Raw genomic sequence first — 143,829 nt, forward strand, 5'->3', positions numbered from 1 at the left:
CCAAATAACTGCAAATCCTTTCAAGTAATCTTTAAAACTGGCGATGTTCAACTTCTTACCCCACCCAGCAATGTTCCCAGAAATCATCTTTGCAGATTGGGGGGAATTATCAGTCCCTCTACGGCATTGTTTCAATATTCATTTCAAGATTTTCAGCATCATTTGCTGCTTCCCTAGTAGTTCCACAGATAGGGTCTTTAGTATTGTTTCCAACCAAGTCTAAATCCTGAACGCATTGGGGAGCAGGTTCTAGGAAGTGATAGATGGCTGTTCTTCGCCAAGGTTGTTGTTGGCATTGTCCAGCCCGAATGAAGGATAATGGATGGAATGCTGGCAACAGGAATAAAGGTCTACATTACGTAATAGTCCGTTGGTTGCCTTGTAGATCCATGGGTTTTAGATGGTTTTATAGTGAACTATTTCAGGTCTTTGACACTTTTGTATAATCATTCATCATGAAAAGAATTAGAACCCTCTAATAAATCATTTTCTTAAAAAAAGAGATGGTCATTGTCATCGATTGGTACTTCTGAAACATTGGGTGCCTTAGGAGCTGTAGATGAAGCAGGGACCACTTCTTTAGTCTTTAGCCCAAGATTTGCCAGGGTCAATCGGGGCAGTGAGCCCTCTAATACCTTTGTTATCGCCAGTCCATCTCAGCCTCCTGTACTTGGTGTGTTTCCAATGATATCAGGTTAGTTTCCTCATTGATCAGAGTGTGCTACAGTCCTCATCGGTTGGAATATACTTACAGTCCATAGCACTTGCCAGGGTGTCTTAGCGAGTATGTTTAATAATCAAACTCTCTTTAATTGCCTTTCTCCATCATTTCCCATAGGTGTGGACATTTTGATCTGTTAGCCTGTTAGACTTTATGTTTCCATTGAGTTGTTACTGGTTCTTCAATCCTAAGTTTATGCCCAGGTGACTCCTAAAATTCTATTACTCCTTCCTCCATCTGCTTCCAATTTATAGTTAATTTCTGCGTTTCTTTTGCTTGAGCGTTTCTTGTTTGAGCAGGTTGACATTAGTGCCTTCAAATCAATTACATTCCTATGAGTCTGTCCTTAAAAACTCCTAGTAAAACAAAGATCATATTTTAGGCTGAAGATACACAGTTTCTGCAGCAATAGGTTGGTATCTCCTGTGTTGTGAACTTTACTACTAAAAGAAATGATAGTGTTTGCAGTCAGGAGAAAATTGTATTCCAAAGAAACTGTACGGCTTGTAGGAATATGCAGCAGACTGCTATTAGAGTCTTTTATTTATATAGAATTTGACCATTTATTGTAATTATGTGTGTTTTCCTATCAGGATTGCTATTTGGGTCTTTTGAAATTACTAAAAGACATATCTCTTTTGAAGGGTGGTTCCTTTAAAACTCGTTTATCATTCAAGGGGCTAAAACAAGTTATAGTCTGTTATTAGCGTTGCAAGATTTTTTTAATATGAGGAGGTTTAAGGACTTAGAAAGAGCCTCTTCTGCCATAAAGTTTCAGCAAAGAAGAAAGTTTGTGGTTTCTCCCATCTGAGAGCCAACTGGAATAATTCACTTTCATCTGAGTTTCCCTTTCTGACATGACTGAGATTCAGAGGGAGCTGCAGCGTGTGTGTTTACAACCAAATGGCTAGTTTGTTGCTCCGTAAAGGAGCTCAGCTGTAGACATCTCGTTTAGTTCAGTCAGGCGGGGGCCTCATATCTATTTACTAAAGGTATATTGTCCAGGAGGCTATTTTCTAATGATTTGTCAACCCAATAATGATCCAACTTGGTTTGTTTAGAAGCTTTTTGACTCAGTGAAAGAGATAGGTTGGAGCGGTGCCTGTGTCTTTTAATTCCCATTTGCTATCACTATGTTTTCAATTTTCAAGGTCAAGATGAATAAATATCTGTAGTTTGAAGTTGTAAGGGTTGTTAAAACATTGCAAATGAGAGAGTTTGTAACTTGAAACTTCCGTAGTTAAAAAGTTGGAGTAATAAAAGTAATAAAATTTATTTAACTTCCTTCTTAAATCCTCAAAGTCCTTTAAAATAGAGTTTAAAAAGTAAGAAAATATAGTAAGAAAATATATATCCTCTTCTAATTTGTCTCCATTAAAATGTCATCATTAAAACAGTAGATAAGGAAGGCGGCAAGAGCTTTTACAGACGCGTGTTACTCACAGCTGCCGGAACCGGAACTCTCCTAAAGGAATAATCTTCAGGTGGGAAGAGGTTGAAGGTCTTCGTTTCAGATTTCAGGACAAGTCATACAGACTAACATCAGTCAATCAAGCACAGGACTTTTTTGATAAATTCAAGGAGGAAATTTGCATAAAATAAGAACAAGTAAGTTATTAAAAAGATATTTGATTCCAACTTGTATTTTTTTTCTTTGTCAATTTTAAGGGAGGGAAAGGACTTGATAAAAAGTATTGGTAAGATTTAAGAGACTGCTATATAACTAAATCGGAATGGCTGCAAAACTTATCTCCTGGAATGTGAACGGTATGAACTCACCTGAAAAAAGGAGAAAAATCCATTATTATTTAAAGAAAAATTTATTTGATATTATTTGCTTGCAGGAAACGCATGTTAGAGTTAAGGACTTGGACTTATTGCAAAATGTAAAATTAGGAAAATGCTTTACCTCAGTGATGCATAAAAAGAAACGGGGAGTTGCATTTTATATTAAGGACCATTTGAACCCAAAGTTAAGATTTAGTGATACAGAGGGGAGATTTTTGGGGGTGGAGATAACGTGGGAAATGCAAAAAACTTTACTTATTGGTATTTACGGTCCTAATGAGGAGAAAGCTTCCTTTTATAAAGCCCTTCTTGATAAGTTAAAAGACATCTCGGATATTTCTATGTGTCTGATGGGTGATATGAATGGAATAGTGTCAGCTATTTTGGATAAAAGTATTAATATATCTAACAAGAATTTGGGAGGCAAGTTGCCAAAATCCTTTTTTCAGCTAACAGAGTATTTTGGATTAAGAGATGTATGGGGGCTGTTCAGTGGTAACAGTAAAGACTACACATATCATTCCAAACAACATGGAACGTTTACTAGGATCGATATGATCTGGGCCACAAAGGATTTATGTACACAAACAGAAAATATAACTATTGAACCAATACACATTTTCGGATCATAAACCAGTGGTATGGTCCTTGAGAAGGATCAAACAAAAGAGTGTATGGAGATTAAACACCTATTTATTAAAGAAAAAGAAAATAATTGAAAAATTAAAAAAGATGTTATAGAATTCTTTGAATTTAATAAAACACAGGGGATGGATATATATACGGTCTGGGAAGCATTTAAAGCATATCTCAGAGGTCTATTCATTAAAGAGAACATAAATTGGAAGAAAGAAAAAGGAAAAATAGAAAATGAACTTAAAGAAAAGATCTTAAAGATCGAAAATAAACTTATATCCAATACAAGAGACGTAGAACTATTAAAAGACTTAAATAACACTCAAAATCAACTAACACTGTTATACACATCTGAGATGGAAAAGAAATTAAAAATTTCTAAATTAAAAAACTTCGAACAAGCAAATAAATCGGGGAGATGGATGTCTTGGAAAATTAGACAGCAAACTGAGATTAGGAAAATTGACAAAATAGTTAGAGAAGGAATAAACTATACTAAACAGGAGGATATAATGGCACAATTTGCAGACTTCTATAAAAAACTATATAGACAAGAAGGAAATAAAGAATGTCCATTACCAGAAAACGGATTTGGAATCCCAAAAATAGATAAAGAATCACAAGATTATTTAAGCCAAGAAATAACATTGGTAGAATTCGAAAATGTAATTGGAAAATCTTAATTAGACAAATCCCCAGGAACGGATGGGATTCCGAATGAATTCTATAAAACTTTTGTAAAACAAATCTCCACAACTCTAATACCGGTGATGAACAAAATTAAAGAAGAAGGTAGAGTGCCAGACTCTTGGAAAGAAACAATAATAATGGTAATTCGAGCAAGTTCGACTTAACAAATGTAAAGAACTATCGGCCGATATAGCTTCTCAACTGCGACTACAAATTGTTTGCTGCAATTCTATCGAACAGATTTAAAACAGTATTGAATAAACTTATTGGTGAAGATCAAAATGGGTTCTTACCCAATAGATATATAAGAACAAATATAAGAACAATTATTAATATAATAGAACTACTGTATAAAAAATTGGACCAACATGCAGCAATTATATGTGACTTAGAAAAAGCATTCGATAGCTTAAATTGAAGATACATGGTAACCGTGTTGGAATCAATTGGAGTAGGTGATAAATTCGGGAAATGGATAAAGGCAATATATCAAGAACAAACACCAAGGATTAAAATTAATGGTCAATTGTCAGACAGATTTGAAATAACTAAAGGTTCAAGGCAGGGTTGCCCCCTGTCCCCGCTTCTCTTTATTTTGGCATTAGAACCATTTATATTAAGGATTAATAACAATAAAGAAATTGAAGGTATTAAAAAACAAAATGGCGATATAAGATTAAAGCATATGCTGATGATTTGGTCATCTTTTAGAACCTTCTAATAATGTAATAGATGCCTTCAAGAAATGTGTGGTACTCAGAAGGCACCTTTATACACCTGTGTGGTGGAATTGTGAAATCCAAAGTATTGGTATAGATTTATTGTTTAATCAAAAGATTCTATGTATAGAAAGACCTTTCAATCCAAGGAGTTGTTTCTCTTAAATATTATAGAGAAAATGGAAAAAGACTGAAATACTGTTTCTATATATGTCAGTTGCTGGGAGAATCCAATTTGCAAAAAAATGGAAGAGTTCTACAACACCTACAATAGAAGATTGGATGAACCAACTCCTGGAGTTTGCCTCATATGATAAATTATCTAAAGTGTTGAGTACGAGTACAATTGACGAATTTGTATTAAATTGGGAACCAGTGATTACTTTTTTAAGGAAAAATGAGTATAAACCATTTTTGTTTGCCTGCAATGTTGATGAAATTATTAGATTGAAATAGAATTATGTAACAGACGAAGGATATTAAATGATAGATTGATTCCAAGCGGAAGTCAAATGCACTAAGGGTGGGGTGATGGGTTTATGTAATGTGAATGTAGTAATTGTAAGGAAATATATAATGTATAGAGGGATAGGGATATTATGTATGTTTGTATGAATCTATGTGTGTATGAATTTATGTTTGTATGAATTTATTATAATAAAACATTTTTAAAAATTGTAATATTTAATATTTATGAAAATAAAAAGTTATAAAAAAGAATAGGGAGGTCTGGGTGGGAAACCATGGACCTCTATTTTCTAATGATATGGAAAAGACAATAAGTGAAATATGAATCAGACTAGTTTTCATGTGTACATTTCCATGTTTCTATCATCTGTACTTCCTGAACCTTGACCTTTCTTAAGCAGACGTTTGCATGACATTGCATTATAGCTCCAAATAACATCACCAGTCCCGAGAAATATAGTGTAAAAGCAAAGACTACAGCAGAAGGAAAACACCTGGTTCTGTGCTAATGAAGGTCAGATAAGTTAAAACAGGAGGGGGAGGAAAATTCAAGCTAGTTTTTGCTTGGTATTTTGGTAGCTTTGTTTGGGTGGAGGGCCCTGATCTTTTCCTCAGTATACTGAAAGTTTTGTTGAATAATCTTAAGGATGGCCTTTCCTTGTTTTAACTGCTTTGAATAAAAAGCTTTTGGATTCTATTACCACAGGCAGCTGGAAGTTTTTGTTTACATTTCACCTCGCCTTTGAAAGAGGAAGCCTCGACAGGTTGTTTTGGAGAAGGCCGGGGAAAAGCTTTCTGGAGGAGTCTATGGGCTGCTTGTTATCTTGCTCATAAAGTCATAGAAAGGCTAGAACAGGGGTAGGGAACCTGTGGCTCTCCAGATGTTCAGGAACTACAATTCCCATCAGCCTCTGTCAGCATGGCCAATTGGCCATGCTGGTAGAGCAGTGGGCCCCTCTGAAGAAGCCCTGGGTCCCTGAAAACTAGGAACCATAGGCCAGTGAAATTTGGCCGAGGAACCTTGGGCACTCCAGATGTTATGGACTACAATTCCCATCAGCCCCTTCCAGCATGGCCAATTGGCCATGCTGGAAGAAAACTTGTCTTAGTCCAGTGTGATGCTCCCTGCGTATAAACTCATCCCCCCCCCTCAGTGGGGCGTGTTACCTGGGGACTTGGGGTAATCCAAGTCCCCGGGCACATCAATTTCAGTCACGTGGGGGGCGCCAAATTGTCTGCACCAGACTGCACCATCTGCACCATCATGTGAAGCAACTTCAAGCAAGCAAGCAGCAGGCAAGCTGCTTTACACAGTCAGTTCAGGCCACCTTAGCCCCGCCCACTGTGTACGGTGGCCCATTGGGCCAGCCCTACCTCCCAGTCCGAGTAAGCAAGCCAGCAGGAGGATGAGGGACCTCCGCCTCCCAGCGTCACGTCATCACAAGCCTTCTCCTGGCTGACTGACTGGCCAGCAGCAGCATGGAGCTGGGGAGTCCCAGGCTCCCCGCCCGGCAGCGGCGCTTGTTGCTCCTCCATGAGTGCACCCACAGGGTGGCGGCAGCAGCCACAGGAGGAAGGATTTGTTTGCTAGGTCAACCGTGGGTCTGCAGGGGCAGCACCCGCCCAACCGCTGGCCCATCGCTCCCCGCGTGCCCCGCCCGGCAGACCACTGGTTTCGATCCCTCAGGAGCAGGAGGAAGGAAGGTTTTGGTTCCTCAGAACAGGCTTCAGTCAGAGGTGGAGCTATGGCGGGGAGGGGACAAATTCCCTGGCCGGGAGCCATGTGGGGGCGGTGGAAAATAGCCCCCACACCTCTGGTCTGCTTCCCCACACCCCTTCAGTCCAAGGAGCCTCCACTTCAAGACAAGGGACTCTTTCCCAGAGACCCTGCACCTGCTGATGAGTCCCAGCGGGGGTGCAAAGTTGCAGGAGAATCCCGGCGCGGAGCTCCCTCCTGCACCCATTGCAGACAGAGCCCCAGGAACTCAGCCGCCCGCAGTGGCCGTGCTTGTCTGGCTGGATCACTGTTCCAGAGGAGGCAGTGCAAAATGCAAGGAGGCATGGGGCCCGGGCCTCAAAGTTTACCACCACAATGGGGGGCAGCTTCCTGATGCAACTGCTCAGCGTGCAGCCTGGCTGAGTTCGTGTGTGAAAGCTCACCGGGTTCGGTGCCTGAGGGCTTGTTGCAAGTCCTACTCCATGGCTGCCTCCATAATGGGGCAAGAGGTGGAGGGAGCTAGTTTTGATTTCCTGCTTGCTGGTTTGTTTCTCAACTTCCAAAAGCAATCCTGGGACTGTTCCCTTCCCGCCAAGGACTCGCCTCTGCTGCTGCCCCATCCCAGCCTAGTAAAGAGGCAGCTGGAAAGGCAAGAGAAGAGGCGCCGGGAGAAGGAGGTAGCATTGTGGGGGGCCTTGGCCCTACCAGCACTCTTCTAGGCGGCACCTGCAAGCCCTTGGAGGCCAGGAGATGCTTCCCCCTCGGCATCCTGAGACCTTCTGCTGCCAGCCCCTGTGTCAGAATGGGATGACCCAGAAGAGGGTGGAGTCACAATGAAGTGGAATGCAGAACTCATGAGGTTGGAGGAAGCAAGGCTACCAGGCTGGGACCTTGATTGATTTTTAAAAGCCCTTAGCACCTTGTTTAAGGTAACTGCAATGTTGTGGGGAACTAGTGGGAAGGGAGTTTATTTTTTTGTTGCTATATTGTAAATGTTAGAATTTATTGTTTCAGGGTTTTTGTGTATGTAAATGGTGAGAGTTTTCTGGGAACCTTCATCATCTTGAAGCCCATTCACCAAGCCTCAGAAGTCTTCAAAACCAACCACCAGCAAAGAAAATTGGACTTGGCAATATCGTGGGGCTGCAAAATGGACTTGAAAATGCAAACTTAACAGGACTGCAAAGTGTAAATGTTAAATGTTTTAAAAGTGTTATTTGTTAAGTAAAGTAAACTGTTTTGTTTAAATTTGGTTCTTTGCAACTCCTTCCAAGTACTGCCCAGGCCTGGCTAGAGTTTTTTTTGGAAGTCTGGGGAGAAAGTTGGAAGGTGGAGGGGAGGCTACTCATGGTGAACAGATTTGCCGAGGAAAGGAACCCCTAGCACCTGCCCCTTAAAAAACAACAACAGCCAGGTTCAGATCTCCCTCACTGCTCTTATTTGGGAAGGGGTGTGTGGCAAAAACTCACCAATTTCCCCTTGGAAGCTGATTTTTTTTAAAAAAAAAAAAAGGCGGCTCAACCGTTTAGCTGCAGATCCACCTCTTTTTTCCCCTCCCTTGCTCCATGGCTGAGAGCCGTTCCCAGGATAGCAATATGCGCATCAAGATCCCTGCAAAGTGAAAGGCTCTGCCACTGAATTGAAGGTGAAGATGCTGTGAGAGAAGGCGGGGAAGGGCAGCATTTGAAGTGGCCTTTGCACTCCTGTGGGCAGCACCTGCAAGCCTTGGAGGCAGGAGGTCTTTCCCCTTCGCCTTCTAATGACTGTGGTCAGGGAAAGTTGGAAGGAATTGGAGGCTGCAGCTGAGGCAGATTTACGGAGAGAAAAGGGAACCCTTAGCACCTGCCCCTTTTGGGAAAAAATAACCAGCCAGGTTCAGATCTCACTGCTCTTATCTGGGAAGGAGGTATGTGACAAAAACTCCCCAATTTCCCCTTGGAAGCTGATTAAAAAAAAAGACGGCTCAAACGTTTGGCTGTGGATCCACCTCTTTCCTTTCCTCTCCCATGGCTGAGCCATTTCCCACAACAGCAACACACTGTCAAGTTCCTGCAAAGGTGAAGGAGGCGGTCCCAATGGCTCTGATCCAAAGAGAAGGTAGAAATGTGCTTCAGACGGTGAAGGGGCCCATTTCCCCAAAGTTCCCCATCTTAGAGGAATTTCCATGAAACAAAGGTGGCCAGCAGAGAGAGGAGCCAAGAGAATATAATATTTCGTTGAAGAATACTAGTTTTCTGCTGTATCAATATTTCTGTAATATTGCCTAGTCTTTTGGAGATGGTGTGGTGTAGTGGTTAAGAACTGTGGACTCCAGTATGAGTGAACTGGATTTGTTTCCGCTCCTCCCACATGAAGCCTGCTGGGGTGACCTTGGGCCAGTTGCAGTTCTCTACAGGGTCTCCCAGCCCCACCTACCTCACAAGGTGCCTGTTGTGGGGAGAGGAAAGGGAAGACGTTTGTAAGCCACTTAGAGACCTTTTCAAGATTTTCCTTGAGAGTTGAAGAATAGTCTAGGAACCCAAAGCCCTTCTTGGAAGCAGGAAAAGAACATGAAAGGATCTAGTTATTCCAAGAATGACTGTGTACAGATACTTGGAGGGTTATGGGCACTCCAGATGTTATGGACTACAATTCCCATCAGCCCCTGCCAGCATGGCCAATTGTCCCTGCTGGCAGGGGCTGATGGGAATTGTAGTCCATAACATCTGGAGTGCCAAAGGTTCGCCACCACGGCTCTAGCATGAGCCCAGCCGAGGATTTGCCTGAATGGGCCCCAGTTAACAGGCAAGAGGTTATTGAATTAATTCACCAACTAAAGTCTGGGAAAGCAGCTGGCCCTGATATCATTGTAGCAGAGATGTTAAAAACTGATCCAGACTGGTGGGCTCCAGTGCTTGCCTCATTATTTACATGTATCAACAAATCTTTAATGATTCCCAAGGACTGGTTAAAGGCGATCATTGTACCCCTCTATAAAAAAGGAGACCCCCAGTGTCCCTCTAATTATAGGCCGATCAGCCTTTTATCTATCGTAGGCAAATTGTATGCTAACTATCTACTGAAAAAATTAAAGAGCTGGACAGACAAACATCAGCTACTCGGCCCAGAGCAAATCGGGTTTCGGGCAGGTAATTCTATTCTAGATCACTGTCTAATTCTCCAACATCTTGCAAGCAAATACGTAGGCACAAGAAAAAGCAAGCTTTATGCTGCTTTTCTGGATTTGAAGGGTGCCTTTGACTCGGTAGATAGGGAACTTTTATGGCATAAATTAAAAACCCTAAATATGGAACAGAGACTTTTAGCTCTAATTAAAGCGTTCCACACGAATACAACTTGCCAAATAAGAACTTCAAGAGATGGCACGTTAACAGAATCAATTATGGTTAACAAAGGGGTTAAACAAGGTTGCCCACTGGCACCCAGTCTATTTTGCCTATTTCTCCATGACTTCCCTGCAACATAAACTAAAATTGATGGCCATCCGCCAAGTTTAGGTTCGCTACATATATCTACCCTGCTTTATGCAGACGACGCTGTTCTCTTGTCATACTCCCAAGTAGGCTTAAAACGCCTACTAAACTGCAGTGCAGAATACTGTCATGTAAATAAGCTGACGCTTAACTACGACAAGTCCAAAGTCATGATCTTTGCAAAATCTAGGTGTAAATGTAGCTGGAAAGTGAACAACCATGTCCTAGAGCAAGTAAGTCAGTTTAGATATCTAGGGCTCCTATTCAGTTACAACCTATCTTGGGTCCCTCACAGCAAACAAGCAGAGAACAAAGCTAAGGTGAATGCTGCAGCGATTCTCCGATTTTTCTACTCTAAAGGACACCAATTTGTCCCCGCTGCACTGAAAATCTTCAATGCAAAGATAATCCCTCAGCTATTATATGGAGCCCCAATATGGATCCCCCAAATTAAATCACCTTCTGAGTCAGTACAGGGATACTTTTTGCGAAGAATTTTAGGGTCACCAAGGTGTGTCCCATATGACACCCTACGCAGAGAAACTGGACAAAATAGTATGGAACTGATGGCATGGACAAGAGTATTTAAGTACTGGACCCAAATTCATTTTGAGCCCAGACCCAATAGTTTTATACATCAACTCTTATCAGAATCTACATCTGTGAAATGGTTGGCTGACATAGATAAGAAACTTAACAACATGGGCTTAACAGCTGACCAGTTCCAAACTATGTCTGCCATCAGAATTCATAATGAAATTAAATCTGTTTTAGTTGAACGAGAGAAACTGAGAATGTTGCAGGAGGGGGGGGGAAAGCCCCCCCTTGGGAATTGTCCGATCAGATTACTGTGCCAACTATCTGTACATTCTGTGCAATCCCAAACAACGCAGAGTGTACACTTTGGCTCGTTTTAATGCTCTACCTAACGCTATGACTCTTGGCAGGTATAATAACACTCCATATGAGAACAGGTTATGTCAATGTAACATGGCCGTTGCTGAGATGGTTCAACATGTACTATTGGAATGTCCAATATACGAGTCGTTACGCTCCATGTACATCTGTCCATTGGTAGAGAGCTCAAACGCTGTCAGGTTACCATCTGTGATGAACTTTCTACTCAACGGGTCCTGTGATCTTGTATGTGAGAATGTTGCAAGTTTTTTGAGGCACTATTTGGTCAGGCGCAATCATTGCCTACATAGTAGTAATGGTTAAATTAATTTATATGTGCGGTTTACAAGGCGTGGTTGTGAATGTTCAACATTGTTTTAATGTATTTAATGTTTTAATGTATTTTAATGTTTTAATGTCTCAGTTAGTAGATAAATGCCCCTTTTCTACTAACTCTGTAATTTATAATGCCAATAAAGGCTTTGGAATTGGATATGCCGTAACCTTGGTAATAGCTACCAATTTCAACTATGGGGCGGGGGGCCAGAGGGTTAGTCTGTGTTAGTCGGTTGCTGCAGTCCTTGTGGTGCTGAAAGACTCCCCATTATTATTTTATTTTAAGAGCATTTGATTCAAATCATTTTCTACATCAGACATAATTCAGGAATGCTTTCATTCTCCATTGGATTTTATCAAAGAATTCAGGGCAACAGAAACAATGGGCTTTCGGTCAACCTTCCCTCCAATAAGGGGACTAGAGAGGAAGACTTAGAACTCCTGCCTTCCCTCTCCATGCTGTGTTTCCTGAGCTAAAATGAGGAAGGTTATTCACCTCAGCTTTAAAGCTGCTTGTACGTGAAATACTGCAAAGCAAGTGGCGGAGGGGTGGGTGTGCAGAAGCCCCTGCTCCATGCCATGATCCCAAGCTGCGCCACTGAGGTCCTTTAAAAAGCAGTGCCCTGCCACTTATGCACAGTTTGATCCTCAGTCCTGATCTGGACTAGCCTGATCTCATCAGATCTCAGAAGCTAAGCAGGGTCAGTCCTGGGAGACCATCCAGGAATAGCAGGGTTGTTATGTCTTGAAAAAACCCCTGGGTTGCCGTCAGTCAGTTGCGAATCGACAGAATTTTATACACACAAAGGCCTTAAAATGTGTGGAACTACTTCCAGCCCTTAGGGTTTCCGATGCCTTCACTTAATTCAGATTACTTTTGCAACCAATATTGTTTTATGTTGATGAATTCCAGAAGGGGGAAGCAGACACAACAGCAGCAGCAGACAGTGTTTCACCCAACTGGGATCCCATGACAGAGGGACATGTGATTGTAAATTGCACATATCATGTAGCCCTCCTGATGGAGAGGGACAGCTCCACCCATTCCATGTCATTTTGCAACTAAAAAAAAAGAATTTGTGTGTAATGCAACATGTATTTAACCTTCAGAAAGAAACTCATCCTTTTGAGATACCTTGATCGACACTTCAGTCTCTAAAGCAGGGCCCTGGGGAACTTGCTCAGGAGGAGTTTCAACTGGCTGTGTGGTTCCTAGAGAAAAGGAAGGGAAAATGTCATAGAAACTTTAAAGTCAGTGTCTCTGCAAGGCTAGAGACAGACAATAGTCAGACAGAAAGATGAAAATGGCTTCAAAATGGTTTTGCTTCCAGTGCTGTCAACACAGGGCTGATGGGAATTATAGTCCATGAACTTCTGGAGAGCCACAGGTTGCAGTCCCCTGTTCTATAGAATGGACCTCAGCATCCAGGAAAAAACAAAATTGCATGTCTTCAGGCATATCTTCCCGCCCTACATAGGTGTGTTTGCTGAGGTAGTCATTTCAAAATGTGTATCTTACACTCTCCAAAACCTGTCCAAGGCAGCTACCAGCATAAGACATCATCATCATCATCATCATCATCATCATCATCATCATCATCATCATCATCATCATCATCATCATCATCATCATCATCATCATCATCATCATCATCATCAAGCAATTCAAAACATCAATAAACAAAAAGTATTCCTTTTTTAAAACTTCAACCAGAAAAACAAGAAGTGTAAACTTGGCAAAAAAGAGGGCATGAAAGCAATGTATAATCCAAGAGAACTTAAGAAGCAAAAAGATAAAATTTAGGTCCTTTCTACACAACCAAAATAAAATATTTTGAGGCAGGAAATATAAGGTTTCCTCCGAGGAGTTCTGCATAGTTTTTACCCCAAATATGTTTTATTTCCAGCCTGGAAACGTTATAAATGTATCCTCAATTTTAGCAATTATTTTGCTGAAAACCTTTTCAAAATGTTCTGACTTGCTATGCAATTTCTTTAGAGAAGGTTTCTTTCTATCTGGAACAAGAATGTGAACAGAATCCACTTGAAAAAAAATGCAAGTTTATTTTTTATTTTTTGCATTATGCTTCTTGGGAGGATTGATTTCTTGCACTCAATATCATGCTTCTATGACTGGTCAAAACTCTGCTATATTTTATTTATTTATTTATTTATTTATTAGACTTTTATACCGCCCCATCCCCAGGGGGCTCCGGGCGGTGTACAACAACAAACATAGTATAACATAAGATGGCTAGACCTTTAAAAGCAGCGATAAAACAATAAAAAAACATATATGAACAAAATATACCCAACAGAATGTCCTCCACCCCCACCCCACCCCAAATCCCTCTGCTCTAACATGGATGCTAAATCACAGCAAAACCTCCAGGTGGAAACAACAATGGAGCTACCAGCTTTTTTTATCACGGATCAGAAAAATACCAAGACTAATCTCGTGCTAGATCAGGTACAGAGCTGGTTGTTGAGATCCAGACTCAGATCTTTGCTCAGCCTTGAATCTTGTTTGCAGTCTGATCCTTCTGGCTGTTTAATGCAAGAATCTTCTGCATTTATTGGTGCTCTGATTTGGTCCCCTTACACCAGGGAAACAATTCTCTTGCTATAAGGTGCTTGCTGCTCTCCCCCACCCAATGACCAGTTTCAATTCACAGGCACACAGGAGACCAAGGATTATGGTTCTGCACCTAACATAGCAAAGAAAGGCAGTGGCTATTGCAGATTTGCAAAGAGCAGTCCATTTTGCACAGTTGTAACATCTACATATAAAGACTCCACCCACAGTACATGATCACAGCTGTGAATTATCTCTGCTAAAAAAACCCCAAGGTTAACACATATCCCCCCCCTCCCACCCAAAAAAAGTATATATATTTATGTCTGGACAGGGGCCAGCAGCAATTCTAGTCTCAGACTTCTCGAGGCTCAAGAATCTCAGAGCCAAATTTTTGCCCAACACCATGATCATAATTTTTCTGTGCTTCTGGGGAATTCTGGCACATACATAAGAGTAAATACCCATAGGATCTGGTATGGATTGCTTCACCCGTACCTGCTTCCTTCCGCTCTTCTAAAGCAGTCAACTGGTGATCACAAGCAATCTTCAAAGCCCTGATGTCTTCCTCCAGCTGGATGCGAGACTTCTGCTCAGCTTCATAATCAGCTTTCAGCTTGCCCAGTTTCTTCTCATATTCCTGAAAAAGTTCAAGGAAATCAGCTGAGGAACTTGGGGAGTAGGTCTATATATCATATCTGCATCAGTGTTCCCCATCTGTAAAATGGATAAATGTTAGGGTTGGGGGTCACCACAACATGAGGAACTGTATTAAAGGGTCGCGGCATTAGAAAGGTTGAGAACCACTGCCCCATTGTTTCCAATGGGAGCTAATAGAAGATGGGGGCTACACCTTTGAGGGTCCATAACTTTGGATCCCCTGAGCCAAACTTCACCAAACCTGGTTGGTATCATCAGGAGAGTCTCCTAAAGATACCCTGAAAGTTTGGTGCTGCTAGCTTAACAATTGCACCCCTGATAGCAGGCACATTCCAAATTTCCCCAGATTCTCTTTTTAAATCCACCCCCTTTGGCATGGACTTAAAGGGAGAATCTGAGGTCCCCATTTTAAACATTGAAAGTGATGCTGTTTCAGGGTGGGGGAAAATCCACCCCAAAACAGCATCACTTTCAATGTTGTTTTAACTGGGGACCCCAGATTCTCACTTTGAGGTGGATTTAAAAGAAGAATCTGGGCTCCCTAGTTTAAACACCATTGAGAGTGATGCTGTTTGGGAGTGGATTCCACTGGAGCTGTTTTGTGAGAGATGACGCTGACATTTGTTTGGTAAATGTTTTGCTGGGGGTGAATTGTGAGAGATTTACATGCTTAATACCCACTTGCACTGGCTTGGAGCTGTTTCTCAGGCTAACAACCCACCTCATAGAGTTGGTGTGAGGACAAAATTAGGAAGGAGAGTTGGTGGAGAGAGAGCCATGTATGTTTTGCTGGGGGTGGGAGGTGTTTTGTGAGCTGGTGCAAAAAATCATTGTTTGGTCATGGTGGGGAAGAGTTGCCATCCGTATGAGGGGCGGGCACCAAACTCAGTTTTTGTCCCTGGGCTCCAGTTTGCCTGCTCTGAGGCCGGGGACAACAGTCGCTTGTGGCCTCCCCGGAGCGGAGGGCAGAAGGGACTGCTGGCTGGGAGCCCAGCCAGTGGGTGGGTGGATGGAGCAGGGGCGGAGCCAGGCAGGGGCAGAGCTGAGAGGTGGGCCTTGAGGAGGTGTGGCCATGCCCCCAGGAGTGGGTGGGGTGGCCCCACCCCTGAGTCCCACCCCCTAACCCCCCCATAAAAATTCTATACCTACGTCCCTGCCCAGGAAGAAGCTATTCTTCCATAAGACTGTCCCCACCTGACACCTTCATTATAAGGTTTACACCATTTTACTTCCTTTCACGTTGTGGGAAACTTCCTCTCTGTTTCTACGGGAGAGAGAAACTGAGAAGCAGCCAGTAATAAGGTGATGGGAAGGGCCATCCTCACACTGTACTTATGGCAATATCACAGCAGATGTGGTTTGCCATGGTTTGGCTCTGCATGATGACCTTGGACCTCCTTGGTGGTCTCCCATCCAAGTCCTAACCCAGGCTAACCCTGATGAGATCAACCTAACCTGGGTAATCAAGGTCAGCCAACGTAAGTATGATAAACACATATTGAGAAAAAGTGGAGGAGAGAGAAATAATATCACACTGAAAATCTAACAGGCTAGAGATTAAAAAAAAACAGACACACACGCCCATGGCATGAATAGTCAAAAGGAAAGCAAGGAAGACACTTCACATATAGTAGTTTTTCACAGTCAAACAGGATGTGCTACAGATCTCAGGATGTGCTACAGATCTCAGCAAGCCACCTGCCCTGTGCTTTGTGCCCAAGAAACAGAGAAGACGAGGCTCAGCTACCCAACTGGACTGCGTTGGCAATTAGCTGACAGGCGAGCCTGTGCCAGGAACTTTGCAAAGGATTCCTGGAGGCAGAGATTTGGGCCAACTTACTTCTCGAATTAGCTCCTTCTCTTTTTCAGTATCTGCCTGGGCTTCAGAAGGGAGGTCTGCTTTCCTCTCAGGCTGAGCAGTGTTAGAAGGTAGCAGGTGAAGCAACCCTGCTAAGGAGAGAGAGAGAAGGCATAGCTTTAAAGACTGCAGTCCTCAGGTGTTTTGGAAGCTGGCAGGAAAGCCGCCCAACTAACCCTTTCCTAAACTGGTTGCATTTAAATTACTTGGTTCAAATATAATAGAAGGAGGAGGATAAGAGGAGGAGGAGGGGGAGGAGGAGGAGTTTGGATTTATATGCCTCCTTTCTCTCCCATAAAGAGACTCAAAGGGGCTTACAATCTCCTTTCCCTCCCCCTTCCCCAACAACAAACACCCTGTGAGGTAGGTGGGGCTGAGTGAGCTCCAAAAAACTGTGACTAGTCCAAGGTCACCCAGCTGACATGTGTTGGAGTGCACAGGCTAATCTAGTTCCTCAGATAAGCTTCCACCGCTCAAGTGGCAGAGTAGGGAATCAAACCCGGTTCTCCAGATTAGAGTGCACCTGCTCTTAACCACTACACCATGCCGGCTAAACCAAAAAGCTTAACTAGATAATTTTAAAAATTATTTCTTGAGCCATGAGGAAAGCATGCTGGTGATGCAGTTCTCGCAAGAAGAAGATATTCTCCCGACTTGCACAAACGTGGTGAGGAAACCACAATTTCTTCTAACGAAATTGCAGGGGAAATGCTGTACTAGACTAATAAAGGCATGGCTTGATTTGTAGGATAGGCAATAACTCCACACTAGAGCATCTGCTTGGCACGCTGAAGCTCCTGGTTTCCATCCTTGGCATCTCCAGTTAAAAGAATCAGGTGGCAGATGACTTGAACGAGCTCTACTTGAGAGCCGCTGCCCGTCCGAGCAGACAATACTGACCTCCACAGATCAGCTTCATGGTGATCAGGAGAATAATTGACAGGTCACAGCACTGTGAATGGCGAGCTATAGAGTAAGCTACAGATGCTGTCCAGAAGCCCGACTGGTGCTGCTTAGACTCGCCTCTTTGGGAATGAAGCACCCCACGGGCAGTTGCCTGAGAGGTACCACTTCAATCACAGGCACACTGTTGTACCCTCAACAACAGGAGAAGGAGGCCAGAGTTGCAGAAATGGGACAGATGAAGGAGAAGGGAAGGAAAGTGCCTTGAGGTACCTCCTTTGTTTGGTCTCAGTTATTTGCCACCACCTTCTCCTCCTCCCACCAGACAACCAAAGAACAGGAGGTAACACCAATGCAGGGCTGGTTTCTCCAGCTCAGCCAGCCAAGGAACTGCTTTGGGCAGCACAATCAGGAAGAAAGTGAGTTTAAGTCTGTTGATTCTGTGAGCACTTTCGCACATGCTGAATAATGCACTTCCAATCCACTTTCACAATTGTTTGCAAGTGTATTTTGCTGTTTCGCACAGTAAAATCAGTTTCAAAGTGGATTGAAAGTGGATTGAAAGTGCATTATTCTGCATGCGTGAAAGTGCCCTGCATGTTTCTGTTTTAATGCTGTTCTTTAACTACGACTGTTTTTGTGGCTTTACAAAAAAAACTGTCATTCATTCATTCATTCATTCATTCATTCATTCATTCATTCATTCATTCATTCATTCATTCATTCATTCATTCATTCATTCATTCATTCATTCATTCATTCATTCATTCGATTCATATTCCGCCCTCCCCAGTAGGGCTCAGGGTGGTAAACATCAGTATAACAGAATAAAACAATGCAGTATAAAACCAGTAAAACAGCAACTATATCAATTAAAACTTCAACCAATAGAACAATAAATAAACAGATGGCAATAAAACCCCTTAATAGGCACCCATGAGAGATCACGAGGTTTCATCAGGCCGACTGGCAAGATATAAAATCCTGGCGGAAGAGCTCGGTCTTACAGGCCCTGCGGAACTCACTGATGTCCTGCAGGGCCCTGATCTCAGCTGGGAGCTCATTCCACCAGGTACTACTGCACGTCACCCCTCGAGAGCCTCTAGCTGAGTGATGGAGTTGAAACCATGGAAATAAATGATTCTACCTCATGCACATGCAAAGGACCCTACCCTGAAAATTACCTGTGTTGCTCTGCTGAGCCAAAATAGCCTTCAGTTTCTTGATCTCCTCCTGGTACTCCCGCAGCAGAGCGTCTTTAGGGTCCTCGTTGATGTGAGGTTTGTTCTGGATGTTCTTGGCTCGGTGGGCGTAGCGCAAAGTGCTGAGGGTCTCATCATAATTGTTGTCTGCAGGAGACAGGCAGGCCACCATCAGGGTCTTGGTGTTGCCTCCCAAAGAGTCCTGTAGCACTCGGGTCAGTTTGGAGTCCCGGTAAGGGATGTGCGTACACCTGGAGTCAGTCAGGGCCGATATGACGTTGCTGAGAGCAGACAGAGACAAGTTGATTTTGGTGGCCTCTTTGAGGCGTTCTCCAACGGCTCCTGTTTTAGACTGCCTCTCACTTCCAGCCAAGTCCACCAAGTTGAGCTTGGCGGCCCGCAGGTGATCTTTTCCTCTCTCGTCTGCAAGAAAACAAGTCTGTGTTGAACCCTGGAAGCTCCTGAATCCATGATGGGGCTTTCAGAGGAGTTCCAGCCAGTGTATTTCTTAGTATCTGCTTATTTTGTGGGGATAAAATCCAAAAAGTCTCAACATAACAGATTTCCCCACCTGGTAGATTAACTGGTACAATGCTGAGGCTCATCATGGGCAGGCATACTGCGGCAATGGGTTCTTGGTTTGGCCATTAACACCAATTCTCTTACCTCTCCAGAGTTGGGGACCTCTGCAAAATCCACTTGCAAACAATTGAGAAAGTGGATTGAAAGTGCATTATTCTGCATGTGGGAAAGTGCTCACGGAGGGACAACTGGACATCTGATCACAGATCACTGCTATCCTGTCTGTCTCAGGGCACTTTCGTACATGCAGAATAATACGATTTCAATGCACTTTCACAATTGTTTGCAAGTGGATTTTGCTATTTTGCACAGTAAAATCCAGCTGCAAAGTGCATGGAAAGTGGATTGAAAGTGCATTATTCCGCATGTGTGAAAGTGCCCCCAGACCTGAGAACTATAAGGCTCTTATAGTGAATGCCAGTAATCTGCAATATCTAGCCTTGCAGACCCAATTCTCTTTTATGAATTCATGACAAACAGGAGTTGGCATTATGCTCTACCCCTCCACAACCCCCCAGCTCACTCCATCTGGCTCAGCCAAGCAACATTCCAGCACCTACCTACAGTGTAGATCTCCATGGTGATAGTGAAGATGGAGTGGGAGCGAGAGGAGTCCTTGTTCATCAGGGTGTAGCCCACAGCACGGTTTTTCAAGCCGGTCTCCATAATGCGCTCGCACTGGACCATGCTGTGCACTGTATGCAGAGACAGGCCCTTCACGTAGATTCCTTTCTCCGGGTGCTCTTTCAGCTACAAGGAGAACCATTGTGACAAGAGTTACAATATAGATCCCCTCCCTGCAAGTATCTGAGGAAGGAAACTACTAGAAATTCAAGTGCTGCACTACAGGGTTGGATTGGGATCTGGGAAACCCAAGTTTGCAGTCCCCACTCTGCCATGGAAGCTCCATGGGTGACTTCAGGTCAGTCCCTCTTTCTCTCTCAGCCTGACCTACCTCACAGGGTTGCTGTTGTGAGGATAAAATAGAGAAAGAGAGAACGATGTGGGAAGTGTCTCCGGGTCATCCTTGGGAAGAAAAGAGTGGGGGGAGTCAATATCCTGTCTGTCTCACTGAATTAGACATATTTTTGTAGCTTCTCCCACAATAATTACATCGGTATCTACTCTGGTGGCATTTTATTTTGCAATGAATATTCATCCACCACTAGAAACAGCAATGGTATGTTTTGCAATAATGTTACCAGTGTGTAGGAGGGCTGTCACTCTTATGGCTAGGGGTCAGGAAGAGCTATGCTCTGATGCTAACAAAGAGGGGCTAGTAGGGTGGGGAGGACTAGATTTTGTAAGTTACTTTATTCAGCTAGATCAGGGGTGTCTAACTCTGGTGCCCCAGATGTTCATGGACTACGATTCCCATCAGCCCCTGCCAGCATGGCCAATTGGCCATGCTGGCAGGGGCTGATAAGGTCGTGAATCGTATGTTCTGAGAACATAAGGGGCATAATAGTTTTACACCCACAATGCTAAATGTTAGCAGTAGCTCAGTATCCTTTGCATAATGCACTTTCCAGACTGAACTCATTTTGATCATGGTGACCTTTCAGAACTCTGCTTTCGTGTGTGTGTGTGCGTGTGCGCGCGTGTGTGTGTAGTCATCACCTCTAGTTTTTGTTTGGTGTCCACACCAAGGAGGTCTCTGATGTCTTCATTATAGATTTCCAGATAAGAAGCCCTTATCAAGAACTTAGCGTTTTCTGCGCACTGTACAAAACCAAAAAAATAATAATCAGATTTCGTTATATTAAGGTCAGTTATATCTGCTAAGCTTGTCTGGACTATATTTCTTATATCAGAGGCTCCCATGTCCCTAGTTCTCATTATGGTGAGTAACTTGGGTTGGATCCCACAAGCCCATTTTGCTAATAAGTGCAGCGCTATGATCGGTTCTCCCTCTGCATTGCACAGCGAAGATGAAAGCAGCCTGCCACACACCCCTGTTAATCCCCCCACTGACAGCGAATGGATGTTTCAGGAGTGGAGGTGTGAGAGCAGCTGTTCATCAGAAGCAGATGAACCAGCTGTTGATCCAGAGTCCTCTGTGGGGCCCTTGAAATTAGGACTTTCCCAGAGTCCACCCTCAGCACCCCAAGCAAACAGTCCTCCCGGTCCACCCACCCCTTTAGAGCAGCATCGCCAATGGTTACGCCTTGAATTAGCTGAGCGTAGACGATCAGCTCGACTGGCTGCTCGGCATTTGTAAGTTACTAGCAGGATCAGCTCCCTGCAGAAACATACCTACAGCATTTCCGCCCTCACCCTGATAAGAGACAGCTCACAGCCGGTGTGAAACAATTCGTCACCTTGACGGCAACTCTGCTTAGCCTTAGAGACAGCTTCTACTCTAGAGCTGTGGCGATGCTGAACTCCGGGGCTTCATGTTGATGTGTTTGGGGCTGTGTAGTGATGGGTGGAGGAAGGGGAAAGTGAGGATGGGGTATGAGTCTGGAATTGTGTGCATCGAGGAATGCTGCTGTAAATTTTTGTTGTGCGTGCACAATGACAACAAATGCTTATGCTTATGCTTCCTTTCCGTGAATTGCTCAGAAAAGCCTGCTTTCCAGTAACGACCCTTGGACTTTGCCCCCTGGACCTGCTTTTGGATTTGTGTTTTGGATTGTGACGACCTGGTAGACTGGTGAGCTTGCTTACTGATTCTCAGACTGAACTCTAACCAGCGCCTTGTCAGGTGCCTTAAGAGACATTTCTGACCTGTGTTTAACCTGCAGTAAATATCTATCAGCTGCACCCTGTCTTCTGCCCGTCCTTGACAGTCAACCCGTGACATGCCCATTCCATAGTGGACTAAGACGTCTCATAATGCAATGTTACACCAGGGGAATGTTCTTTCTGCCAGAGAAAGGCACCTTGAATAGTGGGATGAATCCACAATATCCAACCCTTTGTGTCTACACTGCACTGCTTCAGATTGATAGTGGAGGAAGGTCACATGATTAAACTCACTTTCATCATAAATAAGAAAAATATGCACCCATTCGGAAAATTAGTTTGTTGGGGAACAGGATTCTCCCTGATATGCTAATTTTCCATGTGTTTTTCTGTGCCGTCAAATCACAGCTGACTTATAGTGACCTTATGAGGAACAGCCATCTTAGTGACAAGTAGGCCCTCAACTCAGAGCAACAGTTAGGAATGAAGCTTGTAGTGGCCTCATCATTAGTCATCTATATGTAGGCTTTTACATAACATCTTGCTCGGAGAGAACTTTCATGCACGGTCAGCCCAAAAACATCCAGGTCTAAATGGAGAATTCATGTGGCATTCTAGACAAGAGTGTTGAATGTGGACCACAAAGACCCTAGAGCCGTGGTGGCGAACCTTTGGCACTCCAGATGTTCATGGACTACAATTCCCATCAGCCCCTGCCAGCATGGCCAATTGACCATGCTGGCAGGGTGCCTGATAAGTGTGGTCCGCTCTTTATCTGATTAAAACCACTACCTAGAGACACACTCAGTCCCAAAGAGCACTGGCTCATCAGTGCCTTTCCACCCAACTCACCATTATGAGAATAAAATGAGGTCGTCTCACGACCATCACCTACAGCTGCTCCAGAGAGATTTACTGGCACATGCAATAATAACAAGCCGTGGGGCTCCTCCCACAAACTAATGTGGGCAAATCTACCCAGGATGTTATCCTGTGTAAACCCCACTAGAATGAAAAGAAGTTGCACAAAAAGTATGGTCATGTGCCAGCTCATTTCAACGAGATGTGGAAAAAGACCTGCCTGGTGGTTCTGCCTAATGTGTTGGATCACAGCTCTCAGTTTCCCACCTGACTGCCTCTAACAATGCCCAAAATGAGCTGCCTCACCTTGCCTCACTGTTGGGGCCTCTTCTCTCCTCAAGAGCTACCTGCTGCTGTTCTTCATACCAAAATAACATTGCATGGAATCTCCCAAGTCTTTCTATGTAGTAGAGCAAGCTTCCTAATACCACACCATTAATTTGAAAGCTGTAATCTGACAATCCCAGCCTATACAAATCAAAAGGATTCTTGGAGCATCCATTCGTGTTCATGGTCTTGGGAAAGTCATCAGTCACTGTCTTTCCCTGGGGAATTAAGAATGCTATCCACCAGATAGCAGCCAGTCAACTATTGTCTGTAAGATCATTTTACCCAAGGAGAGAGAGAGAAGGGTAAAGAACACAGGTGTCAAACTCGTGGCCCTCCAGATGTTATGGACTACAGTTCCCATCATCCCTTGCCAGCATCATGCTGGCAGGGGATGATAAAGGAATTATGAGATCCACATAACATCAATCGGAAGGCTTTCACGAAGTTCTAACCACATATAAAGAACATCTGATTTACCTGACAGTTACTGATTGCTTTTCATGTCACTTCTTTCTTTGTTTCCTGTTTGCAGATGAGACACAGAGGCTGAATTCAGACACAGAATAGCTTAGCCCCAAGTCTGAATTGACAAATCACGATGCATTGATTTAGGCCACCAAAGCAGAATCAGCAACCACAGACTGAAGTAGGTTTGCAAATTATGGTTCGTATTAAGGGACTTTTGCAATTTCAATCCACTTTCAATGCACTTTAGCAATTGTTTGCAAAGTGCATTGAAAGTGGATTGAAAGTGCATTATTCTGCAGGTGCAAAAGTGCCCTATCTGTGGTCTGATAGGATGCTTGAACTGATGAAGGCCACCACTCTAGAGGCTACCATGTCTCCTAGAGGCAGGCATAGTAAGCAAATAGAAAATGAACGCAGTCAAGCAATTCTAAAATGATGGTTTGTATATATGTTTGGAGATTCAAAGGACAGTTTGGGTTCCAAGCTACGGTTAGATGTGATGTCTGAATTGAGCCCATAGAGTTCAGGGAATTGTACCTAAATAGCTGATTTCACAGAGAAGATATTAGCCAGAGGATCACTTGTGCAATTTATACCTGCACGCTCTCAAACAAATGTTCAAAGGCTCTGGGAATTATGCCCTTCTGCGAAGGGGGATCCAGAATCCCTTGCATCGTGAAAGATTTCCCACTGCCTGTCTGCCCATACGCAAAGATGGTACCATTATAGCCTTCCGTAACACCCTGAAAAACAAAGAGAAAATGAAGAATATTGATCACTTTGGACTTACATATGTTACAGCTCAGTTTCCACTCTGACTTAAAACACTGTGGTCTGGATTCAAAGTTGTCAGTGAATTCAGAATTCAGAGATCTCTATTAGGCATATGCAACAAAGGAACAGAATAGAAAAGTAAATCCAGTAAAAAAAACAACAGCAAAGGTAATGTGAGCAGAAGCCAAGGATACCTAGTTCAAAACACGCAGTAAAAATTTGGCTACGGTTCAGTTATTTCAGCCTGAAGATTGTTGAGCAAAAGAGTCATCTTTGCGTTGATGGAAAGATTTGAGAACCCAACTGAGGTTAAGGCAGAGAAGTCAGGCCTAAAGCTGTTGTACTTCGGGCAGAAGAGCAAGATATGGTCTTAGGAGTCAGTATAAGAAGGGCAGAAAGAGCAGTGTCTCTCATGCCAAGGGATGTTTGAGAACCGGATTTGTCAGTGTAGAAGGTTTGTGGAAGTGATTTTTCCAATCCAATCCAATCCAATCCAAAAACCTTTATTAGGCATAAAACTGGAAGTACCGAACATTCCAGGTACAACAACAGGATCATTGTTACACATCATGTAGAACACGTAGCAACTGCTTCCGATAAATTTCTACAGTAGAGCTGTTCAGTAGCTTAGACATTTTTAGTTTGTCTGAGAAAAACATAAATTCTGAAGGTAATAAAGCTCCCAGGTCGGTTCTAATATCATTATACCTTGAACAGCAAAGCAGGATATGAGGAATTGAGTCCATAGTGTCGGGACAGTACCGACAACAACGCTCACTTCGTGGGATGTTAAGGAAACGATCTTGAAGATAGACTGAAGGGAATGAGTTGCACCTTGTTCTGGTCATTACCCATCTACACTTATAGTTGGCAAGCTGTTCTAAATATACAGCAGGGCTAGATTTCTGGGGTGTGATCCCAAAGTATAGAAGGGAACAAGATTTTTCATGGACATCCCCACCCCCACCCTCAGCATCCTAGTGAAATGTCACTACTGAAGGTAGAGACCCTCAAAAAAAGATTCTGTGTGGCACAGGATGAGAGGGGCTCATGGCTTTGTCTAATCCACCTTGAATCCAAGGGAGAAAGGCAGACTATAAATAATACACATAAATAAATTCCTGCCAACACATGATCATCTCTGCAGCTTGCCGTGCTTTATGAGTTTTTGTTTATGGCTTTACCCTTAACAGTAGCCTTGGGGAGGGGACAGATGGCTCCTGGAGAGGTGGAAGCTGATAAAATGTGCTTGCTTCAATTTGTTACATGGATGCAAATCTTTGGATCAAACCCTCTGCTTTTCAGGGCAAATCACAACTACCCTCATTTCAGCTATTGATGTTATATTCCTCTCAAAATTGCATTATATGAGGAAACAGGGCCTGGGTTTATAGGAAAATCCCAGATATGCAGATGGAATAGTATTAGGGGATCAGAGGCCATAACATGATGGAGTGCAGGATCAACGTACTTGCCCTATGAAGATCTTGCAAGCAATCAGCTGGCCTTCCTCAGGTAAAGAGTTATAACCTGCAACTGGATTGCAACCTGAGTTAAAATGAACTGTGCTGGTGTTGCCAGAATTATCTTGACAGAGAAACAAAGGAAGACACTAAAGGGGGCTGGAGAGAGAAGACAGCGGTAGTAAAAACAGACAAAGATGGGCAGAGGTACATAGTAAAGGCAGAAGCACAAAGACGACCAACATTTTAAAAAATGGATCCATTGTTGCAGGTCACTGAGAATGTGGACCCTGACCCCTGGAAACTGCACCTGTTTCTTCCTTGGAGCTTTTACAGCTTTTACAATCAGTGGGTATAAACCTGTTTTAGGCCAGATCATACTGCCACTTCCAGCCTCTTTCTAATAAAAGTATTAGTTATATGAGACCTCATTTCTAATTTGGAGCACAATGTGAGGGGAGGGGGGATTAAGTCTTTAAACTGAACTTGCCCTAGGTAGCTGTTTTTGTGGCCCTCTGGGGAAATATATATGCCAGTGATGGCGAACCTTTTCGAGACCAAGTGCCCAAATGGCAACCCAAGACCCACTTATTTATCGCAAAGTGCCAACATGGCAATTTAACCTGAATACTGAGGGTTTAGTTTAGAAAAAACGGTTGGCTCCGAGGCGTGCGTTACTCGGGAGTAAGCTTGGTGGTAGTTGGTGGCTTTGCTTTGAAGCAACCATGCAACTCTTCGAACGGGTAAATCACGACCCTAGGAGGGTTTACTCAGAAGCAAGCCCTATTGCCAGCAACCGAGCTTATTCCCAGGTACAGGATTGCGCTTTAGTTCTCTGCATGAAAATCAATGGGGTTTAACAGCACTTAACAGGGTTACCTACACTGCTTCCCCAAAATGAGGTCTTAGGTTTAATGCTAATAATCAAGCCCAGGGACCCAGGCCAGCCTAGATGTGTGTGTGGGGGGGGACTCTGTGCGTGCCCACAGAGAGGGCTCTGAGTGCCACCTCTGGCACCCGTGCCATAGGTTCACCACCACTGATATATGCCCATGTATTTGCTTCTCCAATGTCGCAAACAGCAGCTCCCAGCAGAGGCATATCTAGGGAAAATGTAGCCTGGTGCTAAATCTGAGTTTTCTTCCCCCTCACCCCATATAGGCGGCTAGCTGGCCACCCACCCACCCACACCTTTTTTTTGCACCAGGTCTTGAAGTCAGTGTAAGGACCGGGGCGGGGGGGGGAGGAGGAGAGGTATGGGGGGCGATTTTCTACCCCCCACGTGACTAAATGGCCGCAGCCTGGGGACATTTGACCCCATATGGATGCCCCTGGCTCCCAGATAACTGCTTTGAAAATAAAACAGCTAGTCCCTTTAATCACAAAACTTCCAGCATCCCATCAGGTTTGGCCCACAGCTACCCACTTGCCTGGGGCAAGTCACCTCGGCTCTAAGCAAGCCGTCTGCAAGATGCACTTGAGTCACACTTTTCTTTCATGGCTGGTTTGTGGAATTTCTGCAGATTTACGCACCTCAACGAGCGGATAGGCGATTTCGTTATAGATCTGTTCCGTGGTCTGGTCCCGTATGTCAAAACTGCCCCATCGAAATATATGTGAACTGTTTACGTGAATTAGTCTGCAAGCTGCCAAAGGTTCCCGAGGACCCGAAGAGCTGCACTGCCTCCGGGCACTGTCCATGGTCAGCACTATCTTGGATCTGAGCTGCTTTTCACGGTCGTTTAGAGGGCGGCACCGAACAATCACCTTCACAGCTTCTGCAGCCATGATCAAAACATGCAGGGCTTTTACTTGGAGGCTTGGTGGGTGAGAAGTGGATCGGGAGATAACCTGCAAAGAAGACATTTCTCATTTTTTTTTTAGTTTGGATTTTTTAAAGCCAATAATTCAAACAAGTTTTATTGGCTAAGTTAAATTCTGTAATGTAAGAGTATACAGAATTACCACAAGACATCAACAAAATGAAATCTCACCGCAAAAATCTGACTTTACCTAAAACCTGATAATTTAAAATCTAATAAACTTTCTACTTACACCAATCTGTCAGCTAAGCTAACCAGGTAAAGTTTTAACTTGCCCATTAAATAGATCAATGAGAGGTAGTCAACTTTTTTAATTGGATCTTTTTTTTAATTCATTGGCTTTAAAAATCCCAAAAAATGTTATGGAAAACAAGACTTTAATGAAATGCAAATGGCCCAACAAGGTATTCTCAGTTTGTCATTCCTACTTGTAATATTTTGGAGTCTGACTAAGTCAAATTAGACAATACATTTTTCCACACACTTGCACACATTCTCAAGTGTTCCTTGCAGCCTTGCAGCTGGGAACTGCTTCTTTTTTAAAGAGAGAGAGAGAGAGAGAGAGAGAGTGTCTAAACAGGCTCAGAACAGTACCACAGGGGAGAAAGGGCAGTTTATTAGACTTAATTATCATTTTAAGGTATGCCACTGACATAAGAGACAGCTGAATTTTAAATATTTTACACATCAGGTAAACCACTAAGAAAGATAGTTATGTTGAAAAATGCTTGCTCTCCTATTCCATGGTTGGTAATAGAAAAGTTTTATTATTATTATATGGTCATTACTCTCCTGAGATTTTAAATGGCGGTCTTCTATGTTTTATAATTGTTGTTTTATTTACATTGTAAGCCACCCTTCAGCTCGGCAAGGCAGAAAGGCTGCAAGTAAATGTTTTAATAAAATAAATTATAGGTTTTTAAATACTTCCTTTGTTTATTCCTTTGCACGAGGATGATTGAAGGATTGGAGCACCTTCCTTATGAGGAGAGGCTGCAGTGTTTGGGACTCTTTAGTTTGGAGAGGAGACGTCTGAGGGGGGATATGATTGAAGTCTATAAAATTATGCACGGGGTAGAAAATGTTGACAGAGAGAAATTTTTCTCTCTTTCTCACAATACTAGAACCAGGGGGCATTCATTGAAAATGCTGGGGGGAAGAATTAGGACTAATAAAAGGAAACACTTCTTCACACAACGTGTGATTGGTGTTTGGAATATGCTGCCACAGGAGGTGGTGATGGCCACTAACCTGGATAGCTTTAAAAGGGGCTTGGACAGATTTATGGAGGAGAAGTCGATCTATGGCTACCAATCTTGATCCTCCTTGATCTCAGATTGCAAATGCCTTAGCAGACCAGGTGCTCAGGAGCAGCAGCAGCAGAAGGCCATTGCTTTCACCTCCTGCACGTGAGCTTCCAAAGGTACCTGGTGGGCCACTGCGAGTAGCAGAGAGCTGGACTAGATGGACTCTGGTCTGATCCAGCAGGCTAGTTCTTATGTTCTTATTCATAAGATACTATTTTCATAAGATATCATAGATCTCTAAATGGTACGTTAATTTGTTCTTCACATATTATTTTTCCTCAATCTTTAACTTTTAAAAAAAAAATACACAGCACTTTGAACTGATATTAAAAACAAAACCCAAAAACAAATGGACAACCACTGCAATACTCTCAGTGCAAGCAATATATGTCCAATCACCTGTCCTCAGATAAGAACCAAGTAGAATAATTTACAAGGGCAGCCCCATATAGAGTGCATTAATGTAGACTACACTTGCAAAGATTGGCATGACTGATTCAACTGTGTTTGAATATGGGACGAACTGTATACCAGATGAAACTGATATAAGCACTTCTTGACACAAACTTATAACATTTAGTTGTAAGGCTCAGACTCTTAACAACCTCAGATAAGACAGACATCATTTCTTATGTACCGTATGTATACCATGTCATCCAGCCCCCAGACTTTCCAACTAATACAGTCTCCATCTTGTTTGGATTTACCCTGAGCTTGCTCCTGATACTGGACTACAGCAGACGGACACACTGGCCAAGAACAGAGGGGAGAATCTGGAAGCTTAGTTATGACATGTAGAGTTGAGTGTCATCAACATTTCAATAATACCTGTCCTGACTCCAGCTTTAGTTGAAGCACTTATGTTATTCATTATAGGAACCCGTTATTTCTGCAGATTTTATCAACCAGGAAAGATAGGGCTCTAAACCGCAGTTTGAAATTCTTACAGCTCATCGGAGGGATTCCTAACCTTTTTGAGTCTGTGGGTACCTTTGGAATTCTGACACAGGGCACACTCACAACATAGATACCACGGGAGGTGGAGACAGCCACACAATGTCAGACTGCAAGTTTATATATAACTCTAAAAGCCCAATTCAGACTGCATGGGGAACTCTGTGGCAGCCAGGGACGATGTGGCAAAGGTGGCACCACACCGCCTCCAAAGGGGTTTCAGGCAGCACAGGAAGGAGGAGAATTCAAAAACCCTCCTGCTGCCCAAATAGCCCCATAGACGAAACAGGTTCATGCCACGCTTTCCGGTGGCATGTCTGCAGCTGAGGAGAGGGGCATTCCCAGGCTAGAAGCCTTCCAGGTTTGGTTGCTGAGAAACTGTGCAGTGCCCACCAGATGGCATCTTTATTATTATTATTATTATTATTATTATTATTATTATTATTATTATTCAATTTAATAGACCGCCTTACCCCCGAAGGGCTCAGGGCGGTTCACAAAACAATCAAGCACTTAAATACATCAAATAGTTTCAATTAAAACAATAAATAAATTAAACATTAAAACACTAGCGGCACTAATCTTCCACAATTAAAATAAGTAGATGATGTCCGGCATTAACCCCCTGGGAGGGGACTGGCCAGTATTCAATCAGCAGATGACAAAGCTGTAAGGAGCAACAAAGAAGGGTGGACTCAGCAGCCAGCCTCACCAAAGGCCCGGTGGAACAGCTCGGTTTTACAGGCCCTGCGGAACTCCCCAAGGTCCCGCAAGGCCCTAACAGATGGAGGAAGAGCGTTCCACCAGGCAGGAGCCAGGACCGTAAAAGCCCTGGCCCGGGTAGAGGCCAGCCGCATCATGGAGGGACAAGGGACCACCAGTAAATTCACCTCTGCCAAACAGAGAGGTTGACTTGGGACATATGGAGCAAGGCGGGTATGAGGGCCCCAGGCCGTAAAGGGCCTTAAAGGTCAATACCAACACCTTGAAGACAATCCGGAATTCCACTGGGAGCCAGTGCAAGTGGCACAACACGGGGGTAATATGGGCTCTAGCTGAACCACCCGTGAGAAGACGGGCCGCAGCATTCTGGACCAGCTTCAATTTCCGGATCAGCCGCAAGGGAAGGCCCGCGTAGAGCGAGTTACAATAGTCTCTCTGCCAGTGTTGGTGCCCCTTATGCTGGCAGGGTGGGCAAACAAGCCACGTGGGCATGTACCGCTCCCAGGACTCCATTCCCGCCCCCAAAGTGGGCTGTAATAGTACCTCTTCAACATTTCAGATGGAAGCTCTGTTTAACAGGGTGCCTTTTAATTTGTACAGCCAGTCAGAAGACCTGCGGGGCAAAAGCCCCACCTAGCTCCCTCCACTTTCTAAAAGCACTTGGTAGGCAACGGGAAAGGTAAAAGCAGATACACATTGGTGACCCTGGACCCATAGGATTGTTGACATATTAGATGAGTCGTCTGACATAGCTGGAGTGGGCAAACAGTCTGACTCAGTATAAGGCAGCTTTGTATGCTGATCTGAGAGATGTTATCTGCAAATAATTGCACAAAAACATCAAGGCTAATAACCAGTTACCAATCAATTTGGAACTACATATTTTCAGCCTGCAACATTTTTTCCAACTTAGCTGGCCTCCATCTCCTCTCTCCCTTCACCTTCTGTTTTATTGATTATTGTTCGATGTGGGGCATGGGGAGAACACCATTGTTTTAGTTGTCCTCCTTTGTGGGTTGTGTATGTCAAGGCATCAGGTTTTATTGTTATGTTAATTTATTGTATTTTATTGGAATTGATTATGGGTATGTGAATGTTGTTGTTAACCATTCTGAGACTGTCATGACCACGGAGGGTGGCCTACAAATCTAACACATACATAAATACTAAACAATTGCACTGAATGTGATTCAACTGACACAATGGCAGCTGAGAAATCATTCTTTTTTGCTACTTTTCACCACCACTTCATAATCTTTGCAGTAAGTTGTGAATACTGGCCTGTCAGACCTGGCTGAGTTTTCTGCCAATGCTACTCAAGTCATCTCTGAACTATCATAAGATCTCCAGCTCTCTGCCTTGGTGCTAGTTTCCTACATGTGGATGGGGGGAAAATGCTGGGGAGAAACCCTGTCTATTGCCCCAGGATGGCATTCCAGGAGTGATGATGATGAAGAAGAAGAAGAAGAAGAAGAAGAAGAAGAAGAAGAAGAAGAAGAAGAAGAAGAAGAAGAAGAAGAAGAAGAAGAAGAAGAAGAAGAAGAAGAAGAAGAAGAAGAAGAAGAAGTAGAAGTAGTAGTAGTAGTAGTAGTAGTAGTAGTAGTAGTAGTAGTAGTAGTAGTAGTAGTAGTAGTAGTTTGGGTTTATACCCCACTTTTCTCTTCTGTAAGAAGACTCAAGGTGGCCTACAAACTCCTTTCCCTTCCTCCCCCCACAACAGACACTTTGTGAGGTAGGTGGAGCTGAGAGAGTTCCGAAAGACTCAAGGTCACCCAGCAGGAATGTAAGAGTGTGGAAAGACATCGGTTCAAGCCACTGACACTCAGGTAGAGGAGTAAGGAATCAAACCTGGTTCTCTGGATTAGAATCCACCTGCTCTTAACCACTACATCATACTGGAGAATCAACCAGGTTTCTATAATCCTGGAGGATTCATATATCTTTGATGGCAGAGCATTTTCAACTGGTCTTCTGCTCCTGCAGACAGTAGGTGTTACAAGCACCCGTGTTTTGAGCATATAATAGTCTGTCAAGGGTATTGCTCCTTCACCAGCTCACCAGTCTGTTTAACACAGAAGATTTAATCCACTGAATGCCTTTTCTCACATGTTGGGCACAATATAACCAGGGAAAGACCATGGTGCCCAAAAGATCTTTGAGCAGGACTCTATAAGGTGGTCTCTGCATTAACATAGCAATCTACCAGCACAGTACCCAGAAACCATCTCTACCAACTCAGACTGGGCACTCACTGGACAGCAGGATGGATATGTCAGCAATCAATTGTCAGAAGGCCATAGAACATACCACATGCCAATTTCTTCTCACTGCAGCCTTTTGGCTCATCCGTTGCTATCCCTATATCTCTGGACTCCTTGGCAGAAACAGTCCTAGAGACGTTAATGTTAGAGGGCCATTCGTATTATTTGGAAGCATTATTTAAACCACAAATTTGGTTGAGTCTTCAAGCTTAGAAGAGACAATCTGAGACATTTTTCTACAAAATCATTTATTGGTTGGGGCAAGCACAGTAACAGAGGTTATGTAACTTATTGTACATCTTCCAGCAGATGGAAGTGGAAGTTCAACTGATATGAAAACCTCAGAAGGGGAAGTTCCAGGCTGTTTGGTGGAAGAACCAGTTATCAGAATGAGTAATGGAAAATGAAATATGTGGTAGTTTGGTTGCTCACTGCATCCCTCATTATTAGTCTTCTGACACCAGTGATTTTGGTTGATGTGGAGCCGGGGACCCCAACTATTCTGAGCCTGCAGACATGTTGGAATGACTCACGCTCCCATGTAGTCTTACATGCTGCATGAATTTGGCTGGTTTCACTACCATATAACCTGGTGGTTATTTCTAGAATATTGTTTTGTTGTGCCTGTAAGATATACTATTTTCTGCAAAAAAAAAAGTGTCCACAAAATATCAATCCCAGAAGCATTCTGGTTGGGCAGGGGTTAATAAGCAAGTCTAAAAAAAAAAATCCATGCAACAGGGCAAGGGACTGACAGGTGAGATTTCTGCAAACCTGGGGGAGGGCTTAAGGTAAATGTAAACATTATAAAATGCTGAGATTCCGAGGAATTACCTCAGGAGATCTCAGCCATTTTGGGTTACCTAGGTACTTGCGGTTGTCTAGCTAGGCCCCTTCCGCACTTGCAGAATAACGCACTTTCAATCCACTTTCACCACTGTTTGCACGTGGATTTTGCTATTCCGCACAGTAAAATCCAGCTGCGAAATGCATTGAAAGTGGATTGAAAGTGCATTATTCTGCAAGTGCGGAAGGGGCCTAGGAAATTCCCCAAATGGCTGATGCAATTTCACTTTGAAATTAGTGGTGCAGAACAAGCAGGCTGGAAAGGCAAGAAAAGTGGAGAGGGAATGATGCTAGAATAGATGGAAAATAGGCAAATCGAGCAAAAGGGGGCAAAATTAGGGCTAAAATTAGGAAAGGAAGCAGGAAAGGGGGGGAATGGAAGGACACTGTTAGTGACTTATCTCACAGGGCAGTTGTAGGGATAAAATGGAGAAAGGGAAGATGTTGTATGCCACTTTTGGTTTCTGTTGGAAAGCAACTGGGATATAAATGAAGTAAATAACATTCTGGTTAGGATTGTAACACATGGGGAGGAGGACACTTCAGCCTCCCTCCCATCATTTTCCTAACCCAAAATGGGAATTCAACAGTTCCAATCCAAATATTTGTAATTGAGTTCCCACAGGGAAATTATAGAGGCAGTATAACATGGCTTTCACATAGTAGACGTATCATTTACTTCTGAGCTTAGAGATGCTCTACAGACAGGGAAATGATGGGCGAACCAATAATGCTCATATTTATTGTAGTGTGCTAAAACAACCGCACAGGGTGCTCCTGTGTATACTACTGATTGTGAAATATCTTGTGTGCCACTTTCCGAATCACAATAACCAGGGTTTGGGCTACAAAAACTGGATTCCTAATATTAAGTGGTATATTAAGCAATATTAAGAAGAAGAGGAAGAGTTTGGATTTATACCCCCACTTTCTCTCCTGTAGGAGACTCAAAGAGGCTGACAATCTCCTTGCCCTTCCCCCCTCACAACAAGCACCCTGTGAGGTAGGTGGGGCTGAGAGAGCTCTGAAGAACTGTGAGTAGCCCAAGGTCACCCAGCTGGCGCGTGTGGGAGTGCACAGGCTAATCTGAATTCCCCAGATAAGCCTCCACAGCTCAAGGGGCAGAGCTGGGAATCACCTGCTCTTAGCCACTACGCCACTGCTGCTCCCTTAAGTGGTACAATTTTATTTATTTTTATTTATTTATTTTTTAAGCTTTTATACCGCCCCATCCCCGGAGGGGATCGTTACAAATGAACTCGTTTCCCCTTTTGACAAATGGGAAACAAGCTTGCAAAGAATAATTTTTTCCCCCAGTGAATGCCCCCACCCCCCCTGTTTCTTTGCACCCAGGGCTTGTGTGTCTGACACTGATTGTGCAACCACACGATCCTAAGCAGAGTCACTCCGGTCTCAACCCGCTCATGGGGTTCGACGATTTGAGTCATCCCTCGGAGTGCTGCGGTGTGAGCGGAGGGGGTGCGGAGGGGCCGCTGGGGAGCCTACCCGGTGCTTGGCGGCTCCTCACATAGTCTGTCCGGGCGGCCTCTGACGACGAGGGCGGCGCCGCTAGTGGGCCTCGCTCGGCATTGGCTCTGCCCCGCCCTTGCTCGGGAGGGCTCCTTTTGCGCCCAGCCGTTTGGGAAAGGCGGGCCAGCCCAGCGTGGAGGAGCCCTGCCTCTCGCCCGCCTCCTCCTCCTGCAGGAAATGCCGCCGCCGACCGCCCCGGAAGCCCCGAGTCGAAGCCAGAACGCGGCTGTGGCGATGTAAACAGAAACGGGCGCCCAGAGACGAGCGCCGGAGTCCCGGGGGGCGCCATCATGGGGAAGTCGTTCGCCAACTTCATGTGCAAGAAGGACTTCCATCCCGCCTCCAAATCTAATATCAAGAAGGTCAGTCTGCGCCCCACATTTCAGGCAAAAGTCCTCCCCCAACCTCCCCCTACGGCAGCGGTTCTCAACCTGTGGGTCGCGACCCCTTTGGGGGTCCAACGACCCGTTCACAGGGGTCGCCTAAGGTTCTCTGCATCTGTAAAATGGATAAAGGTTAGGGTTGGGGGTTTGCGGGTTGTTTGCCTTGGCCAGGCTTCCTCCTTATCGTCCCAGGGGGTGGGGTGGGGGGGTCACCACAACATGAGGGACTGTATAAAAGGGTCCCGGCATTAGAAAGGTTGAGAACCACTGCCCTGTGGAATCTCTTTTCAAGGGTTTCTTTTCCTCTCCCCTCCCCTGCTTCCCCAGATCCCCCCCCCCTCCGGGAAAAAAAAATATCCCTGCGTGTTTATGTCTGTGCACAAAGGGCACTTTCCCGATTCTGCTTGTGTTAATGCCACCGGATGATCAGTGCCTTTGCCTGCTGTTTGCATTTATTACCTTTATATTACCTGTTTGCATTTATTACCTGTATTGCATTTATTACCTATTCAGACGTGGAAGGAATCAAGGCTTTATTCTCGCAAGGCTGCATTTCTGTTCCCGTGTACTCAAAACACCATATGTCATACTTGAGGAAATGTGATTTTTCTTCTCAGCTAGAACACTGATTGCAATTGCAAAATTGTCCTTCCGGGAGCTTTTCCTTTAGGGCTTCTCTGAACATCGCTCTTTCCTGGGTGGAGATTTGATTATATTGCTTCTGTTTTGTTAACCGGCGAGGCATGTATGTTTTCCAAACAAATAATTCCTCCCCACCGTGTCCAGGTGGTGTTGAGCACTGGGTGGGGAGCAGTAATAGGTGCCAATCTGCCTTTTTATCACCCCTTTAAATTTTGGCCATTTTGTTTAGGGGGAAAAACAGACTTGCTCATGGTGGAGGGAAAAGTCCAATCAATTTCATTAAAATCTGTTTGTAATATTTCTGTCTTGCCTCTGGCATTTCTGTGCGTCTGGATTGCCTCTTGTATCGTGTTAGTCCCATGCCAAACGATCTGCACTGATTATTTATTTATTATTTTTATTTATTATTGAGTTTGATATACCGCCCTACCCCCGGAGGGCTCTGTTATCCATCTGTTTCCGAGCACAGTTCAAGGTGCTGGTCCTAGTCTTTAAGACCTTATTTCAGTGGCATCAGACCCGTTTGTTACAAGGGCTAAATGTGACATAAATATGACTTGGCTGGGTTGGGCCCAGGTGGGGTGGGGGGGGGGTGTTGCTGCTTCTGCAGACCCCAGAAGGGTGAAGCAGGGTTTCCTGGCCTGGTGACCCCACAGGGTGTGGTGACTGCCTTGAGAGGGTTTATCAGCTCCACAAGCCAGCTGAGGTAAACCCCCCTCCTGATCTGCTGCACATTTGCAGGGCTGCACATTTGACACCCCTGCCCTACACACCTGTGAGCCAGGATATCAGAAGGACCATCTCCTCTCATACTGTATAACCAGTGGTGGGATCCAAAAATTTTAATAACGGGTTCTGATGGTGGTGGGATTCAAACAGTGGCGCCGCCGCACACAAGTACCTCCAGTCCTTATTGGGCAGGGAGGTTGCTTTAGTAACCCCTTCTCGGCACTCAGAAAAAATTAATAACCACTTCTAGAGAAGTGGTGAGAACTGGTTGGATCCCACCTCTGTGTATAACCTTCTAGTTAAGACATGCCTCTCAAAGCCTGCTGTTTGTACCCTGTCTTCAAAGCTGAAGCTGTGGGCAACTAGAGACAGGGGATGTTCTGTGGTGGCACTTCACCTTTGAACTGCTCTCCTCCTTGTCTTTTGGCCTGGCACCCAAATTAGGGGATTTATCTTATCAGCTTTTTAACACAGTGTTTCTGTTTTATAGACAGTGTTTAAGCTGTTTGTGTCTAATGGCCTGATTCATTTATAATGTAGATTGTCATTATAAGTGACCACAAGTTGGTCTCTGAAAAGGCCGCCTGGAAATATTCAAAATAAATATATATGTATTCCCAACTCCTACAATAAAATGAAAGAAAAGTATAGATAACAGATTTTGAGAAAACCAGAATTAAAGCCAATCTAAAATACAGATGACAATTTTTTATCTAATTACATTGTAAAAGTTGTTGTAGGCATGTATCCATGCTGGATGAGAAGAAGATAAAGTCTCTGTGTACAGCACACTGAAATGCAATCCTAGGGAGAGTTACACCCTTCTGATTTCATTGACGTCAATGAGCTTAGGAGTTTAGGAACTCTGTTTAGGATGACAGTGTACGCATAACAAGTTTGATAGTCCATATGTACCCCCTGTCATTTCATGAACCATCCTGATGAAACTTATAATTCTCTGTATACATTCCTATCCAATGGTGGCGAACCTTTGGCATTCCAGATGTTATGGACTACAATTCCCATCAGCCCCTGCCAGTATGGGAATTGTAGTCCATAACATCTGGAGTGCCAAAGGTTCGCCACCACGGCTATAGACTCTCTAGAGTTTGATCTTCCTGTCGCACCCAGTGATAGATTCTAGTTCTTTCCCTAACACACATTCACTTCCCAGAAGTTACATGCAAAAATTGTTCTGAATTAATAAATCCACTAATTGTGGATTCTGTTTTCAAAGGATTACAAGCATTGTTCCACCATAAGCCCTAACTTTTCAAACCTCCTTCATCAGATACTTCTTCCCAGCAGTCGATATGCTAACTGGAAATTTTCCAGTTCAGTGATAAAAGATAAGAGACTTGCACAGATCAGATACCCTCAACTTCACAGCTGCTAAATGTAGCTGTACTGCAAGCTGCCCTTTTTGTACAAAAAGTCATTATCTTTTATTTTGCTTCTTTCCTAACCTTTTTAACGCTGCTTGTCTCTTTTCCATAGCACTCTGAACAAACATGTTCATAGCGAATTTTTCACGGTGTCTTCTACATCTCTTGCTGGGGATCTCAAAGCTGCTTTAGATAGATTGCAATATTTTTAGTGGGCCTGTCTTTGCTTTTAACTTGAATATCAGCAGTTATTTTGATTCTCAACGCTTTGATTCTCTCTCAAACACTTTGGCGTAGGGTGTTTGGTCTTGTGAAGACTGAGCACATTGATGTTCTGTGTAAATTTGACTGCCTCATTGACATCAAGATAAATATATGTGGAAAACCATACTGATGGATTGTTTTAGCCTTTGTCATAGTTCTGGGGCGAGGGAGTAATGCTCAGAGGCACAGACCTTTCATACAGAAGGTCTTGAATTCTGACACTAGCATCTCCAGTTGAAATGATCTTCGGTAACAAGCACAAGGAAAGTGACTTCTCTGCTTATGACCATGGAGAACCATTGCCAGTCAGAGTAGGCAATACTGTGTTAGTAGTGTTCTGATGGTATAATCATGGTATAATGATGGAGTAGTGTTCTGATGGTATAAGGTAGCTTTCTGTATTTCATGGTTTTTACACAGATTTACTTAGCCCTGAAATTAAGTTGTTAGATCTATAACAGGGGTCTGCAACCTGTGGCTCTCCAGATGTTGTGATGGCTGCTGACATTCTTATTTAGGTTAATGAGGCTAGATCAGGGGTCTGCAACCTGCGCTCTCCAGATGTTTATGTACTATAATTCCCATCAGCCCCTGCCAGCGTGGCCAATTGGCCATGCTGGCAGGGGCTGATGGGATTTGTAGTCCATGAACATCTGAAGAGCCGCAGGTTGCAGACCCCTGATCTATAATGAGGTCCTGCTTGGATGCTCTTTGGGGATTCGTTGCCTTCCTGCTGATCCTCTAGAAAAGAGGTTGGTTTTAGTATTAAGTAAAAAGATTTATATATTTTATTTAACAATGCTCATCTCACTTTTAGGGGGGGAAGGTGACATGGTATAGCCCAGTGGTGGCGAACCTATGGTACTCAGAGCCCTCTCTGTGGACATGCGCAAACAGAGTCCCCCCCCCCCCCCTTACACACACACATCTAGACTGGCCTGGGCCACTGGGCTCAATTAGCATTAAACCTAAGACCTAGTTTTGGGGAAGCAGTGTAGGTAACCCTGTTAAGCTGTTCAACCCCACTGATTTTCATGCAAAGAACTAAAGCATTATCCTTTACCTGGGAGTAAGCTTGGTTTCTGGCAATGGGGCTTGCTTCTGAGTAAACCCTCCTAGGGTCATGATTCACCTGTTGGAAGAGTTGCACAGTTGCTTCAAAGCAAATCCACCGACTACCACCAAGCTTACTTTTGAGTAACGCATGCCTTGGAGCCAACCGGTTTTTCTAAACTGAAACCTCAGTGTTCAGGTTAAATTGCCGTGTTGGCACTTTGTGATAAATAAGTGGGTTTTGGGTTGCCATTTGGGCACTCAGTCTCGAAAAGGTTCGCCGTCACTGGTATAGCCTGATCTTGTCACATCTCAGAAGCTAAGCATAGTCACTGCTTGGAAGGAAGGGCTCCAAGGAAGGCTCTGCAGAGGAAGGCAGTGGCACCTATACTTAATCACTTGCCTTGAAAACCCCTTTCTGAGGCCACCATGAGTCAGCTGTGACTTGACAGCACTTAAACATACAATCTCACATTCGCATTCTTGAAAAACGCTTGGGTGAATGGCATCCAGTGCTGGCAATTTATTTTTAATCTTTAGTTACTCTTAAAACTTCATCCTTCTATTACATAGAAGACTCACACCTCAAATCATTCTAGTCCAGTAGCACCTGAAAAGACCAACCAAAATTTCCAGGTTATAAGCTTTTATGGGTCAGAGCTCTCACTTTATCAGAGACCAACAAAGTGAGCTTTGTCTCATGAAAGCTTATGCCCTGGGCCAGTGGTGGCGAACCTTTGGCACTCCAGATGTTATGGACTACAATTCCCATCAGCCCCTGCCAGCATGGCCAATTGGAGTGCCAAAGGTTCGCCACCACGGCGCCTGGGCATTTTTCTTGCTCTTTAAGGTGCTGCTGAACTTGAATTTTGTTCTACTGCTTCCACAGATTAACATGGCTACTCACCTGAATCTATCCCCTATCACATAGGTGTCAAACTCGCAGCCCTCCAGATGATATGGACTACAGTTCCCATCATCCCCTGCCAGCATGATGCAGTAGTCCATAACATCTGGAGGGCTGCGAGTTTGACATTAATGCCCTATCATATTCAACATAACAAGCAGGAGGAAAATGCTAAATTTGTGATTGTCATCTGAATTCTAAAAACATTTTCTTTTAAATAAGCCCCACAGAAGTGAGCTAGTCTGAATTAGTGTGATAGCATTTATAGACACATGAATGTACCTGAAGCTACATTATGCTGAGTCCGACCAGCATAAGCAAGTGTGATATTGAGTTTGCAGCCCAGACATTGTCATAAGCTGTGCAAATATGCTGATGCACAGAGCAGTCCTAAGCAGAGTTTAGGACTGCTGTTTAGGTCTGATTGGCAAGAGCTCTCTGGGATCATTTATGTTGCCTTCTGAATGGGAGCACCCAGCTTGCTGGAAGTAAAGTACAGATGACTGGGGAAGGCAGTGGCAAACCACTACATAAACAAAGTCTGCCTAATAAACATTGTAATGTTTCATTACCCCATGAGTCAGTAATGACCTCGTGCTTACACAGGGGACTATTTACCTTTTTACTGGATGCGAGATCTTTACTGGATGCGAGATCTACAAGTATCTTTTATATCACCTGCTGGATGTGAGACCCAGAGGTAGAACCTGGGAGCTCCAGAATGCAATGGAGGTACTATATTACTAAGCCATGACTGCTCCCCAGAGTGGAATCCAGGCAATGTACAATTGTCTGGATTCCAGCCCCATGATGTGAAAAAAACCTGTCAGAACTCTTATTATGTAGATATCTCTTTTTTTTGCATAGTTTGTTTGGGTTACAGGATTGTAGTGCAAAGTGGAAGGCATTCATGTAGAAAATATTATTTAATTCACTTGTGTTCTGATTAGGTATGGATGGCAGAACAGAAGATATCTTACGACAAGAAGAAACAGGAAGAGTTAATGCAGCAGTACCTGAAAGAGCAGGAATCTTATGACAACAGGTGAGAGATGACATTACATCATTGCAAGGAGGGCAGGAAGCAGCTTGGGACCCCTTTAAGATGTCTGAGTACAGCTCCAGCTGTGACTACGTCTCCCACTGGTTCCTAACTCTCATAGATGGAGCAGTGAGAGAGAGTGCCAGACCACAGCCAGTCACATCTGCAACAGGCCTGAATCCATCTCAGTTCATAATTTCCTCCACAGGGAACAGCTGCCCGCTGACAGAGCTGTGAAGCGAGAGCAATATTGAGTTTTCTCTCCATTCATTGTCGTGAACTGTGCCAATATGCTGATGCACAGAGCAGAGTTCTACCCTTCTATGTCCACTAAAGTTGGTGTAGATTGCACTGCAAGATACCTCAAGCCATCACTGCAAGATTGCACTGCAAGATACCTCAAGCCATCACTGACATTGCCGAAGAGAAGGACGATTCCTGTAGGCCTCCTCCTGTAGGAATTCTAACTGCCACCAGATCAGTGTCTTTGGGAAGAACTGTGCCCCAGGAGTAGCCTTGACCCCCCCCCCTGACCCCACCCTGCATGTTGTCTTCTGCTGTGCTTTGAGACTGGCAACAAATGCTTCTGGGCACGTTGCTACCATTGAGACTGCATCAGTAGCATGTGTGGATATATGCTGCAGAAGTGGGAAAACCAACCAAAATCCCCTCACAGGTGTGGATCTGTTTGATGGGTTGCAACCCAGCAGATCTCTAATCCTAATATCTGCAGCAAAATTTTGCAAATAGGCAGGCACTTTCTGTGGAAGTCTGTGAAACCAACACTAGTGCATACTGGGCTTCAAAAGCGGACCTTCCAGGTCATTTACAGGCAAAACCAGTTATTGCCAAAATGGGTAATGAGATGTGAATCCTGTGGTAGTTTTGTTGCTTTTTGCAGCTTTCATTATTAGTCCTGTGGATCTGGTGAATTTAGTTGGGATAGGCAGGCAGAAAATGGGAGTTCTGTTGGCCATGCTGGCAGGGGCTGATGGGAATTGTAGTCCATAACATCTGGAATTGTAGTCCATAACATCTGGAGTGCCAAAGGTTCACCACCACGGCTATAATGGAATGGAAATTCTGTGGAAATCTTGTAGGTCATTGCATCTGTCCTCATTAATCCTACAGTACATAAGAATTGAAAACAATACCTGTTAAATTGCTCCTGGTCCTACCTTGGGCATCTCCCTTGAAATAATGCCATTAGTATTATGAAAATATGAGTCATTTTTCATCACTTATGTGAAATGGGGAATTTCTTTTGTTTATTATTATTATGGTTGATTTCACAGCTGCCAGATCTTTAGCTGGTTGTTGGCCTTTCATTACAATTTGAGCCACACCCAGAGGCCTTGGAAGTTGTAATGTATCGGCATAGTATTTATGTGGATCCCAGCAGGGCTGCCTTCTGAATCTGACAGATGTAGGGCAGGGCTGCCCTAGTGTTTTCAGAATGGCACCCGGGCTGCTGATTTCCACTGGGATGATCTCAGCTGGTTTGTGCCGTAGACGCTGAAACTCAGTTTTCAAATTGTGGTATTTAGTGACCTTGTGTTCTTTTTCAATGACCCTGCTGTCACCGGGTACTGCTATGTCAATGATGGTCACTTTCTTGTCCTTGATCACTATGACATCTGGTGTATTATGTGCCAACGCTTGGTCCATTTGGATTCGAAAGTCCCACAGGATCTTGACCTTCTCATTTTCTTTTACTTTCTCTGGACAATTTTCCCACCAGTTTTTAGCTGTTCGTATGTTGTAATTATTTAAAAAAAACACAATTATTTTACAAAAAGAAAGGGAAAGTAAAAAGCAAAGGAAACATATCAACCATGATTAGCAACAATTAAAACGAAGACAAAGAACAGAAATTGATAAAGATAAAAAAGAGCGGGGAGGCAGCTTCTTGGTGCATGGCAGCCCACATACACTCACTGATCCTGGATAGTATCAGAATTAGCAGATCTAATAGCAGAACCTGTCTAGTCTACCTGAGAATGTTGGGGTCCCCAGGTCCTCGGGAAACGAAAGCCAAGTAATACTTGCTCTGCAAGTGAGCGAAATTGCCCCTTCAGAAATGTGTAGCTGGGAGCTCTGAAAAGCTCAAACCGATGCGAAATGCCATTTCCCCAGAGGTTGTCAGGATTAGAGCATTTCTGTACTATGTATGCTGCTTTCAGGAGACACCATTTTAATAACTTACATAGCATACAGAATATACGCAGTCCTGCTGAAACAGTGGAAATGAACCAAGTCCTGCTAAAATACTCTTAACTGAAACAGGACGTCAGGGTGTTCTTTTAAATCTTAACTGCAGTGTTATAATAGTGAATTATTGTAGATATGTTATAAATGACATTTTTAAATGCTTCAGTTTCCAATACATGGTTCTTAAGGTTTCTTGTTTTTCCTGTATAGGTTGCTTATGGGTGATGAACGTGTGAAGAATGGTTTAAATTTTATGTACGAGGCACCACCAGGAGCAACGAAAGGTAAGTGATGTTCTCTAATGGTTTATATGGTGTTTGTTGACATTCATATTGGGGGAATTAAGAAGAAGAGTAGAAGAGTTTGGATTTATATCCCCCCTTTCTCTCCTGTAGGAGACTCAAAGGGACTTACAATCTCCTTGCCCTTCCCCCCTCACAACAAACACCCTGTGAGATGGGTGGGGCTGAGAGAGCTCCGAAAAGCTGTGACTAGCCCAAGGTCACCCAGCTGGCATGTGTGGGAGTGTACAGGCTAATCTGAATTCCCCAGATAAGCCTCCACAGCTCAGGCGGCAGAGCTGGGAATCAAACCTGGTTCCTCCAGATTAGATACACGAGCTCTTAACCTCCTACGCCACTGCTGCTCCTCCTAACACCACTAAAAATCTCAGCCCTCATTAACAAGTGGAACAACCACATTAATTTTTTTTCATAAATAGGAAAGCTCATTTTATATATTAAAAACGAATGAGACAGGCAGGACTCAAAACACAATCACCGCGAGATGTTACCAGTCAGTAATCTGCTCCTTCCAATTGGACAGCCAGTCCAGGCACACAGTTCCCACCCCCTACTCTAGCCCAGGGACCCAAAATGATGAACCTGGAAGCTCTTGTAGGACTTCTCAGAGGACACACTAAGCTAGGGGAAGGGGCAGCCTTTTGTTGCCTAGCCCAGTGTGGGTTTGAGCTCATAGGCCAATTGGCTTGGGACTTGAAGACCTAATACAATAATTAATGACCTGGTGCTTCCAGCGCAGATCAAGATACTAAATAGGATTTATGTTGCCATTCTGAACCCATCCCTACTGTCAGAATGACTCGACAATAATTAGCAGACTAGGACTGGTTCCAAGGTCCAACCCCCTAAATTGGGAACTGGTTTGCTAAGTTGGTATGTGACTCACAGATGGCACCTTGACATCCATTTGGTCTATCATCCTAAATCATCTTCTAAGAGAAAACATGGAAGAAATGAGCATTCAGTTCGAGTTCATAAATAAGAGGTTTGTATGGTATGCCAAATTAAATTCTGTCTGAAACACACTGATATCTATTAGCCTCTGTTTCTAATGCTATTCCTTCTCCTTTCCCCCCATGCATTGCTGGATAATCTTGCTGGATAATCTAAGAGGAGACCAAAGAGGTAATTTTGAAATGTAATTCCTTATATTTTAGTAATCTAATTTTCAAATGGGATTTTATTTTTTTTACTTGCCTAAATCTGTTTTTTAATTATTATTTTTTTAGCAAGAGGGAGAAACAGAGTACAAATTTGAATGGCAGAAGGTCGCTCCACGTGAAAAGTAAGAATTATTAAATTATTACTTGGATAATCTCATTTGTAGAATTTATTTTCATGCCTGTGTACCCTTTCTTGTGTGTGTTTATGTGTATCTATGGTGTTCTAGTTATATGAAGAGAAAAGTGTCTTAGCTGATATCCTGTATTTCTTTTTTTTTTAATTAAAATTTTTCCATCTTCTCAAATGATATCTTTTATTGGATGTTTCTTCTAAATTCAAATCAGCTGAGCAAAAGGACTCCAACATCTGATTTTAGTAATGTATGAAATACATACATTTGCGGGGGGGCGGGGGCGGCAATAAAGCAAATAGGAAAAAATCAGAATGTCAACATTTTCTATGCTATTTCTCAACGATCATGCAATGCCATTCATTTATAAACCAAATATGATATTGTTTGGGACCTATATATTTTATTATTCTTTCAACATACTGTACTTATTTAGATTATACCCCAGCTGAACCAAAGAGCAGGTAGCTTAAATGTTTTGATGTATGAGAATATATCTTTTCTCATTTTCTTGTATTTAATAGATATGCTAAGGATGACATGAACATTAGAGATCAGCCATTTGGTATCCAAGTAAGTTTTGTGTGTGTGTGTGTGTGTGTCGTCCTGTGTCTTTCTTTTTTCCTGCTGTCTTAGACTTTTCCTAGCATTATTGTCCTTTCTGGTGTGTCTTCTCATAATGTGACTAAAGTACAATAATCTCAGTTTAGTCATTTTAGCTTCTGGGGACAGGATTGATTTGATGTAGAATCCACTTATTTGTCTTTTTGGCAATCCATGGTATCCCTAAGACTCTCTTTCAACATCACACTTTGAAAGAATCTACTTTTTTCCTGTCAGCTTTCTTTGCTGTCCAATTTTCACACCCGTTTATAGTAATGGGGAACACTGTAGCGTGAATTAACTTGCTCTAGGTTGCCAGAGACACCCTTAAGAATCGTTTTTAGCTCCTTCATAACTGCTTTTCTCAGTCTCAGTCTCCTTCTGATTTCTTAGTTGACTGTCTTCCTTTTAGTTGATGATGGAGCCAAGAATAAAAAGTCTTGAACAATTTCAATTCCCTCATTGTCAACCTTAAAGTTGAGTAATTCCCCAGCAATCATTCCTTTTGTTGTCTTGATGTTCAGCTGTAGTCCTGCTTTTGCACTTTCTTCTTTAACTTTCTCCAGTCGTTGTTTCAAGTCTTCGTTATTTTCTGCCAATACTGCGGTATCGTTGGTATATCTCACATTGTTAACATTCCTCCCCCGATTTTCACTCCACCTACATCTAAATCTAATCCAGCAGTGGCGTAGTGGCTAAGAGCAGGTGCACTCTGATCTGGAGGAACCGGGTTTGATTCCCTGCTCTGCCGCCTGAGCTGTGGAGGCTTATCTGGGGAATTCAGATTAGCCTGTGCACTCCCACACACACCAGCTGGGTGACCTTGGGCTAGTCACAGCTTCTCGGAGCTCTCTCAGCCCCACCCACCTCACAGGGTGTTTGTTGTGAGGGGGGAAGGGCAAGGAGATTGTAAGCCCCTTTGAGTCTCCTACAGGAGAGAAAGGGGGATATAAATCCAAACTCTTCTTCTCTTCTTCTTCCTTATGATAAACTCTGCATTTAGATTGAAGAGACAAGGGGATAAACTACATTCTTGTCTAACACCTTTGCCAGTTGGAAACCATTCTGTTTCTCCTGTTCTATCCAACACTAGCCTTTTTTTACTCCTCATTTTTAGTTGAATTTCAGATATGTGTTGATGAAAAGTATATTTTGCTGAGTGATTACTTAAACAGTAATGTTACAGAAGTATTTAGGTAGAAAACTGTACCAATCGTTATTGTTTTCCAGGTGCGGAACGTGAGATGCATTAAATGTCACAAGTGGGGCCATGTAAATACCGATCGAGAATGTCCCTTATTTGGTCTTTCTGGGATTAATGCAAGCTCTGTTTCCAATGATGGATCAGGTAGGTGCTCAAAATGTAATTCAGACATATTCTGAAGTGATGTTTTTGACTTCATGTGGATGGTATGGCTTCCCTGATGTGCCAGTGGTTTAGCTAGAAAATAAGAAGTATGAATTTCACAGTATCTTTTGTCACTTTTGAGATTTCCAACCCTAGTTTGTGGCTGTGTCATAACTGTAAGACTTGATATAGGCAGTTGACTGTTGGGACTGTAAATCCTGTTGCTCTGAGGACACCTTGTGGTAACTCCTTTTTTGAAATGAATCCCATTCTTGTTGATGAACTGGTAGGTGTTATGGACCATTTAAGCCTGTGAATACTACCCTGAGTGCTAGCGCATTCTGGTATGGCAAAAGAGAGCTGAAATATGCCTATAACAGGGGTCTTCAAACTATGGCCCTCCAGATGTTCATAGACTACAATTCCTATGAGCCCTACCACTTGGCCATGCTGGCAGGGGCTGATGAGAATTGTAGTCCATGAACATCTGGAGGGCCATAGTTTGAAGACCCCTGGCCTAGAACAATAAAGCCAGTGTGTATTTCTTGCATGCTGTGGCGAACAGGCCCACTTTGCCCAGCAGGCCCTGTTCCACCACCCCCCAAGCCTCTCCCAGGGGTTGCCAACTTTTCCTGGAAAGGGCTTGCTTTCTTCTCTCTGGGTATCACTGCCACCACCTGACCATTTGAGCGACTTCCCACTGGGGAGGGTCAGGACCCCCAGCTTCCTTTGCAACCCTGAGCCCTGGCCTCAGTTTCCCCTGTCCTGGGTTCCACAGGACAGATTGGAGTCTCGGAGGAAAAGCTGCTTGCCAGCTGCCAGCCTCCCCCCCCTCCCCCGTTTAGATTGCGCATCCAAGACATTGGAGGCATTTGTGGTATAGAGAGCTGTTCCCCACATCTAAGGTTCAAAAGGTATTTATTAAAAATAAAATGGTTACAAGTATGTTTTAGCACTGCACCAGATCGAGCAAGGGTTTCCAGAACAAAGGCAATATAAACGCAGATCCTCTACTCCTCTCCCTAAACATGCCCTAGCAGTTGTTAAAATAGGGTAGGCACTTGGAGCTTAGAAGGTTACGATCCTCATACAGTTCCCATTACCTTGAAGGCTTAGCCAGCTCTCTGTGCAAGCACATGGTCCAAAATGGCTGCTGTCTCCTGAGTCCAGGGATGTGGTCTACTCCCTTCCAGTGTTTCCGCAAAAGGAGAGCCCTTACCCCTCTGTTCCCCACCCTGGGACATGGACAATATGTACTCCACTAAACATTCCCTTCTCTCTGGACACAGTGTGTAACACATTTCTCTCTGTGATACACCTCTGAAGATGCCAGCCACAGATGCAGGTGAGACATTAGGAACAAGATCTATCAGACCACAGCCACACAGCCCGGAAAACCCACCAGAACCAGTTTCCAGGGAGGCTAGCCGAATGCCTAGACCAAGAGAAAGGTCTTTGCCATGCACCTAAATCCATACATGGTTGGCCATGGCAAGTCTCTGAGGAGAGACTATTCCAGAGCCTGGGGGCAATTAAAGAAAAACCTTTTCTTGCTAAATACCATAAGTTGGGATTTTTGACAGATGACAGTTTATTTAATTATTATTAGCATGTTCGTTTGTTTATTATTTATATCCCGCCCTATTAATGCTTTAATAATACCCCTAGTTTATTTCCTTTTAGGTGTCAGGCTAAAAAGCATTCATTCATTCATTTTTGCCCAGGCTTTTAAATAGGGGGTTCTGTCTTAGCCAGCTTTTTCCCCCCACCCAAGATCACCATACCCAAGTCATATACCCCATCTTGTTCTCACCTTTCTAATATCTCCTTTAAATCAGTTCTGTCCTTACTCAAGCACACTTTACTCTAGCACAGTGACCATCATCCTTTCCAGACTTAGGCCCGATCTTTAACCTGCAGAAGCAGCATTGGACTCGGTGTGGGACAGTTATAGGATAGAAAGTCACATGACAGCACGGTTAAGTGCAAGGAAAAGGAGCCAGTCCCTATGAACTCGTGTGTGCTAAGCAGCCTCGCCGTCCTGTTTCTAACTTCAGTGTGCATGCAAAGAGTTCGTGGCACCCCTCCTTCCTATGCATACAGCTGCAAGTCCTTCCTACGAGTAGACAAAAAAGGAAACTTGGGAGCTCTGTAGGGGCTCGCCACCCAGTAAGTGGGGTTCCGTGACCCACAAGAGAGTCCCAGCCCAGGGGATGAAGAGCACTGTACTTGGGGCAAGTTTCTACAAGAAGAAAGCTCCATTGTCAGTGGAACAGAATTACAGGGCGTAAGCTGATAAAGGATGTCAGCTATCTCCATTGAAGAGAAGACAACAGTGGGAAGATGAGGGAGGGGGGTTGCAATTGATCTCATTCATTGTGCACCAGGAGTATAAATGTAAAGTAAATGTGTTATTCTCAACAGTGTTTGGGCCATAAAAGGCTAACAAATCTGTAGTGGCATAATCTCTCTGCGTGCCAGTCTGTTTCATCAGATGCATAAAGTTCTTGCATGCATTTGTAGATAAGTGTGTACACGTGGGCACAGAGAGAGAGACAGCATTTTGAAACGTTAGGGATAAGCAGTAGATGACTTTGCAGTTCGCCGTAGGAATGTCGTGTTCTTTTACAGATCAACAGATAAATACCAACTTTTTAGTAAAGTTGGACATGACATTCTCTGAGGATAAATTATCATTCCACCTGGATAGTTTAACATCTTCAGACTGTCCTGCTCCATTAGTTAAGTTGTTCCGTCTTTGGACCAACATTATAAAGAGTTTAGATATTGTTCTAACAAAAGCTGACAGTCGACTGAGACCTTAAATTCTCCTTCGTGGAGGTGAAGATACATTCTGCGCCTCTCCTGGAGCAGATGGCTAGTTCTTAAAGGTGCCACAAATGGTGAGCCTTCTGCTGGGGGTGGGATAGTTCCTGGCTTCAAGGGGGCATTTCTTTATTAACGCGGCCGCGTACAGGGATTTAACTGTGGGGTTGTATTGTGGCGAACGCTGTGCAAACTCTTCCGGCAAAAAAAACTTGACTGGCTGAAAACTCTGTTCTTAGAAGGGAGCTTTTACTGTGCCACGTTTTCAGACAGTGCCTTCATCTGTTTTAGACGCTCATTGTTGGACTCAGCATGTGGACTGCTTGTCATCGCTTTCCATCAATCACTATGGCCTTTCTGTTGACCCACCGGAGCACTGTTTGCCTGCTTTGTGAGACAGGATGCTAGAACAGGCAGACCGCTGGCCTGATCCAGTGGGTCACTTCTTTGACAGCGCTTGGCACTGATGCCATCGTCTAGATCCAAAGAATAGAAGCCTCCGTTGGAGACCATGCTATAGTTACACTCCCGAGAAAGTGCATCGGAATCAGTGTACATTTGCATGCAGAGGCAGAGGACCTATGGCTATATCCTTGCATCTAGAATCTAAGCTCATTGACGTGAAAAGAGTGTTGTGCGCCTCAGCTACTGGACGGCTGTCAAAGGACTTGTGTATGGAGTAGGGCTTTGAATTATCTTCTGTGACAAGAAATGTGTAAGGATTATCCATTATCTACCCCAGGGGTCTCCAAAGCATGGCCTGCAGGTCACTTCAAGCCTGCCAAAAGAGTTCATCTAGCAGCTTTGCGCAGGAGGCAGGAGCAAGGAGGACGGGGAGGTAGCAAGCCAGCAGAGACGCCAAAGCAGCTATCCTTCCCTGGGCTTTTTTTGGCGGGCTGCTGCCGCCCTCTCTGACATCGAGCCATTGGGGGGGGGGGGGCAGGGGAATGAGCCCACCATTCGGCATGCAGTGAAACAGATAATTATTTTATGCAAAAGACCCAAAGCTAAATTTTAATTGTACCCAGGTCTGTGTATTTAGTACAGTTCTGCCTAGGAAAACTATAGAATGTAGTGATGGGCAGATTCCAGATTCCTCAGGATTGTAGGGAGGGTTTTTTTTAATGATTACCAAAGGTTAAGCAAAGTAAAACAAAGGTCTGGTCATACTTTAGTCTTTAAAGTGCTATTGGAGATTTGTTTGTTTTGTTTTCCACAAGCTTCAGAGCAGCAGTGGCGAAGTGGTTAAGAGCAGGTGCACTCTAATCTGGAGGAACCGGGTTTGATTCCCTGCTCTGCCGCTTGAGCTGTGGAGGTTTATCTGGGGAATTCACTCCCACACACGCCAGCTGGGTGATCTTGGGCTACTCACAGCTTTTTGGAGCTCTCTCAGTCCCACCTACCTCACAGGGTGTTTGTTGTGAGGGGGGAAGGGCAAGGCGATTGTAAGCCCCTTTGAGTCTCCTATAGGAGAAAAAGGGGGGATATAAATCCAAACTCTTCTTCTTCTTCTGGTCCTCACAGGAGGTATGGAGATGTCAGCATCTTCTTGAAACTTCAACAGCCAGACTGATGGCTGAATAACATGTTCTGTGACGTGTGACTGCGGTGTGAATGCCTAGCGTGGCTCCTTGTCCCGCCCATGACTACTTGTATTTGGAAACGATGGTCAGAGGGTTGTGATAATTTAAAATGCCTTTCATTATCTGAATATATTTGTGCCAGACTGTGTTCAATTAAATCTATCTTGTTAGACTACTCGCTGGTGCAATTTTAATTTTTTTTAAAAATGTTTTATTTGGTTAAGAACCAGAATTTTAAATGTTTGTTTATTTTATAAAACTGATTTTTTTAAAAAATAGTTGTATTGCTTTAACCATTCAACACAACATTAAACATTAGCAAATAGTGTGGTGAGTAAATAATTAACATAAGTGACATGACATAATGTTCCTATAAATCTGATCCACAAACAGTAACGTAATTGACAAATTTTGTGTATCAGTAAACAATTGATTTCCCATTTACAACAGCATACGGGGACAACTTACATCAAGTGTTCTCTTATAATTAACTGCTTGTGTAATCTGTCTATTACAGTATTATAAAACTGATTTTTTTTTTTTGCCCATGAATATTGGTCGAATATGCAATGTGGCCCTCAGACTGAAAAGTCTGGAGATCCCCCCCCCCCCGGTCTATCCAAAACACCCCCCTATTTCTAGAGGAACCAGGAACCGCCTGCTTTTGCTGAGCCCCATATACATATCAGAATAACTGGATCGCAGCCTATGCTTCTGCCCCATTTGCAGACTTGTTGAATTTATTGCTGGTGCTTCATATGGAAGAATACCAGGTGGATTGTCCATTCAGATTAAAGCCTGTGTCCGATGCTAATGAATACCTTGCTCTGTAAGAATTGGTGTCTGTTTTTCACAATACAGGCAGCAGAGTTCGATACAGTAGAAATAACAAGTACTCCCCAGGGTTGGTTTCATTTTTTTTGTCTTTTTTATACTGGCTGTAGTGCTAATCCAGTTGGTGATTTGATTTTTTAAAAAAAATATATAATCTTTCTTTTTTTCAAAAGTCTCCTATTGAATAATATATCTTGCTGGTGAATGGAGATTATTTTTGCAATAAGGCAATTTCAGTGGATGTGGTTATCATGGGATAATCACACCCCTGGGGTACAGCCTTGTCTGTAATCTCCCAGGAGTGTAATTATTTCATGACAACTGCACCCCCTCTAGTGTTGCATTTATTTCCATTATGAAATTTTCATTTGATATATAAAGCAACTTACTTTGATCACTGGAAGCTGCATGGTAGTGTTAGAATGTTCCAGCTGCGAGGTTTACGGAGACCGGCTATAAGCTGTACTACTCCATTTACAAAGTTAAATTAGGCAATCAAAATGCTTCTTTGGACTAAGCTGGTTTAGATTCCCCCCCTCCCCATTCCTCACTTTTCAGGTTCATAATCAAGATTAGGTATGGGCAATATATCATATTGATATGCAACACTATCTGTTGTGCATCTTACCGAAGCGTTTTGGCCAGCACAATCTAGAGAAGGAAGAGGGCGGCCGCGCCACGGATGGGGATGGCGTAGCAATGGCATAGCAGGACCACCTCCTAAGCGGTTGGCTGCATCGCAGCCAGCCCCAGGACAACACGGAAAAATGGAACACCAGGGAAAGGGGATTCCAGCACTGGATCGCACTTTGGAGGAGGCAGGGCTGGGGCCAACAGGTCAGCCAACTGCCAGAGGGGGGCAGCAGAGAAACAGAATAGGAGTCAGATGCCGAAGCCAGCCCAGGGGCAGGGAAGGACCAAGGCCAAGCAAAGCAGGGCCAAGTAAGATGGCAGCACCAACGTGTCCCTAAAGGGAGCAATGGAACAGGGACCCCCAGGAACAGGAGAGAGTCAGTGAAGCAGCAAGTGACCATGGAGGCACCAGGGAAAGCAGTGAGGTCAACACAACCCCAACGGATGGCCACGGACTTGCAGATGATCACCCTTGCTGAGGGGTGAAGGCAACCTCTCTAGACAGGTATAGGTGGGGAGGCAGGCCTTGCTGCCCCAGGGGCCCGCAGAGCACAGTGGAGGGTGGCCAAGATTCCATCCGTGCCTAATCCAAAGCAACACTCCTTGACACATCAAGCTAAGCCTCAAGGTGGCCAGAGGCTCTCGTGACAGTGGCTGACAGACCCTCTGTAACAGTACCCACTCCCAGAGGGAAGACAGAGGCCCCAAAAAGGGAGGGAAGCCTGTTGCTGAGTGTGGTTTGTTGACCTAAGGCACTCCCCTCAACACACACACACACATTCTCTCTCTCTCTCTCTCTCTCTCTCTCTCTCTCTCTCTCTCACACACACACACACACACACACACACACACAGAGGCCTTTTAAACAGAAAATCCTCTCTCTCTCTCTCTCTCTCTCACACACACACAGAGGCTTTTAAACAGGCACTCCCCTCAACTCTCTCTCTCTCTCTCTCACACACACACACACACACACACACACACACACACACAGAGGCTTTTAAACAGGCACTCCCCTCAACTCTCTCTCTCTCTCACACACACACACACACACACACACAGGCCTTTTAAACAGAAAATCCTCTCTCTCTCTCTCTCTCTCACACACACACACACACACACACACACACAGAGGCTTTTAAACAGGCACTCCCCTCAACTCTCTCTCTCTCACACACACACCTTTTAAACAGAAAATCCTCTCTCTCTCTCACACACACACACACACACAGAGAGAGAGGCTTTTAAACAGGCACTCCCCTCAACTCTCTCTCTCTCTCTCTCTCACACACACACACACACACAGAGGCTTTTAAACAGGCACTCCCCTCAACTCTCTCTCTCACACACACACACACACACAGAGGCCTTTTAAACAGGGACTCCCCTCAACACACTCTCTCTCTCTCTCTCTCTCACACACACACACACACACACACACACACACACACACACACACACACACACACACACACACACACACACACACAGAGAGAGAGAGACAGGCCTTTTTAACAGAAAATCCTGTCAGGGCAACCTGATCTGTAGTTATAAATGCTGCCACCATAAACTGAAGTAAAATAACTGGAACTTAAAGAGAGGCTTTTGGAAGCTTACACACCAAACTGGATTTTTATTCGCAGGCTGTTTTCTTCTCAGATGGGACAGAGAGGTTTTTTAAGTGTTAATGGTTTCTTAGGCAGATGTCTGTCTTAGATGTTACAGTTACAAGCAGTTTCAGTAAGAATGGCTTTTCAGTACAGACTTTAGGGTTTACACACACACTGGTGACTCTGTATGGGCAAAACTTCCACACCCGGTCCAGAACACACTCCTAAAACGCCCACCCTTCTCTCCAAAGGGATTTTTGCATTGGCATAGGAGGGTCTCCATTTAATTAATAAATTTCCCTTTAGTCTCCCACCACCGAGGCCTCTAGCCCCTGTGGGTACTCTGATCCTTCCTCTCAGTCTCTTGGAGATCACTTAGAGCCGTGGTGGTGAACCTTTGGCACTCCAGATGTTATGGACTACAATTCCCATCAGCCCCTGCCAGCATGGGAATTGTAGTCCATAACATCTGGAGTGCCAAAGGTTCGCCACCACGGCCTTAGAGGAACCTGGCCATCTAGCCTTCCTCTCTCTGCTTCTCACTGCCACAAGACAAGATCTCTAGACTGACTCTGAGGAAGTGACAGGAATCTCTTTTTGTCACACCAACTCTTAGTCTCCTTTCAAGACTCTCAATCCCCCCAACTAACTGTGCTCTTCTCTGGTAGGCTTCGTCAATTCTGGCTTTTTATAAGTAGCAGACAAGCTTGCACCTCTATCTCAGCATGGCTGCCCAGCCAGTGGGATCGGGAGCAAAGGGGAAGTGTGCCCGGTGCACACGCCACGTGCCCCTCCAAGCCATCAGAACGCTGCCACACCTCCGCAGGGGCACACGCCAAGTGCATCACACATCCCCTACCCCCGCCCCTCAGCTGCCAGCTATCCCATTACAGGTATACCAGGTTGCGCTCTGGCTGTTACTGTGGTTCTCTCGCTCTGCCTAACTGCACCTTTGCAAATTAACCCCGTAAGAGCCTATTAACTGGCCACACCCTCCATCCTATGCAATCCCACTTCCAGGAGGTGGACTCTCCATTCACTGGTAGGCTCCGTCCAGTATCAAACCTCTGCTCTATGGCTGCCTCCAAGACCAACAAATATGTTGGGGGGATAGGCTGGGTGGGTGCCCCACACCAGAGGTCTGGGAATGGGGCCAGCATTGTCATCTGTTGGAGGAGGGGCAGGGCTGGTTGGAGGAGGCCAAGGGCTCCAAGGATCCTCCAGGGGCATTACTCAGCGATTCCGGGTGACCACAGAACCATGGATCCATCCATATCACTCGGGGGTGAGCATCGGCAAGTGCTTGATAAAAGCAGACTGGAACGACAGGGATGTGGGAGCTGCAATTGTCACAGAGGGGAGGGCCTGTGAAGACACATTTCTGAGGAGACCCATAGCCCCATCAGCACACACACACACACACCCAGCACCTACACAGAACCTGGGGTCCTTAACAGCCAACACCTTCACTGGCTTGATCTCAGGAGGAGAAAACAGAGATAGCAGCAAGGCCAGAGGAGCATGTGGGGCGCAGGGGGGGAACCCTTCTGGGCCCCGGATCCCTGTTGCCTGGTGAGGGCTGTTGACTGGGGGTGGGGGGCTGGCAGATATCTCGAAACCAGTGATGCTGTTCTGAGAGGATTCTGAAGTGAGGGAGCTGTCCCCACTAGCAGCATCTGCATTAGGGGGCAAGATAGGTAATATTTGTTCTTTTAAGTAAATTGCTCCCCTGCCACACCTGAAATATATTTATGGAGCCTGGTGTTTCCCTGGGCGACTATAGCTATTTGCGGTCCTTTTCGTCTTTTTTCCATCTCGGTAGCCTTCCAGTGTCAAGATTTTCTCTGAAGATAATAGGCTCAGCTGCTGTTGTACGAGACACTTGAATGTTGTCCTGCTTGCTGCAGCCAAAGACATTACATGGCGTCAGAAGTATGGATTTTTTTTCGACCCCCGCATCCGCTAGTGCTGCAAGGCAATTTGGCTGAAAACTGGAAGTGCTGGGAACAAACTTTTTGACTGTATCTGACAGCAGCTGGAGTTGATAATGTATCGAATAAGCTGCAAGCACGACCTCTTTGGTTCTGGGACTGCCTCTGTTGCACCTCGTGTCACTTCCTGGAGCTTGTGTATGTGCCCCTACACTGGCGTTAATTGCCACTTGCAATCCCTGTGGGATTGGGCTGTTCATTTTTTATTCAACACTTTACCTACCAGTTGAGTAGATTTGCATGAGATGAGTCCTGGAGAAACCGGATGGTTTTGGTTCTTCTGACTTCAAATTAGATATTTCAAGAAATACATAGCTGGCAAATTTCTCTATCCAGCTCCCAGTTCTTGTTCAACAGCTTCTACTTCGTATTGGGATACCATGACCACCTACCAGCAGTGGCGTAGTGGTTAAGAGCAGTTGTGAGAGTGTACAGGCTAATCTGAATTCCCCAGATAAGCCTCCACTGCTCAGGCGGCAGAGCGGGGAATCAAACCCGGTTCCTCCAGATTACACCTGCTCTTTTTTTATATATATATACATATATATATATATATATATATATATATATATATATATATATATATATATATATATATATATATATATATATATATATATATATATATATATATATATATATATATATATATATATATATATATATATATATATAATTTGTTTATTGTATCATTTGAATTTTACAATTTATAGTAATTTCCTTCTTCATACATTTTCAACAATATTTTTCCCTTTTCTCCCTCCCCCCCATTACTACTTCTTCATAGTTTTGTCACACAAACAGTAGTAAGTTCGTTCTCTGTAGCCTCTTCTCCCATATTTTTTCATTGACTCGAGCTTCTTTCATCCAGTCCATGTATATTATCCATATCTTCAAAATTTCATTCTGTTTGTCTTGCCACGTGTTATTTTCATTGGATTTCATCCAATGTATGCCTGAGATCTGAATATCTGTTTGTGGGAAAGACACTTTCTGGCTGTTAATTGCAAGGCGGTTTTGATGCAGGTAAGAAACTTTTCATATTTTATTGAATGACTAAGGCTAAGCGAACTCAGCAATGAAGGAATAAGAGGGGAAGTCCTCCTATGGATTAAAAACTGGTTGAGAAACAGGAAACAAAGAGTGGGTGTAAATGGGAAGTTCTCACAATGGAGAGATGTCGGGAGTGGTGTCCCCCAAGGATCCGTTTTGGGACCAGTGCTCTTTAACCTATTCATAAATGACCTGGAAGTGAGGTGCCGGGTAGCATATGCAGGCCAAGCTTGCAGAATGATACCAAATTATGTAGCCAAGGTGGTGAGAACCACAAAGGATTTCTGCGAAGAAGAGCTCCAAAAGCCTGACCTTGATAAATTAGGTAGAGTGGAGCTCCAGAAATGGCGAATGCAGTTCAATGTAGCAAAAATGTAAAAGCGATGCACATAGGGGCAAAAAAATCCAAACTTCACATGCAGACGCTCACAGGGGTCCAGTGCTATCAGTCACAGAACCAGGAAAGGGATTTAGGCTGCCTTTTAGTTGATAGCGTTCCATGGAAATGTCAACTCAATGCATGGCAGCTGTAAAAGGGGAAAACTCTATGCTGGGGATAATTAGGAAAGGAATTGAGAATAAACACCTGCAAAGATTGTCATGCCCCTTATATAAAGCAGTGCAGCGACCGCGACTTTGGAGTACTGCCATGTCCAGTTCTGGTCGCCACATCTCCTAAAAGGATATTGAAGAGATATAGGAAAAGTAAGTGCAGAAGGGCAAGCAAGGATGATTGAGGGACTGGAGCACCTTCCTATGAGGAGAGGCTGCAGCGGCTTTGGGACTCTTTAGTTTGGAGAGGAGGCGGCTGAGGGGGATATGGGATTGAAGTCTACAAAATTATTCATGGGGTAGAAAATGTTGACAGAGAGAAATTTTTCTCTCTTTCTCACAATACTAGAACCAGGGGGCATTCATTGAAAATGCTGGGGGGAAGAATTAGGACTAATAAAAGGAAACACTTCTTCACGCAACGTGTGATTGGTGTTTGGAATATGCTGCCACAGGAGGTGGTGATGGCCACTAACCTGGATAGCTTTAAAAGGGGCTTGGACAGATTTATGGAGGAGAAGTCGATTTATGGCTACCAATCTTGATCCTCCTTCATCTGAGATTGCAAATGCCTTAACAGACCAGGTGATCGGGAGCAACAGCCGCAGAAGGCCATTGCGTTCACATCCTACATGTGAGCTCCCAAAGGCACCTGGTGGGCCACTGCGAGTAGCAGAGAGCTGGACTAGATGGACTTTGGTCTGATCCAGCTGGCTTGTTCTTATGTTCTTATGTTCTTATGAACCTCTCTGCATAGCCTGACTGAGACAGAGGCCTTCAGTTTCAAAGGGGGGGGGGTGCGTTTTGAAATAAACTTTTCTTATGTACCACAGCCAGCCTCTAGAGGGCAGCATGTTCACTCTGCATCAGGGAGAATCAATAATTCAAAAAGGCTGTCTTCTGAAGCTAAGCTTTAAAGGCAGCAGCAAAGGCTGATTATATTGTCTGGGCCAGGGGTCTGCAACCAGTGGCTCTCCAGATGTTCGTGGACTACAATTCCCATCAGCCCCTGCCACCATGGCCAGTTGGGGCTGATGGGAATTGTAGTCCATGAACATCTGGAGAGCCACCGGTTGCAGACCATTCTGGGCCAGTTGAGAAACCGCTGACTCACTCACACCCTCTACAGGCTACCTTTGTTGCCGTTGCTTTTATCTATGGAGGAGCAGGGCTACCCAGTCTCTCAGCAGGATGGGCTGTGATCAGTGGTAGAGCAGCTGTCTTACAGGCTGAAGTCTCCCCGGTTCAATGCCCAGTGTCTCCAGCTTAAACGATTAGGGAGTGGGTGACTCAGAAGATCTCCACATGAGACCCTGATGAGAGAGGCTGCCAGTCAGACTAGAGCAGGGGTCTGCAACCTGCGGCTCTCCAGATGTTCATGGACTACAATTCCCATCAGCCCCAGCCAGCATGGCCAATTTATGGGAATGAGGGGCTGATGGGAATTGTAGTCCATAAACATCTGGAGAGCCGCAGGTTGCAGACCCCTGGACTAGATAGAACTGGCCTTCATGTACCAATAGCTTGGTTCAGTACAGTGGAGCTTCTTCACTGGCCAGAGTGACGGTGCTGGAGTTGGAGGCCAGGAGGCGTGTCCCCTGGCCTTCACAGCATGACAGAAGGTGACAGGAAGTAAGCAATGTTTGAGAGGGCCGGGTGGGGGTGGGGGATACCGGTCACTCTGGCCAGTACAGAGGCTGAAAGAAGTTCAGCCCATCTTCCAGTCTGCCACTGTCACTGGGCAAATGAAGGGACAGACACGGCCAACCAGGCTGGCCTCTACTCCTCTGCCCTCTCCGGCCTCATCTTTCGGTCTAGTCTAATCGGCATCCCTGCCTTCCACCCCATTTCAACTCCAGGAACTTATTTGCAGCCTAGAAATTTCCTTTGGCAGCGTCATGATTTCAGGGCAGATTCTTTCTCTGTAGTGATTTGTGTAAGGCCTCAAGATATCACCGGTCAGCCTTCTGATGCGCTCCATACTGTCATCCATTCAAGGGCACCATTTGAGTTTTTGAGAAGGCAGGCAAAGATGTTTTCACAGCAAGATTTCACAGGCTTGCTCTCAGCTATATTCAAGATAAAAAAATTCAAACAAGTAGTGTATGTCAAGAATGGCTTTTTTCATACTTCCTAGGCAAAAACCTAGGGTGCTCTTGAAGAGTAATCACTACATGCCTCCCGTGTCTGTTCTGTGGCCTGAACCACAGTTTTGTTTTGCTACTATCTGCATACAGGCACGGCACACAGGACTTGCCTGTCATTAGCCTCTTTAACACCACCTCTGTATACCTTTGCCAAAAGATTGCCTTTTACAGTTACATTAAAGGTTCATTTTGTTTCCATTTGCAAACTGCTGTTTATTTGGTGTCAGCTGACTCTGCACACTTAAAAGTACTTTTTTTTCCCCCTAATGTTTCTTTTGAGGATTTGGGGCATGCTGAGATTTTTCACAGTTCAACAGCTTCCTTTTTAAAACGCTTTACTGTTGAATGAGGAGAAAATGCATGCATCTTTGATATCCGTCGTTGGCCTGGCAATTAAAGTATGTATTAGTACTACATCGGTGTTTGATATATAAAAGTACGACAAAAAACAGCAACCTGCTTGGATGCACCAATATCATACTGTTCGGCTATACACTGGGAGGAAGAAAAGTAAAGGTATATTACAGATGCCAGGTTTGTGCAGCAGATAGGAGGGTGTTTACTGTGCTGAATTAGAAATGAGCATCGCCTCAGACCCAAACCAGTCCCACTGAGGAAATCATACCCAACAGCAGCAACTTCTGAACAGAGCACCTGTGGTGGCAAATCAATAATCTAAAGTAAGGCGCCGGAAAATGTTAAAAATCCAGAGTTCACCTTCTTTGTCCCTCGCCTGCAGGGAGCTTGTCTTTCAGTGATCCTAAACCTGCAATCCTAATTTATTTGGAAGTGAATTCTACTGAAATGAATGGGAGAGGTTAGGAAATGATTCAGAGTGCCTTGTATTTTGGGGCTCTGGAAATGGCACCATTCTCTGAATTTAATGCTTCCGATATAGCAGGACCTTGTAAAATGGTGCTTTCCAACCCTGTCTCTCGGCAGCAAGGGGTATAATTATATAAAACCAGTGAAGTGGCCAGAAAACCATTTTGGGGTGGATTGCTATTGCACAGATGCTGTGTGCACAGTGGATCCTTCTGCAGTTCTGTCTCTCCCTGTACCTCCTTGAGCACCAGCATTCCCTCCGTGGTTTTCAATTACTATTATGGATTGTCCCCAAATCATGTATTAAAGACACAGGCAAGGAGCTATGGCTCAGATCCTGAACCTTCCTTCAGTTGTCTCAATGTAACTTCCTTCAGTTGCCTCAATATATCATCCTTCAGAGATTAAACATGTCCCTCCAGCAGTAGGCATTTTGAGCTTAGCGTCTTGTACTGAGTGGAAGGCACCTACCCCTGGAACAACATATTTCCCAGCAGAGGGCATGTTGCAGGGAAAGTTTCTTATCAATTTCCAGGCACAATTCAAGATGTTTTTTTCTTACCTTTAAGGCCCCACTCTCTGTGCCCCCCCTGCCTTCAGAGGTAAGAGTGTTAAGAAAGGACAGGACATTTTCTGTGTTGGCACCTTATCTTTGGAATACTCTTCCCCTTGATGCTTGCTTACACCTGCTTTACTTTCTTTTACTTTCTGGTAAGACAAAACCCTACTTAAAGCCGTGTGTGTGTGCGTGTGTGTGTGGGGGGGGGGGGTTTGTCTTACCAGGTTTTTTAAATGATCAGTTCTGTTTTATGGACAGTTTCGATGCTATGAAGAGGAAGAGTTGGATTTATATCCCCCTTTTCTCTCCTGCAAGGAGACTCAAAGGAGCTTACAAACTCCTTTCCCTTCCCCCCTCACAACAAACACCCTGTGAGGTAGGTGGGGCTGAGAGAGCTCCGAAGAACTGTGAGTAGCCCAAGGTCACCCAGCTGGCGTGTGTTGGAGGGTACAGGCTAATCTGAATTCCCCAGATAAGCCTCCACAGCCCAGGCGGCAGAGTACACCTGCTCTTAACCACTACACCACTGCTGCTCTTTAATGGCTTGTTTTGATATTGTTGCATAGTTTTAATTGTAAGCCGTCTCAAGCAGGCAGAGAAATATCCTGAATAATAATTTTTTTTAAACGGAAGGAGGAGTTGAGTGCAAATTGTCGTGGTAAGGAGAACAGTTTGTAGACGTATGCGCACAATTTCCAAGAAATTCCTCTGGAGTCATGTGTGATTGATAGGCGAATGTCAGAAGATAGGAAGGGCAAGCAAAGCAAGCAGTTCGATGGGAGCTGATGTTACTGATCAGCAAGACCTTGGACCATAACTGGGAGCTGCAGGAAGCAGTGACAGGTTTCTGAATACAAGCTCACAGCAAATGGGTTGAGCAAGTGCTGCCATTAAAACTGTGAGTCATTAAAAGTAAAATGCATGGACGGGAGTACCCAACGAGATAGGATAATTTTATGGTGCTTCTGGGACATAACCTGCTTCAAACCACGGTTTCAGAGCCTACAGAATGGACACACTGGTTAGCGTTGACCGCAGTTAGTGTTGATTCGGATGTGAGAACAGACCAATGTGTAATGGTAGCAAGATTTAATGCAAACAGTGCACAGCTAGACTACAGATAATGCCCAAATGTCACCATGAATTCAACACATCAAGAGTTCAGGCACTTCCGCACATGCAGAATAATGCACTTTCAGTCCACTTTCACAATTGTTTTCAAGTAGATTTTGCTATTCCGCAAAGTAAAATCCAGCTGCAAAGTGCATTGAAAGTGCATTATTCTGCACGTGCGGAAGTGCCCTAAGCAATCAGAATAATCCGAAAGTCCGAAGAATGGGACAAACTTCCCTGATACAGCCTTCTCGTAGTTGGCTGTTCCCACTTTATCAGCAGTTTAATTGATCTTTTCCATAAATCTCGGAGTCACTATCTCATTATCTGAAAGGCAATTATTTGCCATGTATAATATTAAGTATTCAGACTTCTAGGGGATCAGGACCTTGGTACACTGGATAGGACACTATCAGTTCTCTCCAGCATGGCCAATTGGCCATGCTGGAAGGGGCTGATGGGAATTGTAGTCCATTACATCTGGAGTGCCAAAGGTTCACCACCACTGCTCTAGGATGTGATGTCTTCCATTGGGCTAAGCCATTCTGTGCTTTGGAGCTAAAAAGGCCTTTTGACAGGTTGAATTCATGGTGACATTTGGACTTTATCTGTAGTCTGGTTTGTGTTTATGTGCTATCGTTTATGCGCTCTTTGTATTAAATCTGCACATTCAGCGATTTGTGTCGTCTTGGTATAGTATTGTTTTGATTTTTGTTGTTTTCACTTTACATACTACACCTTGTTTGCCAGGGCTAGAGTGTGGGGGTTACAAGAGAAAGTGAGAACAGGGAGAGCATGAAATCTTACAGCCTGTATGCCATCCATTATGGGAGAAAAATTGTTCAATTGGCAAATTGCTTCTGGTGATTTTGGCCCTTTTTACCCAGACTTGAACCATGCATATTGGATATCTCTCCCCCCTCCCCCTCCCCCCCAAAAAATGAAGTGTAAATGACCATTTGGGAATCAAGTTGATACTTGGTGGGGGCAATATTTTAAAAGACATGCTTCATTATTAAAAAAAAATACTTTAAAGCGTTTCCTCTTAAAAGTGTATTTTCACATTGGTGCCAGGAGAAGTGTTTAAGACTTAAAGCTAGCATGGATTTCCTAAGCTTTCTATATTTTTTTTGGTACTTTTGTCAAAAGCTTAGAGCCAGACAATACCTCCAGATATTGTTTTCAACCTGACAAAAGTTACATAAGAAGAGAATCCCCTCGCACTGAAAGGAAAAATGCAATTATTTTCTATTCTGAATCTCCAGACTGCTGTTTTAGAAAATCATATCTGATTATTTGCTCAGCGGAAGATTATTGAGTTGATTTAGCTGTGATTTTACTTAACAAAGCTTCAACCGAATTCCCACTGTGGAGTCCCAAAAAAGGCAGAGAGATATAAATGATACATTCAAACTGTGATTTTGGTGAACAGGGCCATCAATGCACCCCTCGGAGCTAATAGCGGAGATGAGAAACAGTGGGTTTGCTCTGAAACAAAATGTGCTGGGGAGAAACTTGACCGCAAATGATCCATCGCAGGTAATGATATTTTTATCAGTAAGCTGGAAAATGTCTGTAAATTTAAATGTGATTGCTGGCGAATTGTTACTTAACGTTTCTGTAATATGCATATCCCTAGGAAAGCGGAACAGACGGAGCCAGAGACGTGTGTCCCTTGAATTTTACCGTGTTTTTCCACTTTTGTGTGTGGGAATTAGTCAGAATGACAGATGTAAAAAGAAAAAAAACACGTTTCCCCAACCTGTGGTTTAATAAATGAAATGCCTCCTGTGGGCTGGCAGAGCTTTAATGTTTCCCAGAGAAAATGGTTCCAGCCTGCTTAGGTTAAGATTGTGTCATCGAGTTAACGCCAACTTATGGTGACCCCAGCAAGGGGCTTTCGAGGCAAGTGAGAAGCAGAGGTGGTTTGTCATTGCCTTTCTCTGCACAGTCTTCCTTGGCGGTCTCCCTGCCAAATATTGGTCCTGCCTGGCTTGAGATCTGGTGAGATCCGGCTAAACCAGGGGTAGGGAACCTGCGGCTCTCCAGATGTTCAGGAACTACAATTCCCATCAGCCCCTACCAGCATGGCCAATTGGCCATGCTGACAAAGGCTGATGGGAATTGTAGTTCCTGAACATCTGGAGAGCCGCAGGTTCCCTACCCCTGGGCTAAACCAAGCCACCTTCTCCCCCTTAGGCTAAGATACTGCCTTTTCCAGAGCCACTTCTGAATGAAGCCAGGAAAAAAACCCCAGGGAATGCTGTCCAAGGAATGCTGACCCTACAAGATGAAAACCAGAATCCTGATTCTGCATCCTGTGGGAAAGGAGCGTTCCTTTCCTTGTTATTTAATGGGCAGCCAAGCTTGGAAGAAACAAAGCAATGGTCCACGCGTGAGAGGTGACGGAGCAGACCCTCCAGATGGACTTGAACTCCTCCCACTTCCGAGTGGCAGCCAATTGGATCAGTGGCGGCAACTTCAAGTGGAGAATAGGATAGCCTTGGGTGGCAGGGCTGACCCTACTTAGCTTTCAAGGCAATAAATGTTCGGAGGTGGTTTGCCATTGCCTGCCTCACTGTTGTAACCTGGACATCCCTGGTGTTCTCCCATCCAAGCATTAATCAGGGCTGACCCTGCTTAGCATTCAAGGCAATAGATGTTCAGAGGTGGTTTGCCACTGCCTGCCACTGTTGTAACCCTGGACTTCCTTGGTTGTCTCCCATCCAAGTACTAACCAGGGCTGAGCCTGCTTAGTTTTCAAGACCAGAGGCATTCAGAGGTGGTTTGCCATTAGCTGCCTCCATGTGAGCTGAGAGAGTTCCGAGAGAACTGTTACCGCACACCTTGCCTTGCACCACAAAGAGAAAATAACATCTGGCCCAGGCAGTGTACTGCGTTTGTTGGAATGCGGAGGCTCTGTGAGACCACATGGCTGCCAGGAACGGATGGAGAGGTCAGGGAAATGCCAACCCAAATAATTGCAGTGCAGGTTGGGTCAGGTGTTTTTCTTTTATTTTCCACTCTATGGTAAACAGGAGAGATACACGAGGCCCAAACTATCTGTCAGAAATTTCTCCCCAGCAATCAAGCATCTGAATAGGAACTGTGCTAATTTTGTTCATGTCATGTGCTAATCACTCTTGTATAAAAAGCTCATGTTCAGAGTGATAGACAAAAAAAAAGTAGAGAGAGCATTTAATTTAAAAACTTTTGAAAACAATGTGATAGCTGAAAGCAGTGAGTACATACCTTCAACCAGCAAATCTTCCCATACCATGTATAAGGCTGAATCTAACCCTGTGGGATAAAATCCCCTGTAAACACCTAATAGGGTATGTTGAAGAAGAGGAGAAGTATGGATTTATACCCCGCCTTACTGTCCTGTAAGGAGACTCAAAGGAGCTTACAAACTCCTTTCTCTTCCTCTCCCCACAACAGACACTTTGTGAGGTAGGGGGCTGAGAAAATTTTCTGAGAGAACTGTGACTAGGCCAAGGTCACCCAGGAGGAACATAGGAGTGGAGAAACAAACGTGGTTCACCAGATAAGAGTCTGCCGCTCATGTGGAAGAGTGAGGTATCAAACCGGTTCTCCAGATTAGAGTCCACCATACCAACGTGGGGATCATGTGACCCACACGGGCAGAAGCCTTATGGGATAAGGGCCGCAGTTAAAAGGAGACTTAGGTGAGACAGAGGCGGATTCCTCATGGGCCACCACAGTGGTTTCCCACTGGCATGATGCCGCTGAAGCCCCGGGGCCATTCACATGCAGAGGTGGGAGCGGCTCCAGGTTCAAATGACTCCCGCAAGGAGGAGTCTCCTTCTTGTTTCCCCACACTTACCTTCTCTCCCTGCGGAGGGTCAAAGGGCAATGTGGGCTTGCCTCCCTGTCCCTGCAGAGCTCCTCCAACCCGGTGCCATTTGCATGGCACCGACAGGGAAACACTGTTTCCCAAAACAGCGAACAGAGTTTCAGCCGCGGGGGGGGGGGGGAAGGGGGGGCACACGCTGCCTTGTTGTAAAGGTGGCAGCCGTGCAAACAGTGCCCCAGGGGTGGCGTTTTTACCGTCCCTGAGATGCTCTTTTTGGCCCGTGCGGAATCTGCCAGGGTGAAAAAATCAGCTGGATCCTTCACAGTTCTCTGTTGAGCCACACTGATTTTTCTATTTGTGTGGTTGTGTGTCGTGTATATTGATGCTAACCCTTTGTCCTCTTTGAGGGGCTATTTGGAGAAATGTCTGTCAATGTTTTCTTTCTTCTTTCTAGGAATTTGTTGCAAGTGAAGGAGAAGATGACCCAGAAGTAGAATTTTTAAAATCCTTGACAACTAAGCAAAAACAAAAACTTTTGAGGTAAGTGCACCATTGTGCCGACAGTCTTACTAATGCCCGAGTTCCCATTTGGGTTGGGGATTTAGGCTGAAGTTCTGAAATCTTTCACCCCAATTACTGGGAGTGCTTTAAATAGTTCAAATTACTTTGCTGCCATGTCTGTCTATGGGGAGATAAAATCAGTATAGGCCATATAATAAAACCAATATGGTTGCACGCTTAGCCAGGACTGAGCCCCACTGTATGAAGTACAACTTGGATCTGAGTAGATATGCCTAGTATTGTAGTCTTGTCCAAAAATGACTGAGTGTATCTAAATATAAAAACATTATTTCTTCATAAACTGCAATAGAAATAGAAGCAGTTATTTAGGGAAGAAGAAGAGTTTTGGATTTATACCCTGCTTTTCTCTCCTGTAAGGAGTCTCAAAGCAGTTTACAAACTCCTTTCCCTTCCTCTCCCCACAACAGACACCTTGTAAGGTAGGTGGAGCTGAGAGAGTTCTGAGAGAACTGTGTCTAACCCAAGATTACTCAGCTGGCTTCATGTGGAGAAAGAAAAGCAAATCCAGCTCACCAGAAAAGACTCTGCCGTTCATATGGGGAGTCAAACTCAGTTCTCCAGATTAGAGTCTACTGCTCTTAACCATCACACCACACTGGTTATAATATCCCTTAACTGAAAAATTCACCAGAAAGCTGGTTCTAATGTTCAATTTTTGGCTTTTTAAAAGTCAATTTTAAGTCACTTGCCCCTGCTTTCATTTGTTTGCTGTACATAAGGTAGCAATTGGATTGTTTTTATACTAAGGACAGGTATCTTTAAAAAGACTAAGGTTGGTAAGCTAGGAAAGCCAAGTAGGTGTTTAAAAAATAAATAAACCCATTACTGTCTGGAATGCATTGTGCACTATCTGCTTAATTACCAGCCTGTAAGAGACACAGTGGTGGCGGTCTATTGTTAAAAACAATCTCTCTCTGTTTACTGCTCTACCTTTTTCTGTGTTCAAAATGAAAGGAAACTGGACCGCCTGGAGAAAAAGAAGAAGAAGAAGAAGAAAGATCGGAAGAAGAAAAAGCAGCAGAAGAGAAAAAGCAAAAGTAAACAGAGGAAACATAAGAGCAGGTCCTCTTCCACATCCTCCGGTGAGTCTTCAGTAAGCAGCAGCGGTGGAGAGACTGACAGGCCAGATAAAGCCGCACAAAAGAAGACGGATTCTAAGGCAAGAAGAAAAGGCAAGTTTTCAGAGGCCAGCAGCAGCGATTCTGAAGGGGAGGCAAAGACGAAGGGAAAACTTTACGAAGAGCGCTCCAGCAGTCATGGTAACAAGGACAAAGATGGGGAGAAGTGCAGACTTTTAAAGCAAGGTAGTTCTGGAGAGAACAACAAACGCAGCTCCCGGGAGAGCAAAAGAGAGCCCAGGAGCAGAAAGGAGGATGGCACAGACAAGAGAAGAGAATCTGAAAGTCACCGGAGCAACAGCAGAAGCCAGGAGGAGAGGAGCGGGAGAGGTTCTCGCACAGTGCACCGGAGCCGCAGCCCCCCACCGGAGCGGCACAGGGGAAACAAAACGGAAAGCCATCCCTCAGGCCTTTCCAGAGAGCAGCGCAAACACAGGGAACGCGAAAGAGAGGAGTCTGTGGAAAGGGAGCTGAGAGAGAGAAGCCGGAGGAGAGAGAGGAAAAAATAGATCGTGTGGGAGGCAGGCGCACCCTCTCGTCTCTTCTGTTGTTCCTTTTGTCGTTGAACACCCGTAGTGAGGGTTGCAGGCACTCACCAGTTGGTTGTTTTCCATAAAATGTCACCCACCTACTTCCAATAGCCCTGAGCTTAATCTGAACAGTGTCTTCTTCTGTTGGGTGTGTGTGTGTGTGTGTGTGTGTGTGTGTGAGAGAGAGAGAGAGAGAGAGAGAGAGAGAGAGAGAGAGAGAGAGACAAGCCACTCAATTTCATTTTGGCTTGGAAATTATTTGATAAATCATTTTTTTTTTCGTTTTCGTTTTAGAGACTCAAGTACAAAAAAAAATGCTTGGCCTGCCTCTGTAAAAAGTAGAGCTTTGCCAGTGATTATCCCCCCCCCCCCTTGCTTTCTGACGGATATAAATACTTTGGTGAGATGTGCGGGGAAAATAGCACTTGACATAGCTCTAGATAAAAATTACTATTTGAGAACACAGAACGTTTGATTGTTTTTGAAAAGGAACGGGTTTTTCCTCCCGTTCCACCTAAAGAGGACAATTTTGTGAGTTAAAACAAGAGAGCCACATGGTTCCACATAAATGTGTAGCTAACATTTTGGCCCCCTGCAGAGCATAACTTAGTCAACCCCGTCCAAGCGTCTTGAACCCCTGTTGGTATATCTCTGTACACTGTCAAGTTATTGTTCAATAATTTCTCCAGACATGAGAAGAATATTTACTGTCTTCTGGGTTTTGTCGGACCGAGTACTGGAGGAATCTAAATGCCAGACCCGCGGTTATCTTGTCAGACAGCCCTTGTATTTCTTATCCCCCTCTCCACCCAATGCTATAAACCTGGGAACTGGATTAAATAAATTTTGGTTCCAAAAGTTGGATTGCTTTGCCTTCAGGGCTACTTCAGCTATTTCGAACGCACGGCTGGAAAGTCCAGATGCTGATTTCTTTCATGCTTCTCCATGAGGCAGAAAACTCATTTGTTAAATGTCAAAAACTGAACTCTGGACGCAAGCAGGGGACTTTTCCAGGTCTCCGTTTCCACTGTGATGTGAATGGAGCCTCCTCAAGTTGCTGTGTAGTGTCTTGCAGAATCTTTTGCCCATTCTAGTGGTTCATGGAAGCTGACTTCACCACCATTTGCCTAGCTCAGCCTTACATGCGTGTTGCGCACCACCTAGCTATTTTTCACAAGAGGCACTAAAGTTTATGAAAGCATCAGATGCCGAGTATAAGCATGATTGAAGTCTGTGTTCGCTTGTTAAAGCAGTTGTTAAAAGAAGTCAGGTTGACTGCCTAAGGGGGTCCCTCCTGTGTAAACATGCACAGACCCATCGTTCCCATGCACCGGATTTTGCTGCATGAAAATGGTTTGCAGGGAGGCACTCAACAGCCAGTCTTCCACTGTTCGTTCACATCCCTTCCTTTCTTTGGGAGGGTGAAGGCAAAGGTACAAAATACGTACTGCAAGCGCTTTGGTAGTCTTTTACCCTTCCTGCCCCCAAAGCAATATTGTTTTTAAGGGTGTGGTCAACTGTTTCTGAAGGATTGCAAGGGGACCTCGAGGAAAAGAAGGCAGGCACTTCCGGGGACTGGGGGCAGAATTCATCACATGCTTCCTTTTTTGCCATCGGTGATTCTGAATAGATGCTCTAAGGCAGAGGTCCCTAACGTGAAGCCCGTGGGCACTGTGGTGCCTGCCAACCAGAGGTGGGATCCAGCAGGTTCTCACCAGTTCCCGAGAGTGGGTTACTAATTATTTGTGGGTGCCGAGAGGGGGTTACTAATTGGGTCTGCTTTTCCATCTCCACGCCCTCGCCTCCCAGAGAGGCATACTGCCTTTGAACGTGAAGGTTCCACATAGCAATTGCGACTAATAATGTAACTCCCTGAACTGGGTTAATCCCTTTCAGGTACTGCAATTCATTGATTCTCAGCCTTTCGTACCTTTTATCTCACCAGTCTCACCAGGTTTGCCTAGGTACACCTCTGCCCTCTTTGCTGAAGGGGGGGGGGGGGCTGGCGAGGGAACCTGTTACTAAAATTTTTGGATCCCACCACTGCTGGCAATATCTGTCCTGGCACCTCCTAAGTATTATCAAAAAGTGGGTATGGCAAGGTGGGGCCATCGCCAAGTAGGGTTTCTGATGGCCACTGATGATCTCATCAGCTGTACAGATTAAAATAACATTGTTTTGAGTGGCATCTGCCAGACAGCATTTGTTTCATTTTCTCTTACCCCTCTTTCCCAGTGTATTTTTAATTTCCACTCTCTTTTCCTGCAGTTGGGCTTACCCGGTGTATGTGGCTCCGCCTCCTGTGGTAGCCATTTTTGCACCCACCACTGTGTCAGAATTCCAGAGGTTCCCACCGGCTCAAAACAGGTGGGGACCTCTTCTCTTAAGACACAGGTGTCAAACTCGCGCCCCTCCAGATGTTGTGGACTACATAACTACAGTTATGGACTTCAGGGGATGATGGGAACTGTAGTCCATAACATCTGGAGGGGCGCAAGTTTGACACCCATGTCTTAAGGTCACCACTGAGTCAATAACTGATTTCCATCAACACTCTGTTTATCTTTATTTTCTAACCAGAGAGAGGAACAAGAGTGGCCAAGTCTCTCTCTTCAGATTGATGCTCACAGTTTTTTGTGGTTGCTTTTAATTTTTGGACGTTGTATAAATCCCCCCAAAATAACTAAAATAAATTATGAGAGAGGCCGCTATTTTGATATCAAGTGTACATTTGGGAAATTCCAAATTTCTGATCCCCGCTTTGAAAGGGCTTTTTGGAATGACACCATAAACAGTGCCAGACGTTGCCTTCCTCTGTGAAAAGAGTAGGCCCTCTTCCCATCATAGCCTGTTTTGTTGTACATAGAAAAGGAGGACCAATTCGCTTCTGCTTGTGCTGGCAGCTCATCACCCAGTGGTGGCTGTTACGTATTTCTTGCCCAGGAGGCAGGGGTGGAGCGCTCACAGGGACGTGGGGTCACATGTACCCGGGCGCAAGCCAGCTGGTCACGTGGGAGCGCCCCCCACACCCCTCCCTTCGGCCCCTCCAGACTGCTCCTTCAGCTGGCTGAACCTCCACCAGCTGAAGGAGCAGCCTGGCCAGGCCGAGGGGCAGCCCACAGCAGGCTCCCACTGGCCAAGATAAGTGGGGGGGGGGGCACCCAAAGTAGGTGTTCCCCTGGGCGCTATTTCCCCACCCCACACGCCTCTGGCAGGAGGATTAAGTGCATCAGACCCTCTACATTTAGTGAGCCTTTCTATGTGCTCTGGGTTTGGCCTTCTGTTGGAAAAGGCTGCCACATGCGTATGCCTGTAGTTTTTGCTGGTGTGTTTCTGGTTTGAAGGACTGTTCTTCTGCCATTTGGTCATCTCTTCGTCTTGCCGTGCCACTGAGCAGGCAAATTGCGCCAGTCTCCAAACGCTTCATTGCAATGTAACTGGGGGAGATGCCCTAGCTAAAACATAACTGGGAAGTCTCATGGAAGAAGGAATTATTTGATAAAACTTACCGATCAGGTCTGATCTTTTGCAATTCCTTTCGTGTTTCAATGAGTGTGGGGAAGCCAGCAAGGAGAGGAGACGATGAATCTTATTGACCTGTTGCTGTTTTTGTTCAGATAACATAAATGTGCTTTGACTGCTGCTCAACCAGAAAAAAAATGTGTGTTATTGGCAGAGGCAGACCAGCTAACTTCCTGATGGGTTAGGTTTCGGTTATCCGGGATCATGTTAAACTGGGCTGTGGCCACCCTCACCATGGCCTGGGATTGAGCCAAGTGGCCAGTACCATGGCTGTTTATGATATCTCAGTCCGCCCCGTGGCTGGAGCACAGCTTGGATCTGGCTCTCTCCACACCGCACGTTTTTAGCAGTACACCAAAGAGGTATCAAGGGTGCAACTAAAAATATAAAACGTGGGTGGAGCCAAATATGTTTTGTGCAGTTCAGGTGTACAAACTTGGCACCAAAGGGAGCTTACACCTAGAAAAGTGTCTTTAGCGTCTTTGGTACTCCTTGTCTCAAATCTGGCAGTTCTGCTGCAGACCCAATATAAAATAACTTGGCCAAGCATCTCTCCGTGACATGCCTCTGAAGACGCCAGCCACACAGATGCAGGCGAAAACTACGGGACCTGGCAGCATAGTCTGAGAAAGCCACAATCGCCAGTTGATTCCTTTCCCAGCACTGTGTTTATCTTTATTTTCTAATTGGACAGAGGAACAAGAGTGGCCAAGTCTCTCTCTTCAGATTGATGCTCACAGTTCTTTTTGTGGTTGCTTTTAATTTTTGTGAGCTGCCTTGAGCTTCCAGTGCAGGAAGGTGTATAAATTCCAAAAAAAAAAAAAAAACTAGAATAAATAAGAGAGGCCTTTGACAATGCATCAGACTTGGCTTTGTTGCTGTGGAATTGTCAGTTGCAAATACAGTAGAGGAGCAACATGACTTTAAAAGTCCCTCTTTAAGGGGATGTTGTTGGGAACCGGGACCACAACCTAAAGAAGCCTTTGCTCCCGAATCTGATTAGCTTAATGCTAAAAATAGCTCAGCCCTGCTACTTTGGCGTTAATGTGACAGTAGCAAGTTACACCCTGCAGGAGGTGCTGTTGGTTCACAAATGACCACAAGCAGCTGCTCGGCTCAGTTGCAAAAAGCAGGATATGCCTCCAGCGCGGCCGGCCCCAGGGTTGCAAGCGAGGCAGGCCAATCTCTGGCCACTGGAGCCCAGGGCCCCTTCCGCACATGCAGAATAATGCACTTCCAATCCACTTTGCAGCTGTGCGGAATAGCAGGAGCCACTTGCAAACAGTTGTGAAAGTGGACTGAAAAGTGCATTATTCTGCGTGTGCGGAAGGGGTCGAACTGTTGCGCAAGACCCCAACTGAGGTGTGAAGTGCCCTTTGCGCCAGGGGGTCGGAGGGTCATTGGAGGAGGCCAGCGGAGGCTTTGGAGACAAGATGGAATGCCAGGAGTGACCCTGATCCAGCAGCAAGAGGAGAGCGCCATGCCAAGCAACCGGGTGTCGCCAGCCAGCAGTGCAAGTCGCTGAATTGCCGCCAACGGGGCTAGATCCCCCAATCATGGCTCACTTTCCAGAGTGCACGTGGCAGAGGATCGGGCTGAAGCTGTAACCTGGCTCATGACAAAAATGTGTTTGCATTCAAAATGCTCCCGGGATGTGCGCGTTGAGAGGCGATCTCCTCCACTCCGGCAGGCAGAACTGCCCGGTCATCCCAAGCTCAGCTGGCAGCCATGCGGTCCGTGGAGCTGGAGTTGCGCAGACGGGGTGGCCAAGAGCTTCCCCCCCCGCCCCCCCAGGGAAAAGCAATCCTACCACTGACCCCGCCCTCCCTCTCTCCCCGCGAGGGTCAGGATCCCCCTCGATGAATAGGAAGGCGAATCTCCTGCTGAAGTTGATGGGGCACGGAAGCCGGGTCAGAGGCGCGCCCGGTCGGATCTGCCAGTTTGCAGCAGTCTCGGCGGCCAAGACCGCGGTGCAGTCGCCCAGGGGTGGCGATCCGGGCTGGATGTTGCCCCGTGCGCTCTTCCCCCCTGCCCCCCAAAGACGTCTCCCTCGAGTGAATGGGAAATGCACCCCCTCCACACCCACACCCGTCCAGGTGGCTCATCAGTTCTTGCTCTCTCGCTTGGCAGGTTGCCATCCATGTTATGAAGTCGTCCCGTTGACTACGCAGAGCTTACTTACGAGTAGGGAGGGATTGTCCGGCTCGGGGTGACAGCTAAGGCAGGGTGTGAGCGTCCTCTTTCAAGATAAGGGTTTAGTCCCGATGGGTTTACTCCAGAGCAAGAGGCCTGAGGCTAGTCACCGAACTACGGGGCCCAGTCCTAAACGCACTTAAACTGGGATTGCCCCAAATGGGATTTACTTCTGGGTAAACACGGCTCTAGTTGCAGACTGAAAGCCCGAGAAAGGGCGCCTACGGATGGACAGGAAAGCGAGCCCCAGCGGAGAACCCGTCGGCGGTGCCGGATTGGGAAGAGAATCCCAGCCAGAAATGTGGGTGGTTTTAAATGGGTCTTAATAAGGACTTCCTCTAGGATATCTCTGAGCAAAGGGGGCTAGAGGGGAAATCCCCCCCCCCAAAAAAAATCTGAGATCCTGTGTACTTGCGCTCACTCTCCGCCTTGGTTGCCCGGAAGCTGGCAGCTTAAATGGTTTGTGGATCGCCGCTTCTGTCAAGAGGCAAAACAGCGGCAGGTACAACGCATTATACCACTTACTCCGGATTTACGCCACGATATTTGTTTATACATAGGACGCAGGAACCAGAGATTTCCTTTCTGCTGAGTTGCTCCTTGAGGAAAGGGCAGGAAAGCACGGTTTCATTCGAATTCCCTTTGCTCAAGAGAGTCTGGATTTAGTGAGGAACCCAAGAGCGGGAGGTTGTCTCTATCCGGAGTACAATCCTAAAACAGAGTCACGCCCTTCCCAGTCCACTGTGGCCAATGCCGGTGGGAATTTTTTTTTGGGGGGGGGGCTGCAATATGGCCCTCTTTTTCAGTGCCAGCTTAAGTTGAAAGAGGGCCATATTGCAGCCCCTCAAAATTCCCACCGGTGGAAGGTCTCCCGTTCTGGAGTAGGTGCTCCGGTCTTTAGATCCGTGTTAGGAAGAAAATGTGGATTGCACCACCCAACTTCTCGGTTTCCTTTTCCCAGAGTCAGGAAAGGGAGGCGGGGATCAGACTCCGGCGACAGCTTGAGCACGTAGATGGCGAGGGGCGAATAAATTATTACTAATTGAAAAGTAAACAAACAGGTGACTTTTCCCAGCTCGGATTCCCTCTTGGATCGTTACAATAACTATCCCCCCCCGAAGGAAGCTCTCTATTTATGTTGTCATTGATTAATTCGCGCTACCTCATTTGATTTCGATTTAGAACGATTTGATTCTAATTTAATTAGCATGCAATTTGGATGTACATAATTACTGTAATTATGACATTCAGGTAAGGCAGCTTTAGGCTGAAAGGCAGTTTCAAAAAAAAAAAAATCTCTCCCTCCCACCCCCGGACCCAAATCTCACTTTGCAGCGGGGAACGGGCCGGGACTTGGCGCCCTTCAGCCAAGGAGCAATTAGCCCGTCTTCCCCGGGACAAGCAGCGCGGGGCACCGCGGGGTTCTGCGGGGGCCCCAACTCCGCTGCCTCCGCAAGAGAAGCGGGGGAGGTGGGGGTCCGCCGGGGGGGGGGGCGAGCAGGTCTGCGGGGCAGAGGCCACCGCGCTGGGCTCCCCTTGGCACCGCCCCAGGGTGCTGGGATGCCAGCCCTCCAGCAAGCTGCAAAAGGGGGCTTGGCGCAAGAGGCGGGAGGTTGGGGGGTTGCGGGGGAGGGGGGCTTCTCTCGTCTTCAGGGCAGCCCAGGAGTCTGGCTTCGCTCCTCCTCCTACCTGAGATGGGAAGAGAGAAGAGTTTGGATTTATCCCCCCCCCCCATTTCTGTCCTGTAAGGAGACTCAAAGGAGTTTACAATCTCCTTTCCCTCCCCCCCTCACAACAAACACCCTGTGAGGTGGGTGGGGCTGAGAGAGCTCCGAAGAACTGTGACTCACTAGCCCAAGGTCACCCAGCTGGCGTGTGGGGGAGTGCACAGGTTAATCTGGTTCCCCAGATAAGCCTCCAACTCTGGAGAGGTGGAGAGGTAGGTTCACTAACTATCCTATTCTAAGATGCGCAGGAGACGCATTCTCTCCCTTGGCATGGTGAAAGTAAGATGGAGAGTTCTGAGAAGGAGGAGGAAGCAAGGGAGGAAGTCCCTAAGAGTATCAGTCTACATCAAAAGAAAGAACCAGCATGTTAGAGTAAAGGTGACAAATTCCTAGGTCTCTTTCTAGGCTCATTCCCAGAATAATGCACTTTCAAACTGCTTTGAAGCTGTGCAGAATGGCTCCACTTGCAAACAGTTGTGAAAGTGGTTTGAAAACGCATTATTTTGCATGTGCGGAAGGTGCCCTAGTCACTGGCTATCTAGTAAAAAAAACCTCTATAGGTTGAGGCAGGAAACAGTGTAAAGTCCCTTTCTTCCAACACACAGCTTAAGTGGCAGAGCAGGGAATCAAACCCAGTTCTCCAGATTAGAGTGCACCTGCTCTTAACCACTACACCACACAGTGGTATGCTGGGGAAAGAGGGGGCTATCTTAATTCCCCTCCCCTGTACCAACCAAAGTTCAGGTTTTTCTACAGAAAGGGTTGCTTTCCTGCGCCATCCTCTCTTTCCTTCTTCCCTTTTAATTCTCCTCCGGGGATCGGTTTGGATGTCTGGAGACTTCACCACACACCGCCCCCACCCACTCCCATTGCTGCGGATCTGAATGCGCGTCCCAATGCTTAAATAGTTTTTTTTAATCGATCTAGGACTCTGACACCTGCAGCTGGTCTGAGGAAGGAGGGAGCATTCCGTTTGCTCCTCCGGAACCGTGTTGGCACGTGGCTCCAATCGGATTAAAAGCATCTTCTAAGGCCCCTACCGTACATGCAGAATAATGCACTTCCAATGCACTTTGCAGCTGGATTTTACTGTGCTGAATACCAAAACCCCTTGCAAACAATTGTGAAAGTGCATTTAAAGTGCATTACTCTGCATGTGCGGAAGGGGCCTAAAAGAAGTTTGCAAAACCCATCTCTTGTTCCTATAAATAGCCTGGGTGACAGGTATTTCTCACCCACCTGCAGAAATGCTAGAAAACTCTGCAAGGGGGGGACGGGGGATTGGTCTAAACCGTGGATTAAATCCCTTCTCCATTTGTAACTTAGCAAAGCGAACGGGTTTAACACATACAATAACGTCGGCATCAGCCAGAATTTTTTTAAAAAGTCTTCGCTCGCTGATGCACAGCGCTGTTTTGTTCTTGTACACCTTATTGGGAATAGACAAGGCGAGAGTAGGAATAGTGCTGTTTCTGGGGAAGCGTTCGCTCCGTGGCCTCTAGATGGCGTCAAAGAGTAAATAATAAGTAAGTACCCCCCCCTCCTCTCCTCTCCTCAAAGAACTCAGAAGTGACTGTCCAATATAAAAGCAAACCAGAGTTTTAGGTGCTTTAAAAATGTTAAGAGTGTTATTTCCTAAGAAAATTTGAAGCTAAATTATTCTCACTTAAAACGAACAGTTAGCCTACCAAATAGGCCGCACTTCCTGTAACATTCACTTCATCTGCCTTTTTGGAAGAGGGCAAAAAAATCTTGGGCGAATGCAGGCAAACTGCTGCAAATAAATCGGAGATGAAATAAACTCGCCAAGTGTGTATGTTAAAAGAATTAAGGCGGGGAAAAAATCAGCTGTTTCTGATATTGCAGGATGTGCAGATTAAAAAACTTTACAAAACAAAAAGGGGTGAGAGAAGACGCGTTTTAAAGATTTGAACAGTTAAAGTGGCAAGTGGAAGATAGATTTCCACGCACAGGCGCTTTTTGGGGGGAGGGGTGAGTACATTCCCCCCGACATCCACTTGAGGGGACAAATTCGACTCTGCACTTGCACCCACCAGAAAATATCAGAGGAATAACAGCTATGCAAAACTGTTTATCACACAGGCATCACACACACACACACACCCCACACACTTCTAAACTCCGGCAGGAACAGCTTTCCCTGCTTTCCCCGTCTGGATTCTCACACTCGTGTCGAGACCCGCTTTGGTCTTCCCCACGTGCGGCTCTCCGGTTTGCACCCTCCCCCTTGGCCGACCCGGCGCGCCTGGCACAAAGGGCTCCCCCCCTCCCCTCCCCAGCTCAGCTTTGACTCCGCCGGGTTTCTGGGGAGTCTGTCGCTGATGGACGTTCGCTGACCCGCCGGAGCGCCGAGTGCTTGATCGCTGAACTGCGAAGGGTCACCGGGGCCCGGGCAGAAACTGGACGGAGGGGCGCGCCTTTGATCTGTCTCGCGACGCACGGGAAACAATGCGGGACTGCTGCTGCCAAAGACCCGGCCGGAGGGCACGCCTCCGCTGCCCCCCGACAACAACAGCCCCCCAACCGACGGGAGGGGAGGCGAGGGAGCCGCGTGCTGGAGCTCACCGAGCGCTCTGCTTTCTTGGGCCCCGGCCGAGCGTGTCCTTTCCTCGCCGCTCCCGGCGCCACAAAGGAGCCCTCCGCTCAGGAATGCTCCCCACTCGGCAGGGGCGAGCCGGGCTGGGTGCCTGCCTGCGGATCGGGGGGGGGGGGGCGATGCGCACCACTGGCTCTGCCTCGGAGGCTTTCCGGGCCATGGTGGGGTCGGTTTTGCTCCTGACAAGGGCGCGCAACCTTTGCGCCAAATGAAGCTGGCAAGTTGGAGACGGGAGGGCGAGAAAGACGCGCGCTCGACGGGCGGGAGGAAAAACTGCCCCCTTTGTGCCTCCTGCCCGCCCTTCCAGACTCCGCTGTTCGGTCCCGCGTTTGCCACCCGCTGCTGTCCTCCTTGGGGGGGGGGGGGGAAGCAGCCGAGTCCGGGCATTTTCTGTCGCCGTCGTGTGCGCACAGTCCCTCGGCTAAGCTAAAGAAGACTCTCGCTGGACACAACAGATGTTTCCATTCAGCTTCTGGGGGGGGGGGGCACTTTGCGGCTGCAACAAAATCCCTTTCCCGGATCATTTCCCCTCCCCACTCCCCGGCGCCCCCTGCAAAATTTGTATGCCCTTTTTTTTAAAAAAGGCTTCAAGTATATTTCAGTCTGCCATGTGCAGTCTGCTCCAACTTTTTTTGTACGTCCATTTTTTTAAAAAAGGGTTTCAAATATATTTCAGTCTGCCATGTGCAGTCTGCTCCAACTTTTTCCCCTCCCTCCTCCGCCCCCACTTTTAAAGTAGTGCAATTATCTCATTGAAACGATTTTCCTTTACCCCCCCCCCCTTAAAGATATGCTGTGACTGTTAAGTTGGTGGTGGTCCCGAGACAAAGGGAGTGAAAATAATTTTCATTTCAGTAATTGCCTTCTGGTCAATTTAACTGTGCCTTATTTTGAAAGAGCGGGTCTAAATGAGATTCCCGTCCCAAATGTGTTCCCAGGCCTGAGCCCGGCCTTTAATTATTCCTGAGGTTTCTAGCCCCCCCCCCCCTCCTCCTCCGACATAAGACGCTGCGCTGAGTAATCACAAAGAAAGCCGAGAGAGCATCCTCGAAGCTTTTCAATAGCCCGGCCACTGATATTCAAATAACGTGCAAAAGGACCATTTGACTGCATGGGGGGGACGGAGGCAATTCGCCATTTGCATAGATCAACTGTCTTTTCAAAAGGGAAGGAGCAGTTGTCTTTCCAGAATATTTAAAGGGAAAAAAAGCGAGAGGGGGAAAAAAAAGCCCAGTTATCAAATCAAGTGCTTAGTTTGGAAGGCTTTCTTTAAAAAAAAAAACGTTTGCATTTTATCTCGGGTTGCCCTTTCCCGTTTGACATGCAAATGCGGCGCAGTTAATTTAGACAATTAAAAGGATTTTCAAGGGGAGCTTTGTCAACGGGGGAAGACGCGCAGGGTTTTCCCCGCGGACCAGCCGAGATAAAGTTGGCGCGAACAAATGATGTCTAGGAGATTAATTAGATATTTGATAAGACATGAATCTCTAATCAGGGGATACAAGGCACAGGGGGGCCGCGGTGCGCTCCCAGTCAAAATTAATAACATTTAACAAGGTTTCCATTTAGGCATGTAATGTCTTTTCCGGAGTATTGACTCTCGCCGTGGATTCCGCTGGGATCGTCTGGCGCGGCCTGGGAGCCCTTCGCCACGGATTCAACAGACAGCGCTTTAAAACAAACATTTGCTCGGGGACAGGTTTAATCCGAAGGGCAGCTCGGAAGGAAACGGCGTCCAAATCCGGAGTGGCCTTTTAGTCCCAATCCTGTTCTGGAGTGGGGTCGAGTGAAGAAGAAGAAGAAGAAGAAGAAGAAGAAGAAGAAGAAGAAGAAGAAGAAGAAGAAGAAGAAGAAGAAGAAGAAGAAGAGTTGGATTTATACTCCCCCCTTTCTCTCCTGTAAGGAGACTCAAAGGGGCTGACAATCTCCTTTCCCTCCCCCCCCCCCCCAATAACAAACTAGGGAACCGTTTTAGTCACTCGGTTTGCAGATCAAGGCTGCTTCGAGAGAGCCATTTAATGCGAATTAATTTTGGCGCCGATTTCGGGGGGGGGGGGACGAATTGTCACCTTAAAATGATGTTCTTAAAGGTTAGATTATTTGGACTCCTGGGGATTTAAGTTGGATTATTTGGACTCCCGGGGATGTAAGGTGTGCAGCTGGTTCGCCCGGTATTTGTTTAATTCGACTTTCGTTCCTGTCACCTTTCAGTTTGATTCGGGGCAGGAGGAGGGAAAAGGTTTGCAGGTTTAAAAAAAGCACGTCGATGTCTGAAGCTGACTGGCGAAGAAAACAACCAGCGCGTCGTTCAGAGTCCTTTAATGATACCAAAAAAAAAAAAAATCGAAAATATTATGTCAAGATTTTCTTTCCCATACAGATAAAACGCATTTAAATTTCTTTCCACAACCTCAACTGACTGGGGTGAGTGAAATGTCAACTCAACATTTTTTTAAATATCTTTTACATATATACCGACCTCCACAAAGTGCATCAGAAATAATAATAATAATAATAATTAATCGTATTTTTTTTTAAAAAAATTCCCCTGAATTTCAGGAATTCACCCCAAAAAACCCCGATCAGGACAGACATTTACAAGGGGAGGGAGAGAACGCAATCCTTCGTGTGTGTGTGTGTGAGTCTGTGTGAGTGAGTGTGTGCGTGAACCCTATTTATACATACGCTTGACGAATGTGAGAAACAGTCCTGTGTGATTTCTCACCTTGAGCTTTTCTCGTGTGTGTGTGTGTGGGTGTGGGTGTGTGTAGGCGCGTGTGGGTTGCGTGTAAAGGACGATTTCTCCTTTTTTTTCCTGGTGTTAAATATAAAAGCGTCCTCGTCGACTTGGTCCAGCAGGACTTGCTCCAGTCTGCGGTAGGTTTCGGACGTGTCGGCTAAATGGTGAATAATCCACTCTGGAAAGGGGGCTGCGTCGCGGTCCCGTGAGGGGGGGAAAGGGACAGTCTGCTCTGCCCAGTCTGCTTTGGGGTCAAGGCGGTGGGGGTGGGTCTCCAGCCGCTCCTCTTGCTCTTCGCCAGGAAGAGCAGCTCGACTGTTATTGGTTTTTTTTTGGGGGGGGGGGGGGGTGGTGGCTTGTTTTGTCTGCGCCTGTGCCCTTCCAGCCGGGTTCAAGGCTCTCCACAACAGCAGTCTCTCAGGGTCCTAAAAGCGCGCCCTTTTTTTTTTGCGTGAGGCTTCCTTGCCCTCCCCCCCCACTCCCTTCCCCAAAAAGAGCTCCTGGAAAAGTGAGCCCAAAGTGGCGGTGCTGCTGGGGGGTCGTCAGCGGGTCCTCTGCTCGCCCCCCAACTCAGGCGCGCGCGCGCGAGCTGAGGCGCCCGGTCCTCCTCCTCCTCTGGCTGCTTGTTCGCGCTCCGCGGGCGCGCCCCCCGTCCCGCCAAAACTTCTCCCGCCCCCCGGCCTGGCCGCCCCTACGAGTCGTTGGGCCCGGCCGCTGCGGAGTCCTTGGCCCGCGCCTCGTGCAGGATGAGGTCCGGCGACTCCGAGCGGGGCGTCTCCAGGTTGCTGGCGTCGGTGTCGCTGTCGCTGCCCTTCTTGCCGCCGCCGCCGCCGCCGCCGTTGTGCGTCTTGATGTGCTTGCTGAGGTGGTCGCTGCGCATGAAGCGCTTGTTGCAGACCGGGCAGGCGAAGCGCTTCTCGCCGGTGTGAGTCCGCAGGTGCCGCTGCAGCTCGTCGGAGCGCGTGAAGCGCTTGCCGCAGAAGAGCCAGTTGCAGACGAAGGGCCGCTCGCCCGTGTGCCAGCGCAGGTGCGCCTTCAGGTGCGACGTCTTGCCGTACACCTTGCCGCAGCCGGGGATGTGGCAGCTGTGCAGGCCCTTGCGCCTCAGGCTGGCCCCCGCCGGCCCCAGCCGCTCGGCCTCCTGGCAATTGGGGCAGTCGCAGGTGGCCCGGCCCGAGTAGCGCCGCGCCGAGCGCGCCGAGCTCCCCCCGGCGGCGGCAGCGGCGGCGGCGGCGCCGGAGATCATGGCGCTGGCGGCGGCCACGGCGGCGCTGGAGTCCGTGTAGGAGGGCAGCACGGGCTTGAAGCCCTCCTGGGTGAGCAGGTGCTGGCTGGTGGAGAGCAGGTGCGAGGCGGCCGTGGAGCCCAGGCCCGTGGAGCTGAAGGCCGAGTGGGTGAGCGAGCCGAAGTCGGCCGGGTTGTAGGTGCCCAGCTGGGAGTGGAGCGAGGCCTGGGGGGCGCCCGAGTGCAGCGAGCCCTGCAGGCCCCCCGCCGGGTTCTGCACCTCCAGCCACGAGCCCGGGTTGGCGTGCACGTCCCACCACGACGAGGCCGCGCCGTTGGCCACCTCGCCCGCCGCCAGCGTGGAGTGGAAGCCGGACTTGTACCACGACTCGTAGGGGTGCGCCATGCCCACGCGCGGGTACAGGCTCTCGGCCGCCGAGCTGTGCACCTTGGAGATGAAGGCCGACTGGCCGCCCGCCTCCTGCGCCGCCGCCGACACGCCCGCCGCCGCCGCCGCCGAGTTGGAGAAGAGCCCGCCGTAGTCGCTGCTGAAGGCCGACGAGGTGGGCGAGGTGGAGGCCAGGCAGAAGGCGCTGTTGGCCGAGCCGCTGCCGCCGGCCAGGGCGCCCGAGCCGCGGCTGGTGGCCACCGCGAAGCCCGACAGGCTGGAGCCCAGGTTGCAGCTGGAGCTGGAGCGCTTCCACGGGTGGAAGCTGCCCTTGGCGAAGGCGCTCGACTCCGGCAAGGTGGTCAGCGGGCTGGTGTTGCCGATCTTGTTGCAAGTGGCGGCCAGCATGGCCAAGGGGGTGGTTCCGAAGCGTGGCTCTTCCTGCGGCGGGGGGGGGGGGGAAGGGGAGGGGAAGGGAGGGGGGGGAGAGAAAACGGAGCTCGTGAACTTCGCCCCCAAGCCCCGCACTAGGCACACCGGCGCGGCCAGGCACGCCACCCGCGTCCCTCTCCCGCACCCACAAGGTCACCAAGGCGCCCGCCCCGGACGCGTCCTCCTGCGAAAAGTTGCGCGCACGCAAGCGAGTACCTGCGGTTTTGTTTAGTTGGGAAAGGAGAAAATCCCATTCAGGTCCATCGCCTCTTAACCTTTTGGGTTCCTCCCGAGGACTTTTCATGCGCTTCAGAAGGAAAACATCCACCCCACCACCACCCCGTCCGCGCACGGAATGGTATGCCCACCACGACAGCCTGTGCTGTTCGCAAGAGAAACACCCGGTTTTTTGCAGAAAAAACGCCTGGTCCCTTCAGAAAGGGCTTTGAAGGCAGGACTGAGACTCTCTCTTTTTCTGCTGGTGGTGGCTAAATCCCGCCGGTCTCAAAAAGCAAAGACGCAAAGCAAAACTGCCTGCTTTTATCTAAAGCCTTTATCTAGAAACAAAAACAAATGGCCCGAAAACGTCAGCCAAGCGGCGTTTTTGGAGGATATTTTTGGAGAGGGAAGCCATTCAAACGCAGCAATGTAAGGAAAAGAAGTCCGGGGTGGGGGGACCACAACATTGGAAACAGGACAAATATAAAGCAAAAGGATCTTGCTTCCATCTGACAAGTAAACCCGATTTGAAAAGCAGCCTTCTCTCCCTTCGGCGCCTCCATACTCTTGCCAGGCGCGCGTACCCTTTGCTTTGCAGCTACAGCAACAGTTTGGGTCGCGGTGCCCCCAACAGATGAAGAAAAACTACACGCATCGCCTTAAAACGAAACCCGCGCTCAGTGGATAGAGATGCGTCTCTGGACTCACCCCGAGGATAGACGTAGCCATAGCCAAGTCCCTTGGCTGGGCGCTGGGCTCGGGAGGGGGGCTCTGCCTTGTGCGCAGCCTGTCGAGTTTGCGCGGCGTCCTCCCAGTTCCCCGCTGTACTCCACCGGCACCACCACCACTAAGTACACTCCTGGCTCTGGACAGCTAAACTCAGCCTAAGTGTGGGGAGCGCCTGCTTTGAAGTACCGCTGGCTGAGACTCTCGCCCAATGAAGGCGCAGAAAGAGCAGGCAGGAGTTGCCTCGGAGCCAATCAGAAACTTGGAGGTGCAAGAACCCAGGGCTCCGGGCGCGTGCCACTCAAAGGCATAAGGATATATATGGATTCCCCCCTTAAGCCTTTGAGTGGCACGCGCCCGGAGCAGTGCGCTTTTTGCCTTTTAAAAGAATTCTATTGTGATTTAACTTTTTTTTTTAGGAAAAAAAATAATAAAGCCTGGGCTTAAATATCCTTTAAGGTTGTGACCGGAGACGTGTAAGGACGACAGGTTGCTCTTTTAGGAATCGTTTCGTCAACGGGCGCGGTGGGGGGGGGGGGAAGCCACAAAAGGCAACCTGGGGTGGTTTTTTTTGCACGTTTTATTCTCCCTTCTCCCTCCTCCCACTTGTGTTCGATTCTCCCTTTATACCTCGAACTTCTCACAGCTCATTAATCCGCCGATTCATTCAGCAGAAAATAAATAGCTGTCCTACTAAATCTGCAATTGCCACCGGGGGATTCTTTTACCCCCCCCCCCCCAGCTAGGCCTATCAGCTTGGTCTCTAAAGGATGGGGACAGTCCTATATTGCATGGTACAAAAGGCACGAAAAGCATTTGAAGAAGGTCAGCAAACACTCTACCTCCGTTACCTGCAAGGGCATTTAGATCCTCGGCGCACTTGCACATTTGTTTGTTTAGTTTGGAATTACGTTTTAAACAAAATAGACATTTCAATGAGATGATATAATTTTTTGCTTTTTGCTTTTCTTAGGAAAATAACTAATTCCGGTCACCTGGGTCGTACTGTATTTCTGAACCTGCAAAGAGCAGGTGATTGTAAAGGTGTGTACGACAATAAAGACTCAGTCTTCGCCAGATTGGGGAGACGGACTTTGGGGGCTCATCTCTTCCCCCCCCCCGCACCCCTCCCCTCCCCGCACGCGAGCATACCAACGGCCAAAGAGTTGCAGCAGCTTTATTCTATTTGCATGAGTCCAGAATGTGAACTTTACGCAGTTCGCTGCCACAGGGGCGAAGGAGCCGGATTCGTTTAAGGAATTGCATCAAACTCACCCGATCTGTGTCCGGGCGAAAAGATCAACTTTCTTGAGACTCCTTTGCGATGCTCTCTGCACTACCGGGGTTATTTCCCCCGTTTGTCCGCCTGCTCCTCGCAGCGGTTATGAGGAAGGGAAGATGGAAATGCGGAGAGCTAAACTTGGCCTCTTTCTCCTGCTAAATCTTCTGTTGTGTCACAGCTGCTTCCTCCGAGCTTCACCAGTTCGCAGATGCAAAATACACGTGGTTGGAAGGGGGGGGGGGATCACGATTCCCCCAACCCAACTAGTCCGCCTGTTTTCCTTATGTCATCATTTTTAAAAACTTCAAAAACTCTAGAATATAATAAAATGAGATGTTGTGCCAGCTCGTACAAACGCACGATCTGGTCCCCAAACCACTCCTCCAACCTAAACCGGCTACGATACAGCAAGAAGATCCTTTCTTTGGACCCTTGAGCGCCACCCCCTGCTCTTTGGTTTGGAGGAAGGGGCTGCGGCGGTAGAAGCCAAAATGCTAGGACGGTAGGAATCGGAGTCTCCTGCTTATCTCTCCCCCACCTCAACCTCCTTCTGTCTTTGCACGGTAACCCAGGCTGAGCTCTGGAGCTGGGGAAGAGAAGGGGGGGGGGGTGGTAAACGAGGAAGGCGAAATTCACCCGGGGAGACAGAAACCAGACCTCTACCCAAGGGTGCTCTGTGGGTGTGCGTGGGGGGGGGGGAGTGAACTACTGAAAAGCGATCTGGGAGGGGATCCAGTAGCCCAGCTGAGGCAGGGACATCAGGCTTGGAGGTTTCGCCCAGCCAACAGGTGACCGTCTTCGCCATGCCTCTTAGCCAGGAAGAGAGATGCGCTCTTCTGTTTATCCACAGAAAGCCCACCAGTGCCTCTGGTAATAGAGGTGATGGTTAAGTGGCGCTGGGGCGTTTCTGACCAACCAGGGGGCAGCTCCAGGAGAAGAGAGGGAGAATCATCTCCCACCCTCTCTTTAAGGAAGGCTCGCAGTAAAGCAAGCCCCCTGCACCCATCGCCAGCGGAGGGGGTGGGTGGGCTTGCTCTCCCTGCGCGCACGCTTTTAAACCATTCATCTTAAACCCAGCGTTTGGAGGACTTCCCCAAACAGATTTGCTCCACCCAATCTAACTGGGCTTTAATATGGGAATAAACAATAATGCAGTCCCCCCCCACAACCTAATTACATTTTTTCCACCTTGTTTTTAAAACACATGGGCGTTGTGTACTGCGCGTCTCCATCCATATTTTATTTTTGGTAAATAAAAATAAGTGAAATCGACTAATTCCGCGTGTGGCTGAAAAAGAATCAAGCAACCCGGCGCTGAAGGAGGAATAAGAGAGAGAGAAATCTCTACTCCCAAATCTTTAGGGGGTCAAGCGTTTTCTGTCAGATTTCTTCATACTCCAAAAAATCGAGTTTTTAAACAAAGATCAGCGTGTTATGCTGAAGTGTTGAGCTGACTGTTAAAACATTTGGGGGTGATAATGACAATGTAACAAAGGCCTTGGTTTGGAGTGAATCATCACCCTTTTAAAAGTTAAAGCAATTTTCAGGAGAATGGCTTTCAGCAAACGCTTTACATTATTCAAAACGGCCAAATAATGCTCTATTATAGCGCCTGAATGCTGCCAGTCAGCCCATAAGTGCAATTTGTGCAAAGGCTCCGTGCCTTATCTCTACTTCTTTATAAAGAGGTGAATATAAAACAATTTCTTCCAAACCCAGACAGAGAGCACGAAAATTGCTTCCCTTTCTGCAATCAGGGCAATTTAACTGGAGTGCAATTAGCACTATTAAATGTCGATTCTGCATAAACAAATCCGACTAAGAAGCGAAAGTGGGGTGAGAACCTCATATAAACTGAAACTGATTTTTTAAAATTATGTATCCGGGTCCTTTACAATTGATCCGTGACGTTTTTTTTGTCTCGGAATATATTTACATCGTAAATAACACCGTGGCTAAATCAACATGCGTCTCTTCCCTCCCACCCACCCCTTAAATCTCAATATGAATACTAATAAAGAAAAATGGTCTAATTAAAGGCAACAGCCCTCCTTCCTTTCAGAAAAATTTGGTTTCCCAGATCCACCCCCCCTCCCCTTTTCAGGGTTCTTTTGATCTGCACCAACTCTTAAAGTTGCAAGCTTCAGGAGGTAGTAGAACCACCAAACAATCGGTTCATTAGAGATGATTGGGGAGCGCCCGAGTTCACATTCAAGAGCTTCGGCTGAAACGGTTTGTTTTGCTCCGGCGGCGTGACGCTTGCTCCAAATCAGTCCAGTGAAGAGCAGCTACCCGGCCGGGAATCCGAATCAGGGCGCTCCAAACCGGCGTGTCTGCGCGCCTACCCTTTCCCAGAAGGTGCAAACTCTAGCCTCGCCAGACAGAACGGGAGAGGGGTGGGGACGGAGGGGCGGAAAGCTGCCCAGTCCCCCCCCCATAATTTATACAAATGATTGCAACCCCCCCTCGTTTTCCAAGAAGGCGAGGTTTTCCCCTCTGAACCTCCGTCTCAATTACGCTTTTCATTTACATGAGACAGAAACTGCCACTGATTTACCGAGCGAAGCGCAGAAGGGGGACTTTGGTCCTGAAAAGGATTTCCTTCCTTTTTCTCTCCACGAGCGAGATTCAAGGGGGGGGGGGAGGGAAGGAGACGGGACCCCCGAGTTTTGTGTTTGTTTTCCCCTCCGGCCGAGTCCTCCTGCGATCCTCTTTCTTCCCGCTGCAAACAGTTTTTGCCTTGCGGAGGCCGGCGGCGACGCCTGGCTTTTGATCAGAGGGGGTGGGTGTGTGTGGGGGGGAAATGTGGTCTTCTAGGTAATAAACAAGCTAAGAAATGGGAAGGAAGGAGGAAGCAGCTGGGGATCAAACGGATCTTGGAAATTAAAGGGGAAATTACGGGACTCTTGAGCCGTCCCTGTCTTGGCTTTCATTTCAGATTTGTTCCTACGACGCCCTCCCACCCCCTGCAAATAAAGCCCCCCAAAGCCAGCGTGCTTGATGGACAGGGCTTTCAACTCCGCCGGGTTAGGAGCTGCAGCGGTGAGAAAGAAGATGCCGCGCTCTGCCTGTTCTATCACCGGGGGAGGAGAGGAGGGGGGGGGGGGCTTCGGGATCCAGTCTCTCCTTAGGGAACCTGCGGGATCCAGTCTCTCGCTCCCCCCTCCACCTTCGCCCCCCCTTCTGGCCGACTGGTGGATCTGGATTTGATTGGGGGAGGGTCTGTTCTCCCCCCCCCCCCGGCCCTTCCCGCACCTCTCTCTCCTCTCCCGCAGAAGGCGCGTGAACAATTAAAAAGGGAGCCTCCGTTGTGTCAAAGGAAGGTGACTGGATGATGATTTTAATGACTACAATTACGGGGGATTATTCAACAAAGCGTCTTCTTGAGGCTTGTTTACGGCTGCGGGGGGGGGGGGGGGAGAAGACGTCGAAGGCTGGTGGCGTCGAGGCTGCAGCGCGCCCTCCTGGGCCGGCGTCGCCTGCCGCAGCCAAGACAGGTCCGGCTGCTCCTCTCGAGTCAGCGGAGGGCACGAATGGCCCCACGGAGGGCAGAGAGAGGAGGCGATCCCCAAGCCCCTCGGCGGAGGAGCAGCGGGCAAGGGACCCCAGGTTTATTGAGCAGGACCTTTGCGCGTTGGCGTTGCGCATCTGGGCCAGAGCCAGAGTGTGGTCCGTTTGCGCTGTGGATGCCTCCCCCTCCGGACTGGCAGGGCAGGCTGTCAACTAGGACAACGGCAGGAGGCTGGGAATTCCTAGGGGGAAGAAGCCTAGCGGAATCCTCTGGAGGCGCTTCTCATGCCCAAACTCACTGGGCACGTTGACAGGGGAATAACAGCAGGTGGAGGGCCTTAGTTCCCAGTCGCCCTGCCCGGGGTTCGCTCTTTCCTCCGGAACGCCCTGCATAGGGGAACTCCACTGATTTCCATTTAGTTTAGTTTATTCAATTTGTACCCTGCCCTCCCCCCGGAAGGGCTCAGGGCGGCACACAACAATAGTATAAGTAACAATATCAATATCAACAATATCAATACTAGCAAACATCAATAAACACAGGAAAGTTCATAGACACGGGCAATAAAGTCAACTAAAGAACAAGTCACAATATCGTACATTACAAAGTCGGTATCGTACATTACAATATATACCATGAGTCTATCTGCATAGGATCACTCCTTCCGTCCAAGCGTGCTCCTCTGCCATTCAGAGCAGAGGCCACGACTGAGAGTGGCCCAGCAGCTGTTGCCAGCCGGCCATGTCAGTGGCCACCCCCTCCACCGACCAAAGCAGTGCCAGACTTATTTTATTTTTATTTATTTATTTATTTCTTAAATTTATATACCGCCCGATCCCCGAAGGGATGTGTGGGGATGTGTGCGTGTGTGTCATTCCTCCCAAGCACCAAAATAGTCCTGGAAAAAAGAAATCAAATCAACTCTGCTCCCTTCTGCCAATGGATCTCGAGTGGACTCATCTCAGACACACTTGCCTGAAACCCAGGAGGCGGCAATTCCTTGTGCTAAAAACTTGGTGGGATTCCTGCAAGGGGTGGATGGTTCCTGCCCTGTTGCCTTGGGGGTACATTGTGGCTTTTCGCCCAGCTCCTCGACTGAAGGGCCTTGGCCTCATTGGCCTCTGTCTCTGGACGGAGGGAAGCTGCCTCCTGTGGCTCAGGCCTGACCTCTAATCATTAGGAGTTCATTACAAGCCATTAGAATTGATCAACCATGTGCGTGATTTATCTGGCCAGGGATTCCTCCTGGCCACCGCTTCTTTGTGGTGTAATTGTTAACAGCAGGTGGATTCTAATCTGGAGAACCAGGTTTGATTCGCCACTCCTTCACCTGAGTAGCAGAGGCTTATCTGGTGAACCAGATGGGCTTCTACACTCCTGCTTTCCTGCTGGGTGACCTTGGACTAGTGAAGTCACAGTTCTCTCAGAACTCTCTCAGCCTCATCTGCCTCACAAGGTGTCTGTTGTGGGGAGAGGATGAGAAAGGAGCTTGTAGGCCACCTTGAGTCTCCTTACAGGAGAGAAAGGTTGGGTATAAATCCAAACTCTTCTTATTCTCTTCTACCCCTGGCAGCGCTCCAGAAAATCTTTGGGGAGGGAGTCCAACCTAGCAGTCTTTAGACACAACACAAGAGTGACGTTGAGCTAGGAAATTTGCTTGGCCGCAACTGACACAGCCCCTGACACCCAGTTTTCGCCTTGAGATGTGGTTGAGTTCCCTGCACGCCCCCCCTCCCATCTGTCTTCATTACAAGGAATGCTCCAGTTGAAAGGATGCCGAGCAGCCAAGGAAAGCAGTTCCGTTTGTTTTCCAAACTAGCAGGCTGAGCTTCTGCCGGTGCATTGGAAAGTCAAGCCCCAGTTTGCAGGAGGGATGTTCCAACCACCAGTGGCGTATCTGCCTAGGGACAAGGGGTACCCCTTGTCCCCGGGTGCCACTCTTCTGGTCACGTGGGGGGCGCAAAATCGGTCCCCCAAGTGACCAGGAAGTCCTGCTGGGGGAGTCTGGGGGGGAGGTGGGAACCCTAAACCGTGCCCATGTCCCTAGTGACATGGGTGGGGTCAAGGGCAGTGGGGGCGGAGCCAAGGTGGGCGGGGCAGGGGCAGAGCCTGGGACATCCTGGAGACAATTTGTCTCCGGGCGCCATTTACCCCTGGTACACCTCTGCCAACCACCACAGTGTGCCTCATGTAGTTGATGATAGCTGAGGCTGAGTGTGCCTCAGCTCCCTTCATACTTGCTCGAGTCTTGGAACAAGAGAAAGTTGTTGTATGTTTTACAGGTCAATTGACAGCAACAATAAATAAATAAAAATAAGAGGGAGAAACAGCTTGAGGCGGCAAGGAGGGCGATTACCCTGATTGCCCCTGCCCAGCCCACTGGATCTGCTATTGTGCAGTTCCAAAATAGGGGTGGTCACTTGAAAAGGAGAAGAGGTGCACGATCACTTCCTGCTTTGCTTTCATCTCAACTTCCATACAATCTGCAGCAAGTTAGGATTTGTAGGGAGAGAGGCTGGGAATGCAAATTGCAAAGCGTCCTCTTTTATTCATTTGCAGAGGTTCCTGGGGTGGGGGCACAAATGAGCAAATTAAAGGCTTCAGTATTTCCAAGTATCTGGACACTGAATTGCATTCTTATAGTGCAGTGATGGCGAACCTTTTGGAGACCGAGTGCCCAAATTGCAACCCAAAACCCACTTATTTATCGCAAAGTGCCAACATGGCAATTTAACCTGAATACTGAGGTTTTAGTTTAGAAAAAACAGTTTGCTCTGAGGCGTGCATTACTCGGGAGTAAGATTGGTGAAGCAACAGTGCAACGTTTTGAATCACGACCCTAGGAGGGTTTACTCAGAAGCAGGGCCAACCTAGATATGTGCGTGTGTGTGGAGGGGGAGTGATTTTCCACTATCCCTACATGACAACTCCGTGCGCACGTGCTCACAGAGAGGGATCTGAGTGCCACCTCTGGCACATGTGCCATAGGTTCGCCACCACTGTTATAGTGCAAGCCTATGCATATTTGCTCAGAAGAAAGCCCTGTACATCTGCACGGGATTTGTTTATTCATTTTATATGCACCTTTCGCTCCAAAGGGAACCCAAGGCCATTTCAGCTGGTCTTGTCTCTTTCATTATATCCTCCAAATGACCCTGCAGAGTTACAAACTTCACAGATTTGAACCAAGCTCTCCGGCGGACTAAACTCTACCATCCCAGTCTAGGATCCCAGCTTTAGAGTGAAAGGAGCCACAGTTAGGGATGAAATCTTCCTTTCCTGAAAACTAGTCAAAGAGAAGGAGAAAGGATCCCCCCCCCCATAGGATGCTTAATTAACTCATGTAACCACTGCCACGTAATGGAAGACCACTAGCACACCTTTACAAAGAGATTAAGTACATTCATGGAGGAGTGGTCCATCAGTCGCTTTTGCTGCATAGTTTAATGTCCAGAGATAGTTTATCCCTGAATAGTAATTCCTGGGAAAGGGGTGGGGGGCAGGCAAAACTGGAGGCTTGGGTTGGACCTTCATGTTTATGGGCCTAGTGAGCCACCTGGATGCCAGACTAGATGGACTGGAACAGGGGTCTGCAACCTGCGTCTCTCCAGATGTTCATGGACTACAATTCCCATCAGCCCCTGCCAGCATGATGCTGGCAGGGGCTGATGGGAGTTGTAGTCCATGATCATCTGGAGAGACGCAGGTTGCAGACCCCTGGGCTGGAAGGTCTGATTCTGGAAGATTCCCCTTCTGACTTCTGAATCTATCCTGAGCAAGAGGAAGAAGGAAGAAGCGGGACTGGCTGCCAAGTTTCCAAAGACTCTGAAGAAAGAGGGGGAGGAGGAGTTTACAAAACAAACAAACACACACAACTCAGAATGCTTTCAATTCTCCAAAGTGGAAACTGATGGAGAGAAAACAAAGGCACGTTCAGAATTGGCAGCCGTTCCATCAGCTGAGAATCTTACCCAGCCCATTCAGGAAGAGAAAGATTAACTCCTGAAGGACCCCAGGGGCTGTGCATTTGCCCATATTAAACCCAAGTTCCGCTTGGAGCTTGCTCAGAGTTGTCTTTGCACAAACACTGTTTTAACGAGAAGCTACAATGCCCAAGGGAAGAGGCCAGGAATTATTGGCTGGCATCTCTGGGTCTAAGGGCCAATTCACACATGACTTTAGATTTTAGCTGCCCCTCCAGAGATGTCTGTCTGTTGTGTCTGGCTTGCAATGTCCTTTAATTACTAGGACACCTCTCATTGGGGTTACGACGTAGTTCCCCAGTCAACAGGTGTCTGGCCTGTATCATCCAGTGTGGTGTAGTGTTAAGAGCAGGCGGATTCTAATCTGGAGAACCGACTTCGATTCCCCACTCCTCCATCTGAGTGGCAGAGGCTTATCTGGTGAACCTGATGGGTTTCACACTCCTACATTCCTGCTGGGTGACATAGGGCTAGTTACAGTTCTCTCAGAGCTCTTTCAGCCCCACCTACCTCACAAGGTGTCTGTTGTGGGGAGAGGAAGGGAAAGGAGCTTGTAAGCCACCTTGAGTCTCCTTACAGGAGAGAAAGGTGGGATATAAATCCAAACTCGTCTTCATCATCTTAGATTGCAGGTACTGCAAGCATATGTGAGGTGTATATGTAAGGGGGTGGGTCACATTATTCTGCCATCAAGTTGCAGCTTTTCAGGGCAACAGACGATCAGAGGTGGTTTGCCATTGCCTGCCTCTATGTAGCAACCCTGTTATTCCTTGCTGGGCTCCCAACCAAATACTTTCCAGGGTCAATCCAGCTTAGCTTCCAAGATCTGACAAGATCAGGCTAGCCTGAGCTATCCAGGTCAGGTTATCTTACATTATATATGGAGTGTATGTCATGTCACCTAATTAACCTACCATAAAGGAATTTCATTCATTCATTCATTCATTCATTCATTCATTCATTCATTCATTCATTCACTCACTCACTCACTCACTCACTCACTCACTCACTCACTCACTCACTCACTCACTCACTCACTCACTCACTCACTCACTCACTCACTCACTCACTCACTCACTCATTTCTTTTCTTTGATTTATATCCCACCCAATCCCCAAAGGGCTCTGGGCAGGTTACAACAAGCTTAGAACATTAAAATATGGCACTCAGCTCAAACTGGCTGAACACATCATTAACAACCAGCGACCCATGCTGGAAAAAGATGCTCTTCTCACAGTCAATGGGAGGCAAACCTTTTCTTGCCCAAAGACAGTCTCCAACAAACCAAGATCTGTCCTCATATCCACTCATTCACTTGTTCATTTGCCAGTGTTATACATGCCCTCCAAAGTCAGCAGTACCCTTCCACTCGAACACTGCACATAAAGCTCAGTCCCTTTTGTCTGTGCAATCTCCGAGGCTGTGTGCTCCAAAAAGCCCTACAGTCAGCCCTGGCCGCCACTCAGTGAAAATGCCCCTTTTCTTTACTGCTAGGAGGTGGGGAGTACTCACTCTGGGTAGTGCCCACTGCCACCAACAAATCAAGAAGAACAGTTAGATTTGAATCCAATCACACCTTCGATACCAACAAAACTTTCAGGGTATAAGCAGAGGTGGGATCCAACCAGTTCTCACCACTTCTCTAGAAGTGGTTACTAATTTTTTCTGAGTGCCGAGAAGGGGTTACTAAAGCAACCTCCCTGCCCAATAGGGACTGGAGGTGCGTGTGTGCGGCGGCGCCACTGTTTGAATCCCACCACTATCGGAACCTGTTATTAAAATTTTTGGATCCCACGACTGGGTATAAGCTTTCCAGAGTCAGAGCTCCCTTCATCAGACATAGCAGAATGAAAGTGAAAATCTGAGTCCTTTTATCCTAGTCAGAAGGTGGGAGGGGGGAGTTGTAAGGAATACTTGTAAAGGGTAGGAAAGTACAATGTACATTTTAATTAGCTTGATTGGAGCAGAGGGGATCCCTGCTAGATGGATCTGTACATCCGGCACTTTGTAAGAGCGTTGCTGTTTCAAGGTTTTGTCTAATTGCCACATCTCCTGTTTTGCTCCTGCCAGCTAGCATGGGAATGATCCGTCGTGTTTTCACACTTCAAAGAGGGTGAGCTCCAATGCTTCTCCTGCCCTTATTGTTCTTGGGAAAGCAGGTGACTGAATAAGCATGGTGTGGTTACAGGGAGAGATCAGGCATTCAAAATATAAGGAAGTTTAGTAAACAGTTAAAGAGAGTAATTTCGAATCGAATACCTTTAATGGCATATAAATAATTCAACATCAACATGAACATCGACACCACAAGGTAACAACAGCCTTTACAACTTCGAGCGAGTTAAAATAACGGCATGAAAAAAATTTAGCCACGGCTTCCAATAACTCGTAGCTGTGGCTATTTAAAAGATATATAACCATCTGGTTATCTGTGATACCTTCGTTCCCTTGCAAGAAAGGAATTATGTGCTTCTTCCTCTTTAAAGAGAGCACACATGGTCTGTACCAGCATCAGGCTGAGCAAGGATAAAAAGCAGCAGTGAAAACATGCAAATTCTTTAACCCTAAACTCTATACTTATCCTAAATTATGTTTAATTTGAATAGGATAACTACATTCAAGTCCAGTAGCATGTTAGAGACAAACAAGGTTTTTGGGGTAGAAGTTTTTGAGATTCAGTGCTCCGTGTGTCAGATACAAGTAGAAATGGAGATTCTTATGCCCTTATATCACAGTCAGAAGGTGGAGAGGGGTTGCAAAGAAAGGAATCTTCTGTAGATAGTTTCAGGTGAGTAGCAGTTGAAAAGCAAGCTTTGAGTCCAGTAGCACCTTAAAAACTAACAAGATTTCCAGGGTATAAGTACTTGAGAGCCAAAACTCTTTGTCAGTCTTGCTAATCTCCTGTAGTTTTCCTTTTGCCAATCTTTTATTTATTTTTATTTATTTTATTTATTATTCTACTTTTATACCGCCCTCCCCCGAAGGGCTCAGGGCGGTTTACAACAAGTAAATACTGGCATTTTACCAGTATTAAAGCTTCTGCAGAATGTGTAGAGTGCAGCCTCAAAGACTGAAATATTGAGGTGATTTCTGGGGTGCAGGGTATTTCTCCATACTTACCTTATTACATATTTATTGCACATGTAAGGTGAAGGAGGGCGGAACTGTCGAAGGTTTTCACGGCCAGATTCAACTGGTTGTGGTCGGTTTTCTGGGCTGTGTGGCTGTGGTCTGGTAGATCTTGTTCCTACCAGATCTACCAGACCAAGGCCACACAGCCCGGAAAACGCACCACAACCAGAGGGGGGAACTGTTCAATTTCCACCATGCAAGGAATTGCTTTGGATGCTATATCCCAACCCACACCTGCAATTTGAGGAGGTAAAAGCCAGATCCAATCTGCTTTTTGTAGGAGTGTTACTACAGTTTTGGGTACCAAGACTGGGTCCTCGGTGCCGATGCTCTGAAAAACCCTCACCAAAAGCGAGAGGTTTAATCCTTTATTTGGCAGCTGTCAAAACGCTCTGATGAAAGACAAAAGCATTGGCTCATTCCGCACACGCAAAATAATGCACTTTCAAGCTGCTTTCACAACTGTTTTTGCCATTCCGCACAGCTTCAAAGAGCCCTGAAAGCAGCTTGAAAGTGCATTATTCTGCGTGTGCGGAATGAGCCATTGAAACAGCACCGGCTTTCCATATTTCTAAATTCTATTGCATTGTATTTTGATTACAAGGCATCTTACATAACTATTTGCTCATCTCCCACATATTTCTACATGTTACACCTCTTGCATACCTTGTCATACATCACATGCGAGTGGGGGTGCAGTCAAGCTGCTACTAGGGGTATGAAGTTTATGATGCTAATGAGACCTTGGTCACTCTCTGTCCCTTGACCTAAGATGCCCAGTGAGTATCACTACCAGCTGACTTCACCAGGATTCTCTTTCTCACATTCCCAAACAGTTACTTCCCAACTCCTCTGACCTTGCCTAATGAGGAAGTAATTTTGTTCTAGTAGTTTTTTACCACTGCTGGTATTTTTTAGTCTATGGTTCTCCTCCCCTTTTCAAACTCAACCTTAGCCTACATGAGCTAAACCAAAGTGTAGAGATTTTAAATTACCTTGTTGGGTTTTGTCATTTGGAAGTTAGTATAAGGGGGAAATAGTCTAAGGAGACAGCTTTGTAGAATTTTTATGATATGTCATGTAACTGTAATGTAATGGTTATTTGTTTTGGGCTGTCCTAGATGGCCCGGACTAGTCTCAGAAACTAAGAAGAAAAGTTTGGATTTATACCCCCCCCCCCTTTCTCTCCTGTAAGGAGACTCAAAGGAGCTTACAGCCTCCTTTCCCTCCCCCCACAACAAACAGCCTGTGAGGTGGGTGGGGCTGAGAGAGCTCTAAAGAACTGTGACTAGCTCAAGGTCAACCAGCTGGTGTGTGTGGGAGTACACAAGCTAATCTAGCTACCAGATAAGCCTTCACAGCTCAAGTGGCAGCACAAGGAATCAAACCTGGTTCTCCAGATTAGAGTGCACCTGCTCTTAACTACTGCGCCACACTGGTTCTAAGAGGGTCAGTACTGGTTAGTACGTGGATGGGAGACCTCCCAGAAAGTGTGGGGTTGCTTTGCAGAGGAAAGTGATGGCAAATAATTTCTGTTTGCCTCTTGCCTATAAAACCCTACTGTGTTGCCAAACATTGCATGCAACTTGATGATACTTTATGCATGCACACACATGAAAACACATTTTGGCTGAAATGTGGGTTAAAATAGCCTTTCCTTTAATTAAATATTCATTCAGATAAATAATATAGGTGACAATTCTGGTTTGCTTTTTGAACCTTGCTGGGTAAAACTAGGAAAAAGCAGGGTTCTCTAGTGGTACCAGAGAATAAAAAGGTTTTGTCCCTTGAATAAAGGCTTATTGAGGTAAAACCAGGAGCTGATGTTTTTCATGGCTTGGAGGTCAAGAACGTCACCTGGTAAATTGAAGACAAGGTATTTTTTCCCATCAGGACAACTGGAAACACCACTGACTTATTCAAATGGTTGCTGATTTCTAAGGATACCTAAACCCAAGTTCTAAGTTTCCATTCATTTCATGGGAGAAAATAAATCCACAAAAAAGTGAAGATTCTCTCTCAGTTGTGCTTCCTCAACACAGCAAACCCTCCAGAATTACAGGACAGTAAGGCTTTATTGTACAGCCATAGGCCATTACAATATTAAAACATATATATTAACATAATATACAATAAAATTTTACCAACTAAGAATAAAATATATGGACCCTTAGACCCTCTCAGTTAACCCTTCCAAAGCATCTGAGCTAGAATCTAACATATCTTGTGCAATTTTCGATCATATGGTTTCCTTCCAAATAGTCTTAGATCGAATCCTTGAGGCTGCCAATGCAAAAAGGCCAACCCTAGAGGATATAAATCTAAGAAGGTGTATTTTATCTGCATCAGAATGTATCTGGGGCATGGATATAAAGTTGAGAAGGAATTTGGCCCTAGGCTCATCATACAAGGGACAGTTCAACACATAGTGAGGTAGATCCTCTACTTCATGCTTGCCAATACATATTCACTGCTCCAATGGTGTTTGAGCACATCTGCCTTCTAGATACTTTGTTGGCATTGATTGAAAGCCTAACGCTGTCAGAGCCTTTCTTATATTATATTGGGTTATACCAACAAGATAAGAGGCTCTGTAATGAAAGGAAATGAAACCGTATCCTCCAGAATGTAGGTCTAACTTCCCTTCCAACGGGCCCAAAGAAAGGCCAGGGAAAGGCCCTCCTTAACCAGACTCTGCCTTCCCATTTCCTCTCCCCTTCTAAAGCTCCGGTCTTCCATTCTTGGAACCTCCCGGAGCCAGGACTAGCTGCCTCTCCCAGCCTTTCTCTTCCATCTGGCTTGCATTGCTCTGATCAAATGAACTTTTACTAATTTGCCTCCCCCTCCTTTATTGTTTTTGGGGAAAGAGATGCTGCGTTTCATCAATGGGTGGGGGGAGGGCAATCAGGCGGCCACAGCGGAGAGGCTCCGAGTAACTTAAGTCAACTGTAAAGAGTTGAGGGAGGCTCTAATTACAGAGGAAGGCAAAACTGTTCACTTCACCACCAGCAGCCAGGATCTCTCTCTCTCTCTCTCTCTTTCTCTTTCCCTCTCTCTTTTGGCAAATTCCCTCACCTTCCCCTCCTCATCCACCCCCTAAAGTTACAGAGGTCAAGCAGTAGCAGTCACTCCACCCCGGCAAACACCGTGAGCTCTGGCAGCCAAGCAGAGCAATCCACCAAGGGGAAAAAGCGGAGAGGAAGGGGAGAGGGGGGGAGAGAGAAAAGAAAAAGAAAGGGCTGATTGCATCTTGGCTGTGGCATTAAATGAGCCATTATCAGGAGAAGCTGCAATAATGCATACAGTCACTTGAAAAGAAAAAGCAGGTTTCCTTGGCGAACACACCTATTATTTCAGCAGTACTCCAGGAGTGTTTCAATAGTGTCCAGGTTTGTTGCTTATTTGAAATACATTTGAATTGAATACATAGACACTGAGGCTTAAAGGGGGGGAAAAAAAGAAAGGAAAAAGGAGGGGGGAGAAGTCCCCCCTTTCCCCAACAACATATTTTCGCTTGAGATGTGCCTGAAGTTCTCATTAAACTTACCATTTGGAAAAGAGAGATTAAAGGGAAATGGCTTTTTGGGTGGGTGGGGGTGGAGTAAAATAGACCTAGAAATTATTTTGGCCTCTTTTGACCTGGGGGGTGGGGGGTGGAAAGCAGATTTGACAGCCACACAAAGATATTAGCCTTATGTTTAATTCTCTCAGCAGGCAGTTTTGGTACAGTTTGGGTAAGAACAGCATCCCAGCCAGATAAGCATAATCTAGAAGTGAATGGAGGTTTGGGGGGGGGGGGCGGGAAGAGCATATTGTTGTTTGGTTTTTTTAAAAACGGGGATATAAAACACCCAGCCCTTTGCCACCTCTAGTCCATATAAATTATGGAGGCTTTATAAAATTTACTCTTGTTAAGTAAACACCTTTACCTTTAAGTCAATATCAGCCTTTGGCCCCTTTCCAGTGGTGGGATTAAAATAATTTAACAACCGGTTCCGGTGGTGGGATTAAAATAATTTAACAATTGGTTGTTTACAAGCACAATTTTAACAACCGGTTCTGCCAAAGTGGTGAGAATCTGCTGAATCCCACCACTGCCCCTTTCCAATATATTACCTGCACGGGTGCGTCAAGGAGATCGGAGTAGGTAAACTGTCCAGATGTGAAGCCTGAAGAGACACATGTGGAAGGGAAAGGAAGGGAGGTAGCTTTTGTTCATTGAAAGGATGGCTTGGGTAAGGGGGATGTTTCTGTTGGGAAGGCTGTTTTGGTATACATGGGATCTTTGGAGCAGAGGGATGTTTCTGTTGGGAAGGCTGTTTTGGTATACATGGGATCTTTGGAGCAGAGGTAGATGAGGGGTTCCAACTGATGTGCTGGAAAGGTAGACTTTTATAAGTATTTTATAGGAAGTACAATGGTGGGAATCTAAGAGATGCAGGGGTTTGCTGAGGAGATAACTGAGTTCTGCAGTGATGGTGGGAAAGGAATATTATCAGGCAAAATGTCACCAACCTGGCTAGCCTGTCTCAATCTCATCAGATTTCTGTTGGGTGTCCTTGGGCTAACTACAGTTCTCTCAGAACTCTATCAACCCCCTCTACTTCACAAGGAGTCTGTTATAGGAGGAGAAAGAGATTGTGATTGTAAACTGCTTTGAGATTCCTTACAGCAATAGAAGAAGAAGAGTTGGATTTATATCTCTCCTTTCTCTCCTATAGGAGACTCAAAAGGGCTTACAAACTCCTTTCCCTTCCCCCCTCCCAACAAACACCCTGTGAGGCAGGTGTGGTGGAATTCAGCAGGTTCGCACCACTTCGGCAGAACTGGTTGTTAAAGTGTTGCTTGTAAACAACCAGTTGTTAAATTATTTGAATCCAATCACCAGAACCAGTTGTTAAATTATTTGAATTCCACCACTGTAGGTGGGGCTGAGATAGAATGGAAGAACCGTGACCAGCTCTGGCGTCGCCCTGCTAGTTGCGTGCTGGGAGCTGCATATGCTGACCTGAATTCCCCATATGCGCTTCCACAGCTCTGTGCAGCGAAGTAACGGGGAATCAAAACCTGTTCAGTGGACGAGAATACACCTGTTCTTAACGACTACGTCATCAAGTTGCTCCGTGAAGCCTTCAGGCGGTATCTGTATCCTCAGTGGCCTTATGCATGAACAAGGCAGGAGGCACGTGCGCCGTGGTATAAATTTTATGCCTTAGAATTGGACCCTGCGCGACTGTGGGTACGGTATGAGCCCCATCCTGAAGCTTAGCGCATTCGTTAAGGCCGCTGAAAGTAGCAGTGGTGTCCATGGGACTTAATTCTAAATTTTACATGGATGCCTAACAGAGAAAATCTCTGTGCTGGTTCCAAATAAAGCGTCTTCCATCTTAGTAAAAAGGGGAGAAGAGTCTCCTCGGACAACACCGTAAAAGGCTATATTGCGCAGTCAAGTTACAGGGCATGAATACATGGAAGCTACATCGGGCCAGGAGGTTGTAAGAAGGATGCAAATTGAGCAAAACTGCGTGAAAAAGCTGACAAGATTTAATGCTTTTTGTGCCGTTTCGGCAGTGGTAATTATATTAGGCTGTTACCGTAACTACGAATGGTAGCATCAACACTAAGCAATATATGCACCGCTGACTATTTATCTACAGAATCAATTAGTGAATGGATGACACCAATTTCACATAATGGTTAAAGTAGTGGACTAAGATCTGTGAGACTCAGATTCAAATCCCCTCTGCACCATGGAAACTAGCTGGGTGACCACAAGCTGGGTGACATTCTCAGCCTAACCCACTTCACAGGATTGTTGTGAAGATAAAATGAAGGTTGCGATGCCAGGGTATGCTGCCGGCTGCCCTGAGCTCTTTGGAGGAGGACTGGGATAAAAATGTACCAAATAGTAGTTCAGTTTATCCAACAGTTTGCACTGAATGTGGGAGTGGTTGTTGTCTTAGTGATTAGTGCACATGCTCTCATGAGAAAAGTTGAACCCTGCTATCTCTATTTTAAAAACTCAGGATACTGGGAAAGATTCTTGCCTGTCTGAGATTCTGCAAAGCTTCCACTGCCAGTTAGCAAAAACTGAGCCAGATGGATTCTGCACAAAGGGGGCTATTATATGTTTAAATTCAGTGGTCCTGAGAATTAGTTATTGATTGGACAGATGCCAATGTCTCTCTCAATCCGGCACAATAAACAGAGAATAGGCGCGGGAGCCGTTTCCAGGCCTGTATGTGGTTGGAATTTAGCAGCATTCTCTCCTCTTAATTTTTTTCTCGCATCTGTGGCTGGCATCTTCAGAGGATCTAATAGTTGGAAAGGAAAGCGAGTGGAGTATATATACCTGTGAGTGACCTTCACAGGTATATATACTCCACAGATGCAGGCGAAACGGCAGGAGAGAATGCTGCTAGAACACGGCCATACAGCCCGGAAACCACATAGCACAGGAGTGATTCCGGCCGTGAAAGCCTTCGACAAATGTCATATTTTTGTACCATGCTTCTGTACCATCTCATCTTCTGTACCATCTCATCTTAGATATGTAGCAAGCCTTAGGATCAGGCTGCAGGAATGAAACAGAGAGCAATTTCACATTTCACTTTTGCATTTGCATTCTATGCATACAAACACGATAATTTCACATTCGAAAAATGTCAAATATAGTTTACTCATTGATATGAAAATTTCATGAACTCTACTTTCCCTAGTACTACATATTCAACGAACCTAATTACTGCAGCTATTTACATTCATAAGATTTTCTCTGCAACCAAAAAGGACAGAAACACTTTTCCTTCCTAAATGAAAATGTTGATTTTTTAAGTCAGTGTTTTTTTATCTCTAAAACTGATGTATGATTTCACAGAAAACAGGATATTATAATCTCAAATGTGCAAATGTCCCTGCTGTAAAACCAAATATGAGTGCATCGACTGGATGGGGTGTGCAGGGCTGAATTTTGTGTTGTGGCCACAACCCAGTAAGCTGTCAAATCAACCGCTTACTGCACTAGTGTTTCTTAGGTCTGGTATACAGCCTCTAATTTGCACTTCTGAAGAGACAGCCAATGTGGAATAATGGCTAGAGTGTCTGGAAGAACCTGGTTCAAATCCCTACTCTGTCATGGAAGTTTGCTATGTGACCTTTGGCCAGTAATACAGGGTCAGCCTAACTTATCCAACAGGTTTGTTATGCGATAAAATGGAGAAGAGAAGAACAGTTTAACCTGTTTTGGGTCCCCATTGGGGAAAATGGCAGGGTACAAATATAATAAATAAGTAAGTAAGCAAGCAAGCAAGCAAGCAAGTAAATAAATAAATAGGTAAATAAATAAATAAAGGCGATATGATCACTTTGGAATAATCTGATTCATGTGCATACACATAAGGCTTCTGTTCCTATTCTCCCTTCACTCTCCCTCCCCATCCATCAGCTTTCTCTTATTCAGTACTGACAAAAACTCCTGTCAGCATAACCCAGTGGCTTTCAGCATTGTGGGCAGGATTTTCTAAGCAGTTAGCTCATACCTCCAAACCATGCATAAAATACATTTTTTCATAACTAAACATAAATCTTAGAAAGCACAGATAATTGGGAACAATTACCTGACAGACTGTTTTAAGCAGAATACTGAAAAGAAATTGGAAAACGTATCTTGCAAACTAGTTTAGTACTTACACAGAGCCTCAACATTCCCTTCCTATGGACAGGTCCAAGATGAAGCACCTATGCACAGTCTGACAGGACCTCTGACAGGACCTTTCTGTGATATCAGCATCTTGGCAACACAACACCAATGCAGGTTAACATGTAGGATTTTCCTGAGTCTGGGATTTTTTTCCCTTTTTTAACCCAATCAAGATTCAGGAGCCAACCTTTTCTTCTAAGCCTGCTCTCTTGACCCATCATTCCAAATATCTGATAACAGAGACTAATGTGCCAAGGGTAGGGGGATTAGTAATGATCCGTCATAGTGCTTTACAGCTTGACCACATGGCAAGTTGAAGCTGGGACACAAATGTCTTTGATTAGCTAATAGATCCCTATATACATGTTTCTCTCCTTCCTAAGTTGTTATTTTAATTGTACTCACCCCAACACAGATGCCTGTGTTATTCTAAGGGCATGTTTACCCTTTTATAACACATACTTCACAGCTTTGATTCCCTCACAGAAGTAAAATCACCTCACATTTACCTCATAACATTGCAGATTTCTGAATACTAAACATTTTACCTGAGAACAGTAGCTGTCCCTCCACATCTGGACCAAAACCCCAGGGCTAATCTAGCAATAGAGAAATGACTTTACCTGCACCAAAACTTCATCAGAGAGCTGCAGTGAAGGCATTTCAGAGCTTTGATTCCCTCACAGAAGTAAAATCACCTCACATTTACTCATAACATTGCAGATTTCTGAATACTAAACATTTTACCTCAGAACTGTAGCTGTCCCTCCACATCTGGACCAAAACTCCAGGGCTAATCTAGCAATAGAGAAATGTCTTTATCTGCACCAAAACTTCATCAAAGAGCTGCAGTGAAGGCATTTCAGAGCTTTGATTCCTTCACAGAAGTAAAATCACCTCAGATTTACCTCATAACATTGCAGATTTCTGAATACTAAACATTTTACCTCAGAACTGTAGCTGTCCCTCCACATCTGGACCAAAACCCCTGGGCTAATCTAGCAATAGAGAAATGTCTTTATCTGCACCAAAACTTCATCAGAGAGCTGCAGTGAAGGCATTTCAGAGCTTTGATTCCTTCACAGAAGTAACGGCAAATTTACTCATAACATTGTACACTCTCTGACTTCTAAACATTTTCACTCTGTGAACTGTAGCTGTCCCTCCACATCTGGACCAAAACCCCTGGGCTAATCTAGCAATAATGACTTTATCTGCACCAAAATTTTATCAGAGAGCTGAAGTAAGGGCATTTCAGAGTTGAGCAGGACAATGGAGAAAGTTCTCAACTCTGTGTCCTCCCATTTTATTTCTCAATGCTGAGCCTGCAAAGCTGACCTCAAGAGATAAGCAGTCTCGTACCAGAGGAGGTGATGAAAGGTACCTAAGTCCTAAGAAGCACTGTAGACAGGGCTCACAGCATTCAAACAAGGGCTGTAGTTAGTGAACCATCTGAAGAGGCTCAAAAGTACTCAAAGCCACAGATGGCCGTTCTGTTGCATATATGGATCTGAAATATGAGGCTGGCCTTTGTCCAGGGAGGGCAGGATATTAAATGAAACAAACAAACAAACAACAACCACAGTAATAAAATAATAAGAACACTCTCAAGCTGTGGATGCAGGGGCATAGCCACAGAAAATGGCAATTGGGGCAAACACTGAAATTGTGCCCTGCCCCTCATCTGATTCTCATGTTTAGGATAACTGTACCACTAAGGAAAGGATGTGGAGTCTGGCTGGGGTGAGGGGATGCTGAGCACCCTAGTTATTAACTAAAAGGAGCTGGCTTGGCTCTGAGAATTCTCCTGCTGCCCCAGCTTGGCATCCGCAACCCTTTCTCACTAAAGAAGATCTGTGGAATCCTCAGGAGCCAAGCTGACTCCTTATAGTTAATAACCAGGGTTGCTCATTGGGCTGTAGAGGCTGTGCTGGGGTGGCAGATTCTTGGAAGGAAGGGGGTGGGGGGTTGTACTGAGCAACCCTAGTTATTAACTAAAAGGAGTCAACTCGATTCCTGAGGAATCCTCAGGAGCCAAGCCAACTCCTTTTAGTTAATAACTAGGATTGTTTGAAAGCCTTTGGACTCTGTTGCCCCTGTGGGGTTTCCACAGCCTTTCCTCGGGGAGGCTGTGCTGGCATGCCTGATTTGGAAGGGGGGTGGGGAGGAAACCATGCCTGCACCCCTGCTCAAGAAGCTCCCAGGACTCAAGCTCCCCCTTGCTATGCCCATGTGTTGACCTGCTGTTTTAAGTAGAGTGCAGCCCTGTTTATAGTTGGGTCAACATACCACTGAATTTTGCACTATTATAATAATTCCCTTTCTAGAAACCCATGTCCACCCAGGGTTATCTAGGTTAGAGGTATATGATTATGACAGCATGCTATTTGCTGCCATATAGGTCTAACTCAAGACAAGCTGATTCTTACAGAACATTTTTTTTGGTATTGAATTTCACAGAACAAAGGTCACCATATTGTATAGGTGCTATGGACGTTGAGTATGAAATGTGAAAGATCAAATATTCAAAACTAGATTTTACACTGTTATTGCTATTGTCTAGTGCAGGGGTAGGGAACCTGCGGCTCTCCAGTTGTTCAGGAACTACAATTCCCATCAGCCTCTGTCTCCAGTTGTTCAGGAACTACAATTCCCATCAGCCTCTGTCAGCATGGCCAATTGGCCATGCTGGTAGGGGCTGATGGGAATTGTAGTTCCTGAACATCTGGAGAGCCGCAGGTTCCCTACCCCTGGTCTAGTGTGATTCTTCAAAACAGATGCATTCAGACCAAAGTTTTATGAGGCAGGGTGATTGCTAGTCATTATAGTCAATACCCCCCCTCCCTAATCTCAGAGGCTGAGGCAAAACTTCATTGAGTTAAATGAATTTCCCCATCATTTCCAAAATATTACCACAATCCATCCTCAGTAATGTATTGCAGCTTTTAAGAATGCTGATCTGGAGATGAAAAACAGCATGCCAGGAATTATAGTCTACTGGAGTTTCTCCTTCCAGATCATAAATACTACTGTGAGAAGCTTGATCTAATATTTTTGTTCATTTTTGTCACTTTAAAATAAAAAGGCGAAGGTGGTACTCAAACCTGCTGAGATTTGGAAAGACTGATAATATTAACAACATATTTCGTTGCACTTCGCCAGCTTCTATTTGCTGCTCCAAAGTTACTTTCCAAGATCCTGCATCTCTGATGTCTGCCCTGCCAGATTTCAACAGTTATGACAGTGCCATATTCCTTGTTTTTCTGGCCCTTGCTTTGTAAGAGACCCAGTATAGTAGTGGTTAGACTATACTCTGGGAGATCTCAGTTCAAATGCCTAGAGAAGAGTTGGTATTTATATCCTGTTTTTTCTCTATTGATAAGCAGTCTGCCGAAAGCAACGGCTAGTCCAAAAGCTGGTTCCATGTGAGGTAGGTGGGATTGGTAGAGTTCTTCAGAGAATCAGGACAGTCTGCTAAGGTTACCCAACAGGCTTCATGTGGAGGAGTAGGAAATCAAACCTGGTTCTCCAGATTAGAGCATTCTGCTCTTAACGAAGCTGCTATCGCTGCCAGTTCCCTCTGCTAAGTCTGCTCTGCTTTAACCCTGAGAAGGGCATCACAGCTTAAGATGGCACTATCAATAGTGAAGAAATTACTTTGAGAAAGGTATTAGAAGGATAGAGTGTGTTTATATGAAAATGTCGTTGGTAAAGGACAGTCAAAAAGGCAGTTGGATGTCACCAGTCTACAGTTCTGATTTATGAGTACAAATGTATGTAAATTCTACAGAAATCAAATAGTGTGTTTCATACTAGAATTTTAAATACCTGTATTTTTGGATCTAAATGACAGGTTTCAAAGATTTAAAAACAAAGTCTGCCCCATGAGGTGTACTGCTGTATTTCACAGGCTATTATGAAGATGCTGAAACTTAATTTTTTAAAGTAAAATTGCACCTGTGCGCTTTAAAATATTAGATTATTCTATAATTTTTTTTGCAAACTAAACTGCTTTTTCTATTATGGAAACAAAATCTGACTAGTTATTACATTTGACAAAAAAAATGGCCTTTGTGAACACACAATATGTTGTCATTGAAAATGTGCAAATACAGCACTTTAATAACGAGATATAGCCAATGATTCCAACAACAAATGGATGAAAATGCTGTACTGTTTGCCCAAGCATGCAATCGGGCCATTGATATCAATGTGAAGTTGGCATATGGACTGAAAATAGTTATAAGGCCAAGCAGATGTGTACAGTTTAAAGGGGGCTCACAGCATGGAATTAGGCTTTATTTTTGGTGAGTAGTTTTTGTGCCGTCTTGCAGAAATGTATTTCTTCTGTAATGCGTTGGCAGTAGTCTGCAGAAGACGACATAATAGACTTAAAAAATGAAAACAATATCCTTACTTTTTTTTTAGTATTTTTAATATTGCAAAGTCCATTTCATGTTTTATATTCATTTCAGGGTGCCAGAGTTTGGAACAGTTCCAGCCTCAGCTTTACTTATAATGATACAGAAAACTGGCTAGGCCAGCTGCTGGGAAGGAGTCTGGTAGGCCTTGGGTTCCTTTGTTTATTCTGAATAAAGTTATACTTGGTTTAGTCAAGATAACCTTCAGTATATTCCTGAGCGACTGCCGCCTCCTATAGTATTCGACTAGTCTTGTGGTTCAGTCCTCTGAATCGGATGTAACTGCTGGTGCTGTAACTGTTACCTAAATTGAGCAGCTCACAAGAAGGGACCATACAGGCCTCCTCATGTGTAGACAGGGCTTTTATGTGGCAGTACTAAATACACATACTGGCACTTTTTGTAGACTCGTCCAAGTCCTGAGGGGGAAGTACTGACACATTTTATTTTTTTAAAAAGAAAATAAACTCTCTGTGTGTGGCTTGCTTCCTGTTTAATTCTTCTATGTTTGGTCATATGAATTTGCACAGAGCTCATAGGCCCCTTCCGCACACGCAAAATAATGCGTTTTCAAACCACTTTCACAATTGTTTGCAAGTGGATTTTGCCATTCCGCACAGCTTCAAAGAGCACTGAAAGCAGTTTGAAAGTGCATTATTCTGCATGTGCGGAATGAGCCATAGTTTGTAGATGACCAGTGCTCTGATTCTACTGAGAAAATTTACCAGTTATGTATGTCTGAAGCTGATGTGAAGCTTGAGGGATCAACTGGTTGGTTGCCATTTGAAACAGGACTAGAAGGACCATTTTTTTTTTATCCAGCCTGTCTGCTCTTATCAGCTATTGCACCACCATTTTGTTTTTGCAGTAATAGGACTGGCATGGTGTATGGAGATACAGCATCATGCTGCATATGGATAGTGGCAGTAAACTCCAATGCAGAAATGTATTTACAATATAACTTAATACACACCTAACTGGATCAATTTTGGATCTACACTGACTGCAAAACTTGAGACAAATCCTTCCCAAATCCTTTTTTTTTTTTTTTGCAGGCGGCTAGAGGATGCTGTAACCATCAGAATCCAAAGATGTAGCAATCCCCTTTCCCAGTCCTTTGACTGGAGATGCCAGAGACCGAACTTCAGACATTATAATGGACAACTTGTATGTCCTATTATTAAGGTAGTTTCTTTTCCCTTTCAAACTAAATATTTTGGGTTTGGCAAATTGCTGAGAGAAGCATATGCATACATGCTTCTCCCTTACGCCCTACATTTTTTTGAAGCTTAAATTCTCATTTTGACTATGCTGCGTATTGTAAACTACTTTGGGTTTTTTTCTTGCTAAAGCATGTATGTGATACAAGAAACAAACAAAGTTGATCATAGAGTAACTTTCCAGCCAACTTCATCCCTCTTACGCTTATAGTTGTTGACTACAATCAGTGGTGGGATCCAAAAATTTTAGTAACAGGTTCCCATGGTGCTGGGATTCAAACTGTGGCGTAGTGCCAATGGGGCACGACGGGGGCATGGCCGGGCATTCCGGGGGCAGGGCATTCCTGGGCAGGGCTGTGGCAAGGACGCAGCTGCTGCACCAGTCCTTGGGCAGGAAACGAATGCATGCAGGTGCAGGCTGCCACGCACGTCGGTGCACCTCCTGCTAGACTGCTTCAAGTTCCGCGCGCTACTGCTGAGAGGAGGGGCGTAACTAAGGCAAAAATCACGTGGCAAAATCACCAATTAGTAACCCCCTCTCGGCACACACAAATAATTAGTAACCTACTCTCGGGAACCTGTGAGAACCTGCTGGATCCCACCTCTGACTACAATGCTAACTTTTAACTCAGATATTTACAGCACAGCAGGATCAGGCAAGTGAGAAGCAGAGGTGGTTTCACATTGTGTTCCTCTGCCAAGTTTTCCTTTGTGGTTTCCATCCAAAACCAGACGCTGCTTAGCTTCTAAAATCTTAACGAGTTGGGGCCATACTGTATCATTCCACATATGGCAAAAAGTTATATGACCCCCTCAAAAAAAATGGTTACAGCTTTGATGATGACTTCCTAACCACTTTAATTCCCTAGAATTGCATGGCAACTTTCACGCAAAGTGCGGACATGTAGTGATTCGCATTTGTGAAATTCACCCTGTATTCTGTGACCAGGCTACAACACATGTGCAACAGGAACTGGACTTCAGTTCCCAAGATTCTGCATGATAACGTAGACATTTTAAGGGCATTCTTCTCAACCGTATCATGACCCCATGACAGGACCTCAGAAATACAAATCACAGTGGAAAGATCAGGGACTCATCATTTGACTGTGAGTAGTGCTGAAGTGCAGATATACATCCATCATTAATGAGAGAAGAAAGCACTTTTACTGTGACCTGATGCTGAAATTGGTACTTTGGTGCTCTCTGGAAGCAACTAAGAGAATATGCTGGCCAATTTATGTAGATAGCATGGCTCAGTACCCCACATACTCATTGAGCTATGTAGGAGCCAGGACCAGCTATTACTTGCAAATGAATGGGGAAGACAGCTCACATTCAGATCTGAGACACAACCAGGGGGGAAGATTGGCCAAAATGCTCTGCAATCGGTATTGTTAAGAGATGTCAGATACTTCAGCTCTGCAGAATTCCACTGAATGAAATATTGCAGATCTACAGTATATAATCCATTATTTTAAAAGTTTTGATCTGGCAGCAGTCCTAGCTGAAGAACCATTATATTACCTCAGCAAAAGAGAGTGCCCAAAAGTTTGCTTTAAAATAGGAAATTGACTGGAGGTTTATTATCTCTAGCTGGGATAGAGGTTTTGGGGGTTAGATAGAGAGAGAAATGGTTTTAGAGACAGAGGCAACTCTGAGTGAGGGAAAACTTTATGATTTCCCCCCCCCATTTGGTAATAGATCATTCTCTATTGGGAATCTTTGGGTCTATGGCTATGATGAACTAGTTTGCATTAATTTTAAGTAGATATACATTTTTAAATGAGGATGAAATACAGCCATATTTATTATATTATTTGGGTCTATGTAATTTGTAAGGGATTTAAATCCTTTGATACTAAATACATTTGCCTTGATCCGGTAAGATGTATCAGGATTCTCTTCATATACACTTCGAATGCATTTTTATTGTGTGTTTGCCGTTGTAATTTAATGAGACCTGAAGCCAGAGGGAAAATCTTGACTGTGTTCGCAAACAATAAAGGTTGTGATTCTATGCATACTTACTTAGAAGTAAGTTTTAAACTTTTAATTTCCTTTTTTAGGACTGGCGACCTAACCTACCATTTAAAAACTGAAGATGGGGGCCACTAACGGTTATGCCAGCAGAAGAAGAGGATTTGTTTTTTATGCCTCACTTTTCTCAACCATAAGGTGTCTCAAAATGGCTTACCTTTCCCTCCACGCAACAGGTCCTTTGTGAGGTAGGTAGGACTGAGAGAGTTTAAAGAGAACTGTGACCAGTCCAAGGTCACCCAGCAGGTTTCTTGCGAAGGAATGGAGGAAACAAACCTGGCTCTCCAGATTAGAGTCCATCGCTCTCTAAAATCTGAAAATATTTGAACAATTATTGCTGAAAATATTCAAACAATGATTAGGGTCCAGATTAGAGTCCATTGCTCTCTAAAGTCTGAAAATATGTAAACCAGGGGTAGGGAACCTTTAACACTCAAAGAGCCATTTGGACCCGTTTTTCACAAGAAAAGAAAACACTTGGAGCCACAAATAATTTTTGACATTTAAAATAAAGATAACACTATATATATATAGGGGTTTTTTTTAACCTTTTACTCTGCTCATTCTGAGAAGTGCATGGATGCGCCCGCCCTGCTGCCTGCAGGGCAGGCAAGGATGAAGCCGGCGGCTTGGCCTTGCCGGCCGCCGGGAAAGCACCCGCCCCGCTCCAATGGGGCGGGCAAGAAGGGAAGCCCGCGGCGCGGCCCAGCCAACCGTGGGCAGTTGGTGCGCCCGCCCTGCTGCCTGCAGGGTGGGCAAGGATGGGGCCGGCGGCTCAGCTCGTGGAGCCACAGTGCAAGAGCAGAAGAGCCGCATACGGCTCCCGAGCCGCAGGTTCCCTACCCCTGATCTAAACAATTATTTGTCAGCAGTGTGTTAGATCAGCTTAAGTACAAGTACCTTAGCTCAGGGGGGATTGTTAATTACATCATGTGATGCAAAGCAGACTGTGTTAGACTAATGAGTTTCCGTGAATCCCATAATCTTTCCTTCTGCTCATTACATTGATTTAATGTTGTAAACAAACTCTGCCATTGCCGGTCCAAAGTCTGGATGTGAAAGGAGGAGGGTTGGGAAATGGGTCAGCACCCTGGGAGAAGCGCCATCAGAAAAGCTTCAAAACCTTACTTGTTGCGGAAACAACAAGTGAACTGTATTGAAATCACCAAACTCAGCATGAACAGGCCAGCTCATCTCTTATGACGTTGCTAGATGAAAGCTGAAAGGAAGTCCAGTGCCTGATGCAGAGCTCAATCCTAAACAGAGGTGGAGATACCAGGAGGCTGGGGTGTGCATTGCACCAGGTGTGCGCCCGGGGGGGCAGAAAATCTCCCCCACTCCCCGTGGCACCCCCTCCCCCCACAGCCTCCCCCCACACTTACCTTCATGAAACAGTGCAGGCTAGAGAAGCAGCCTGTTCCCTTCAGGCTGAATACGGCTGGGTGAGAACTATACTTCCCAGGAGACCTTGCAAGCCCCAGGGTCTCATGGGAAGTGTAGTTCCCACTAGGCTGTATCTAGGGGGGACAGAGTGGGCAGATGATCTAGACATCACTTTCAACTGTCATGTGGGGGGCACATTGAGCCTGTCCCCCCGTCTTCTCCCCCCAGGAGCAAGCAAGGCCCAGTGGGGTAGCAGCAAGGTATCCCCTCTTGTGGCCCAGCAGCAGCCCAGCCCTCCCCCTCAGGAGCAAGCATGGTCTGCCGCTTGCCTACCTGCTGCTTGCCTGCCCACCGCTTGCACATCCACCGCCTGCCCGATGCCCGCTCACTCACCCATTGCCCACCTGGTTGCTCACCCACCACCCACTCGCCTGTTGCTCGTTGCTTCTTCCACTGTTTGCCCTCCTTTAAAAAATGTAGATTTGGACCTATCATTATTCAAGAAATTTAAGAAGCAGGATGATGGAAAGAAAAGAAAATATAGACTTTGTCAGAAAAAAAGGCTACATTTTTATTCAAGAGGCCTGTAATGATGGAAAATCACAGTGACAAACGCAGAGGAAACAGAGATCGGATAAAGGGCCTGAAATTCCCTGAGAGTACAAGCAAGAGAAGTGCCGTCGCCTGAAAACAGAGGAAAAACAAAATTAACTTTCGAAGAGCTGAATGAGGAGCTGACGCACAACCTAGAAACAAATCACCACAAACGCTGAAGATTAAGTTTGACAAATCTACTGGCAAATAAGCCAGGAGTCCAGGCCTATCCATATTAATGAAGCTGAAATAGAACTCCCAAATGGCCATAGAAACCCCAAATGGTACACAAAACATTTTTCTTTTAAATAGGTTGTAGATTGGATCACAAGATTATCAGAAAAATGAAGGGCATTTGCAAAAAAAAATCATTACATAGCTACAAGCAGGCTTATGAACAATTACAACATGAATCCCAAACTTAAATGGGAGGAACAGTAATCACTGACTTCCCTGGTGCTGCCTCACAACTATTGAGGATAAGATGAGGAGTGGTAGAATACAAAGGAAGATGTCTTTTGTTTGTTTGTTTTCTTGTCCTTTCTCAAAATTTAACGCAATTTGTAGGCTTGTAAGGTCTTGTAGAAGAGCAATTGTTTTTTACACCCTGCTTTCTCTACCATAATGTCTCAAAGTGGCTTACGATCGCCTTCCCTTCTCCTCCCTGCCCCCAGCAACAAGCACCCTGTGAGGTAGGTGGGGTAGAGAGAGTTCTGAGAGAACTGTGACTGGCCCAAGTTGACCCAGTAAGCTTCATGTGGAGGAGTGGGGAATCAAACCACTCTTAACCACAACATCACACTGCCTGCATGGGCTCATTATGTATTCAGAGGCCTCCTATGAAGCCTGTGCACTAATATGCTTAATTATTGTTATAAAAATGTGCTGAATAAGGACGCTTACAAAGGGGTAGGTGATCTCCAGTGTCCATAGTGCCTGCCAATGTGTTTTCTGTTGTCTACTCATCCCAAACATTTATTTCCCAATATAAATAACAAATTCTGGGTTTCCTCAACCTAATTGGAGCAGGAAGTACTTCAGAAGAGCCTAGGACAGTGATGGCGAACCTTTTCGAGACCGAGTGCCCAAATTGCAACCCAAAACCCACTTATTTATCGCAGTGCCAATACGGCAATTTAACCTGAATACTGAGGTTTTAGTTTAGAAAAAATGGTTGGCTCCGAGGCATGTGTTACTCAGGAGTAAGCTTGGTGGTAGTGGTGGCTTTGCTTTGAAGCAATCGTGCAACTCTTCCAAGGGGTGAATCACGACCCTAGGAGGGTTTATTCAGAAGCAAGACCCATTGCCAGCAGTCAAGCTTACTCCCAGGTAAAGGGTTGTGCTTTAGTTCTTCGCATGAAAATCAGTGGGATTTAACAGTGCTTAACAGGGTTACCTACACTGCTTCCCCAAAACTAGGTCTTAGGTTTAGTGCTAATAATTGAGCCCAGCGGCCCAGGCCAGCCTAGATGTCGGGGGGGGGGGCACTCTGTTTGCGCGTGCCCACAGAGAGGGCTGTGAGTGCCACCTCTGGCACCCGTGCCATAGGTTCGCCACCACTGGCCTAGGAGACCTCACGTTTGTGTCTGCAGAGTGCATACATTCAGAAAGTCATCTCCATATTAGGATACTTGGATTGGAAGTGCCCAACATTTTGTGACTGGCCTCAGTCCCTTGAGAGACATTGGATGTGGCAGTTATGGCACCCATTTTGCGGTGGTACCTTAGACTTCCCAAAAGTGTCCACAACTTGGCCAGGGATTAGGACCGCCAAGCCCCCACTGGAGGCAGGGGATCCCACATGCCTGGCTCCCATCTGGATGACAGTGTGATGTCACTTCCAGAAAACTTAGGTTTTCAGGTTCCACATTTTTCTTGGAAGTGTCATCACCATTGCTGCTGATGCCTTACACATACCCCCTGCCCTGGTGCCAGGTTGCCCAGTCTCCCAACCCTATTTGGAATTCCTGGTGTAAAAAATTGTAAATGTCCAGATGCCGGGCCCCCTCCATCCTCTCCTTTGCATACCACCCCTCCCTCTCTCCAGTCCCTCCCTTCCCTCCCCTTGCATTCCACCCTCCCCCTCCCCGCTCCACTAGGATGGGTGGGCCATGTCCAGATGCTGGGCCCTCTCCATCCTCTCCCTTGCATGCCACCCCTCCCTCTCTCCCCTCCCTCCCTCACCTTCCCTTGCATGCCACTCTCCCCTTCCCTCCCCTTCGCTAGGGTGGGTGGGCCATGTCCAGATGCCGGGCCCCCCGGGGATAGGGCGGTATACAAAACCAAATAATAAATAAAATAAAATAAAATAGCTGAGGAAGCAGGAATTTCCCACAGACAACATCTTTCTTTTTGGTTGGGTCTGAAACCAGCCAAACAGGCTGCAGATTGAGAGGGCTCTGTAAAGTTCAAATAAAACTGGATATTTTTTTTAAAGAGAGTACTTTTTTGTGAAGTGAATGAGAACAAACTTTGAAACAGGGAAGTTTTTTGTAGGGGGAACATGACAGAAGAATGAAACAGCCCCCTCCAACTTGTCTTACACTTGTAACTGTAACCCTTACAATGTAATTGCAATTGTAACCCTTACCCTGACAAATATTGAAGGCCTGATTGAAAAGTCTGTTCTGGCTACTTGGAGAATTCTTGGCCTGTCAGAACATCTGTGTAAGTCATAAAACCCTAAGCCTCTGTTCTTCTGCTTCTGCTGTATATTCAGCCAATCTAGAGATGAGCACGAAGGGGAGATATTTTCCCACAAAATATAGCCTACCTCAGTGTATAACCAAAGAGCCATCTTTATCTCTTAGTGTCCATGGGAGTTTTATATCTTGTACAGAGGGAGAGAAAATTTTTTCTCACAAACAATGCCAAAATGGAAAAAAAAGTCTGCTCGTGTACCCTGTGGTGAGTTTTTCCCTCACCCTCGGACATATGCTGCTTTTCCATTCCTCATGTATTACAGCTCACTGAGCTTGACTCTCTCCGGAATGCCCTAACAATGTACTCGCGTGTGAGGCTCGGCTTCTGGGGAGCTGATCGCTGCCTCAGACTCCCTGTGCTTTTAACAGATCCCCCCCCCCCTTTTTTGCTCTGCAGTGGAATTTCTCCATCAAGACACAGACTTGTCTCCCCACTACCCTCCTCCTTAAAGCATAGCTACGACAGCTCTTTGCTGCTCTAATGAGTAAGGCTACAGGAACATGTCACAACTCCTTTAAGTGCACTATACTGACCTCTGATAGCATCCAGCCAGTTTTAGTTTCCATCATTACTGTAGAAAGTGCTATCTTTTAAGCAGCACAGCTGTTGCAATCTTGTAAGAACTCTGGCTGACCTGTGTATTTTTGAATGATGCTCCCTTTCCTTCTATTGTCCTTACATTACTTTCTTCCCTCACCCCCCACTCAGAAATATATACCTAGGGCCTAAATCAAAATCTACATTATATCCCAGTGTCTTGGAAGAGTAACAAAAAATCAAAGGTACGTAAAGGTGTATTTTTTTGTTCCCTCCCCAAAAAGTCTTTTAAAGGTTTTTGCATTTCCTTTCTGAAACATCTATTTTGTCCTAAACGTACTTTTCACCTCATGCGAGACTTTTAATAGCTGTAAAAGCGTCTATTGCTTTTTACAGCCTTGCTGAAATCGCTATCATTTCATTTGCCTTTTATGCAACATAATAGCTGTCCCAGCATAGCACTGGGCTGATAATAAAACACGTTTATAAATTGTATTTTAATTTAATTAGCTCAATTGGCTTTGTTTATTCCAGTTGGCAGAGTATTCCTCTCACAAAATCTTTTATTACTTCTTATGAAGATTGTTTTCTTGCCTTTTTGACCACTCAGTTGTTAACACATGCCAAAGGTAAGGTGTCTTTGTTTGAAGTTTACTCTGTCCCTATGACCATGTCTTCCTATGATCATTCCTCACAGGAAAGTTATCTCCAATGTGCTTTAAGACCCAAGCATTATTTTTCTGGGCCAAGAAAGCCAGTGTGGAGTAGTTGTTTAGAGCAGCAGGTTCTATTCTGGAGAACTGGGTTCGATTCCCCATTCCTCCACTTGAAGCTTGCTGAGTCATCTTGGGCCAGTCACAGTTCTCTCAGAACTCTCTCAGCCCTTTCAAAGTCAAGCAATGGCAAATCACCTCCTAGGAGCAGCAGTGGTGGTTAAGAGCAGGTGCATTCTAATCTGGAGGAACCGGGTTTGATTCCCCGCTCTGCCGCTTGAGCTGTGGAGGCTTATCTGGGGAATTCAGATTAATCTGTGCGCTCCAACACACACCAGCTGGGTGACCTTGGGCTAGTCACAGCTTTTCGGAGCTCTCTCAGCCGCCACCCACCTCACAGGGTGTTTGTTGCGAGGGGGGAAGGGAAAGGAGATTGAAAGCCCCTTTGAGTCTCCTACAGGAGAGAAAGGGGGGATATAAATCCAAAATCTTCTTCTTCTAATGTCTCTTGGGCCGTTTCCGCACAGGTGTTTAATGGCGGCCTGGGGACGGCAAAAACGCCGTCCCCAGGCCACCATTCGCACAGGGGGCGCAGCTGCTTCGCAGCTGCGCCGTCCTTGCACCACCAGCCCAGCCCGAAGCCGGCGTTTCCACAGTGTGCTTGGAAGCGCCTCCGTGCGGAAACAGCCTTTCTTTGAAAAAACCTATAGGGTCACATCAGTTGTGACTTGATTGCATTTTCCTCCACCACAGTACGAAGTTATTAAATGTGGCCATACTGTCACATACATACACATTTTTACCTCATACATCCATGATTTGTGAGGGGAGAAAATAGTCTGTCTTATTTCTTAAATGATAAACAGACAAGCTGTACATAATACCTCACTGGATATTGCACTACTATTGTGCTTCAGCAGGGGTCTCCAATCTTTTTTAAGCCTATGGGCACATTGGGAATTTTGACAAAGGGCTTAACCCAGGGGTGGAGCGAGGGGGGGAACTGCGCCCAGGGCATGCATGCCATGCCACAGAACGCCCTTGGAACTCCATGCCACGCCCCCAGAACGCCTTTGCCATGCCCCCTCAGGGGTGTGTACTCGGTGCGACATGCCCCCGTCCCCTTGGCGCTATGCCACTGGCTTAACCACAAGAGGCAGAGCCACCCACAGAGCCTCCTCTGCCACAAGAGGCAAAGCCAACCACCAAATATCCAAGAGTGAGGGTGTGCATAACTCTCATAGTAAACCTGCAACAATTCAGCAGGAACTCTGTTTAACAGGATGCCTTTTAAATCATTACCGTATTATAAAATATTTTCTTGCATACACACAGTTCACCTTCAATTACCCACCTTCAATTACCTGGTGGAACAGGCTTCCAGGTGAGATCAGGGCCCTGCGGGACTTACAAAGTTTCCGCAGGGCCTGCAAAACGGACCTGTTCCGCCAGGCGTTTGGCCAGCCGGGATGATGTCAACTCCGCCATAAGAACACCTGGCCTCCAATGGGTACATAAAAGAGGGGGAGGGGTTGAAGCCATCTGTAGTTTTAGTATTTTATGTATTTTGATGTTGGATGTTTTATGATGTTTTAAATTGTTTATTATTGACCGTCCTGAGCCTTCGGGGAGGGCGGTATATAAATATAATTAAATAATAAAGAAAGAAAGAAAGAAAGAAAGAAAGAAAGAAAGAAAGAAAGAAAGAAAGAAAGAAAGAAAGAAAGAAAGAAAGAAAGAAAGAAAGAAAGAAAGAAAGAAAGAAAGAAAGAAAGATCCAAATGCTGTGGTGGCCGATGATGCTAAAGCAATTTTTTTAAAAGCCTGCACAGCCAATCAGATATTCAATGAACATCCAGAAGAAGGCAAATGACCCATCCAACCTTGACAGGATATTATGAGTGCTGCCAATACGGATTTTGCCCCTTGGTTCCCAAAAATTAAGAAAAATAGTAATCAGGCCCTTTACTTCTCATACTCAACGAACTCAAATTTTAAAAAAGCATTCACCAGCTTAAGATTTCATACCTTTCCATCAAACTATCTCTTTGGGAGATACAATAAGAGTCTTAAGGAACAACGCATTTGTGATTGTGGCTCAAACCAGATAGAAGATGTCAAGTCCCCAAGTCCCAGTGAAGTATACTCACCTCACTAGGATCTTACATGTTTTGCCATTCATTTCAGTAGATGTGGCACATGCAATATCTTTTTTAAAAGGCCTGGAAAAGCCCACTTGGCTTGAAATGATGTGCTCAGTTTGCACTACTGAAGATCCGAACACTGGTCCTGTTTCTGCAGTAGGTATCCTTTGAGAAGCATCTGGACCTCACTGTGCCCGTCAAGCCCTAAAACTAGTCTGCTTTTATCATTACTGCAGCAAAGTGTCAAGAGTAGTGCTCACGGCAGATGTGCAGAGTTGCCGGGATGATTTTTGTCTGTTTTTAAGGCTGCCTGATGCCACCTAAAGGGAGGGAAGATGTCATGCTATAGCCCTATATTGCCAGATGTTGGAAGTTGAGCAGGATCAGTACTTGGATGCAGTGGTGGGATCCAAAAATTTTAGTAACAGGTTCCCATGGTGGTGGGATTCAAACTGTGGCGTAGCGCCAATGGGGCTGGGCGGGGCACGATGGGGGTGTGGCCAGGCCTTCCGGAGGCGGGGCATTCCTGGGCAGGGCTGTGGCAAGGACGCAGCCGCTGCACCGGTCCTTGGGCGGGAAACAAATGCACGCAGGCGCAGGCTGCCACGCACGCCGGTGCACCTCCCGCTAGACTGCTTCAAGTTCTGCGCGCTATTGCTGAGAGGAGGGGCGTAACTAAGGCAAAAATCACGTGGCAAAATCACCAATTAGTAACCCCCTCTCGGCACACACAAATAATTAGTAACCTACTCTCGGGAACCTGTGAGAACCTGCTGGATCCCACCTCTGCTTGGATGGGAGACCACCAAGGAAAGCTCTGCAGAAGAATGAAATGGCAAACCACCTCTGGTTCTCACCTGCCTTTGAAAGTCCCTTGCTGGGATTGCCATAAGGCTAAGACTAAGACTCGACAGTGACTTGATACACATACACGCCACATAACTCCTGTTTTAAAGAACACTTTTCTCACTGCTGCTGCCACATTGACTTTTTAGGCTTCAGCTTCATAGGGTTTGTGCCAAAATTTCTTGATCTTGTTTATCCACATGGTAACAATGTGGTAGAGATCCTTATGGATGGAAAATTAAGACTCAGAACGTACACCGAAAGAAATATTTGTTCAACGCTTAAACTTTGGCCGAGTTTGAGATCTCACTGCTGTGCTTAAATCTAGTAGCCAAGATAACTTGCTTTGGACAAAGAAATTGAGAATAAATATGCATAGGATCAGGCTAGTTAGTCTTTTCATTCTACTATGCAAAGATGAAGGCATACAGATATTTATTTGTTATTTAGACATTTTAGTATTTGTTACCTTGCTTTTCTCCCCAATGGTGACCCAAAGCAGCTTACAAAAATACAATGTAAGTAAATGAAAAAATACAAACAAAAACTACAATCCAACATACAAAAATATAATAAAAACAACATTAAACTAAATGCTGGCCTGAATTTCCTCAGAACCACAGTCTGCATACTAAGGGCAAAGGTACCTTTTGGGCATTTACACTTGCATACAATAGGATTGCCAACAGTGGCTGGCAACTGGTGAAAATCTGGTGGACAGGGGCTTGCGGGGCACTGTTGGATGAAAATGTTGCATGATTTCTGGGGGAAACCATAATGCTTCTAACAATTCCTAGAGAGTCTTGATGCCACATCTAGTTTTTCCTTGTACATAACACAGTCACATGACAATTTTCTTTCTTTTTTCTCTCCTGCTGGAATGCCAGAATGCAATGGGAGCTGGGGGCAGGAGATCTCCCACTCCCAGAAGGCATATGGCAACTTTGGCAAACAGGAATCGGAACTGAAACTCAGCTGAGGGGTGTTTGTGCATGTTTGGTCTCTTTGGATCAAGTGGACGTTACCTTCAGGCCAGATGCTCAATTGCACACATTTTCTCTCTTCTTCACATCTCACCGCAGATCAGAGAAGCCCCAGGGTTTGCAGGTGTGGGGAAATTGCCATATTTTCCTTTCCTGCTCAGAGAAAGCAGAGCATGCCAGTGTGAGTTTTTCTATCTCTGATTTTCCAGTCCTCTCCACCACGCCCTGCCGATGCAGGAGTAGTTCCCCCAGCATTTCGGGGGGATTGGTGGGGCCTCCATTAAAAAAAGAACTTTTGAAATGGTGTGTAAAGAAAATAAGATAGAAAAGAGGAAGCTAACAACTTCCTGAACTAGAAACAAAGGGCCAGGGATGGCTCAGGAGAAGCAGTGGGGCACCTCTTCACATATAAACAAGGAAATGCAAGGAGACCCCAATGCGAAGCAGAGAGTCGTGCACCAGAGAGTGAGTGTACAAAGGCCCTAGATGTTTGCAGGGGGCAGAGATGTTACTAAGATTCCTCTTCATGCTAAAAATATATATTGCCACTGTGTTTCATATCCTGGTAATGTCTTGTTTAGACTACTGCACTGTGCTCTAGGTAGGGCTGCCCCTGGAGAATATCCAGAATCTGTAATCGGTACAAAATGCTGCAGCAAGTATTCTGGTTGGTGGGTTGTAGGGAAACAGAACTCCAGTATTGTTCCACTTCCACTGGCTCCCAATTTGCTTCCATGCCCAAGTCAAGGTGCTGGCATTGACCTTTAAAGCCCTGTACTGGTTGAAGGGAGCATATCTTCGCTCTGCTAGCACCCCCGTGTTCCTGCCCTCTCACCAGGCTCTTAGTTTTTACAGAGGCATTTTAAAAATGTGTTTTTCTAGATAATAATTAATATCCCATCTAGAGTTTTTAATCCACATTACAAGGCAGTGAAAGAGCCATTAAAGGTTTACAATGTCACCTTCCCCCCTCCCCCCCTCCCCCCCTCCAAGCTTCCTAGGTGCACAAAATACCCAGAATGAGGTCCAGGATCTCTTTCTATCATCCTTAAAATATCAAGCAAAGCCCTTATTTTTGCTGTTGACTTTGAAGTAAATACATGTTCCTTCCAGAGGAAGGTAAAGAATATGTTGGCAACACAAACCACAAGGTGTTTGCAGTAGCACTCTGCTGCCTTAAACATTGTTTTTAATCGAGGAGAATGGCTGAAAGACTGCTTGACTTCAGCACGTGTTTGAATTGTACAATAAGCCTTGTGCCCAGAGCATCTCTGTGCTGGAGACTGACATTGGTTTTCAGGTCATTCGGTTGAGGCCCTCTTTATTTTTTTCTTAAGTTCCCCAAGAAGCTGCACTCTTTCAATCTCTATATTTTCTGAATCACCGGGGAAAAATGAGTAACACATTGCCAATTAACTGTTGTACATGCATGTGTCCCTAATGCGGCACTGTAAGATATGCAGCAAAAATACATTTAAATGATTCCTATAGCGGTAATACATCCATTTTGTACGAGTGTTATGTTTTGGGCAGAATGAGCTAGATCTCTAGTGAAATGTTACAAAGTCCATTGATTATTAAATGACTGGGCAGAAACTAGGCATATATATATAAACTACAGCCTTTCATCAAGGATTTCCTTTAACTAATCTTGCAATATTTCTGTTAATCTGTTTTGTTGTGGTTTTATATACTTTGCTGAAGCTAAGCACAAAAGATGGGGTGTAATATTTTGATAAACGCCCTATACTACTGAAAAAAATGTTTACAATTAGAACAGACAACATCTGTAGGAATTTAGACATTGTTATAGCTCCTTATTTTAAGGGAGAAACAAAACATTTATTAATTAATATGAAATTATTTGTATGAACTGGTTCTCAGGTTGTAAAAATGGGTTCACTTTTGAACTTGCAACTACTTTTATGACTTCAAGCTTAATCTCCTGCCTAGAATTGCAGGTTCCTTGGGAGTGACTTATGCTAAAGTCAGTCTTCCATCTGCTCTCTGTATTTAGAATTACAGATACTTGACGGTACCATTTTAAAACTAAAGCTCAGTGCAGGTGCTTCAATGTCCAAGATTAAATTTCTTATGTTTTTCTACAAGTAATGTATACACTGGCAATATTGTAATCATCATTACTTTACAAAGAATCTCTCTGAGCATTTTATTTTATAAATGTAAACTAGGACCTGTCACAAGAACAGTTTTTAGAGCTTGCTGGCCTTCAGTTTTCTTTAGCATGCAAACAGTTTGAGGAGACCGATGTTTCATGGTTCAGGAAAGTTTTAAAATCATAAAGACTCTTCATCTAATTTACCAGATACCTGGTTTATTTTACATTAGAGTTTTTTAAAATTAAACAATGATAAAGGCAGCCATCGATATCTAGTTGTTGTTGTTTTTGCATTAAAATGCATTTCTTTTGTAGGAAAATTCATTTTGCAAGGTCAAAGAAGGGAGATTCAGAAATGGGAACAATGTGGCTTTGTTCTCAAAGGTTTTGCTTTTTAGGTTTTGCAGCCACATGTCTCAACCATTTCTATTTAGAAGCAAGCCCTGCGATGTTCATTGTATTTGCAAAGCTTTGCAGCTGTGCTACTTAAGGTAGTCTTAGCCAAAGGCAGTCTTAGCCAAGGCAGTCTTAGCCAAAGGTCAATGGGCTCTGCTGTTAGAGGAGCCCCAGCTACCCACAGCCCTGAAAGGAAGTGGGAGAAGAACATCAGGCTCTCATGTCACTGCTCCCATCTGCCTCACCTGCGGCTTTAGCTGCTGGCTTTCAGTGATAGTGTGGCTCTTGCCCACCTTACTTGGAGGACCTGTCACGTCTTTCATGACGGGGAAGGCTGGCAGTGATAGGTCCCATCACGGATTTTTCCCCCAGGATCAAACTAAACGTTACGGTTTGGAAGGTGAACTCTATGACATTATACCAACTGGGGGTCACTCCCCTCCTCAAACCCTCCCCACTCTCGACTCTACCTCAAAATCACCAGATATTTCCCAACCCAGAGCTGGCAACCTCCTCCTCCTCCTCCTCCTCCTCCTCCTCCTCCTCCTACTACTACTACTACTACTACTACTACTACTACTACTACTACTACTACTAAATTTATTTGATTTATAGGCTGCCCTTTTCAGCATTGAAAATAAAATAATCAAATCTGTTATATATACAATTCCAGGTTTAAAATACAAATTCCCATTTCTGGCATAATAAACCAGTCAACTAAAACCAACAGAGGAGGAGGAGAAGCGAGGGAGGCCAGTGAAGATGGATATAGTCACTGTCCTCAACCACAGGCCCCATGGAACAACTTGTACAGGCCTTGCAGAATTGACATAAATCCCGCAGGGCCCAGGTCTCATTAGAAAGTGTTCCACCAGGCAGGGGCAGGGTTATTTTCTGATTTTATTTCACATGCACAGATACTCCACATGGAACAATATCTTCCCCCCACACCCGGCACCGTTCCTAGCCCATTCAGCTTTCTTTTTTAAAAAAGAAGCTATGATTTTCCAGACCTGTCTCTTCATAAGCTGTAACATTTAGTTTGGCCGTAGGACCCCTCTAATTGCATCCATATATATGCAGAAGTAAACCCTATAGGGTTCAAAGGGATTTACTCCTAAGCAAGTATCCAGAAGACTGTAGCTGTATTTATTTCCCAACTGACAATTTCTAATTTTTGACATTTTGTACTTGAAAGTCAAGCGCTGATACCTTCAGCTGAAATAAAATGTTCACTGTAGTACCAAAAACTGGAACATCCTATGAGAACAAAAGAATCATATCTAATTTATATAACACCGAGAAAGCTATTATTACAGTAAATTATATTGAACAAAGAGCCAAAATAAGAGGTCCGTCAAGGATGCTTATTGTTCTCACTACCGTTTAACATATTTATAGAGGGTGAAATCAATAAAATAAAAGGAGTGGAAGACTTGGGCATTAAAGTAAATGAGAAGGAAGTAAACGGGCTATGCTTTGTTGGTGATATATCGGTAGTATTGACTGACATGGAAGGAAAGAAACAGAACATGTTAAATGCATCCCACCCCCCTAGAATTACAGCCACAATCTAAATGAGGATGAAACTGATTTTAGGGACAGCTCCTTACACGTATATGGAGAAAGAAAGGTAACAAAGAACAAGGTGCACAAGCATAAACAAACAGAATAGTATTAGATATTGTGCAGAAGGCATTTTGTTAGCAGTAGTATGTGCTGATAGAAGGAATATATTTACTGCTGGAAAAGCAATGTAGAAAACATATATAAGGATATAGCTTATCCATAAGGAATCAACCTTAACTGTTGTCTGGCTGGTAGGGATTCTCAGGGAAGGCTTTTTTGGAGGGGACTAGTGGAATACTATGTACTATGTATTTTATTATGTATTTTAAGATATGTTATTGATTTAATTGTTGTTTCTTTCTAATGGCCTTTTATAAATTGTATTTTATCAGACTGGTTTGTAACCTGCCTTGGGGAATTCCAGATGAAAGATGGTATATAAATAAGCTACTCTTATTCAATCCTATGCAGAGTTATTCTCATCTAAACCCATTGATATCAGTGGGCTAAGATTGGAGTGTCTCCACATAGGATTGCACTGTTTGTTACTTAAAGGTATGGAATTGTACAAACATAAATGAAAAATAAATTACTAAAACCAGGGGGCATACATTGAACATTCTGGGGGGAAGAATTAGGACTAACAAAAGGAAACATTTCTTCACGCAATGCGTGATTGGTGTTTGGAATATGCTGCCACAGGAGGTGGTGATGACCACTAACCTGGATAGCTTTAAAAGGGGCTTGGACCGATTTGTGGAGGAGAAGTCGATCTATGGCTACCAATTGTGATCTTCCTTGATCTGAGATTGTAAATGCCTTAGCAGACCAGGTGCTCGGGAGCAGCAGCAGCAGCGGAAGGCCATTGCTTTCACACCCTGCATGTGAGCTCCCAAAGGCATCTGGTGGGCCACTGCGAGTAGCAGAGTGCTGGACTAGATGAACTCTGGTCTGATCCAGCAGGCTCTTTCTTATGTTCTTAAAGATGGAATGTGGTATTGGAGAGGAATGCATAGGAATCTGAATGGTAAGGAAAACTCATAAAGAAAAGGTGGGAAGGATTGGAGAGGAATAAGGAACTGATGAAAAGCTTGATGAAGAGATGATCCTGGAGAAAGCTGATGTCTAACAAGTGCTGACTAGCCCAAGACCTAATTTGAGAGAAACGAGAAGAAAGAATATCCTAAATTAATACTGGCAACACAATTTATTCAGATAGCCAGAACTGGCTTGTTTTAGAGTGTGATAAACTTTGCATGTATGGAAGAGCTGCTTATTTGGCAGTGCATTCTCATTAGAAGAAAGTAAGGTCAGAATAGTAAGACATGCAGAGATACAACAGACAACCTTTCCTGGGAGTAATTAATTATGCTGATTCTCTGCATGAGTGCCATTCAATGTCATAAGTTACCTGTCTCAGAGGAAGCTGACTGAAAGGAATAATCCTCCCTAACACAGAGCAGAATTGTGATTTTCACAATGCAATTGTGATTTTCACCCTTCTCTGTAAGTGGGTGCTTTGAGGTGCACTGTGACACATTAACATGTGACAGTGTAGTTTGGGTATGTCGCCTAGGTTAGCTTGATCTTGTCAGATCTTGGAAACTAAGCAGGGTTGGTCCTGAGTTTGTATTTGGATGGGAGACCACCAAGGAATACCAGGGTCTCTATGCAGAGCCAGGCAATGGCATGGCACCTCTGTTAGTCTCTTCCCATGAAAATCCTACAGGGTCGCTATAAGTTGTCTATGACCTGATGAGGAAAGGGGGAAAAAAACCACAGTTTGCTTTTGTGAGTCTGACAGGCTAGAGGCAACAACAACAACAACAACAACAACAACAACAACAACAACAACAAACAACAACAAACAACAACAACAACAACGTCAGGAAAAATCACAGAAAATGAGAAGGTCAAGATCTTGTGGGACTTTCGAATCCAAACAGACAAAGTGTTGGCACATAATGCACCGGATATCACAGTGATCGAGGACAGTAAAGTGACTGTCGTTGACATAGCAGTACCTGGTGACAGGAGGATTGTTGAAAAAGAACATAAGAAGAAGGTTACTAAATACAGTGATTTGAAAATAGAGATAGAGCAACCATGGCATAAACCAGCTCAGGTCGTCCCAGTGGTAATAGGCACCCTGGGCACCATTCTGAAAACACTAGGGCAGCACTTGAAACATCTTCAAATCGACAACATCGACATCTGTCAGATGCAGAAGCAGCCCTGTTGGGATCCGCACGAATACTACACCGATAGATTACAATGTCCTAGGCCTCTGAGTGAGGCTCGAATTGTAATGAAAGGCCAACAACTGGCTAAAGAACTAGCAGCTGTGATATTAAACAAAATTAAATAACAATAATTAGTGTCAGCAAAAACATATGAGCATTCATCGAAAAAGCGATGAGGCAGAGAACAACTGAACTGACAGTCAGAAATGAAAACTATGGAACAGTCAACATCAAGCGAGGAATTTTCCAAGGTAAAAATTACCGTTTATCATTGTCATGATCCCACTAACAGTGATTTTAAAAGAAAACAAAAGTTGTGTTGTGAAACAACCAAAGACTCAGACAAAAAATCTCACATTTGCTGTATGTGCAGCAGTGGTGTAGTGGCTAAGAGCAGGCGTACTCTAATCTGGAGGAACTGGGTTTGATTCCCAGTTCTGCCGCCTGAGCTGTGGAGGCTTATCTGGGGAATTCAGATTAGCCTGTACACTCCCACACACGCCAGCTGGGTGACCTTGGGCTAGTCACAGCTTCTTGGAGCTCTCTCAGCCCCACCCACCTCACAGGGTGTTTGTTGTGAGGGGGGAAGGGCAAGGAGATTGTAAACCCCTTTGAATCTCTTGCAGGAGAGAAAGGGGGGATATAAATCCAAACTCTTCTTCTCCTTCTCTCTCTGTGCCTTCCTATAGCATGCTGGATGATGATTTGAAGCACTCACGGAAGTATCCAGACCTTACAGAAAATCCAGATCTACTAGTTGAACACTGTCGAGATACTTTCGGAACAGACATTTCTATGGAGTTTGGCTTGGAAATGTGCGCCACTGTGGCAATAAAGAGGGGCAAGATCACTGAGAGTGATGGCATAGAAATTCCTGATGACAAACTAATCAAGTGCAACCAAGAGGCAGCCTATAAATACCTGGGCATTTTGCAGCTGGATAATGTCAAGCATAGGCAAGTGAAGGTTGAGAGCAGAGAATACATGCAGAGGATCAGGAAAATTTTGAAATCCAAATTAAACACCAGGAATACCATCAAGGCCACTAATACCTGGGTCATATCCATCATCAGGTACATCGGTGGAATCATAAACTGGACACAGGTTGATTTGGGTGCATTGGATAGAAAAACTCTTAAGCTTATGACAATACAGTATGCCTTACACCCACATTGTGCATTGCCCCTGTGGGTGGCTGGAATAATCTATTGGTATCACTATGTGAGTGTCAGAGGGTTACTGAAAGTAAAGCAAACAGTGGAGGAGGAGAAACATGCGCTTGCCGATTATGTGAATGAAAGTCAAGAACAGGCATTGATTGAAGTGAAGAACAGACGTTTACTGAAAGCCCAGAGAACCAAACGGGAGTACAGAAAAAAATGTGATTAAAACGAGGACTGAAAGCTGGCACAACAAAACATTGCACGGCCAATTTCTGGAGAAGATCAAGGACAAGGTGGACAATGAAAAGACTTGGCTGTGGTTAACAACTGGAACTTTGAAAAAGGAAACTGAATCACTGATTTTAGCCACTCAAGGGCAGGCAATTAGGACAAATGTGATCAAGGCCAGAATAAAAAAAAATCCTCAGATAATGCAAAAAGCAGATTGTGCATGGAAGCCGTCAAAACTGTAAATCACATACTCAGCTGCTCCACAAAAAGATCTCTAAAACTGAGTACAGAGGCACAACTCAGTGGCCAACATGATCCACTGGAATTTATGCAAGAATTAGAACATCAGAATGGCTAAAAACTTGTGGAAGTCTTAGAAACCAAGGTCAAGATCTTTCAAATCCAAATGGACAAATGCTAGTCAGAGGTAGAAAAATGTCCCTCCTCTCTTTCTAGTCACTGAGCATCCTTCATAATAAGATATGCATCCAAAAATACATTCCATTGAAAAGACTAGTGTGTAGTCTTGGACATGTGTGCCTGTGCTTGGACATGTATCTGACCCCCTGCAATCCTTCCAAATGCAAGGAGAATTATTCCTTGTAATTTTTGGGATCCTTTGAGGAATATGAATTGGGTTTGGAAAATGAACACCTGAGGATACATGTTCTCGTAGAACACCAGACTGAAAACAAAATAAGCCACAAGCTCTTTGTTTTCCTGAGCAGGTGAGGGCTTGTGTTCATATGCTGCTGTCAATATTTTCTGGAAACATAAGGGCAGCATGCACACACAGCTTGCAGTCCCTGCTGGCATTTTGGGGGACTATGTTTTTTTTCTTTAAACATTCTCTATGGCCATTTCCGCACGAATGCGGAAGCGGCCGGGTCGGCGTACTCGATGCCGACCCGACGACGCTAGGACCGTCCGCACGGACGGTCCTAGAAAGAGCCGGGCAGCCGGCGCTGCGGAGCGCCGGCGCCCGGCCGACCCGGCATGTCCCCGGGCCTCCGGCGCGTCGCCGAGACCTGGGGACACGCCCCCCTGGCCCTGTGCGCCTGCTCCAGGGACAAGGTAAATCCCCGACAAGAGCTGACAGCCCGGGGACAGGAGTAAAATACAGGGAGGAAAGCGAAGCGCCCGGGGAAGCCGCTGCCGTTACGCAAAGGCAGCGGCTTCCAGCGGCATTTTTCAGCACAAGTGCGCTTCCCGGAAGCGCACTGGGGAAATGCGCACTGGCGTGGGTGGGGCGGGCAGCCGGCCACGAGGGGGTGCCGCGTAAGTGGCTCGCGACCCTGTGCGAACGGCGGCCTGGGGACAGCGTTTTTGCCGTCCCCAAGCCGCTGTTAATGGCCCGTGCGGAAAGGGCCTATGTCTCTCCAACCTATTCACCACCACCACCACCCAAATCTCCCATAATATTGCCTACTGCACCTTGGGAAATTCCCAGACATCTGGGGGCATTACCTGGAGAAGGTGGAGTTTGGGGAGGGGAGGGAGCTGAGGGGGCATATGATACCACTGAGTCACATGAAAGCATGAAACTTACTTACATTAGACCATGGGTCCACCGATGTCAGTACTGTCTACTCAAACTGGCAGTGACTTTCAAGAGTCTCAGGCAGAGGTCTGCCACATTACCTATCTACCTGAATCCTGACTGGAGATGCTAGGGATTTGAAACTTCTGCATGTCGAGCAGATGCTGCACTGCTGAGCCATGGTCCCTTTCGAGTCCACCATCTGAAGCTACTGTTTCTCTCAAGAAGCTGATATCAATAGCTTGGGAGAACTCCAGGCCTACCTGGAGATTGCTATCCTGCCCTCAAGTCTTATTTTGGTGTCTACAGTCACAGGCAGCATACCTACATTAAAAACAAGATAAGTGTTTTCTTTGGATCCAGCAAGAATACCATGCTCGGTCCAACTTTTGAAGAAGTTGGCTTCACAAATAACAAGGCAGAAACAAAGGAACTGGGCCATAAATTTCTCATTTGGTGGCACTCAATATTTCTCTCCAGGTAAGCTGGCCCTGACATTTCCTCTTCATTTAAGTTATTGTTTCCAGAAGTGTCTGGGTTGTTGCTCACAGTTTCCTTACAGGCAGCAATCATCTCAAAAAGCTTTTGGAGATCATAGTCACTGAAACAGCCTAGATAGGAGGATGTCCTAAATAATAGCATCATGTATTTTGACAGGGCCAATTTAGGTAGAAAGAATTGTTGTTTACTTCTGAACACTTATTTTACTTGGCATATTCTCTGAAGGACACGGCATGTGATCTGAGAATCAAAAGCAGGAACTATTTTCTTGTTAAATCAAATACTTTAAAATATATTTTAAAAGTTTTCACAATGCAGAATAGGAATGTGGTTCTCAGGAGGCATCGACAATAGCGGTAGTCTTGACCGGCTGGATTGTAAAGAAAATGGCAAAGTCAAAAAGGAGTTAACTTCCTGAAATTACTTGGGGCTGAAGAAAGATTATAGTTTTTTTTTAGAGAGCTGAAAGTGATTTGGAACAGGGACCAAAAACCACAGTGTATAGGTCAGTGATGGCAAACCTTTTCGAGACCGAGTGCTTAAATTGCAACCCAAAACCCACTTATTTATCACAAAGTGCCAACATGGCAATTTAACCTGAATACTGAGGTTTTAGTCCTGCATGCACCTGCCGCTCTGCCCTGCGCTGCTCCAGCACCTCCACCCCTCTGCCTCCGTCCCACCCGCTCGAGCAGGGGCCAGCCTGCTCTAGCCTCCAGCAAGTCCCGCACCACCGCTCTGCGCCTCTCTATCATCTCCGCCTCCTCTGCCTCTGTCCCCCCCCTCGGGCAGCAGCCACCGGAGCACCGGAGCACAGGCACCAGACCCACCAGCCGAGTCCTCCCTGCTCGCCGCGGGGTCGTGCCCAGCAGGCCAAGCCAGCCTAGATGTGTGTGTGTGTGTGTGTGTGTGTGGGGGGGTGATTTTCTGCCCCCCCACATGATGAACTCTGTGCGAACGTGCCCACAGAGAGGGCTCTGAGTGCCACCTCTGGCACTCGTGCCATAGGTTCGCCACCACTGGTATAGGTGGACTCATGCAACTATTTTGCAGGGGGTTGTATTATTTAAGGGTTAGAATAGATGTAGCCATGGTAGGCTTGTACGGTTGCTACTGTAACCTCAGCTTGTGGGTTCTGTGGGGCAGAACTTGGAATGAGTTTGCAACAACAATTTTTTAAAACAAAATGGTTTACTTTCTTAACATATAACATCAACATTTAACATCACACTTCAAGGTCCTGTTCAGGTTGCATTTTCAAGTCCTTATATTTACAGTCTACTGATAACTGCCAAGTCCAATTCTTCTTTGCCAGTGGGTTGGCTCCTGAAGACTCCAAGGGCTTGATGAACAGGCTTCAACATGATGAAGGTTTCCAGGAGAACTCTCACCCATTACAACCACAAAAAGAAACCCTTAACAAGGTGTTAAGGGCTTATACAACCAAGGTCCGAGTCTGGTAGCCTTGTCTCCTCCAAACTAGCTCTGCAGCTTTCTCCTGCTTTGGGTCTCCACCCCTTTCTGGGTCAACCCATTCTGAGCATGGGGATTACACTACCACATGGCCACAGTCTGTGAACTATTAACACACAGCATTAGTGAGATGAAGAGGTTGAGACCTTCCCCAGTTAAGGTTTTTCCCCAAAACCACTTTTTTTTAAAAAAAGCTTTCTTCCTTTAGAGATATGGGACCAGAAGTAAACATCCAGGAATAAAAAGCCTCCCTCTTTTCGCTTGCCCATTCTGCACTTTATGTTTTTTTGTCTTACACTTTCATAGGGACTTACAACATCGTTCTCTATTTTACCCTCACAACAACTGTCCTATGAAGCAGGTGAAGCCATCTTGTGAACATCCAGGGCAAAGTGAAATTTCATCATGGTTCTCCTTAGCCTGATACTCTAACACCTTACTGCTGTGGCTGCCTTCTTCCAATTCTCTGTTTCAGGCCACCCAAGCTATTTGCTGGGCTCTTCAGAGAATATTCCAATTGAAATCTTCTCATACCCTGTTTCAAAGGTGCCCAACTTTGATGCACCTAGGGGCCCTTTAAGAATTTTATGAAAGGGTGGTGGGCACACCATTAAGTTGCTGCCATAGGGGAAAGGCCATTCACAAAAATTCTGGAGTCTCCAAGCCAGGCTTCATCCTATGATGGAGGCAGCTGCTTCTGACAGGTGATCCCTGAAGATGCCAAGACCTCTTCTGAAATACCTCCTGGCACAGAGGAGGCAAAGAAAAGCTGAGATTGGCTGTTCGCTTGGGGGAGGAGTAGGTGTTTGGTTAAACGAGTCTGTGCCTGTGGCTAAGTGGGTGGTGTTTGGGTTGTGACTTGTCTGCATGGGGCAAGGCTAACACTCGTAGGGAGCAACCTGAATCTTCATAATTTTTTTCTGTTCTATTCAAAAATCTTGAGAAGACACAGGAAACCATGGCAAGTGGCATGATGCTCATGGGCATCCTAATGGAGATATATCTGTTTGATTTTATAGGGATTTTTGTGTAACCCAAGCTGAGTTGTGCTACTATTATGTCTGGGACTAAATGCACACATGCTGCTTCATCTTGTTGGTGCTGTGCATGTGTGAAAAAGCAGAGAAGCACTTCTAAACTTTCTTGACCAGGTTTGCTGAACCATGCATGAAGGTTGATTTACCACTGTATGTTTGACAGAGTAGGCGTGATTTATGTTAAAGCACATTCTGTGAAATTTACATGGCCAGAGGTAGCCACAGGGGCAAATGTAATATTTATTTATTTATTTATTTATTTGATTTGTATCCCGCCCTATCCCTGCAGGGCTCAGACGTATACATTAGGGGAAGGGAGACTTCTCTTAAATCCTTTTCACTGTGATATGAACATATAGTTTATAATGTTTTAAGCCATATATTTAATCATACAAGTTATATGAGAGTAATTCACTGGGCACCGAGCACTTCAGAAGCTGACTTTAGTTAGAAGAAACGAAACTCATGGAGCAGCCTGACACTAAGTTTTTCAAGTGGTTTGGGAAAACAGGGTCCCACCAAAGAGATAAAGAATTAGCAGAAGCTCACAAATACAGATAAAGGTGAAATAGAAACCAGTAGTTGTTATAAAAACCTTTTACGTAAGGTGTTTTTGACTTAAGTTTCACCAAATATGGGAATGGGCAAGGTGTGGTGAAAGGTGGGATGAGATGACCAAGTCTGTACGTCTTCTTGACTCAAACCAATGGTCAGAAGACAAGGAGGGATGTTTGTAAGAGGGTATAAATTATGTTACGCAAGCAACAGCCCCTTTGAACCTCCTCCCTGTTGCTAACAGAAGAAAGTTCCCTCTTCTGCGCAAATAAAAAAAAAAGAACCCAAACCCCCAATAAATCTCTGAACACTAAAGAAGCTTTGAAATGGCTACTTTTGTAACCGGTCAAAGCTTTTGCTCTGTGGACAAAGCTTTTGCCCCTGTGCCTATCAACTGCCCTGCCCCCAAAAACTTGCACAATCTTTCTCCAGCCCTTGAAGTTTTGAGATACCCAAAGAAGTCTGTGTAATTTACAAATCACTGCAGGATAGTAGCCATTAACAGGATTGTTTTCAAGGTATAATCACTAACTACCTGACCATTTTAACTGCAGATGACCTGGGTACTGAACTTGGGCCTTCCTCATGCAAAGGAGATGCTCTGTCACTGAACCACAGAGCCTCTTTTTCTTCCTTTATGAAGCAATTTATCATCTTAGTGCAATTCTAAGCAGAGGGCAACTTTATTTAGGAGATAATGGTTAACCCTGCTTACCTCCTCATTCCCCCAGGGCTCTCTAAAACCAGCGCCATAAGCTGAGCATGCTAGTTCCTGTACTTATGAGACTCCTCCTCACAGGAACTTGACCACCATTTCTGGCGAACTGTTGCCAGGGCAACCAAAATGGCGGCTGAATTCTTCCAAGAGAATTATGAGCGTTCAGGAAGCCCTATAGGACATGTGTAACCCATGCCAGTTTAGTCTTTTTGTTTTGTTTGGATCTTAGGGCCCAGGGGATAAGAGCTCACTGAGCATGTGCAGTTGGTAAACTTGCTTACTTATTACCAACTGCAAGAGCTCCACCCTACTCCACCAGTTGATCTGGCCTGGTTGATCTGACCTGCAGTAGAAGGAAGGCCTATAGTTCAATTGAGATAATTACTTATTTTTTTACCAGTAGGTGTTGGGCCCAATAAGAAAGAAAAAATATATTAGAATGTTCCCAGTGTAATGGAAGGGTGTATTAGGTTGTTAATTATGTAACCCTCCTGAGTTGATTTGGCCTGCAGGAGAAGGAAGGGCTACATTGCAATTGAGAGAGTTACTTATTTTTTACAGGCCCAAATTGAGGGAAGACCTGCAGCAGCTATATCAGATGCAGAAGGCTAGATGAGAGAAAGAAGCCCTGCTTTATTAATAGTTTGGACTTTCTTGCTATTCCTTCATAACTGGACACTGGTGGTAACTGTTCTGAGTGCTTTTTCTTAAAAGAGCACTGAAGATTTTGTACAATTGAGTTGTGCTATATATACATACATACATTATATGTGTGTGTGTGTGTGTGTGTGTGTGTATTCATGTGTATTCATGCAGAATCTTTCTATTCATATGTATATATGTATATATGTATATGTATATTCACTATTATTTATCCTTAAATGATAGAAAGTTGTGTTAAGATTAAAGGTTTGTTAATTTGTTCAAGCAATTTCATATTTGTTTGTTAAGCCACAGGGTGCTGTCATATATTTCCTAGGTCTCCAACGGAGATTGATGTGGCCAAAGATAAGTAGGTTACACATGCATTGTTCACTGTGCTGTTTTTAAATACAGCAAGTGTAGCAAAGAGGTAAAAGAGGGCTATTCCTTTGTGCTCCTAAGAGGTTCTGTGGGCATGACAGCAGCAGTGAGGCACGCACAGGTGTGCATGTTTGGGGTGCCTTAGGACTGTCATCATATTTGTTGAGTAGAACAAAGGTTCCCAAAATAGTGCTGATGGGTGTCATGGTGCCTACCAACACCTTTCCTGGCACCCACCAAGTGTTTTTTGAAAATGGATAGGGTCAGGTGGTTCTTTGCCCAACAAGGCTTCCAACTGGCCACTGGAGATTTGATTGGCTGTGCAGATTTTTAAAATGTTGCTTAGCAGCATCTGCCACGGTGGCATCAGGATCTTCACAGTGTGACTTAAGTTAAGCTGTGGCAGCCATTTTACAGCTACACCTCCTGTGACAGCCATGTTGTGACTGAACCCATTACATAATGTCATAATCCCAAAGGTGCCCACAGACTCGAAAAAGTTGGGAATCCTTGGGTTTGAAAAACACCATGGAATTACTTCTCTCATCAAATAGATTTTTCCTTGGTCTTTTTTTGCTGTCAGCTGCTTTGTCCTTGGCGGCTGTTTTTGCTGTGTCCCATTTCCATGCCTCATTTCATCCGCCGGAGCTAGCAGAGCACTTACCTATGCTTAGTGCTTTATATTAACTTTCCTTCGTCACCAGTTCCTCACCTGAATCCTCCTTGAAATGTGGAAAAGCCTTTTGCTGTTATCTGTTAAATTTGCCTTAAACCATTTCTTTCACTTACTTATTGCCATCCCCAAGGAACTTTTAGCATGTTAGCATTTCCTGTTGTGGAGATTATGCTGACTTACTCAGCCTTAGATACAAAAACAATTCTTTATTCCTACAGATTTAAAATGATATAGGCAAAAGGGGGGGGGGGCTGCAGTTTTTTCTGATTAAAATGATTATTTGCTGCCTATTTAATATAATAAGAGAAAAGAGAATTGGATGGAAAATATATTAATTAATCTTGTTATTCTGCAGAAAGCATGCATATTTTGCGGAAGACAATCCATGTACCAAAACAGATTCCAAAACAGAAATCATGAGTACTATATTTGATATGTGAGAGGAGGAAAGACTGCATCCATAAACACGCTCACACACATGACTGTATCACAAAAATATATGATGCATAAGCCCTGTGGTAGCCACTGGTCTTTGTAACATGTGAAATGGCCACGGCCTTCCACCACTTTCTTGACCTGACCCCCCCACCCCATTTCTGGGTTCTTTCAAGTTGGGAAAACAGCATGGGAGGAAGGCCAAAACATCTTCTCTGCATGATCTGTGGTCTCAATTTGAATCAAATCTCCAAGTGCCTGAGGATCTAATTTCAGCAAGGAACTCCTTGACAAAGCCCAGAGTAGACTCTTCAACATTATAACATATAGTTAGGCAGTAACGTCACCTTTCTAAGTTACAGCCCCGAAAACAATTCTATTGTGTGCGGTTCACTAGGGGTAACATGGAATTTGATACAGTTAGCTCAAATCTAATTAGTTATACCAAAAAAATTAATCCAAGAGAATATTTTGTCATCCTGAATGATACAGGAACTTGTTTTCTTTCTATTCATGCAGAATCTTTTACATTGATTTTACAATGTGGCTTTGAAATTTCAGCTGTCAAGTTGCCTTTAGCAAGTATTCATCTGTTATTTTTAGAATGTACTGTACAAATTGCATATGGCAAAAACAGTTTTGCCTGTGATGCAGTTCTTGTTAGTAGGGAACAGCTGTGTGTGCCTATAAGATTCTTATGGTATTGTGGTCACTTCTAGGTTGGACATAAATCTTGAATTGCATTCTGTATTATTATTATTATTATTATTATTATTATTATTATTATTATTATTATTATTATTATTATTTCAATTTATTAGACCGACCTACCCCCAAAGGGCTCAGGGCTGTTTACAGGCAACTAAACACAATACATTGCAACTAAAACAATAGAATAATCCCAATAAAAACAATAAAAACAGTAGCAGCAATAACGTCCGGTAAAACCCCGGTAGCCCCCATCTCCTATTAGCTCCCATTGGAAACAATGGGGGCACTCCCTTTGGGAGTCCATAACTTTGGACTCCCCAAACCAAACCTCACCAAACCCGGGTCATATCATCAGGAGAGTCTCCCAAAAAATCTTTGAAATTAAATCCACTCCCTTCTTGCTAATGCTTGTTTTCTTTCTTTTATTCTCTCAATGCCTAATAAAGGTTGTTGTTGTTGTTGTTGTTAAATCCACCCCCTTTGGCATGGATTTAAAGGGAGAATCTTAAGTCCCCAGTTTTAACATTGAAAAGGAATCTGGTTCAGGGTGGGGGAGAATCCATCCCAAAATAGCATCACTTTCAATGTTGTTTAAAGTGGGGACCCCAGGTTCTCCCTCTAAGGTGGATTTAAAAGGAGAATCTGGGCTCCCTAGTCTAAACACCATTGAAAATGATGCTGTGTGGAGGTGGATTCCAGCATCACTTGTTTAAACTTGGGAGCCCAGATTTCAAAACATTTTGAAAATGTTTTCCAAAAATTATTTCTGCTGTGTAGCATGGCCCATTGCTGTGTTCAGATTTGTGAGTTGGGGGATGTTCTATAATGTGATGGTGACTTTGATATGACCTGGTGGGAAAAAATCATTGTTTGGTCACAGTGGGGGAGGGTGGACGCCCATGGGGGGGATCAAACTCAGGTTTTCCCCAGGGCTCCAGTTTGCCGAGGTACGCCTCTGCCTGTGTGACCTACAGATGAAGGTTCACGGGTAGCCGTGTGAAAGGCCCTTGCTTTTGCAGAACAAAATAACCAACAGGAGTCTTGCAGCACTTCACAGATTGTATTCAATTCCGCCTCAGCCTATTGGAAAGTGTGCAGAACGTGGCGCCCTGCATAGGAGCAAAAGCGGGGTGGGCGCGAGAGACCCCCAACCCCTCCTTTGCTCTGCACAGGTACGCACGGCGCACCCCCAGCATTCATGCATCCCCCCCCCCCTTCCCTAACCTTTCCCCTCAGCCAGTCCCCGCCCAGTGGGAAGCGCGTCCCGCCCGTTCCGCCGGCTGCTCCTGCCTGGGTGGTAGCGCGTCCGCGAACGAGGGGTTCCGCCTCGTGTCTCCCGCCGGGGCTGGTGCAAAACGCCCTTCTCGTCCCCCCTTCGCCGGAAAGGTGGGAGCTCTCGCTCGTTTTGCAAATTGCTAAGCAGGAAAGAGTGGCTGTGGGGGGCGGGGGGAGGGGAAAAAAAAGAAGGAAGGGAGGGACTGTTTCATTTTGTGCCGCATGCGCTTAGAGGCCTGGCGCAGCAACTTGCTCCCATCTCTTGCTAGGGGCGAAGGGGGCGACCCTCAGACTCCCAAGGGGTGAGTGGGTGGGAGAAGAAGGCGCGGCACACAACTTGCCCTAAAGGCGGGGGGAGGAATGGAAGCGGCGGCTGGAGACGGGCGGCCTGCTGTTGCTATGAGGACGGATTGCGGCTGCCCACCTGCTCTCCAGCAAGGGGGCAAGCCAGAGCCTCCTGCCTTCTTCCCGGGTCTGTGCGCAGCTGCCGGGCTGGGCCGACCTTCCACCCCGGTGTGCAAATGTGCGGGAGGGTGTACGGCTGATTTTGGACGAAGTGGGCTGATGCAGTGATGCGCGCTCCGCGGGGACGTGACTTGTAGGTTGCAGACCCCGGGGGCCCTTTGCAGGATGCAGGGGGATGAATGGGGCGGCGCTTAGGGATGCTTGAAGGTGGGATGGGTGCGGAGCAGGCACGGGTTTGGCCCTGCTGCTTGTCGCCATGGAGCAGGGGAGCGGCCTCGCTGTCCCCCGGTGTAGGGACCCAGCTGTCCATTGGGCCGACAGCTGGCCCCCTCTCTCTCCCTCCTTTTTCCTCGTTGCCCCAGCGAAGCAACTCCTGACCCACTCCAGATTGTTCTCCCGCTTGCTGGTTTGACTGCCTGGGAAGGTCTCCCGCTTTGCAGCCACTGACAGCCTCGCACGTCAAGCTGGCATCGTCAGTGGGTGTTGAATTTCAATCCTTAGACTCCTAGAGGGTTATTTTTAGGACGGCCGTTGCAGGGGGCTTTGCAGAAGCTGCAGCAATGGAATCCAGCTACCTCAGAGCTGCGGGGCAGGAAAAGTGCCAGGTGCCCGGCTGTTGGTTGGCCTCCGCCCCCTTCTTGTCCTCTCTAGGGAATCCCAGAGGGCCTCCTCCTTCCTGTGCTATCATGTGTGGCTGTTATGGCACCCAAACAGGTATTTGAGAAAGGAAGTGTTTGTGTCAGGGTTGTCTGCGGAATCCTAGAAGGGAGTTGGGGATTTGACCTAATCTTGGTTCCTTTTTGCATTTCAGATGCCCCCCAAAAAGCCAGGTGATGGAATTAAGCCACATCCAATCATTGGACGATTTGGGACATCCTTGAAAATTGGCATTGTTGGGTTGCCAAATGTTGGGTAGGTGACTAATGGAAATAAACATTGCTTAGTCATTCTAAAGGTACTAGACCCTGCTGAGTAAGTTAAAGAAGAATTACGCTATGGTCTGTAGCTGTTAACAGTGCTGGCTTACGGATTTCCAGCATTAATTTACTTCATGCTTATGTTTTACTAGCATCAGTTGATTAACAGATGTTTCTTAAAAGTTCTAACTTGCCTAGTTTACAACCTAAAAGACCAGCATTGCTTGTTATCTTGTAGTTTAAAGCATCAGATACAGCTATGGATGAAATTATATTGATCTGAAGAAAAATCTGCAGAGATTTTATTTCTTGAAAGATATAAAGTAATGAAATGGAAGGAAATGTTAAGGAGTAAGGAACAATATTGCATTGTAAAGCACATGAACTGATGTACTTATCATGTTTGTGTTGGATCCATACACAGTGCACAATAGTAGTCTGAAGACCAAAAGATTTTATTCTGAAATTGTCTCAGTTTTGTTGATAACAAAACTTTCCGGTCCACAGTTTTGATTCTCTCCCAGGCTGATTTAAGAACACCATTAGGGTAACCTTTGTTATAATATTTAATAATATTGGAAGAGGAGTGAAGAGGGAAAAAGAGCTAAGGAACTCGTGTCATCCTTCTGTCAGAATTGCTTTTTATCTATTAAAATAAATAAACGTGGGAGGGAAGCAATTACATGAGAAGGCTGGACAGCACAGGTCATTATTATTGCAAAACAGTTACAACCAGTAGCCAGCGCAATGCTTTAGAAAACCTAGTGACCCAGGCCCTGGCCACAGCTGTGGATGTTTGTGTAGGATGGTGGGAGATAGTAGAGGACTGACAGATAGCTATTACAGAATAATGTGTACTCCGTTTCTCAGGTGCTACATGTGGCTCTTTGACATGCCATCTGCGCCTCTTCCAAGCCCTGTGGCTCTTCCAAGAGCCCGTCCCATGTTTCAGGAAAGCAGAAGGACCATTGACTATTGGGGCTTGTGGTTGATAGTGGGTTTCTACTTTGAAGCCGCCACTTTCCTGAGACAGAGGCCCTCATGAAGTAGTGATCACATGATCTCATAACACTTATTCAGCATAGCCTTATTACAGTCAACTTTACAATGGAGCTTTTTGATTTTGCAAGCATGATCATTTCAATTACACTAAGCTCATTATGGGGATTATGTTGTTAAAGTGAGGAGTACTCACCGAAGGGTTTCGAAGTCTCTTTATTGTACTAAGCAGATGCTTGTTATTTGTTGGAATATATGAACATGCAAAAGTGATACCAGTTTGTAAAGTGGTTTATGAAACCTTTAAAATTAGTCTCATTCAGATTAAACATTGTTTTTAATGTTCAGTTTTGAAGTCTTTTATTTCCTGATCAGTTAGAACTTTTAACTGACTCGCACCAGAATAGTCAGACTAACTTATTCATCTCATTTTCTGCATATTATTGGGTGTGCAAGATATATAAAAATGCCATTGCCTGAGGAAGCTATTGTAACAGATAAAGGAATATGAGAAAAGTCAGTTTAAACAATTCCTGAGCAATATATAATAAAAGTTTGGGGCATCCCTAGAATTTTAATTGCAATTAGGGAAGTTTACAATGTTTTTATCCTGTGTGGAGTAGCTAACAGCAATAACTTAAAAAGCCAATTTTATAGATAGAAATCAAACAAAATTGCTTAACCTAACATTTTTGCATCAGGCCACAAATCAATAACAACCTGCATCACTAAGGTAATCTTTAAAAGCCTTTTGATTTATTTATTTCAGTCATTCATATTGAGTCTCCTTGAAGTCAGGGTTGTTACTTGAGAAAAGCAATATTACAGGGATCTCAAAACAACATAAAGCAATAAAATAAAACACCCAGGTTAAAAATGTGTGTCTTACAGGCCTTCCATAAAGGTTTGTGAAGTGTCGGCTCCTAGATGCTTTTCCACAGATGTGGAGCTATAGCGGAAAACACCTGCCCTCTTACTGAAACCAGCCCAAACTTTCCAAAGAGAGGAGCAGACAGAGGTTTGGGTCCATACTTGGAGAGAGACAGTCCTGCAGATAGATGGGCCCAAGAGTTCTGTAGGTAAAGACCAGTATTTTTTAAATTGAAACCAGAAACAAATTGTAGCAAGAGTAGCTGAGTTAAGATTGGAGTAATTAGCCCAAGTTTAATTGCTTTATTAAGCAGGTGAACTGTCAAATTCTACTTTAGATGAAGTTTTTGGGTTGTCTTCAGGGGTAGCCCCCTATAGAGCATGTTGTAGCAATCTGGCTGTGATTTGACAATAGTATGAATTAGCATGGCCGAGTCTAGAAGGGGAGATGGTTTCATAATTAGGCACAACAGAAGAAAAGTATTCTTCGTTTGTTGTTCCTTGACAAAGTGGAGATTTGAACTGAGGTCTCCAGGAAACTAATCAATACTTAAAACAAACACCAGAACTTACCTAGTCTGCAACAATATACAAAGTAAACATTCATTCAAGCAACGAGTGTGTATTTATTAAACAAACAGCATGCCAATTGAAAACATGTGGATCTGCAAAAGATACAGCGCAGCTCTCAATGTCTTCTAAGAGAATCATTTTTGAGAGAGCAGGCCTCAGGGCACTTTCGCAC

The 143,829-nt window shown here is 45.4% G+C and overlaps 3 protein-coding genes across 4 annotated transcripts; 1 reads left to right on the forward strand and 2 right to left on the reverse strand.

Annotated features, from left to right (window-relative positions):
- Positions 1–12,544: 12,544 nt before the first annotated feature.
- Positions 12,545–35,350, reverse strand: KIF17 (kinesin family member 17). The gene is made up of 9 exons (XM_048484472.1): positions 35,230–35,350; positions 27,343–27,660; positions 24,169–24,315; positions 20,846–20,947; positions 19,786–19,975; positions 18,626–19,066; positions 16,521–16,630; positions 14,519–14,660; positions 12,545–12,657 (listed from the first exon to the last, which is right to left on the reverse strand). Exons 2-9 carry the CDS (start codon positions 27,595–27,597, stop codon positions 12,545–12,547), a joined length of 1,500 nt encoding a protein of 499 aa, XP_048340429.1. The 5' UTR covers positions 27,598–27,660; positions 35,230–35,350.
- Positions 35,351–35,357: 7 nt separating this feature from the next.
- CIR1 (corepressor interacting with RBPJ, CIR1) lies at positions 35,358–70,047 on the forward strand. Its single transcript, XM_048484394.1, has 10 exons — positions 35,358–35,615; positions 41,567–41,661; positions 44,080–44,153; positions 45,283–45,296; positions 45,401–45,456; positions 45,990–46,038; positions 47,299–47,416; positions 64,575–64,681; positions 67,414–67,499; positions 68,496–70,047. The coding sequence occupies exons 1-10, from the start codon at positions 35,544–35,546 to the stop codon at positions 69,166–69,168; spliced, it is 1,344 nt and encodes a 447-aa protein (XP_048340351.1). The 5' UTR covers positions 35,358–35,543; the 3' UTR covers positions 69,169–70,047.
- Positions 70,048–82,580: 12,533 nt separating this feature from the next.
- Positions 82,581–86,413, reverse strand: SP9 (Sp9 transcription factor). 2 transcript variants are annotated; one of them, XM_048483342.1, is made up of 2 exons: positions 86,253–86,413; positions 82,581–84,041 (listed from the first exon to the last, which is right to left on the reverse strand). In XM_048483342.1, exon 2 carries the CDS (start codon positions 84,006–84,008, stop codon positions 82,680–82,682), a length of 1,329 nt encoding a protein of 442 aa, XP_048339299.1. In that variant the 5' UTR covers positions 84,009–84,041; positions 86,253–86,413; the 3' UTR covers positions 82,581–82,679. The 2 variants fall into 2 exon arrangements, with proteins under 2 accessions (XP_048339299.1, XP_048339298.1); XM_048483341.1 differs by lacking the exon at positions 86,253–86,413 and adding an exon at positions 84,960–85,108.
- Between the last annotated feature and the right edge of the window lie 57,416 nt (positions 86,414–143,829).

The sequence above is a fragment of the Sphaerodactylus townsendi genome, linkage group LG02 (assembly GCF_021028975.2).
Source record: "Sphaerodactylus townsendi isolate TG3544 linkage group LG02, MPM_Stown_v2.3, whole genome shotgun sequence".
Classification (NCBI taxonomy): domain Eukaryota; kingdom Metazoa; phylum Chordata; class Lepidosauria; order Squamata; family Sphaerodactylidae; genus Sphaerodactylus; species Sphaerodactylus townsendi.

What these genes read in the sequence shown, in the direction of transcription:
- CIR1 (XM_048484394.1), top strand. Translation starts at nt 35,544, where the DNA reads ATGGGGAAGTCGTTCGCCAACTTCATGTGCAAGAAGGACTTCCATCCC. An exon ending in TGTTTCCAATGATGGATCAG is followed by an intron (nt 47,417 to 64,574) that starts GTAGGTGCTCAA and finishes TTTGGTGAACAG; the next exon opens with GGCCATCAATGCACCCCTCG. An exon ending in CCGCAAATGATCCATCGCAG is followed by an intron (nt 64,682 to 67,413) that starts GTAATGATATTT and finishes TCTTCTTTCTAG; the next exon opens with GAATTTGTTGCAAGTGAAGG.
- SP9 (XM_048483341.1), bottom strand. Translation starts at nt 84,980, where the DNA reads ATGGCTACGTCTATCCTCGGG. An exon ending in TGGCTACGTCTATCCTCGGG is followed by an intron (nt 84,042 to 84,959) that starts GTGAGTCCAGAG and finishes CCCCCGCCGCAG; the next exon opens with GAAGAGCCACGCTTCGGAAC.
- KIF17 (XM_048484472.1), bottom strand. Translation starts at nt 27,597, where the DNA reads ATGGCTGCAGAAGCTGTGAAGGTGATTGTTCGGTGCCGCCCTCTAAAC. An exon ending in CATGGAGATCTACACTGTAG is followed by an intron (nt 19,067 to 19,785) that starts GTAGGTGCTGGA and finishes GTTTTCTTGCAG; the next exon opens with ACGAGAGAGGAAAAGATCAC. An exon ending in AGAAGGAGCTAATTCGAGAA is followed by an intron (nt 14,661 to 16,520) that starts GTAAGTTGGCCC and finishes GAACTTTTTCAG; the next exon opens with GAATATGAGAAGAAACTGGG.